Raw genomic sequence first — 144,179 nt, forward strand, 5'->3', positions numbered from 1 at the left:
ATAAAATCCTGATAAAAAAAAAAAAATTCCTTCTATTAAATTTTCTCTGCTGAAATACTCAATGTGGACCCTGACTGATACAATGTTATGTGTTGGAACTAATCCAGATAGATGATAGATAGACACATGTATACACATTAGATTATACTCAGATATAATGTATGTATACAAAGGTGTATATATACACATGTAAGTACATATACATATATTTCTTACATATACCAGGGTACTTTAAAAAGTTCATGGAAGGATTCTTATTATCTTAAGAATTGCTAGGTGTTAGCAATTCTTAATTTCTTACTATCTTATTATCTTAATTTAAGATAATAAGAATCCTTCCATGAACTTTTCGAAGTATCCTTGTACTATATTTACACCTACATGTACATACATTACATACAAAATTTAATGTAATCCTCACAACAAATGCTATGAGAAAGATACTGTTACCCTTAATATACAAAAAGAGGAACTGAGTCTCAGGAAGGTTAGATAAATTCTACCATGTTACATAGCTAATAAGTGATGAAGCTGGGATTTAAATACAAATATCCCTGACTCTGCAATCTACATTTTTTCCACTATGACCTTAAAGTTGTTTAGACCTCAAAGTCAATCTATCCTTAACTGTGTTCTACAGCATAGTTCATTCCTTCAGCTAGTCCACAAATGTCTTTTTGCTTTACAATGTGAACAAAATATAACACTATTCTAATAATACTAGAGAATATAACCACCATATACGAGACTTCCATGATCGAAGTTATGGAAGGCTGAGGAAACTGTAGGGAAAGCATGGGCATCCCTAATTCCAAGTTACTTGTCATTCATTTGTTCAGTTAATATGATTTAGTGCCTTTTATGTGCCTGCCAATGTGCTGGATTAACATAGTAAGCAAAACAGAACTAGTCCCTCCTTCAAAAAGCTTACAGTCTAGGTATAATGGACATCTTAAATTAAATAATCATACATAGGAGAAGTACCTACGTATATCATATAGGGATTTAACATGGACAGGCTACGTGACTACAAGGGCTGTTCTAAACACAGTCCCTCCTCCCCGCTCCCCACACACATTTGGTATCTGCCCCTCCCGATGCCTAGGATGGCATGTCCACTATACCCTTGTTTACCAGGAACTCGTTGGTTCTCAATCCAAAGTGATCTTAGAGAGGTATCACAGCAATAACAATAGTGCAGCTACAGAATGTTTCCTAAAAACCTGCTCTTCTCTGGTCATTAAACTCCTTGCCTCTCATGTGACTTGTGACATCTGTCAATGTTTCTAGTGGCAACAGCTGAGCCCAGACTTTCCCTGTAGCCTAAACGAAATCAATAACACATGCCTGGACTGATCAATGAACAAGTGGCCAGGAAGCTTTCCAGGGACAGACTTCCAGAAGTGCAGAAACAATAAATCTAACCAAACCAGAAATTCATGTAGTAATCAGGTCAGGAATCTATTTATCACCCTACCATGACAGTTAAATGTCTAAACTCCCTTTTTAGCTGCATTTCATTAGTCAGGAAACAGATCATTAGACAAATATGCAGCAAAGAAAAAGAACAAGACCTTGCTGCAGTCCAGGTCCACTGATGGATACTAAAATTAGTAGGAAAAACTTTACAGAGAAACAGGATTTTTGTATAGCCTCAAAGTACCTCATCCCTAAATACTTATTAACTATAATGATTAAACATTCTTTGATATTCCTCCCTCCAGGAGATGGAAGTAACTCCTCTCCCTTTGAGTGTGGCTGGACTTAGTGACTCTTTTCTAATGAATAGTGTAGAGAAAGGGGAAAATTGTAACTTTACAATGGAGACAGAACCTTAACCAAGTATCTGGGTTAATGTCACCAGTAAAAAGTCATCAATATCATGTACTCCCTGACATGATGCCATGAGGAAGGCATGTCACTTTGTGGGTTTCTTCTCCAAAATCCATAACCCTGGTCTAGTCATGAGAAAATGTGGAGTATTCTAACATTTATAAAGCAAATGTATTTCACAGGGCCTAGTTTCCAAAGCCCTGTAGTTTCAGGTTTAACCTAACTTTTAAAAATTACTTATAGAAATGTTAACCTTGTAAAAGACAGGCAACTTTCCCCAGGCTAAAGTCTCTGTTGTGGAGATAGAATTGTAACACAGCAAAGTTGCTGGCTCTCAAGGACAGATGCCCTTGAGAGCAGGTTAACCTACCAATTGTTATGTAAAAATAGTGAGGAAACTGCTGTAGGAAAACACAGTATTTGCTAAGAACAAGCTGTTGCTGGTGGATCAACTTAAACTTTGGCAAACTGCATTATGGAATGTCACTTTGCTTATTTCAGTGATGTTATTAGTTTTCCATTTGTTAGCCATAATTCTGCCTATATTCCTGTGTTTTTGTAATGGTTAAATCAACTGAGTTTTGTTGTAAAACTTCCTTGTCTTTAAAATAAAAGGGAGAGACTAACTTTGGAGAGGGCTCACACATTCAGTTTTGCTCCTCCTAATGAGGAAATTACTGAAGTGCAGTCCGTCTGGGCCTCAGTGCATACATAGTGCTTGAGTATTCTCATCTCTGTTACACAGGGAAAAGAGGTGTAACAAGAAAACATCAGACAGACCCAGTGAGAAACATTCTACAAAATACCTGGCCAGTATTTCTTTTTTCAGGAACCATTTTTATACTCCTTTTAGCACATCAAAGAAAGCATTTTTTACTAAAGGAACTTTGGCCTTTGAGAGTTTTTAAAAATCTTTTATTATAAATGGACAAATTATAATTGTGTATATTTATGGGGTACACAATGATGTTATATATGTATACAAAGTGAAATAAGTCAGGCACAGAAGGAAATACCACATGTTCTCACTTATTTGTGGGAGCTAAAAATAAATAAATATACAAAAAAACAGTGGCGGGGGAAGAAGACACAACAGTTACAACAATTCCTTGAACTTGTTAAGACAAGTGAACAGATATGATGTTGATGGGAGAGGGGAGGGGGGAGGGAGGGGGAAAGAGGAATCGGAAAAGGGACACGAAAACTAGCTACATTGTATATTGATAAACTGAAAAATAAATAACAAAGTGGAATGATTAAATCGAGCTAATTAACATATCCATCACTTCAAATACTTAATCACTTTTTATGGTGAGAACATTTGAAGTTTACTTTTTTGCAAATTTTGAAATATACAGTGCACTATTAATTGTAGTCACCATGCTATGCAATAGATCTCAAAAACTTATTCCTACCATGTAACTGAAACTTTGCAGCCTTTGACCAACATCTGCCCATTCTCCATCCTCCTCCCCTGGTAACCACCATTCTACTCTCCCTTCTGTGCGTTTGATTGCTTTAGATTCCACATATAAGTGAGAACATGCAGTATTTGTCTTTCTGTGCCTCTGACCAGAACTTTTCAAAAGTTCCGTGTATATGTTTTTCTACGCAAAACAAGGAAAGACTGAGAAACAATAGCCAGAGACTGGAGAAGACCAGGACCTGAGGACTATAAACACAATGTGAGATCCTGGAACAGAAACAGGTCATTGGCGGAAAAGCTGGTGGAATCCGAGTAAAGTCCGTAGTTTGGTTCATAGTGTTGAAACCACGTTCATTTCTTAGTTTTGATAACTACACCATGGTTATGTAAGATGACGTTTGGGGAAGCTGTGTTATCGTTCTCTTTGGTAAGTCTCAAATTATTTCAATATTAAAAAATTTAAAAAGGAAAGGGGAAAGAGCCACCCTAGGCTGGAACCGATCTCTACTAATGCATAGTATTCTGCTGTTTAAGTGATAGGTCATGCGAATGTATGTTTTACATTCAGCAAAATCGCAGCCAGGAAATGGAAGCTTGGTCCAATACAAAGATTTGGACCTACTCCTTTAGCAGTAAGGCCTGAACATACAAGGATTAGGGGATTCCGGGAAGGCTGCCCAGAGGAAGAGATGAGGGGTGGGGAATACCAGGTGATGGGGATGGGGGGAAGCCAGGGGGAGCGGCAGACACTTGGTGGGCAGAGCACACAGCTGGAACAGCATTACCTGAGCAAGTGTGTGCTGAGGCTCAAGGAGAAGAAAGGCAGGCTTGGGGGCCGGCCCAGAGCAAGACTAGAAGGAAGGTCTGTGCAGATGGGGCTGGGGTTTGGAAGGTGGCAGGGCTGCAGGGCCTGTGAAGTCCCCCTCTTTACCCTGCCCCAAACCTACTCTTCTCTCTCCTCCCAACCCCAACACTGAAGATGGAGACCTGCATTTTCCCCTAACTCACTTGTTCCTAAAGCGAGACAAAGCCCTTCGGAAGTTCTCAGAGAATATTTGGATTGTTGGTAGTATAGGGGACAAAAGACGTCTTGTCCATTGCAAATTTTGTAGCTGAGGCACCTATAATAAACACAGATTAACAAGAGAAAAGCGTACACATTTATTTAATAAAAGTTTCATGTGACATGGCAGCCTTCAGAAATAAAGACCCAAAGAAATAGGGAAAACTATGTGTTTCTATGGACAGTCACGCAGAAGTGTGATTGCAGAACAAAAGGGTGTGTCTGATGGTCATAAACTGGGGGTCTTAGCAAGGCCTATTTGTTCAGATTCTTGTTGGGATCTCTGTGCCTAAAAGGATAAGGATGTCCCTTTCCCCCAGGTATAGGAGGGCACCTCTTCAAAAAGGGTCTCAACCTACCTTGGAGGAAGGTCCGAGAATTCTTTTATGGCCTGCTTCAGGGGAGAAGGGCAGAAGATCAGAGAGACCTCACTTCTGCTGTTTCCTCAAATGCCAAGGTATCATATTTTTAGTGCTGAACCCTGTTTTTTCGTATGTTTCAGCCCACCACCCCCACTTTGGTGGGTTGATATATTCAAAGGACTGTGGTAAGAGTCACCCTCACTCCAGCAGGAAGCCAAGGCTCCAGCCTCTCTGTGCTAAGTCCCTTTTCACAGTGTCCACATTGGAATGTTTCTATTGTTTTTAATTTGAGAGCAATATTTTCTTATTTTGAAGATTTCTAAAGGGCAGTTTTCAAATCCACCTGTTCTTTTTCCATTTTTGTCTATTATTGTGTTTGTTTCAAAATTTTGTGTTCTTTTTAGACAGAAGTTATTCGTTCATCTGCCTCTGTGCACACACGCCAAACACTGTTTTGGAAAGTCTGTCAGATTGCTTCATAGAATTAATTTTATTTTGAGTGAATTCAAATTCTAATTGTTGATTTTTATTTGCATACTTTCTTAGTATTATATTTCTTTATGTGTTTTGGAATTGTGGTATAATTTTGAATTTGTGAGCTTGATTTTTTTTCTTCTTCATTCTTTGCATATCTAAATCTACATGGTTTCCATAAACCCTGTGTAAAGCTTGCATAGCTGCCTCTAGATCTCCAGTCCTCAGTCCAAAGCTAGAAGTTACAATGGCATTTTGAGGTTCCTGGCAGGTGGGTATGATGGGGAAACCATAGGTCCAGGTCTCGGGTCAGCTGGCAGCCTGGTTCACTGCCAGGTTTGGGGGCTGCACTGTGTCCTCCAGTCACCATTAAAAGCCATGATCCTAGAGACTGATCAGCACAATTTTTTTTCTGTCTACTTTGTTGGGGGATGGAAGTTGGAGCCCGAGTTTGTCTTTTTTGTTTTTTATTTTTATCTACCACTGCTATGTTTTGAAGCAGACTGGGTGCATCAAAGCTGACCTGAAGTCCTTAGTAGCTTTCTTATCGCCTTTGCCATGGCCACAACTCCAGTTCAGGCCACCATCATCTCTCGCCTGTATGACTGCAACACCCTCCCAGCTGATCTCCCTGCCTCTAGACTTTCTTCCCTCCAATCCATTTTTCCCACTGCAACTAGAGAGGTTGTTATAAAACGTAATTCTGCTCACATCACTACCCCGCCTGCCTAAAGTCTTTGACTCCCTGTTGTCACAATCAGTAGCAGAGATGGAGTGAAATCACTGGCCCAACATGGAAAAGGAAGGAAGGGCTTCAGAATGCTGGCTCCTGTTGCTTACAGGCAAAAGAGCATTAACTAACTCATGTCTGCAGTCATTTAAGATAGAAACATTCCCAAAAGGATGAAAATGTATCCTTACTGGAATGACTCAGGAATATTTTCTAGATCCCATGTAAGAGTCACACCTTCTTAGAACGTGCAGCAGTCATTTCGAAATCAGAAACTAATGTGATATGGTTGATGACTCCAAAGGTTAGAAAGAAGAGCTGGATAACAAAAGAAACCTTAAAATGTCCATTCAAAAATCACTTACTAAATATTTCTTACTTGCAAGGCATTGTGGGAAAAACAGGATGTGTAACAAATACTTTCTACTTTCAAGAACCTTACAAGGCACTAGGCAAGGTGGCTCATTTCAATTAGTATCAAAGCTATTTATGTATTTATGTGTTGAATTGTGTCCCCCTACAAGATATGCTGAAGTCCTAACCCCCAGTAATTCAGAATGTGACCTTATTTGGAAATAGTATTGTTGTAGATGTAATTCATTAAGAAGAGGTCATACTGGAGTAGGGTAGATCCTTAATCCAACAAGAGAAGAGATGTAGAGACACAAACACAGGAGAATGCCATGTGACGATGGAGGCAGAGATTGGAGTGAAGCAGTGGCAAGCCAAGGAACACCGAGGACTGCCGGCCGCCACAAAAGCTAAGGAGAAACAAGGAAAGTTCTCCCCTACAGGTTTCAGAGGGAGCATAACCCTACCAACACCTTGATTTCGAAGTTCTAGCTTCTAGAACTGAGACAATGAATTTCTTTTGTTTTAAGCCCCCAGTTTGTGGTACTTTGTTAAGCAGCCCTAGGCAATTAATGTTATAACCAGTTTGATAGTAAAATAAGGTATACAAACAAAACGCATACCAGGAAAAATGATTTCATCTGATGAGGAGCACCAGGAGGCCATGGCAGGAGGAGGAAGGGCTCTTTGTTCTTCTTGTCAACCCAGCTCTTCTAAGCAGCCTCTCTGAAAAACAAGCTGGATTGGATCTGCTTTAATGCCCTGGACCTAGTGTCAACTTTGCCACTAAATAATAGGACTTTTAAGGCATAAAATTGGGGAGAACAGAGTATATTATTCATGCTTTATTTCCTTGAGCAGTAGTGTGCAGTTATTACTTGCTTTTACTATCTTTATATCACACTGTAAACGGGGACGCCTTCTTCATGGAGTCTTTAGTGAATAGTAGCCACTTAAAATCTTGCTCTAACCAAAACTAACATGCTAGTGAGAGGAACTGGTACTAAGAATGCGGTCTGGAATGATTTCTAGCGCTTCTGACCTTGCCTTATGACGTCCATAATCACATCACAGTGATTCTGCACAGTGACACTTCTAGGCTCTATTATGACTGCAGTCATTGCTTAGCAATCTCCAGTTGTAAATAAAGTCTTGAAATTTCAGTAGTTGCTGGGGGAGGGAGGGCAGGGACAGGCCGTTTCCACGTCTCCATGCTCCTTTTCACAACTCAGTCTGCAATTTGGGCTCCAAATCAAACTGACAGACTCCACGTGGCTTCCATTCCTACAGCACAGACATCCAGCGGTTCACTCTTCAAATAATGGAGGGGTTACACCTGAAACACGGACCAAATTATTTCAAAGCACAGGGGTTCTTAACCAGATGCACATCAGAATCCCAGGACGAGCACTACAACAGTGTTCATTCCTCGCCTGCACCCTGGGGTGGGGCATGGCCTTGTCATATTTTTAAAGCGCCCCGACTGGTCTGGGTCCCACGGGCCCCAGGGGAGCGAGTTCTGTACTCAGGGAGGCTCAAGGCCCACAGATCAACTAAGGAATAATTTCCAGTGGCCTCCCTGCCGCCTTGAACTCGACCCACAAAAGCCACCGTCGTCCCTCTCAAACCCAAAGCGTTGTTTTTCGCCTTGCTGTGTACCCCACCCCAGCCACGCTCCCTCCTCTACTTCCGCATCCTCCCCTGCCCACCTGCCACTCCGCACGCCGCCCCGCCCACCCCGTAGGCGTTCTCGAGCCGAGACCCCGCCCCCAGCCCGCGGTCCCGCCCGCTTCGGCCGCGGAAGCCCCGCCCTCGGCGGCTGGCGACGGCCTGCGGCCCGCGGGGAGCCGGGGCGGGGCCGGGCGCCGCGAGGGGCGGAGTCGCGGGGACTCCTGGCACGCCAGCTCCGACGAGCGCCGCCTCGGAAGCCGAGCAGGGCGACGAGCCGCCGCCGCGGGTCCGGCGCTGCCCAGAGCTGTGGAGCACCGGGCTCGGCCGTCGCGGGCGGAACATGGCGCCCTGGACGCTGTGGCGCTGCTGCCAGCGCGTCGTGGGCTGGGTGCCGGTGCTCTTCATCACCTTCGTGGTCGTCTGGTCCTACTACGCGTACGTGGTGGAGCTGTGCGTGTGTGAGTACCGGGCCCGGCCGCCGCGCGGCTCCGCGGAAGCGGCCTCTGCGCTCCGCGCCCGCCCGCGCCGCTCTGGACGGGTGAGGGCGTCCTCGGGTTACCCGGGAGCGCCACGGCTGCCCGGGTGCGGCCGGGCGGGCGAGGCCCCGGAGCTCCTGGCTCTGCGGCGCCGCATCCTCCCGTGAAGGAATGCTCGGAAGGGGCTTTCTCCGAACGGGAGAGTCGAGCTTCCTGGAAGGTCTTGGTGTGGGGGTTGGGCCTTTTTAAAAACAAATCTGCTCCTTGTAGATCGTTTGTTGTCTGGAGGGCGCGAGAAGAAACGTCTGTTACCTGTTGGGGTGGGGGAAGGGAGGCGTGTCTTGGTGGCCTCGGCTGGAGGCGGGTCAGTCTGGAGGGCAAACGAGCGCCCGCTTCTGCGTTTTGGTGGTCTGGACTCGTTTTATGTCAAATTTGAATGCAGCGACTTACACAAAATATTGTTTTAAGACATTAAGAATAGGTGGGATGGTACTTACGTACCCGATTATCGTGGTCTTGGCTGTTCAGTATGGAGGTTTATATTTCTTATACCTTTAGATTTGGGGGTCTTGTTTTATTTTTGTTGCTTTTTCACTGATAAGTTCTCTACACCCAATTCTCACCTGACTGACTTGGGAAAAAAAGAAAAGCATTGCAGTGCACTTCAAGGACTTAACCTACTAGTTTGAATAGGTTATCTTTAAGATGAAAGGAAATTTGGTTGTCATTAACCAGAACATTGTTTGGGCACAACTGCTGTTTGTGATATTGAACAATTGCTCCAGGATTGCTCTGTCTTAAGTAAATTGTTCATAGGCTTCTGAGTGTGTGGCTGTTTTTTACTTATACCGGCCTATCTGGTATATGTTTACTACTTCTATCAATTTTTTATGAAAACCTAGGACCAGAAGGTAAGTGGTGTTCGTGAAAGCAATCCGAGGATGTCCCAGACGATCTAGTCTTAGACCTCAAACGGAGTCCACAGTTGTCCAAAGGACCGCTATTAGTATTCTTTGAGAAAAGAACCGCATGAGATAGAAACTAATTGTATGAATGAAAAGGGGTACCACCGACTCCTCCTGAAAGCGGCGGAGTCAAAACTTCAGTTATGGCTCTAGATTTGGATAGCCCTCACCCCAGCACTGGGTTAAAACCCGAGTTCTGCCCACGAAAGAGAATACCTTGGCTCAGGAAGTTTAAGGGTAGGTTTTTAAATTAAAACATGCACCCTTAAGGAAAAAAGAACGTTTAATTTGGAGGAAAACTATCTCTGCAGGAAGGCCCAGAATAAATTAGTTGTGGAATACATTTCTAAATAATAATAAAATTAATCTGTTCAATATAATTGTTTAGTCTCATCCTTTTAGATACCAAAATGTTTGCTAAAAGTGTTTGAGTCAATCAAGAATTGACGAGGTTTAGATATTCCTCGAGGCTGCTTCCAGAAAGTGGTAGTGATCATAGGTTTCTCATCAACTTAGATGACATTAGATTCTCATCTTAGATTCTCACCAACTACTTTATCTTATTTACACTCAAGTGAGCATTTATTCCAAAAGTTGTATCATTCTTATTTAATTCTTCCAAAAGAGTACTCCCACCCTATTCTGGTTCCCATAGTGGTTTTGAAGCTTCTGAAGGAACGCTAAAAATGTGCATTTAATGTTGATATTGCATAGCTTAACCTGTAGATGGTTTTTGTCAAAAATATCAAAAGATGATATCAAACAATGCTGTGAAAAATCTTAAGTTGTTCCTGATTTCTTTCATCCCTTCAGATGAAAAAGGGACATTAACATGAATTGAGAAATGCCGTGTGCTAGTGGGGATAAGAGGAGACATTTTATTCACTCTAATTCTCCCAATACCTCAAAGCATGGATATTTCTACAGATGTAGGAAGTGAGTCTCTGAGTGAGTCCTTTTATTAAGTCACACAGTTGTTGAGTGGCTGTTGGAATGGGACCACATCTTTCCACTCTTCCATGTAACTTTTAGTGAGTCATAAGAGTTAGTGGGAATGGAATTGTTTGGTTAATGATGGGTGGAAGGGTTAAAGTGGTTGTCATTTTTGGAGTCAGGTTTTAGGCCCATCCATTAAAAATTATACCATAGGATTTCCTAAACTTAAAAAGTTCTGTAACAATTAAGGTCTAATACTTGGCGGAATTTTGAAGTATTCAGTGGTGAAAGGTCCTAAGGAGAGGCTGTATTTAATACATCTAAGTTACCCAGTTTTCACTAGAGAGAATTTGGGAAGTCTGCAGTGTCACTGGAGTCTATAATAGATCATAAAAGTGTATTTACTCTCATATTAATACCGTCCTTTAAACTACTTATGTATATTTATGTTTTCATAAGCACTGACTCTCCCACTGAAATACATGGATATAGGAGGACTTTACATTGAGGGAAGTGTGAGTTTTACTTAAAGTGCTGTTTTTCTAGAATTTTCTTAGTTTCTAGTAGTCTTTATCCAACTAGAAGGAGAGGAGGATCATAATTTTATCTTTACATATATGTATTAATTCATTTAATCCTCATAATAACCCCCACAAGGTTAAGTAATTTGCCTGGGGTCTTAGAGCCAGTAAATAGCATAATCAGAATTGGAACTCAAGGGCCGAGCCCGTGGTGCACTCGGTAGAGTGCTGCGCTGGGAGCGCGGCGACGCTCCCGCCGCGGGTTCGGATCCTATATAGGAATGACCAGTGCACTCACTGGCTGAGTGCCGGTCACGAAAAAACGACAAAAAAAAAAAAAAAAAAAAAAAGAATTGGAACTCAAGTGGTTTGGCTCCAGAGCTCCTACTTTTGAAATTAACTCCTGTGCAATGAATGACTAGTCTACTTCGTTACCCAGGTCTCAGCACTCAGGGCAGATTTCAGTCCTGTTATGATCTGTTTGTATTAAGGTAGTTTTCTCCTAAAAGGCAGCAGCAGAAGATTCCTAAATATCTCAGACAGTAAAAATGCCTAGCCTGTAGTAGGCTCTCAGTTGCTGGAACAAATTGTTTATGACCAAGAGACCCTCATTCCATTCCAGCCTCTATTCCTATTTTATAATTACACACACACAATCAGCCTCACTGGGAGTGATATTGAGGACACACTTGAGTGAGAAATGATGCATCTAAGATGGCCATCTCACGGGGGTCATAAGCAGAGAAGTAAGTATTAATGATCTGTAATGCATATTGGTTTTAAATTAGGCTGAAATCCCCTATGATTTTTTTCCCAAGGCTGATATTTAAAGGAATTAATTTAATTATGGGTGGATTGAACACTTTTCCTCTTTGATCAAGGTGGTTATTTTTGAGGAAAGTGTTAATTCAGGTTCCCAGGGTTTTATCAGAACGCTTCATTGTTCAGGTCATTTTGAGCTGTGAGTAGTAGATGTGTAACTCTTCTTTAGCAGGTAGAGGATCTTAGAACTTAAAGAGATTTTAGAGGTGATCTAATTCAATCCCTTTATTTTACTTCTGAGGAAATTTGCTTGGAAGAGCTGTGTGGTTTGTCCAAGGATGGATGTAACTTTTATCTTTCTTCAAATAGAAACGTAGAGTGGGATTGTAACCTCTGAGTCTATCTATATCTAATACTTACTTGTGTCACCTTCATAACTTGTTCAAATATAGAGTGAGACAAATAACTTACATATCATAATTGAGAACACTATCTTGACATAGTTGATTCTGAAGTTTTATTGGTCTCAAAAGAACCAGCTTTTGGTTTCATTGATTCTCTCTGTTATTCCCTTTTCTGTTTTTTTTTTTTTTTTTTTCTCATTGATTTCTTGTCTGATCTTTATTTCCTTTTTTTCTTTTACTTTGGGTTTAATTTGCTCTTTTTCTAGCTTCTTAATGTGGAAACAAAGGTCATTGATTTGAGCCCTTTCTTAGGTATTTAGTCCTATAAATTTACCCCTAAATACTGCTTTGGTCATATTCCATCAATTTTGATATGTTGTGTTTTCATTTCTTTCCATTCAAATCATTTTCTACGTTTACTTTAGATTTCATCTTTGACCCCATGGGTTATTTTATTTTATTTATACCTTGGTGTTTTTGGCACTGTGCTCCTACCAACTGAGCTAACCAGCCAGCCCCACCTATGTGTTATTTTAGAAGTATGCTATTTAGTTTCCAGTTATTTAGGGATTTTTCAGTTACCTGCCTGTTACTGATTTCAAAGTTTTTCTTGCCCCACCCCTGTGATTTCAAACTTAATTCCATGTGGTCAGAGAATATACTTTGTAGGACTTAAATCCTTTAAAATGTATTCAGGCTTGTTTTATGGCCCAGAATGTGGTCCATTGTGGCACTGTTCCATGTGGACTTGAGAAAAATGTATTCTGTATTCTGTATTATTTTGCTATTTGTTGCTGGGTGGAGTATTCTATTATGTCATAATGCTCAATAAATGTCAGTTAAAGCAAGTTGGTAGTAGTGTTCAGGTCTTCTATATTCTTACCTTTCTAATCTCTCAATTATTGAGGTAGGTATGACTATAATTATGGATTTGTTTATTTCTCCTTGTAGTTCTATCAGTTTTTGCCTCATGTATATTGCAGCTTTGTAATTAGATGTACAAAACATTTAGAATTGTTATGTCCTCTTGATGAATTGGCCCCTTTATCATTATGAGATGACTTTCTTATCCCTGGTGATTTGTTTGCTCTAAAATCTACATTGGCAGATGTAGTAGTACATATCTACTAATGTTTCTTTTGAATGGTATATCTTTCTTTGTCCTTTTAACCTATTTAGGCCTTTATATTTAAAGTGTGTTTCTAATAAGCAGCATATATTTGGGTCTTGCTTTTTTATTCAATCTGAAAATCTTTGCCTTTTGGGTGGGTGTGTTGACCATTTACATTTAGTGTGATTGTTGATATGATTAGGTTTAATTCTGTCATTTGCTATTTGTTTATCTGTCTTATCTGTTCTTTGTCTTTTTCCTCCTCCTTCTACTTCCTTTTGAATTAAGCAAAAAAAAAATTTTTGTTTTTAAAAGTAAGGGGATCTTAACCCTTGACTCGGTGTTGTCAGCACCACGCTCTCCCAAGTGAGCAAACTGGCCATCCCTATATAGAGATCCGAACCCATGGCGATGGTGTTATCAGCACCACGCTCTCCCAAGTAAGCCACAGGCCAGCCCTGAATTAAGCAATTTTTCAATATTTTTTAAATTTCCGATTTTTTAAATGATTTTATTTTATCCCCTTTGTTGGCTTATTACCTGCAATTCTTTTTGTTGTTTTAGTGGTTGCTTTAGGGTTTTATAGCATGCATCTTTTATCATAGTCTAGCTTCAAGTGATATACCTCTTCACATATAGTACCTTACAAAAACATACTTGTATTTCTTCCTTCCTGCCATTAATGCTGTTGTTGTCATGCATTTTATATGTTATAAACCTCACACTATATTTTGTTTAAATAATTGATCATCTTTTTAAAACATTTGAATAATAAATCTTATATACTTACTCATGTTACCATTTCTAGTGTTCTTTGTTCATTTTTATAGATCCATAAACAAATTATATCGAGGTATAATTTGTATACCAGAAAATTCACTTATTTAAGATGTATAATTGAATGATTTTTAGTAAATTTACCAAGTTGTGTAGTCATCACAGTAATCCATTTTTAGGATCTTTCCATTATCCCATTAAGACCACTCATGCCCATTTACAGTTAATCCCTTTTCACACCCCCAGCCCAAGACAACCACCAGTTCATGTTCTGTCTCCATATGCCTTTTCTGGACATCTCATGTAAATGGACTCATGCAATAAGTGGTCTCTTGTGCTTGGTGTCTTTTATATAGCATAATGTTTTTGAGGTTTGTCTTAGTCTGTTTTTTGTCGCTATAGCTGAATACCCAAGACTGGGTAATTTATAAAAAAAACAAATTTATTTCTCAGCACCACACTCTCCCGAGTGAGCCACAGGCCGGCCCTACAAATTTATTTCTTACAGGCTGGGAAGTCCAAGGTGAGGGACCTTCTTGCTGGTGGGGACTATCTGCAGAGTCCTGAGGCAGTGCAGGTCGTCACATGGCAAAGTGGCTGAATGTGTTAGCTCAGGTCTTTTCTTCCTCTTGTTATAAAGCCACCAGTTCTGGTCCTGTGATAACCCATTAATCCATTGATCCATTAATCCATGAATGGATTAATCCATTCACCTCTGAAAGGCCTCACCTTTCAGTACTGCCATATTGGGGATTAAGTTTCAATCTTAGTAAGTTTTGGAGGGGACAGACATTCAAACATAACTAGGTTCATCTATTTTATATTATATATTAGTATTTCTCCTTTTATTCTCCACTTCACATTCTAATATGTATTTTTCTGTTTTAAACATATATTCAGAGTTATATTTAGAAATATTTTCCTAGTATGCCTCCATAAATCACTTGTGCATTGAATTAGAATATTAGTAAAAAGTGTGTACTTTCTTATATTTAAGTATGTGAATAATCCTGCTTACAAGATTTATAGTATTATTGGTTTCTCTTCATGTCTGTATCCATTAGAGAGCCTCGTGCTAGTATACTTTGTGTGTGTGTGTGTGTGTGTGTGTGTGTGTGTGAATGTGTGTGTGTGTGTATATATATATATATATTTTTTTTTTTTTTTCATTTCTTTTCTTTTATGGTAGCTGGCTGGTATAGTGATCTGAACCCTTGACCTTGGTGTTGTAACACCATGCTCTAAACAACTGAGCTAACCAGCCAGCCTTAGTTAATGTATGTTGAATTGAATAGAATCATATTCTTGTAAACTCACTTCTATCATGTTTTGATTGTTAGAATACACAAACTCCCAGAATAATAATAGTCATGTGCTCCATAATGACTTTTCAGTTAAAGATGGACTGCATATAGGAAGGTGGTCCCATAAGATTATGTCCTATTTTTACTGTCCCTTTTATATGTTTAGATACACAAATACTTACCATTGTGTTACAGTTGCCTGCAGTATTCAGTACTGTAACGTACTATACAGGTTTGTAGCCTAGGAACAATAGGCTATACCATATAGCCTAGATGTGTGGTAGGCTATCTCATTAGGTTTGTGTAAGTACACTCCGGTGTTTTCACAATGAAGAAATCACCTAACAATGAATTTCTCAGGATGTATCCTGATAGTTAAGGGATGCATGACTGTGCTAATTATAGTTACAAACATATATTTCATAATTCTTGGTGTTAAAGTCTACATAGTATGACTTATTGGTTCATATAGTCTTTGTTTTGGATTATGAAACAATGATTCTTTGGAATATGGTAACATTGTTTAAAAAAATCTGGCTCCCTAAATCTCATTCCCTGTGGTTGGCATAATTATAGCAAAAACATAAATTAGAATTTAAAAAAAAAAAAAACTATTAATTTTGTTATTTTCTATCTGTTTGCAGATGCTGGAGTATAGTAATTTTCTAGATAACTTGCCTTTTGAAAGCTATAGTGCCCTGTAAACCTCTTTATTTGCATTCTGCAATTACCCAGTATAGAGCTGGATCTCAGATCTTTCTGCCCCTTCCTGTGCAGGTTGTGAGTAAGGTAGTCGAGAGAAGATCCTGACAGTTTTATGCATGGTAGATGTATTTTATTCCTCAGATATGAGCTTCACAGCCATGTTTTCTTTTTTTCCGAGACAAGCTCAGGCTCTGCTCCACTGACCCTACATGCTCTGCCCTCTTCCATGCTCTGCTCCCCAGCAGTTCAGAGCAGTTACCATTATATTCTCTATACACAATAGTGGCCACAGGCCAAGCATTATGTAATGACAACAATCATGCTGAATCAGTAAATGGGCACACATGTGCAGTTACACTACTTTTATAACTTGTTTCTAGTGAATGTGCTGAATCTTGCCCATTTGTAACAGATGTGAGGTGAGAGATCCTGACTAAACTTTTTCTACTTTCCTTGCACCCAGCCTTTTCTTTTTTGAAGAACAAGTTCTTTTTCTTACGTTTTTTTTCTTACGACTACTGGTAAGTTTCAGCATTATTTTCTGTTGTTACACCACACAGAAAACTGGTCTGAAAGGGCTCTATAAATATATATCCTAAAAGAAAACCCAAACCCAAGTGAACAAAAAGGTCTTTTGTATTTTCTTCCACATAAACTGAACCTTCTTTGGTACTTCACTGATTTCTTGGAAGACAAGAAATGTGGAAGGGAAAAGATGCTGGACATCTTAGAAACCAGGTCAAAATATTTGGAAGAACACTATGTCCTCGTCGTGTAAATAAAAGCTTTACATCTTTGGCCACTTCCACTTTATAGCAAAGCAGTAGTATGGTAAATTCCATACATAGTCATATCTGTCTATTTGACATTTCTGGTTGGATATCTAATAGACATCTCAGATTTAACATGTTGCAAACAAAACTCTCAAATTTTTTTTCTCAGCTGAACCTGCTCCTCCTACCCCTAGTTCAGTGAATGACAGTTGTATCCCTTCAGTTCCTTGGTTGAAAAGTCAATCCACATCCAAGTAATCAGCAAATCCTGTCTTTAAATGTAGTATAGTCCTGCTGCTTCTCACCACCAACACCACTGCAACTATACTATTTCAAGCCACCATGATCTCTGCTTTGTATAAGAGGTTGAAAGACATGGCCACAGTAATTTGCACCTCCTCCCATCAAGAGTTAGATTCTGTTTACCCACCCATTGCATCTGAGCTCACCTTGTACTTGCTTTGACCAATTGGAGTGTGATGGAAGTGATGTAGGAATTCTGGAGCCTAGGCCTCAAGACATCTGCCTTAGCTCTTTTGGAACATTCTGGTCATCATGTAAGGGAGTCCAGGCTAGCCTACTGAGTGAGAGACCACATGGAGAGAGAAACCCATCTAAGAGGCAAAGCCCCTGCTGATATTAATGAGGCCATCTTAGACTTCCACCCCATGTGAGCTGCCAGATGACTGCAGCTAGTAGAAAAACAGCCCAACTGGTGATGGCCCACACTGCTGGAAATTTCCACAGTGTAGGAAATAATAAATGCTTGTTGTTTCAAGTCATTAAGCATCGTAGCAGCCTTGTAACTTATCTCTCCCTCCTCATTCCACTCCCACCCTTACCTCTGTGTCCTTCAGGAAGCAGCCAGAATGATCCCTTTGAAATTAACACCAAATTTGTCACTCTTCTTCACAAAACCTTGGCTGGCTTTCCTGTCTTGTTTAGCACAATCCTAAAATCCTTACCCTGGCCTTACCCTTATCACTACTCTCCCCCTCATCACTACTCTGACATAATTTCCTTTCCACTCTTCCTCTTATCTTGTCTCTGTCTTAAAGAAATCTCTTCTCTGTAAAACTATAGTCATCTTTATTTTGGGTCTGTTATTTCAGTTATTTAAACATAGGTGCCCATCTGTTCAAGAATACGTGCTGCATATTTCAGCAACACCTGAATCCGTGTTGCTTCTGTACTCGTAGGAGTAGTGCCGGCTATTGGTCTTGTTCAGGTCCCACCGGATGAATGCGGAGGCCTCTCCCTTAGACAGCACGCGCTCCCACACGCCTGCCTCCCCTGCTCCTGACAGCCTGTAGCACTTTATCTCTGCCAGACTGGCCTCCTAGCTGTATCTTCATACTTGTTGAATGAACTTAAATAAACTGTTTAACTTCTCCACTTGTTCCTCTGCTATAAAATGGGATAATAGTACCTAGCATACAAAATAATGTAAAGTTTTTCACAGAGTAGGCTTTCGGATGTTATTGGAGGTGGAGAGAAGACTTAAAAGCCACGAACACACTTTTTCTTACTTTCTCTTTTTGGCAGAAGTTGGTATTTTTGTTCTTAGGATTGTGTTCAGCTCCCTGTCCCCAAGGCCTTCAGTGAGTCAAGGAGCACATTCTCTCTCTCACCCAGTTTTTTTTGTTTTTGGCAGCTGGCTCGTATAGGGATCCAAACCCTTGATCTTGGTGTTATAATACCGCACTCTAACCAACTGAGCTAACTGGCCAGTCCTGACCCAGGTTTGATATTCTTTTCTTAATTGGCTCTATTTGAATATCATGTCGCAAGAAAATGTGCCTATTTTGCTGTAAGCGTTGGTAGCGTCAGGCGTAGGTGTGTGGGGAGGGCACGTTGTGTAAGGGAAGGCCTCCACATCTTGATCATGTGGGTTTTAAGAAAATCAATACCTGACACCATTCCTGTAAGCATGGAAGCAACACAGATTCAGGTGTTGCTAAAATATGCAGCACATATTTTGAACAGATGGGCACCTATGTTTAAATAACTGAAATAACAGATCCAAAATAAAGGTCACTGTAGTTTTATAGAGGATCAATTTCTTTAAGATAGAGATCCATAAGTCTTAAAAGTAAAGATTTTTTAAAATTCTGTTTTAAAACTCTCTGTTCTCTAATTTCTCTTGCTCTTTCCAATGCTTCATTATACTAAGTAATGTGAACTTTGAGGCACCCATTGGAATCATAGGAAGAGTTAATTTTTATTAGCATGCTAATCAACAACATGTAAAAAACAAACACAAACTTATTAAATATAAAGTCTTTAGGGAACCTGTTTAATTGCATGGAAAGGCTATCATTGGCATCTGAAGGAAATAATACCAGATACACCAAAATGTTAATAGTTTATGTCCCTGGGTATAGAAAGATACTTTTTTCTTTTTTGATGTTCTGTGATTCCCTTTTTCTGTGGATAACTGGTTTACTTTTTGTAAGTATTTTCAAAAGGGAGGAGATATGGCAAATGTGCACATATGCAGTAGCCTCTTGATAGGAGACTTTCATATTTTCCCCTTACAGTATATTCTCCCCCAACCCCTCCCCCACAAAGAGCTAGACCGAATCTTTTAAAACCCAAGTCAAGATTGTTACTCCTCTGTAAGTCAAGATTGTTACTCCTCTGTTCAGCATCCTCCAGCAGCTTTCCACTGGCTCGTGGTGAAATCCAAAGTTCTTCACGTAGCCTGTAAGGCCCTAGGTGCTCTGCCCTGCCACTGCTTTTGACCTCCTCTCTTCCTTTGCTTATTCTGCTTCAGCCAGCTGGTCCACCTTGCTGTTCATCTGTCAGGCCTTATATGGTCCCCCTGAGGGCCTTGCACTTCCTGTTGCTTCCGCCTGCGGTGCTTTGCTCCCAGATTTCCACGTCTAGCTCTCTCACATGGTCTAGATTGTTGTGCTAGTCAACTGTCAGCCATTCCTGACTACCCTCTATAAAATAAGTACTTCCTCTTTCACTTGTCTCTACCCTTACCCTGCTTTGTTTTTCCCCATGGGGATTATTACTTTTTGTTTGTTTGTTTTGGTGGCTGGCTGGCACAAGGACCAAACCCTAGACCTTGGAGTTATCAGCACCACACTCTAACCAACTAAGTAACTGACCAGCCTCTACTTCTTAACATAGTTATTTGTGTATCTTTCCTGAGTAGTATGTTCACTGCTGTATTTCCAGAACCTGAAACAGGGTCTGGCATAATATGTTCTAAATGAATATTTGTTGAATGAGCAAATTGATTGTGTAGCTGCCAGTTAGCATGCTAGTAGAAGAGGGAGAATTGGAGTGTTTTCACCTAACTCAGTTAATTTCAGTACAACTCACAGTTACGTTATGCTCATTTCAAATGCAGATACTCTCATGGCCTTAAAAAACATCTATACATTAATTTAACAAACATTGATCGAGTTCTTATTTCTACTTGCCTTTTGTTCCTCATATGAAAGAGCTCAATTACCAGCTGTAAATAGGTAGGTAAAGTCACTTACTCTTTCCTCACTGAAGTTATTGCCTCTCTTTTTTCTTCCCCCTTCCCATCAAACAAGTCTCTTTCCTTCAGAACCTGCCCAGGTAGGACCCAAGAGATTCTGACAGGGAGGTATCACTGATAATCTCACATTTGCCTCTGACTTTCAGACAGCCTGTTCATTAGGCAGATGCGGAAACTGTCTAGAATTGTCAGGAGGAAGTGTGCCCACTATGTGTCTGACACGCGGTATAATGCACTTTACCTAGAGTATGTCTTTAATTCTAACTATGTTAGAGGGAGATTATTAGCATTATTCTATGGATAAAAACAAAAACTTAGAAGTTAAATATCTCTTTCAAGAGATTATTATAAATGAGATATTTAAATATCTCATTCAGTTAGTACATAGAACCAAAATTAAAATCTGTGTCTGTAACTCAATTTATATTTTAGTGGAAATAGACACCTGAGAATGGCTAGGTGAGCTCTAGTAACTACACCAGAACTGTGCGGAAGAGGACAGAGTAGTTAGGGTCTCTGTTCATCCTCAGAAGAAGAGAACTCCATCCTGAGTGGGAAGTACTGAAAACGAGTTTGCAATCTGGGGGCCAGAGAATGGCAACTGGGAAGTCAAAAGAAAGGGTCTGGGAAAGTGTTTAGGCCTAGAGATGGCAGCTTTGAGAAAATACCCTTTCTAGGAGAGAGGGCAGCACCTTGGGAGCTGAAAGTGTCCCTTAAAGGCTTAATAGTAAAGAGAAGGAAGGAAATGGCTAGGAATAAGGATCCAACTAAAACAAGGTAACACCAGAGAAATAGAGGACAAATGAAGGCACTATCCAACTAGCAGAGAAACTGTACTTCAGTGAACCAACAGAAGAATGCACTCTTAGAAATATGCGTTAGAAATTAAGTATGCCCTTTCCCCCATAGGATTGCTTGCTATTTCTTGTCCATGAAAATCCAACATAAATCAGCATGAACAATAATTAAAACAGCATCCGTACAGATTTTACTGATTAAAAAAGTGAGAAATCAGAAAATGAGAATCAAAGCTTTTCGGTAGCTGAAAATACACTGAAACAAAAAAAGCCAGCAATGAAGAGGAAACTGTAATTCAATACCCAAGCATAAATTAAATGTAAACAAACAAGTAACTGCTGAATAAAAGAAACTACAAGTCAGAAGTTCAAAAACTCAACAGAGCCAGGTGGTGAGAGGGAAGGCAAAACAAAAACAAAAACCCCGAAACAGAAACAGTCAAAGAGCGGGAAGATTTGAAATGAGAGCTATCCAAACAAGGAAATTGCAAAGAAGATAATATCAGAAGTGAAAACTAAATTACCAAGATACCCAAAGGCATCAGATATGACTGAAGGTACAGTGCAGAGCATAGAAGATAGCAATAAAAAGAGCCAAGAATCTGAAATCAAGGTAAAGCAAAAAGTAAAAGAACTGGAGGGAAGAATGGGATATTTAAGACAGGCAAAGAAGATTCATTATTATCATTTATCATATTAATACATCTAGGAAAAGAAATCATTATTTCTGTAAATGCCAAAAAGGTATTTCAAAAGTCCGGCATCCATTCTTGATAAACACTGAATAAAATAGGAATAAGTGGGTACTTTTTAAACAAAATTGTGTGCACACAGACACACAAAATACTTGATAAATTTCCACTAAAACCAGGAGTAAAGTAAGATGCTTACATTGCCATTACTATGTAATATTGTATTGACAGAATTAATTATGACATTCAATCTAGAGGAAATAATCAGAAATTTAAGACATTGGAAAGGAAGAGGGAAAGGTATTTCTGTGTGCAGATGATAGTGTATGTTGAAAAGCCAAGAGAATAACAGAAAACCTAAACAAAAAGAATTGATTAAAAGGGTATATAAAATCAATAAACAAAAAACAATACTTTTTTAGAGGTACATAATAATTTAGTTTGAAAATACAGTGGACTCCAAAGAAGCCTCCATAACATCAAAAAGAGAAAATACTTAAGAATAAACTTAACAAAGAATTTGCCAAACCTGTAAGAGGAAAACATTCCTGAAAGACAAAAAGTAGACTTGAATAAATGGAAAGACATATATTTCAAGTTCATAGAGTAACTCAACATTACAAAGATGCCAGTTCTCCCCAATTTAATGTATAAATGATTAATCCCAAAAAGATTTTTCATTTTTCTCGTGCTAGACAAGTTGATACTAAAGGTCATATGGGAAATTAAATAACAAATAACAAATATCCAGGATATCCCTGAAAAAAATGATCAGTAAAGAAGGCAAACACCACCAGATTATAAACCACAAAACCTCTGTAATTAAAACTGTGGGGGTATGGGGGACATGAGAACTCTGCATTCTACTCAGTTTTTCTGTGAACCCAAAACTGCTCTAAACAATTTTTTTTTAAGTATTTTTTAAAGAATTTTTTTTTAAGTATTTTTTTTTTAACTGTATGGTATGGTGCATGGACAGAGCTGACTAATGGAAAAGAATAGAATGTCCAGAAATAGTAATGATAGAAATTTAGAATATGATAAAGGTAGCAACCTCAAATCATGGAGGAAAACATGGGACAACTGGATAAATATTTGGTAATAAATAAAATCAGATCCATATTTCATACTGTATTCCAGAATAAATTACAAAGGGATAAAATATTTTCTTTTTTAAAAATTTTTTGTTTTAAAATAATTTCAGGCTTGTGAAAAATAGTACAAAGAATTGTCAAATATGTTTCACCAAGATTCCCCAAATGTTATTCTGCCACATGTGCTTTGTCATTTATTTATTGTCACCCTGGAATGTTGGAGAGTAAGTTGCAGACGTAATGTCCCTTTAGTACCCCATTGTTATTCTTCTGAGAACACACACATTCTTCATGTAAGCAGAGTACAGTTATAAAAATCAGAAAATTAGATTCAGAGTATAATGCACTTTTAGCAAGAATACCACAGAAGTGATACTGTGTCATTAATTATGCCATTTGGGGGACTGTTAACTTTAGTCACCACTGAGGGAGGTGTTTGCCAGATTTCTCCATTCTGTAGAGGTAAAGTTTTTCTTTAAATTAGTATTAATTTAATTATTGATTATTATTTGATTAGTATTAAGTAATATTAATTAATATTAATATTCTAGCAGACTCAGAGATTCAGCACCCAGATTCCCCTTAGAGGGAGGACTTGCTACTCAATTGTGGCAAGTGTTGTCAGCACACAGCTTTCAGCTGTCAGCTCTTTCAGCGTTACTCACCTCTCCCAAGGTCAGACCCGTCTTGGTGCAACCTGCATCAGTGCCTGAGTGAGATGGGGCTAGACTGCTCACTGCAGAGCTCCTGCCAGTTGCCCAGGCTAGGCCTGCACTGCAGTTAGGTTTCTCCCCGAGCTCAATTCTGCTTCCTCCCCTTTCCTTTCACATGTGTTGATCCCTGGTGAGTATATTACACCCCACACCCTGTCTCAGCATTTAATTCCAGAGAACCCAACCTGAGATAGTATCTTATGAGAAAAGTTTGAAATTCTGTTCATAATCTGTTTCTTAATACTTTTACTTACTCTTTTAACATCTATTGAGGTCGAAAATGCTTGAAACAGTCATTACTGTGCTGGTTGCCAGAGGGTGGTTTTCTAATTCCATCATTTTCTTCTGTGTTTATTAGTTAAATTCTACTGTAAGGAGGAGCTTATTCTTTTCCCACTTTTAAATTAATTGGTTCATTTGTTTCTATCAGCATGCACTCATGGATTCTATTTTTTGGGTTATAATCTAAAATATGTGTAGTTGCTCAGATTGTCACAGATTTGGCCACTAGGAGCCCCTTCAACCTGGTTTCTGTGTCTTTTTGACATGTCCTCATCATTTTTTAGTACCTCCTTACTTTCTGGCACCACAACATTCTTCAGGTGCATCTGATATTTTTTCTGCCCCTGGAATTGGCCGTTTCAAAATAGACCAAATCTGAATGTAAAAAATGAAAACATTCAAGCACTAGAGAAAACATGGGTGGAAGATCTTATAACAAGGGAGTGAGGAAAGCCTCTGACTGTAGCTCTGAATTGCCAACTCCAATAATAAAAAAAAAGGATAACACAAACACATAGTTCGTAGAAATAAAAAACGAAAATGGCTCATAAACATATGGAAAGATTCTTATCCTCACTTATAAGATAAATGAAAATGAAAGGTAAAATTACCCTCCAACATGAAAAGTTTGTAAACACTTCATCGGATGGACTGCAGAGAGACAGGCGGTCTCATGCATTGCTGGTGGGAGGATAAAACAGTACAACTTCCATAACAGAGCTTTTGGGAAGAGCTAAACACATGGCAGACAGATTTACCAGTAATCCCACAGTTAGGAAGATAAACTTCCACAAATAAACAGCACATGCACAAGGTTATTTATTGCCACATTGTAATAGTGAAAGATTGGAGACAACCCAAATGTTCATCATTAGAAGCCTGATTGCATAACTGGAACACCCACACAATGGAATACTGTGTAGTGCTTTTAAAAAAAAGGATTGTCTCTATGTACTAATGCGTAGTAATTTTTAGAATTTGTAGGACATTTCACAAAACATTTTGGCCTTGTTTCTTCAGAAAGTCACCATCCCAGCCAGTCGCCAAAAAAAAAAAAAAGTCACCATCATATGGGATTCTGGAAAGATGATAGTAATGGTGCATTATTTTTGAATTGCCCCAAATGACTGCATAAAAACAGACCTTGAATAATATCTATAGCAAAACCAGTTTGCTGGAGAATGATAATGAGCTTCAGACAACCAAATTTACTACAGAGATACAACTTAAACTCTGATACGAGCATTAAATATTCATTTCCTTATAGACACAAGACTAGATGAGGGTTATAAGGGAGAGAGAATAGTCTGTAATGGATATATGCTTTGACAGTGTAGATACAGTAGAACTATCACAGAATGGAGGAAGCATAGAAGAAAATTATTATTTAAACTTTTAACTAATCCTATCACTGGCAGTGTTATTGGTCTCATTTTCTAGATAGAGATCGTTGGGTGGGCAGTGTGGTATATTCTAATTCCTTATCCTGTGTGTCTTTGAGAACCAGGATTCTTAGTGGAAAAGAAGAGATACAGTTGTAAGAAGATGTTAAATAAAAATCCTGTAGACTTGATACTTCCAGTTGTCCATCAGTGGATATTTAGGTTGGTTCCATTCCTTGGCTATTGTAAACAGAGCTGCAGCTATCTCTTCAACATGATTTCCATTCCTTTGGGTACATACCCTGAAGTGGGATTGCTGGATCATATGGTAGTGCTATCTGTAGTAGTTTGAAAAACCTCCATACTGTTTTCCATAGTGGCTGTGCTAGTTTACAGTCCCACCAGCAGTGTAGGAGTGTTCCCTTTTCTCCACATCTCTGCCAGCATTTGTTATATATTTGATAATGGCCATTCTAACTGGGGAGATATCTCAATGTGGTTTTGATTTGCCTCCCTGATAATTACTGATGTTGAGCATTTTTTCATGTACCTGTTGGCCATTTTTATGTCTTACTTTGAAAAATATCTATTCAACTCCTTTGCCCATTTTAAAATTGGATTTTTTTTTTTTTTTTACAGTGAAGTTGTTTGACTTCCTTGTATATTCTGGATATTAATCCCTTGTCGGATGTATAGTTTGCAAATATTTTCTCTCATTCTGTAGGTTGTCTTTTCACTCTGTTGTTTCCTTTCAGCTCATTTTCTTTGGCTATCAAGGAATATAGACATATAATTTACAAATAGTGATACATTTGCCTTCTCCTTTTCAATTTTTATACTACTAATTTATTTCTCTTTTATAATTGTGCAGCTAGGATAGTGCTTCCCAATCATTTTCACATTGTGGCACATATAGAAAATTGCAATGTTTTTAGTACACACTAGGGTAAATGGGAAATTCTATGTGAGGCCAGAGGTGATCAGCACAGGGTCTAATTGTCCCAGTCCCTACCTGACAGATCTAGGATGGGTTGAGAAGAAGCCCTATGCCTCTCCAAAACAGTGTTTAAAAAAAAAAAAAGTGATGATTATGAACTTGCTCATCTTGTTCCTGACTTTAGTGGGAATACTTGTATAGTGTTATCTCATTAAATTATGCTGGTTTAGGGATTGAGGAAGATATATTTTAGTTTGTTAAGGAAATATCCATGTACTCCTATTTTATCAAGAGATTTTAGTAAAAAAAAAAATGGATATTGAGTCAATAAGCATTTCTCAAGCATTACTGCTGTATACCTGGCTTTTGGACTAAAACAACGAATAAAATGAGAGACACTATAGGAAAGAATAAAAGTTCAAACAGACTTTAGTTCAAATTCCATTTACACTAATATAATTGCTCTGTGACTTTAGGTAAACCATTTAATTATTTTGAGCCTTAGTTTATTTATCTGTAAAATGGAGCTAATGATAACTTGCAGGGTTGCTGCTGTTTTAAGACATGGATTCCACACTTTAAGGAGCATGCAGTCCAGTAGGATGAGATAGCCGTATCAACAAGTAATTGTAAAAATACATGAAATGCCTTGGTAGAGATGGAAGTGAGTAGTGATGGTATGTATAAAGGAGTGATCCGCTCTGCCTAAAGAGGGATCCAGGGAAGACTACCTTTACAAAGGAGGTAGTTTCAAACTGGGCCCTGGAAGATGAATAAGGGAGAGGGGCAGAGTGCATGTGAAACTACTTGATGCATTCAGGAATCTGCAGTTTGTTCAGATAATTAGACCAGAGGTAAGGGCAAATGACAGAAAAGACTGGAGAAGTACACACATTGTAGATTACAGAGGGCCTAGTAGTGTTTGCTACCCTGAAGATTTTGGACTTTGCTCTGAAAGTGACTCAGATGTTGAAAAGTACTCAGTCATGAGATTTGCGATGGTGAGGGTGTGTTAAACTGATAGTAGGAAGATGCCTTAAGTTATTGCATTTGAGGAAGGCAATGAGAGGGATTGAAGAAGTGATAGCTTTGAAATATACTTAGGTAGTAGAATCAACAGGACCTAGGGGCCATTGGGCTATCCAGAAAGAGTAAGTAGCAATTCCCAGGGTTTCAGTCTTTGTAGACTGAATGGTTGCTGGATCTGTTCATCCAGACAGTAATAAGAGGTGGAAAAAAATATGAGACATTGAATTAACTTTTCCATGCTTAGTCTAATTCTTGAATATTTGAGCGTTCAGAGAAAAAGCACTCTGAAAATTATTGGGATAAGTTCCTTGACTTTTTTCTATAGAAAAATAAATTTGTCTTGCCAATAGCTTTCACAAAGAGGTTGGTAAGGTACAGCACAGGCTAATAAGTTATGAGTGCCATAGAGGGACAGTCCTATTCATTCTGCAGCTATCATTAGGAAAGAGCTAAAGAAAACATCACAATAACTATAGCCATGTTGATAACCCTTAAAATTAACAAAGGTCTGAAAAAATGTTTAAGTGCGATTGTAGTGTTAATTATAAAGAATTTGAATTTTAGCATTTTAAAGTTTTTGGAGTTTTTTGAGTGCAATTCTGACTTTGCATTAGTGTTTACATTTTATAACTCAATATTATTTTTATGAAAATGATGTTAAGATGCATATTCAACCTGAAATAAAATTTATGTACAAAATGTTAAAGTATGTTTATTCATTATTTTTTCTTCTATTCTAGTTACTATTTCTGGAAATGGAGAAAATGGTAAGGCACTCTTACTTTCAATTTAAGTGGAATGCGTACATTATCTTAATTGCACCCCACATACTTTTTATTTAGTGATAAATACATGTGTGTTTGTTTTTTAAAAAAAAAAAACGTATCTTCGAAATTTAAGTAATTAAAAGGAGTTGTATTATTGGGTTTATTACCATACATTTTAATATAGTCTCATTTTGTGTTATTTATATAAATCGAAGTAGCCATTATTTTGTAAGGCACCTAGTAACCAAACTTCTTTTTGTATATTTATATAAATATTTCTGCCTTGTGTGTTCTTCAGAACTCTTTAGATTCTTAATATCAGTTCTAGCTAGGTCAAGGAGGGGATTCTTTTTCATGGTGTCTAAATTTTATTGATGGTTCTCTCTTGTTTATGCATTTGTTAAAAACAGTACTTTACTACTCACAGATATTTAATGAAATAACCAGACTGTAAATTTGTAAATTGTATTACTAATTCAAGGCAATTAAAGTTTTTATAATGACTAGTCAAAGAGACAATGCCTAGAGGGAAAAATCATTTCTCAAAATTTCATTGAGATGAAAGGAAATTTTAGAAGTCCATTGAGATCAAATTTCAGAACTAAAATTTGATTTGACATACAAAAATTTAGAGGATTTCTGAAACATTTGAACAGTTAGAAGTTATTAATAAATGTTTATTCCCGTTATTGGAGATTATTAGGTATTAAACATGTAAATCTCAAATTGCCTTTAAATCTAGCTTCTCAATAACAAGTTAAATATAGACTCAATCTTCGTAGGCTCATTTTTCTTTCTTTAAATCAAAACTTTTATGTATGTTGAAAGCACAGATAAAGCATAGAATTTCAGAAGTCTATAAAAGAACTTTTAACTTGTATCATTATCTCTTGGGGCCATTTTTACCATGTCTCTCAAAAAATGTTTTAATCAAATATTTTTGATTGCTTGTTTATTTGTCTTTTAATTCAGTTACAGGTGATTTTTGAACATAGTTTTTTTTTTTTTATTTGTAGGTTCAGGTTTTTCTTTCAGTTTTCGTTTAATTTGCTAAGATTAAAACTAATATTTTACTTTACATTTTACTTGTAATGAATGGTTTATCAAATATATGTGACTAGACGTTTGTCTATTAAAAACACATTAATTTTAACTTGGTTAAAAGCAGTATTTTCTATTATTCTTTACTCATTATAATTTAATAATTACCATCTGTTAAGTACTTACTATATTCCAGACATTGTGCTAAGAGATTTATTTTATCTATTTTTCATTTAACTGAGAATTAATGTATTTTAAAGCAAAACTATTTTGTTTTGTTCTTATACAGAGCAGAAATATTCTAAAAATACACTAAAAAGTATATTGTTTTACATTCTAGTCTTAGTTGTAAGTAAATGATTAAGAAGTTTGAAGTATCAAAGTTATCCTTTATGTCAAAGCTATACAATAGTATGTAAATGAGGAATGACAAGCTTGATTGCATATAGGGGCCAGGCAAAAATACAAATGAAGGAAGTTGGGTGCAGATTACATCAACATTGCAGAGTTGACAAATGGCCTCAGTGTTGGTGTTACAGTAGGAGACTAAGTTTCTGCATGCTTTTCCAAAAGAAAAACAAAGGAAGCACTGACATTGAGTCCATTACGTAGACCACAGGTTTCAACCTGGAGGACCTGGCAGGATAGAGAATGCAGGTTCTTAAGAAACCAGAATTTTCAGTGTGGATGGCCATCAGTATTAGTGGCAGTGAAAGAGCACGTTTTAGAAGTTGTGGTTAGGATTTTAACCTGGCATACAATGTGAGCTCAGAAGTAGAATGTGACTATTAAAATGATGGTTAAAAATAAAAAATTAGGTGTGACATAGTGAGAAGAACCTTGGATTTTTACCAAGCAGATATGGGTTTGAATTCTGGCTTTATCATTTAGTAATTAAGTTATATTGGGCAAGGTGGTAAATTCTTTGAGCCTCAGTGTTTACACTGGTAAACTGGAAGAATACTTTACAAGACTACTGTGGGAGTTAGAAATAAGGCATACACTCGTATGTCTTCTAGGAGGCCTTTAGTAGGTGGGAGTGGCAGGGATGCATTGGTCATGCAGATGGAGTTGTTTTCTGGGAATTTCACAGCCAAGAGGGAGAAGAAACTAAGAGCAACACATTTAACATTGGCCATTGAGATGTATTAGGAGCAAGAGAGACTGGCAGCAAGGAGACCAATTGGCTTTTGCAACAATCCAAATGGCACAAGCAACAGTTTATAAACTATGCACTGACAGTGAAAATAACGAGAAGGCGTTCACTACCAGAGAAATTTTAGAAGCTGGAATTGGAAGTATTTGTACTGGTTAGCTGTGAGATGATACAAGGAGTCACTCGAGCCTGAGGTTCCTGCATCAATCAGCTGTGTGACTGGGGTTTCTATTCTGAGATCTGGCATGGACCAGTGCCATTTCAAAAGAAAATATTTGGTTCCAATGGGGTTGTCAGTTTTTTATCATTATTATTTTACTTAAAAAGAATGAACTACTTTTTAAACCAAAAATATGAGGAAAAATAACCTCAGACTGAAGGAAGGACAGTGCTTTGAATTGAATGCATACATGGAGCTTCACTGCACTGTTAATGTTTCGCATCTCACTGCAGACCGGTGAGAAATCCATCACTTCTTCACTGTGAGAAATACTAGAATAGAGAATGCACGAAAAGAATCAAATTTTGGGAGAAGAATTAAGATGCCTGGATAGTAATAATAATAATAACCAGTATTTATTGAGGATTTATTGTGTGCCAGGCACTGTTCTATGTGTTTTGCATGTATTAGCTCATCAATACTAAGCAACTGGGCCAGCCCCGTGGCTCACTCGGGAGAGTGCGGCACTGGTAGCGCCAAGGCCGTGGGTTTGGATCCTATATAGGGATGGCCGGTGCGCTCACTGGCTGAGTGTGGTGCGGACCACACCGTGCCGAGGGTTACGATCCCCTTACCATACTAAGCAATTAATTTTATTGAAACAGTACTTTAATTGAAGTCTAAGCAAATTATTTGGGGAGTGCAGTGTGAACTGGTAATGAACTCTGAAAGTAACAGTGAAGACTTGTTCAAGAAGTATCATTTCATCTCAAATGAGTAGAATTTCAGACTTTTGTGCTTGTCTATATTTTGTCATTTTCAGTGAGTTTGTGGTGCTGCATTCCAAACTGAAGAAGCCTGTAAGCACCTGATAGTTCTTGCTTCTTATGGAAACCAGTTCTGCTTCTTTCAAATTAAAAAACTAAAGAACACAACAAAAAGCTAAAAGTTGTGTCAGTGGGTTAACATTTAGAGAGAATGCTGCTGGAATGTTGCACTAATTCACTTGGGAAACTGTTAGGATGGAAATTCCAAGTGGCTAAAAAATTTCCTTGTTAGCCTATGTTGAACAGGAGAATGAAATTTAGGCTACTTTTTCTGAACAATACAGGGATTGAGTTATTCAGCTTTCCTCATTATGCGTGGTAACAGTAACTTCCTTTGTTTACTTTCAGTTTACATTTCTTTGGAACTACAGTTCATAGTGATGGATTCTGTTTTAAATAATTTTTAAGTCACTTAAAATTAACTTTTAGGGAGAGCTTGAAATACAGTGAGTGAAGAAAGTGTTTTAGCTTAAATCCTCAGCAATTAAATGTCATCTCAGACTGCAGTCTTTACATATCAATCAGGCTGTTAATCCCTAAGTGCAGGAATAGAATATTTCTTCAAATCCAGTAATGTTATATCGTGCAGATAAAAAAGTTTATATAATTGATGTTTCAACAAGTTTTAATTAAATGTTTTATTGGATTAGGCCTCCTGACCCAAAAATTGTGTTTTAATGTAATGCTTTTTCCTGTTTTCACCTGGATTCAATGAAATGTTGTTTGTTTTTATTTACCAGGAAAGACCGTTGTTTACCTTGTGGCTTTCCATCTGTTCTTTGTTATGTTTGTATGGTCCTATTGGATGACAATTTTCACATCTCCCGCTTCCCCCTCCAAAGAGGTAAATTTAATGTTGGTAAATTACCAAATGCTTTAACTGATTATGGAATTATTTTCCCTTGTGTTACCTTTGTTAAAACTTTACATAATGCATTTGTTCTGTTTCCATTCACAAAATTGCTTGGTAACTCCATATTGCGAACATGAGCCATCAGCCTCTTCTCAGATATAATCCACGGACATAGCGTAGTAAAAGTTTAGCCATGCTAATGCTTTTCTGCCATGCTGTGTTTTCTTAAATTAAAGACATGCTTTATATTACTGGGGTAAAAAGTCTTAAAGGGCAGAATTGAGGTAGGGAAGTAGAGTTTACTTTTAGAAGCCGTCTTAACACATATTTTCTCAGGCATGAACAAGTAATGCTGCAACTAAAGAAAATGTTTTGGTTGTGGGAAACAAATTTTCTAGGCTATTGCTTGCTATACCTTAATATGACTAGTGCTTCTTCTCATTGGAGGTTCCATTTGGAAAATAATGTAGGTAAATATTTATGTGGAGTAAGTTTTACAATCAGTATGTCTCTCTTGCCTTCTTGATATAGCCAACTGAATTCTTCCTTAACTGAAAATTTAGCAAGATGATTAAGAATATATTCTCTAAAGTTAGTGTTGTCTGAGTTTTATTTTCTGGGCTAACATATTACTTAATCTCTCTGAGCTTTAGTTTTCTCATCAGAAAATGGAGCTAACAATTGTGCCTGTCTTTGTTGGGTGTTTGTGTGGATTGAGATTTATCCAAGTAGAGCTTTTAATATATTACCTGCCACATGGTTAGCACTCAAATAGTAGATATTGATAAAATATATATAATTAATGATATAGTTGTTTCCCTTCATGTTAAATTTATCGAAATTCACTAAAATTATAGACCATGTTTAAAAATAATATCAACCTCCATTTAACTTTCTAATGCAGAGCATATGCAAAAAACAAACAAAAAAAATGCTGAAAAGTATATATGTCATAAGTGTAGACCTGATGAAATATCACAAAGCAAACACACCTGTGTAAGAAGAACTGAACATCGTTCAAGAAGCAGAACATGGGCCGAGCCCGTGGCGCTCTTGGTAGAGTGCTGCGCTGGGAGCGCGGCGACGCTCCCGCCGCGGGTTCGGATCCTATATAGGACGGACCGGTGCACTCACTGGCTGAGTGCCGGTCATGAAAAAACGACAAAAAAAAAAAAAAAAAAAAAAAAAAAAAAAAAAAAAAAAAAAAAAAAAAAAAAAAAAAAAAGAAGCAGAACATTACCAGCACCCCATCAGTCCCTCATGCTTCCTTCCAGTCACCCACTTCATGAAAAACACTCTCCTGCCTTCTAACAGCATTAATTTTGCTTGTTTTTGTCCTTAATGTAAATGGAGTCATATGGTGGTATACATAGTTATAGTCATATAGTAGTCATAGTTGTATATGATGTGCGTCTGGCTTCTTTCATTAACATCCTATTGTGAGAGTTCATTCATATTGTTGCATATAGTTGTAGATAATTCATTCTCATTACTACTCATTGTTTGCTTGTGGTATGTAACACTGTTTACCGGGTCCACTGTTGATGGGCATTTGGGGAGCTTCCAGTTTAGGGATGTTACAAATATGGCTGCTGTAAACATTCTAGTGCATCTCTCTTGGGGAATAATATATGTGTAATTCTTTTGTGTACAGAACTGCTATATCACATGTTATATGTACATTCAGCGTTAGTAGATAATGCCACACTGTCTTTTGCCCATTTTTATAATGGATGCTTTTGTTTTAAGAGGTCAAGTAAACCATAAACCAAACTTAGTATTTCTTCAAATATATTCTTCAGGCATTTGGTAATAATCAGTCAACCCTTAAAGTTGTGTTAAAAACTACCATCCATTTCTTAATCTCTAAGTTGAAAAGGACCTAGTTTTATTTAATCAATTGCTAGTAGTAATGGCTATTGAAAACATAGCATGTGTAGAAACTAAGAAGTTCTCATTACAGGAAATAAAAAATAGAATAAGAAGAACAATTGGTAATATGTTTGAGGAGCTGTATAATGTAGAGTTTAAGAACCAGATGTTAGAGCCAAACTGCCCAGGTTTAACTCATACCTCTGCCACTTCCTAGCTGTGTGACTTTGGAGACTTTCTGTAGCTGATTTCTTCTCCATAAAGTGAGGGTAATAGTAGTACGTATTCCATGGGATTGTTGTAAGGATCGAATAAGTTAATAATGTGTGTAATTAATAATGTATATGTAGTAGTACATAGAACTGATAATATATTTAAAGTGTGTAGAAGAATTCCTAGCACATAGTAAGTACCATCACTTCTCTGGTTATAATCCTGCAGAGGTTGCTGATCAGCTACAAGATAAAGATCATGCTAATCTGCATGGTACGCAAGATTCTTCATGAACTAAAATCTTGCTGACTTCGTCTCCATTGCTTCTTCATGGAGCTGTCTGCTCAAACACTGTACTGCCCTGAATACACCATCTTATTTTCATATCCTCGTGCTTTCCATATGTTATTCCCTTTGCCAAGTTTCTCTTTCCTTCTTTGTCTTTCTGGAAAATTCCTGTTTATCTTTCAAAGCCTAGCTTCGGTACCACTGCTCCAATAAACTTTCACTGACAGCTACCACCACCTCCCAAGAGAGCTTTTTATCATACCTTCTCATGTATTGTTAATGTTGTACTTATTATGCTCATTTGTATTTATAATTCTTTGTTTACATGGCTAACTTTTTGACTGTAGGAATGTACATTTTGAAGGCAAGGATTTGTTTTTATTCATCTTTGGGTCTCGTATCTGGAACAGATTAACCTCTAGCACTTAATTTGTATTGAATAAATATTTAAATGGAACAATTTGAACACTGAATTTAAGATAATAATAGCATTTCCTAGTTTGAATTCTGTTCAGTAGTTTTGAATAAAAAGTAGACTTTTAGTACTAATTTTGAAAGTCTGATCTATTTTAATTTTTCTTTTGTTCCATTCCTCTTCTAAAACACCAGTGTCTCTTGAATTTTTTTACTTGGCTTAAGCTTTTCATAATTTTATAACCTTAGTTCTTAGAGAAAAGTAACAATGTTGAGTAGAAGTAGAGAGATCAGGCTGAGGTCTGGGAGACTACCACAGGCTAGGAATAGCACAGCCCAGGTAAAGCTGCTGAGATTTTACAAGGAAACTGTAAAATTTGATCAGAACATCTCCTGTCCAGATATATATGGAACATTATACCATGTGATGTTTATACTCTACTGATGAATGTTTTAGAGACATGTCATGTCAGGGAAAAACTGACCAAAAAGTTAAAATTCTCTAAAAGAGAATGAACCATCCTGCAAAGTAGGAAAATATTTCTATACCTGAAAGTATTCACAAGGGGATGGATCTGTCCTGAACATCTGAAGATCCCTGCCTGTGGTGAGAACTTAGATAAGTGACCTCCAAAATCTTTGAGACTTCCACCTTTAAAATTATGTCAATCTGGGCCGACCCCGTGGTGCACTCGGGAGAGTGTGGCGCTGGGAGTGCAGCAGTGCTCCCGCCGTGGGTTCAGATCCTATATAGGGATGACCGGTGCGCTCACTGGCTGAGCGCGGTGTGGCCGGTCACAAAAAAGACAAAAAAAAAAAAAAATTTATTTCAGTCTTTTCTGACTTCTTTCTATCCTGTTCATTTGTCTGTGTTGCTGCTTCTTCCTTTTATGAGGGTGCTTCAGAAAAGTCATGGAAAAATGGAATTAAGAGATAATGTGAATCTTACCATGAACTTTTTGAAGACCCCTCATAAGTAATTTCCAGATTTCTCGTGCCATCAGAATTTGGGTTTGGAAGCCAGGCTAGGTAATCTAAATAGACTCTTCTTCTGCTTTCTAAAGATGATGTTTTAGTCAGGTTAGAGTAACTGTCTGTAAAAAGCAAGAACATTTATTTTATGCTAGCAGTATAGAGGAAAATACACTAGAGTAGAACACAGAAGACTGTACTTTAAAATCAGCTCTGCCAATAATTCTGCAATCTTAGAAAAGTCCCTAAGCCTCTTGGAATCACACTTAGCTCAACCCAGAACTCTGTTTGCTATGCCAAGCTGTTGCCTTGTTCATAACAGAATAAACTACATTTTTAAGTTAACACTGTCAGCAATGATGGTGCAGCAAGAATAGGGGAAGTTTTTGGTGTTTGAGTTAGCAGGTAGCCCAAAATATTCCTTAAATATGAAAAGATAAAATTTCAGTCATGATTCCTTAGGACTTTTTAAAGCAAAACCTGTCAAGAGCAAGTCCCAAGCCATTCTTAGTTTGAAAAAAAAGAAGAAGAAATCAGTACAATAAAGACAGAAACTTAAAGTTCCTGGTTACATGAAATTGAGGCATAAAACTGAGGGTCCTTGAGATGCTGGGGTGACATATGAAAAGAAGAGCAACTCTAAACAAGTGCTTTGTGGGGAAAAGGCTATTAAAAGAAAATGAGCCTGAGGCTGGCCACACCGTGGGAACAAATACTAAGAAATGAAAACCAGAAACAGCTCTATGAAGGAATCTCCTTTTGAGAAAAGGAGACTACTCTTGCCTTGACAATCTTTGATAATTCTGGGGAAAGTAGCCCCCCCATTGGTCAGCTTTTTAAAAGCTAAAAATGGTAAAAGAATGACTTGTTGATCTCATTGAGACATTTGGTCAGAGAATAATGGGACCCCATGTCTGTGGTTTAGCCTGTTACCCAGAGCAAGTGAATCTTTGGACACCTTTCCAAAAATTAAAAGATTCTTGATGGTAACTTTTAAACAACAAAATTTTTACTAATAGAGAATACATATTAAGCCTTTTTTGGTGGAAGAATTTAATTTTACCTGTAAAAAACAAGGATGCAAAAATATTTAGTTTATGCTCTTTACCATCATTAGTATGGAGGGCAAATTTTTTTTTAATGTCAAAGGTATGTAGTTTTTGTTAAAAGGTACTTGATTTATCTTCTTAAAGTTAAAGAAGTTTGAAGACAAGCTTTGCCTTCATAAAACAAAATACTTCAGAGGTTTTTTTTTCCCGTTCTAGATAAAACTTTTTCTGACATGACGGTTAACATCATGGGATTAAAACATTTTAATAGTTCTCTCTTTTTATAGTTCTACTTGTCCAATTCTGAAAAGGAACGTTATGTGAAGGAATTCAGCCAAGAGAGACAACAAGAGATTTTGAGAAGAGCAGCGAGAGCCTTACCTGTCTACACCACGTCAGCTTCAAGAAGTGAGAGAAACAGATCTTAAACTCTCCTTGTCAAAGGGTTTTTAAGCACGTGCTTGTTTCTGCCAGGATGTATTTGCATGGTTTGATTATTAAATGGACACTATTGCCACAAATCACATCAGCAGGAACAATATTTTCCTGTGTCCTGCATTCTGTAGTGTTTCAGATATAGATAGATATATAAGTATATCAGTATGGGTTTTTTTAAGAGGCTTAGTTTAATATGAATTTCTTTATTCTGTCTTTTTTTGTTCCAACTCAACCTTCTCATGGCTAAAAATTTTGGTTGTTACTCTTAGTAAACCATCATTTGGAAAATCTGGTTTGAATTTGAATATTGTGTGTCATCACTGAGTAATAAAAAAAAATCAAGAATTTGGTCAGAATGGGGAGAAGTAAAAGATACAAATGGAAAGAAACATCTTCAAGATTATAAAAGAGATAACCCGAGAGCCAGGCTGTGAGCTCGGGTTTGTCTGGCTCCAAGCCCAAGCCCTTGGTGTGTCCCCTGTCCCACTGCCTCCACGGTCACATGTGACCACAGCAGCCTCCTCCTCTTCTCAGGTTTTAGCCTAACAGTAGGGACGAGTCTGTGAGTGGCCACGTTGGTCATTTAAATACAGGAAATTGTTTTAAGTTATATATTATATACCTCATTAATTAATTAGTTAAAATATCAGATAATAATAGCAGCTTAGCAATTATCCTGTGCTAAGTGCTTTACACATATGAACTCACTTAAACTTTACAACAACCCTATGAAGTGGAGACAATTATGTTTCAGCAAAAAAAAAAAAAAAAAAAAACCGTCCTTTTTGCATAACTAACAAATTATGTTATAGGATGAAAACATGTACTGCAGATCAAACACATTGTCCATTACTAGTGCAGTACAAGTCACTTAAACTTTCTAAGCCCTAGTATCCTCATTTTAAAGTGAGGGTAATAATAATTGCATCTCTGGATTAGTGGAAGCACTAAATGAGATAATATACATAAAACACTCAGTGCACTTGGCTTGTAATAATAAATTTTCACTAAATTTCATTTTCCATAAATATTTTCAGTAAGTGATAGCTAATTTGAAATAATCCTTTCTTATATTAATTATGAAACGTTTTGTAAGGTATTGTAAATCTAGTTTACAATAATTGTTAGCAGTAGTAGTTCTGTAAATTAGGTGTTTTTAACCCAATGTCCAAGATTTCAGGGAATTTATGAACCCCTGAGATTACGTGCAGAATTGGGTACATGTAGTTTTCAAGCAGCCCATTCATAGCAAGATCACCTGATTTTCAGAGAAGTACATGGGCCCCCAAAAGTAAAAAGCCACTGATGTAAAAACTTTACCCTTAAAGCTTTATTTTTCATTAATTATAATGGCTTTCCTCTTATCTGAATAGTACCCATTATCTATTGAGTATTAACACACTGGAACTCTGCTAGGCACTTTAGTTGTGATTATTTAATCTTCATAACAACTCTTGAGAGAGGTGCCACACTTGTGCCCATTTCAGAGATGAAGAAATGAGGCACAGTGAAGTGGCTAAAGTCCCTAGATGGCCAGGTCTGGGGTACATGCCTTCTCCTCTGACTCCAGGCAGAATCTGTGCTCTTGAGCAGCATTTTGTACTACATTTCTACTTCTTAGAATTCCAGATTCTGCCAGGTTTTCTTCTTCTTTCTTATTATAGAACTAATACCTATTTATTCTTTCAAAAACAAAATTACGGAAATGCGTATTGAAGAAAGTGGGTCTTTCTTATACCTCAGATTAGTAAAAGTAATGGAGCTGCCTTCACAGGGGGCTTGGGAGATAGAGTAGAGATGGGGGAGACTTTGCCCTGAATTCCTTTTTGTGCTTTTTTGAACCATGTGGACATATTATTATCTATTCAGGAAACAAAATAAGTTCCTCCAAACCTTTATTCCTCTGCAGTCTGGATCCAATCAACCTCTGTCTCAAGCTTTGTCCCAAACCATTTCCCTGTGTGAGTCCTGTAACAACACCTTTAAGTTGTGCTAAGTCATCCTGTCCTTCCCCAGCTTTTTTGTTTTTTTTCTGTGCCTAGAATGATTATTTTCTCCTTCCTAAAATCTAGTTTAAAGTTTTAATTCAGTGTCTGTCTCTTTTTAACCAATTTCTATTTACTTTAGCAAGAAGTGATTTTTAAAGTCTCCTCTGAACTTCCCAAAATCTTACTTTGTAGATCACAAATCACTGCCTTGTGGTTATTTGTTTTCCTCTCACCTTCTTGAGTTTATTCTAAGGCCCAGGCAGTTGGGAATTTCTCCCACGGTTCCTACACAGTGTCTCACTAAATGAGTACTCAGTAGGTGTTTGCTGAAGGAATCTATTTTGGGTGTTCCCCACAATGGCTGTTTATACATTTTCTGATCTCCTTAGCTCTCTCTGTTTCACTGATTTTCCACATCATAGAGTCTGACTTTCCTTTTTTTTTTTATTATAAATGATAATGATATTTATTAGTAATAGTAGTAGTATCATAATGATAATAATTGATTGAGGATCTGATAGGTTCCAGAAGATTTAGTTTCAGTCCTCACAATAATCCTTACATTTGGTATTATTTGCATTTACTGATGAGGAAATTGATGCTCTTAGAAAGTAAGTTACAGGCCGGCCCCGTGGCGCACTCGGGAGAGTGCAGCACTTGGGAGTGCAGCTGCGCTCCCGCCGCAGGTTCAGATCCTGTATAGGAATGGCTGGTGTGCTCACTGGCTGAGCACGGTGCGGGCGACACCACGCCAAGGGTTGCAATCCCCTTACCGGTCACAAAAAGACAAAAAAAAAAAAAAGAAAGAAAGTAAGTTACTGAGCCAAGGTCGCTTGCTAGCCTACGTGAAGACAGGGTCCTGCTGCTGCCAGGACAGCATGCTGTCAGTGCCCCTTCACAGGCTCCGACATGTTCCAGTGCCTCTCTTACCTCTTTATTTTCTCATCCTTTCTTATATTTACAGAGATTGCTCTCATTTTTCTTCTCTTCTCTAGTTTGCTCCTGCAAATTTTGCTTCTCCACTTAATAAATTCCAACTAGTTTCTTTCCTGTGCTTTTAGCTGTATTTAGAAATATGTTTCCTCTTAAAAACAACAAAAACGTGGTTCTGATGCTGTTCTATTATTCTGTTTTCTTTCTTCTTTGATTATAGATCTTCTTATAATTGGTGTATACCCAGGGCCCCATTTCCTTCCAGCTAATTCCAGACAGTAGGCTTTCATTTTCCTAACCAAGTTCAGTGGCTTTTTGTCATTCTGCCTTCTTAAAAAGCTTTCCCCTTTGAGCTTTTCTGTTCTGGTTCTGTTTTTGTATCTATGAATGATTTTTCTTCTTCCTCCCACATTTTTTATATTCTTCTGTTTCCTTACTTCACAAGGGAACCTTGCCCCCATTCTTGCCCCTGTACTGTCCCTTCAGTTGTTATTTTTAACCATGGAATTCTGACAGTACAATATTGTGATCATTAGTTTAGTGTATGTCACAATTTGTTTTCTTTAATAATTTTCAGGAATAAGTTACCTTCTTAATAGGAATTGGGACAGATTATATTAGCATAGCACTTACATTCCAAACTCTTTCTTGTATGGCAGGCAGAGGGGTGGGGCTGCAAGCTGCACGTGTTTCACGTCTTCAGAGCAGCCTGCCATCTAGCTGCGTCCTGGGCTGCAGTACCCTCCTTTTGTTTCAGAGGGGGAGCTGCACACCTCTGGCCCAGAGCGTTCAGTAGCCATCAGCAAGCTTTCTTCCTTTACTTTGACATGTGTCTTTAATTAATTTAGCATCTCTAGCTCTCACTAGAGCTCCATTCTTGTATTTCCAGCTTCCAAAGGGTAACCTTCAGACTCATACAAAACTAGATTTATGAATTTAAGGCCTAATATCATGGGGGGCAGGAGGTAAGTCTGCCTCGTTCACCTTTATATTCTCAGCATCCAGCAGTATTTGCCACATGGTAGAAACTCTAAACATTTGTTGCGTGAATTAACAAAAAACACCCTGCCCCACCTACCCAAATCCAGCTCTGTTTCTGTCCTTGGCACCGTCATTCTTCTAACCACCCCAACTAGAAACTGAAGTTTCTTTGGATTGCTACTTTTACTTCAGTTTAGTCTATTCAGTCATCAAGTCCCATCTTCTTACAAGGTCTGTTTGGTTTAATCCCATCTGTATTAGTCCATTTTGTGTTGCTATAACAGAATACCTGAGACTGGGTAAAGTATAAAGAACAGAGGTTTATGTGGCTCACAATTCTGGGACAGCTGCATCTGGTGTGGGGCTCAGGCTGCTTCTATTCATGGTGGAAAGCTGCAGACAGCCAGCGAGTACAGGATCACATGGCGAGAGGAAGCGAGACAGAGAGAGACAGAGAGAGAGAGGGGAGGTGCCAGGGTCTTTTTAAACAACCAGCTGTCACCGGAACTAATAGAGTGAGAACTCACTCAGGTCCCCCTCCCCCAGGGAGAGCATTAATCCATTCATGAGGGATCTGCCCCCATGACTCAAACAGCTCCCAGCACTGCCACAGTGGGGATCAGATTTCCACCATGAGTTCTGGCAGGGACAGCACATCCAAACGCTATCACCATCTCATAGCCTGGTTAGTTTCACTGCCTCCGCGGTGTGGGAATGCTGAATAGAGGGGTGGAGCGGGGACAAGGAAAGTCACACTTGGCTGCTTATCATCTTACTGCTCATCTGGCCGTATGACCTTGCACAGATGACTTTCTCTCTCTAGGAACTGGGGTGCTTTTAATCTGTAAAATGGAGAGATTGAACTAGGAAATCTTTAAGGTTCTTTATACCTCTACTTTTCTACATTGTATGGTTTTATCTCCCTTAGTGCCTAACCCAGGCAACATATTATAGAAGGCGCTCAATAAAATATAACTTATCCACTTAATAAGTAGATATTTGTGTAAATTCTTTTCATCCTAAAGCAATTCTTGTTTAAATTATAAAAGTAATACATGCCCATGATTAAAAAAAAATTTTTTAAGGGCACCAAATTACCCATAGTTGTTTATAAAAAAAAAAAAAAAGCAAGTTTCACAGTTAAATTAGTTAAGCTTGTACATTCTTCAACATCTTCCTTTTACTTCTTTCATTTAGCTATCAGATATTGTGAAAAATGTCAGTTGATTAAACCTGATCGGGCGCATCACTGCTCAGCATGTGACACGTAAGTGTTACTCACTCACTTGCTTTCATTTAAACCTAGCACTGGAAGTTGGTGACGGGAGAATGGGAGAGGGTGGAACATTTCATATGCCTTATACTTAGTAAAAAAAAATTCATCCCCTCCTGTTATTTGCTTTGCATACAGGGCTAACAAAAATATTAATGTAAGCTAGAATATACCCAGAAATAATCTGATATAGCAGTTTCTTTAACAGTTGATAGAATTTTCTTTAATATTAAATGTTTTCTATGCTGTGTTTAATGTACTGTTGATGAGCAAGTAGTAATAACCCCCGTGAGAAAGATAACTTTATTTCCTGGATTAAAAAGGCCATTATAACAGTTTTTTTGTTTTTATTATTAATGTTGATGTTAAAACCTACAAGTAAACCAAAGTAATTTTATTATTGTTTTCAATTCCCCAAAAAAATTTGAAAGAATTTAGTCCTTGCGCACATGTGAGGAGGTAGTATGTTGAAGGAAAGATTGCTAGTTTAGGAATCCCAATTAATCACTGATTTTTAGTTAGACAAATTACTTAACTTTCTGGATATTAAGTCATTTTGTTATACTCTTTGAGATAACCTGTGGTCTAACTTTACATAAATATAGACTACATAAACTAGTAGGGTGGCCAATTCAGGGTTTGGTTTTATTTTTTGTTATTATAAAAATACAGTAGTGCTTATCCATGGGGTAAAATTTTATGAAATATGTGGGAAAAAATAACCACCTCTAAGCCCATCAGTGTTAATATTTTAACATATTTGCTTCTAAAGTTTAATTTTTGTGGCCTGCACATATTTAAAATAACATTGGGATCATCTGTATTGCATTTTATCCCCTTCAGCTAATTTGTTAGCTGGACCTTTCTAATGTACCAAGTGTTGAGCACTAGATTTGAATATTAAAATGTCATTTGATGTGGTCAAAAGAAACTGGATATGTTCAGTTGAATTCCCAGTGTAAAAAATCATGACCTTTTATCTATGATAGTACTTATGGAAATATCAGAAATGATCTCTAGCCTAATGTTTCTGAGTTGGTTCTTTAAGATGTAGTTGTAAGGGGAAAATTCAAAGTCAAATAAAAAATTATGAAAAATTAGAATTAGGGGAATTTTTCTGCATGGATTTTCTTATGCTTATTTGTTTCTTAGATGTATTCTTAAGATGGATCATCACTGTCCTTGGTATGTATAAAAAATAGAGGAAACCACATACGAGGGTGGAAGGTGGGAAGGAGGGACTCTAGAGTGATTTAGTTCAGTATTACTTAATCTTTAAGGTCAATTTAATTACTTATAGATCTTAAGATTGATATATTTTTATATATACATATTTTTATTTAATGTTTTTCTTTAAAAATCTTTTAATATTATTAACCTAAATAATGATGTATTAAGAATTAACAGTAAAATTCTAAATTCCTTATAGAATTTATTAAAAACACACATTCACAGTTAAGATACTGCTCCCAACTTTTCAAGTGACCCATTTCCAAGTAATAATGATTATATTTTGTAATTTGTCTTGTTTTTAAATTATTATTTTTCATTATGGTAAAAAAAAACCCACAACATAAAATTTACTATCTTAACCATTTCCAAGAGTACAGTTCAGTAGTGTTGAGTGTATTTACAATGTTGTGCAATCTCCAAAACTTTTTTATCTTGCAACACCGAAACCCCGTTCTCATTAAACAATTCCCCTTTTCCCCCTCCCGCTAGCCCCTGACAACCCCCATTCTGTTTTCTATTTCTGCGAATCTGTGATTTGTCTTATTTTTATAGTGTGACTTTCTTTATTTTTCTAGGGTGAATAACTGTGTGGGATTTTCTAATTACAAATTCTTCCTGCTGTTTTTATTGTATTCCCTATTATATTGCCTTTTCGTGGCTATGACAGTTTTAGAGTACTTTATAAAATTTTGGACGGTAAGTCTTTTTTCTGTCTTAAAACATGTATTTAAGACTTTTAAGTTGTTTTATTCTTAAAGAATTACTTTATTCGTTAATATAAGAAGATACCCTTGGGCTGAGCCCGTGGCGCACTCGGTAGCGTGCTGCGCTAGCAGCGCGGCGACGCTCCCGCCGCCGCGGGTTCAGATCCTATATAAGGATGATCAGTGCACTCCCTGGCTGAGCGCCGGTCACCGGAAAAAAAAAAAAAAAAAAAAAAAAAAAAAAGAAGATACCCTTTATTTTAATTTTATTAGAATTTATAATGGATCAGAGAGCCAACAGGGCTACAATTTAACTTCATATACACGTTTATTTGTAAATAGATGTATAAGTATATTAGACAGGATACAGTGTGCTTCTCTTAATGATCCAAATTATTTTCAGCCACACTGTAACAGAGACATGCCAATTTTAGGGTAGTGATTGCTTTTCTTTGAATTGGTGAGACTTATTGCAGTTTTACAGCAACAGAAGTGACATCCTCAGCCCCATGCAGCCACTAATGTACTTCCAGTCTCTATAGATTTTACAACATTTATTTTAATGGCAAATGATTGAAACAATCAGATGTTGTCTTATCAACAGGGGACTAGGGTACTATTACATATCTATACAAAGGAATGCAGTGCAACTTAAGAAAGAATAAAGTAGCTCTTTAAGACATATGGTGTCAAGTGATCTTTGAGATCTATTATTATGTGGAAGAAACAAGGCAGGAAAGCATATAGTATGCTCCATTTCTATAGCAAAATAACATACAAGTATGTATTTGTATATGTCTGCTCTGGAAGAATGCATGAAAAAGTTGCTAACAGTGTTTGCCTCTGGGAAGCGCAATTAAGAAGGGAAACATGCTTTTTACAGTTGTCCTTTGAATTTGTATGCCATGTACAGATAGAAATCTATTCAAAATAGATAATGTAGTTTAGAATTTTTTTAATATGGAAGTATGTACTTAAGGGAAAAAACTACCAAAAGTGTTGAAAGTAGCTGCCTCTTGCAAGTGGGGCAGACGACCACTGTTTTTCCTTAATAGCCTTTTAGAATTAGTTGATTTTATCTGTGCATGTACCATTTTGATAAAATTTAGAAATAAATTTAAAATAAGTGAAAACTCTCCCCCCCTTCATTTACACTCTCTAAGTTTATTCACCTCTTGTCTCTTTCCCTCTCCATCCACATCGGACCCCTCAAATGCAGGTGCAGTCCTTGGCTCCCTCCCTCTTCTTGGCTCTCTGATTTCTAATATGTTTCTGGGTGATTGCGTGTGCTCCTGTGGCGTTCACAATTGCTCTTCTCAGCCCTAGCTCATACAGGCTAAGCCCCAGTTTCCAGTCTTGAGTTGCTATTTACTGAATCATCAGACATAATAAAGGCACAATAAAAATCAACATGTCTCAAACCAACCTCATTTTCTTCCCTTTCTACAGTTCTTCTTATGTTTATCTCAATTTAATGGGAACAAAATCTACACAAACCTATCAGTTACCAGGCTAGAAAAATTAATATCGTCTTTGAGTTATTGTTATTCCCGTATGAAACTTAGATCTAGAATTAAGGTGGTATTCTAGAAAAAAATGTGGGCTTTGTTTACATACAAGTGCCAATTCTTTGCTAGAATCAAGCTCCAAGAGGGCAAGAATTTTTGTCACTTTTCTTCGTTGATGTACAGCAGGCACCTACAATATTGTGTGGCATGCAGTGGGTGTTAGTAAATATTTGCTGAATGAAAGAATAGCCACAAAGTACTTAAGCTTTAGATTCTTTGTTCTTTCGTCATTAGAATTTGAAGTACTACTTATCTCATAGGGTTGAATGAGAAGATTAAATAGTTTAAATACCTAATACAAAGAAAGCATTCAATAGATATGTTTGATTTTGTTTTTTTTTTCCAATTTAGTGTGCCTTGAATTATTCCTACTCCTAATATCACAGACATTGTTTAGATCCTTCATCTCCTAATTTCCCATTTTTATTTTCTCCCTTTCTTAAGTACATTGCCTGGCAGTGTATGAGCAAAATACAATATCTTATTTTATTTTGCATATGCTTAAGAGCATATACTTTCTAGCCATTGGCATGTCTTTTTTTTTATGAACTTCCTTTTTGTGTTTGTCCCCATTTTTTTCTGGTAGGTTTTTGTATTCACATATGAAGAGTGTTTCTTATATTAAAGGTACTAATCTTTATTCTTGACCTTGGGGTAGATGAGGATTTCTCAAATAGAGCATAGGAATCACTTACCATAAAACAAAAGATCAATAAATTGGACTTTATATTAAAATTAAGAACTTCTTTTTATGAAAAGGCAACTTTTAGAGTGAAAAGGGAAGGGCACTCCTGAAGATTCTAACCCTTTTTCTGTCATGGGTTGCAAATGTTTTTTCCATGTTTTCTGTTTATGTGTTCTAACCCTATTTTGTATGTCTTGTTTTTGCCAAATTAAAGTTTTACATTTTTAAAGCAGTTTTTTTAATTTGTGATTTCTGGCTGTCTTCTGTTCATTATAAATTTATACAAATATTCACCCATATTTTCTTCTGGCACTTTTATTGTGTTTTTGTTATTGTTTTGTTTGTTTTTTAACACTTAAATCTCTGATTCTGAAGGGGTGACTATTGTGGTTTAAAAAGTACTTTCACATTTCCTCTTCCTAAAAACCCTATTAAGGTGTTTTATTTTATTTATTTATTTATTTTATTTTATTTTATTTTATTTTGTCGATATACATTGTGGCTGATTATTGTTGCCCATCACCAAAACCTCCCTCCCTCCTCCCTCCCCCCTCCCCCCACGGATGTCCCCTCTGTTTGCTTGTCGTATCAACTTCAAGTAATTGTGGTTGTTATATCTTCTCCCCCCCCCCCCGGTTTTTTTTTGTGTGTGTGTGTGTGTGTGTGTGAATTTATATATTAATTTTTAGCTCCCCCCATAAGTGAGAACATTAAGGTGTTTTAAAATGTAGATTTTATTATTATTCAGATATGGTGAGGCCAATAGATCAGGAGACGATTGCCACTGAAAGGAGAGTTTGTTACTCACAGTCCCAAAATGAGGGGGCATGCCATGACTGGAAGCACCAGGGTTGGTGAGGGCCAGAGCTGTTATTGTGGTTTCTGTGGGAAAGGCAGGGTAAGCAGATTTATAGGATTGGCTAGTTTGAATAATTTGAGGAGCTGTGTCTAGCGGTCTTGTACCTGGCCCTGGAGAGTGAAGGGATTTTGCCTCCTGGAGTAAAAGAGCCAATAGAGGGAGTGGTTGGAGTGTGGGCTCTGGCTTGGTTAGTTTGCGTATGAAAGGTGTGTCGGGGTGAGCTGTCTCTAAGAATTGTCTAGCCCTGGGAGGGGCAGTCTCTCCCCAGTGTGCAAACCCCCAGATGCCAGATCTTCAAGAATACAGAAAGTAAAAAAATACTGTTAATACAAAATGGGCTATTATAATTCCACTTTTCAGAGTTGGAAACAGATTCGAGAATTTACTTAACTACTCAAGACCACATCCTTAGTAGTATAGGAAGCCAGAATTTAAACTTAGATCTCTCTATTCCAGCATACAGATACTTCCCACTATTAACTTGCTACTCATAGTTGGGAAGAACGTAATGAAAGACCTAAGACATCAAGCACAATTATATTTCCTGGAAATATCTATCTAATACATTTTAGGAGGATTTTCATTAAGACATTGTTAGATTTTTAAAGTTTGGATATTTAAAACCAAAGGCACTTACAATGCCTTTGTACATATTAGAAGAGAGCACCCCAACCTCTGTTTGGTCTCAGCCTCTTGAATTTTGGCCCGTATTGTGCCCCTTAGCTGGGTACCTTTATTCATTTTACAACCTACTAACCATACTAAGAGACCCTATTTTTAAAAAGAGGGTTTAGTGCTAGGTGAAAGAAATTTAAATTACATAATTTTACATTTCTCTATCAGAAAATTCAGCAGTGTTTGTATGTAATGATTTATTAATTAATATTTTTTGGCTTTCATAGATTCATCACAAGTAAGAAAAAACTAGTAAACTTAAATCTACCATTTTCTTCATTCATTAAAATAGTTATCTCATACCTACTCTGTGCCAGGCAGTGTTCTAGAAATTTAGGATATATCAGTGAACAAATGGGCAGAGGGGCAGAGAGTCCTGTCTTTGTAGAGCTTACTTTCGAGAAGGGGGGAGCCAAATCATAAGTAATAGAAGTAGATCAGGGGAAGGAACTTGGTGAGTGTGTGGGGTGGGTGTGATGGGGCAGGTTGCAGTATCAAAGAGAATGATCAAGGGAGACCTTATTAAGAAGGCAGGATTTGAGCAAAGACTTGGAGGGAATTGGTGGATGTCTGAGGAAGAGCATTTCCAGCTGAGGGAGCATGGTAGGAGTCCCTGCTGTGCCTGAATACCAGCAAGGAGGCTGGGCAGAAGGAGCAAGAGCGAGTCTAAGGGCAAGCCCGGCAGGTGGGGGGGGCCTAGTGACATAGGGCCCTGGAGAATGTTGGAAGGACTGTAACATAGGTGTGCCTTGATCTGATTTGTCAAAGGATCACTGTGATTACTGAGCTGAGAATCAATAGGAGAGGTGCGGTGTCAACACACAGCTGTCACGTGGTAGAGCCTGTGGTATGTTCCTGCTGGAACAAGGTAGTAGCAGTGAAGGTGGTGAGAAGTCATTGGAGGTCATTTTTGCAGTCTAATAATCAGATGTTTAAAAATATATATTTGCCAGCAACATTTTATTTTTTCCTAGGCAAATGACTTTTAAAAACTAACTGGAAACGTGTGTATTCAACGGGTACCTTAAATGTGCTTGATGAGTTAAATGTTCTTGTCCGTTCTCTCTGTTGGGTTTTTTGAGAAAATATTGTAGATAACCACTAGAGAGCAACATCTTAGTGTTCTTTCAAAAAACATGCAGAATTTAAAAAAAAAAAAACATGCAGAATTTATAGAACTAGTGTTCAGGATAATTTTGTGTACAAATTGGTTTCTTAATACATTATCTCTGTTTGCACAAGCTTTGCCGCGGGAAATCTACAGAGAGTTGTCCAAAGGTAAAATACATCATTGGCATGACATTCTCATGATCTCTTCTGTGACATTTATAGTGAATATGTATAATAAAATTTTTCTTTGCAATATGGGGAGATAGAAGAATCACTTGATGTGTTTAAAAGGTATTGTGGTTACTCTGGGAGAGAAGAGAAAAAGATAAATGTCAGAATTATCTAATGCTAATAACCTTCCTTTTAGTCTGTAAACTCTTTTTAAATCAAGCAGGACAGTCTTGTGTTCTGGTGGAGCAGGTGAATTTGCCTATGTGGTTTTCAAAGAGCTAACATTCAAAGGCTTCCTTCTTCTCTTATTAGTAGATACTAATTTCTTCTAGATTAAGACTTTGCTTTTGTTTAAATGCATATAGCCATAAGAAGGTGTGATAGGATAGATAGGCTCTGCAGAAATTAAAGAAGGAAAAAATGGTAAGAATCAAAGCAGCTGAAGGCAATGGGCACCTTTGCAGTGGTGTTCAGAAAATGAAGATTAGAGAAGTACAAAAATAAAACATATCACAATTAGTTTTTGGTTAGCAGCATATAAAATTAACATAAGAAAATATTTTAGCATAGATTGGGGGGGTCTTTATATATCCTGGATGTTGGGGAAGACTTTCTTTTTGCATAAAGTGCAAAAGAAAATTGTTAGGTAGACAAGTCATCTTTTCGTTTTATTACTGAAAGTATTGATAAAATTTCTAAATGTTTAAAAGCAGTTTTTAAAATGACTTTTTCTGACTTCTTATGTAAGCAGGCTGCTTTGATAATATCAATTCTTTGCTTTTGCAGTTGTTGCTTTGGGATATACTATCTATTTATTATACGTCTGGAAAATTTTTGTTGTATGCAATAATCTTTATGCAGAGCTAAATTACAAGGTATGTTTTAGGTTTCAGAGGTTGACTGTATCAAAATTAACTCTTTTTATTTCTTTCCTCAGAATGAACTAACAGATACACGTGCAAAATTCCACGTGCTTTTTCTTTTCTTTGTGTCTGCAATGTTCTTCATCAGCATCCTCTCACTTTTCAGCTACCACTGCTGGCTAGTTGGGAAAAATAGAACAACAATAGGTAAGTAGGTTAAAATAAGATATAATTATTTAGGAAAATGACCGCAAATGAATATGAAATCTAGAGAAGGACAATAGTTAAACAACAGAGAAGTGTAAAATAATTCTGTATTAAAATTAACTGTCACTGGATAGAAACAATGGGTACATAATAAATGTAAAGGTTCATTATTTTGAAGAGGGTTGAGGAAGTAAGATTGACTTTTATATATTTTTTCAGTAATATGTTACATATAAAAGGGAATGGTTATATTTTATAAATTTTAATAAAAGCTGTTTCCTGCATTTTATAGTGTCTTTTCAAAAACCAATCTGTGATAGACAGTAGATGTATATGCTCTAAGGAGGTTTATTCTCAGCAAAAAAAAAATAATTTTTACTCCTTAATTACAGTTCATCTTTTAGCTAAAACAGACAACCAGTATATTTCATATATTTTCTTTACTTTTTCCCCCTGCAGTTACACATGACTGGCCTATGTTCCATTGATTGAGGCTAAGGAATAGTGTTTTTTACATGCTTCATTATTTCCACCTTTGTTTCAGTTTTCAGTGAAATTTTTGTGTTGTGTCATGATTATCAGCATTTCTTTCTTTCTTTCTTTCTTTTTTTTTTTTTTTTTTGGTGTCTGTCCAGTAATGGGATCCAAACCCTTGACCTTGGTGTTATCAGCTCCACCCTCTAACCAAGTGAGCTAATTGGCCAACCCTTTTTGCTCATTTTTAAAAAATGAAAATATAGGGGAAGAATTCAGTAAGGTATTCAAGTAATTGGACAAGCATTTCCTAAATCAAGATGGCAGCATTGCTCACACTGAGCCATTGGCATATAAGCAGCACCACTGTGTGAAAATTGATACATTTATACAAGGCTACTTGAAAAAGTTCGTGGTAAAATAGAATAGAAAGATAATAGAACTTTCCATGAACTTTCTGAAGTACCATCATATATCTGCCAGTGTACCAAGATACACAGTAGGGATTTGTTGTTGTAATGTTTCGTAAGAAAGTTAAAGACCACCTGCCATGTATCTGCCAAGAGATTGGAAGGAAACAGTTTTTAATGTAAAGAGATGGAGACATGTAGATACTTCCATACTGGGGTCATTTTAAGCTCATGTGTTACTGAGTCCTGTAAGTTATGGTGGGCTTCCAGTCTAAGCACTTCTCTGCCCTTCCTTCCCCAGCTCACCCTCCACTGTTGGCTCTCCTCCAGTTCCATCAAGCCTTCATCTCTCTTCCATGTAAATAAAATTCCTTGTATCTATTAACTACTTTTCTGTCCTCTACTCACAACATCCTCCTGTCTCCTAAACCTTAATCAGAGATGACAAAAAGACAGCGTACATGCAAAGCAGGCTGTAAGACTTCCCACAACAGCTAAAAACTGAGAGATTTCACGTAGAAAACCAGATTTCTTCTTTTCATAATTGATAAATCTTGTAATGGTGGGCCCATTTTCCATCTAGCAGTAATCAGTTGGAGCTAAAAAGTAGCGGGCTGCTTTAGGTGGGGCACGAACACTTTAATTTGCTACTGTTCTCACCAAGCCTGCTTCTTTCCTGCCCATCCCCTGTAGGTACTTGAGAGAGAGGCGCTTCCAGGGAACCCACTGTTCTCTTTGAACATTCTTTTTCAAACTTTTTTGCAGGTGATCATAATAAAAAATGCATCATTTTATATCATGACCTGGTACATGCACACATATTTATGAAAATGTATAAACAAAACAAGCAAAAATTTCACAAAATATCACTAATCTGTACTGTGTGTAGTATGCTCTAATGTTTTAGTTTCTTAAAAGGAAGCTCTGGTTGCAAGTCACTAAATTGATCATATGGTCTATTAATGAGTTTTAACCCACATTTTGGAAAAACACTGCCTTAGCATACCATTTTCTTTACAGCCTCATCTCCCACACCCTGGTCTTTGCCTAGTTCTACACTGCTACATCCAGATTTCTGTTATTCTGTCCTTTGAGGACATTTTACTCTGCACTATCACTTCTAACCTTCTTAACTGTCACCTACCCACCTTGAGATCATTTCTCCATATTTAATAAGTTCCTATGTTCAAATGGGTGCCATTATCCCAAACAGGCACGCTGGTCCCATTGATTCTGATGAACACTCATTCCCATAACCACACATGGAGGCTTTTTAATCACTTGGCACTGAAGTGCCTCTGAAAATGAAATTTTAATCTTGAATGTGTCTTTTTCTGACCATGATCTTTTATCCTTTTTGCTCTCCCTTTTCTGTACTCTAATGTACTTCCTTTTTTAAATCCCAAGTCCTTTATTCTCCAACACTTTTCTCCCTTCTGATTTTTCTTGCCCTTCTGGTTTCATTTCTCACCCATGTCCATTCTAGATCCTGTGATTCATGACCTAATTAACAACTCTTGATGACATCTTTACGTCTTGTGCCCCTAGGCTTTCTCCCACAGTTCCTTTGCTAATCCAGGGCCTGGCTTATGCAGCCATCCACTTTATCCACACGTAACGCGGGGCTGCTGAAAGCTGGTGAAGGACACTTTACTCCTGTAGAGATTGTTACCACTACAGATTTTAGGTCTCAGGCCTCACTGAGGCCCTCATCTCGGGCAGTACAGATTGAGTACTCCTTATCAAAAATGCGAGGGACCAGAAGTGTTTTGGATTTCAGATTTTTTTCGGATTTTGGAATATTTGCCTTATACTTACCAGTTACACATCCCAAATCCAGAAATCCTTCAATGAGCATTTTCCTTGAGCATCATGATAGCGCTCAAAAATTTTGGATTTTCGACAATTTCAGATTTTGGATTTTCAGATTTGGGATGCTCAACCTGTAATACCACATGTTTCTGGTCAGATTCTTCACCTATTACCTACAACAATTATTCCACATTTTCATCATTCTCCATACTCTCCTTACCCATTTTGTGATCAAAAATTTATTATTTTCATAGAAAAATTGAAGTCATAAGTAAACTCTCATCTTCCCACCTTTATAGCCACATACAAACATTCCTCCCTACACAACCTATCACTGTCACCTTCCCTCTAACTTCTGAGGAAAGGTGTCTTTTCTGGTATTCATGGTTCATCTTCAGAGCTGCTCTAGATGTCTTCCCATTTCCTCTAGGATCCCCTCCTTCAGTTTTTACTTTACTCCTCTATGTCATCTCTCTCTCCCAGTGCCCTGGCTGCTGCTTATCCTTAGCTTATAAAACATGCTGAAGTGCGTTCTACCTTTTTTTAAAATTCAATTTTATTTATATTTATTTTTGTGGGGTACAGTGTGTTGTTTGAATATATACGTATCTTTCACATTGATCACTTAGGGCAGATAGCATAGTTTTGTCCCCATTAGTTCACTCACCCCTTATCTCCCTCCCCACCCCCACCCCACTTCCCAGCTTCTGGTAACCATTATTTTCTATTCTCTCTTTTTTTTTTTTTTTTAAACACACAAAGATTAATATCCTTATTGCAAAAAAAACCTCTTAAAAATGAATTAGAAAAATCTAAGCTGAAATTTGGTAAAGGCCATGAGGAGATAAGTCATACACCCAAAGAAATACATGTGGTTAGTAAGTATCGTCTAGGATCTGGGGGAGAGGTTGGGGGTTGGGGAGCCGGCCCGCCCAGCCCCATGTCTCAGGATCCCAGACGTCAGGCAGACTCCGTTGCTGGCCTGGATGGGCAGTGGCGGGGGCAGGGTTAGGGCCCACGGTCCCCATCTCCCAGGACCCCCTGGGCGTCAGGCTGGCTTTGGTCAGTGCATTCTATTTTTAAATAGCAAAACTTTTCTTGTGAAACCTGTATCTTTCTCACTCTACATCTCTTTGAAGTAATGATCTAGAATCACCCTCTGCTTCCTCACCTGTTATTCGCTGTTCAAGATCATGCTCAAGTGGTACCACCTCCATCTTTCACCTTCCCTACCAGCACCCCCCAAGGCACACGTATGTCCCTATCCAGACGAAGCTAGGTTACTTCGCTTCAGTGCTCCCAGCACACCATTACTGTTTATCACATTATACTTTTGGTAGACCATAAGTTCTTTAGTAGGAATTTTATCTAATTTATCATTGAATCTCAAATACCTGGTAGTCTGCCATCAGGAACATAGTAGGAAGTTCATAAACAATGATCACAGTTGCAAGAATTGGAATACCTTTTATAAAAAATCAAGTAAGATATATTGAACACACTTCAGTAGACTTTCAGTAATATTAGATAATTATTTTGACGTTATTTTATAAAGCTGATGGAATATTAAAAGTGCTGTTTTTTCCCAAGTAAGTTTCAGAAATTTTACCTTTTAATTGCTACAAATATTTATTTTAAATTATATTCATACATTTTTAATGTCAAAGATTAGCAGGAAAATTGGTAGTTATGATCCTTCCTATAATTTTAAAATAGATTAATTCGTTTTTATATATGTATTTGACAGAATCATTCCGTGCACCCACGTTTTCATACGGACCTGATGGAAATGGTTTCTCTCTTGGATACAGTAAAAATTGGAGACAAGTCTTTGGCGATGAAAAGAAATATTGGCTACTTCCAGTATTTTCAAGGTAATTTGTAAAATGCAGGTCTCAGAAATTATGAAATCTGTGGTAGTCTCTGTCTTTCTGGTTAAATGTCTTAAGATTCAGAGAATACAATACATAATGACATTTTTATGGGCCTTTAAAATGAAAACTCAGAATATCTTGATTATATAGAAAAAATATTTTTTTTTATAGATAGGATAAAGGAGAATTTGAGCATACATTTGAATGGAAAGTAGGAAAAAATAAAGATGATTCATAAAAAATAATCATTTTTTCCCTTCAAAATGAAAATAAGTTGCCCGAAGTAGGGAATAATAGGCATTTATACTTATTAACCATAGTTTCAAAGATACCGTTACCAGAAGTGAATTGTGTATTCTGTTGTCTTAAATCAAAGAAGACCACACACAGTGCAATTTTACCTCAAATGTAAATGAGAATATATGCTCAAGATGATTCATATTTTCCATTTCTTTCTAATTCCCAGCCATTTTAGGCCTACACCAGAGTCATTAGAGAGAAGGAAAAAATATTTTAAATCAAGTGACATATTTGTAAGAGCTGTGGGTTTTTTTTCTTAATTTGAATTGCCTATTTTTGTCTGAAAATGACTTGTCTTTATTTTTTTATTTTTATTTTTTGAAACAAAATTTTAATAGTCCTATAACCAATAAAATAATTGAATTCATAATTTATCATTCTCCAAAAAAGAAATCTCCAGACCCAGATGGTTTCACTGGAGAATTGTACCAAACATTTCAACAAGAATAAACATCAATAAGACACTGTCTCTTCCCAAAAAGAGAAGAGAAGGAACCATTTATGAAATTATTTTATGAAACCGATATTACCCTGATACACAAACCTGATAAAGACATTACAAAAAAGAAAATACAGATTAATATCTCACATGATTGTAGATACAAAAATCCTCAACAAAATATAAGCAGATCCGACAATGTATAAAAAGAATCGTATAACATGATCAAGTGGGACTCACTCCAGGTATGCAAAGCTAACTCAAAAATAAGTCAATGTAAATTCACCATGTCAATAGGCTAGTGGAGAAAAATTGATACATAAAAACCACTTGACAAAATCCAACGTGATTTATGATAATAACTCTCAGCATGTTAGAAATAGAGGATAACTAAATCAACCTCATAAAAATCATGTTTTAAAAAAAACTATACCTAATATCATACTTAATGGTAAAAGACTATGTGCTTTCTCACTAATATCAGAAACAAGGCAAGAATATCCACTCTTATTTAATATAATAATAGAAGTTCTAGCCACTGCAATAAGGCAAGGAACATAAATAAAAGCTATACAAATTGGAAAGAAACAAAACTATTCCTATTTGCTGATAATATGCTTGTTGACATAGATTCCTAGCCCCCAAAATCTTCTAGAACTAATAAGTATGTTTAGCAAAGTTGTAGGATGTAAGATCACCATATGAAAATCAATTGCATGTCTATATACTAACAATAAATATATAGAAACCAATTTTTTTGTGTGTGTGAGTAGTATATCTTTTTTTAAAAATTTTTTATTTTTTTTAAATTTATTTTTTTATTTTGTCGATATACATTGTGGCTGATTATTGTTGCCCCTCACCAAAACCTCCCTCCCTCCTCCTTCCCCCCTCCCCCCACCAATGTCCCCTCTGTTTGCTTGTCATATCAACTCCAAGTAATCGTGGTTGTTATATCCTCTTCCCCCCCGTTTTTTTTTTTTGTGTGTGTGTGTGTGTGTGTGTGTGTGTGTGTGTGTGAATTTATATATTAATTTTTAGCTCCCACCAATAAGTGGAAACGTGATATTTCTCTTTCTGTGTCTGACTCGTTTCACTTAATATAATTCTCTCAAGGTCCATCCATGTTGTTGCAAATGGCAGTATTTCATTCGTTTTTATAGCTGAGTAGTATTCCATTGTGTAGATGTACCACATTTTCCGTATCCACTCATCCGATGATGGACATTTGGGCTGGTTCCAACTCTTGGCTATTGTAAAGAGTGCTGCGATGAACATTGGGGAACAGGTATACCTTCGACTTGATGATTTCCATTCCTTGGGGTATATTCCCAGCAGTGGGATAGCTGGGTCGTATGGTAGATCTATCTGCAATTGTTTGTGGAACCTCCATACCATTTTCCATAGAGGCTGCACCATTTTGCAGTCCCACCAACAATGTATGAGAGTTCCTTTTTCTCCACAACCTCGCCAGCATTTATCGTTCAGAGTCTTTTGGATTTTAGCCATCCTAACTGGGTTAGATGGTATCTCAGTGTGGTTTTGATTTGCATTTCCCGGATGCTGAGTGATGTTGAGCATTTTTTCATATGTCTGTTGGCCATTTGTATATTTTCCTTAGAGAAATGCCTACTTAGCTCTTTGCCCATTTTTTAATTGGGTTGCTTGTTTTTTTCATGTAAAGTTGTTTGAGTTCCTTATATATTCTGGATATTAATCCTTTGTCAGATGTGTATTTTGCAAATATTTTCTCCCACTCTATTGGTTGTCTTTTAACTCTGTTAATTGTTTCTTTTGCTGTGCAGAAGCTTTTTAGTTTGATATAATCCCATTTGTTTATTTTTCCTTTGGTTGCCCATGCTTTTGGGGTCGTATTCATGAAGTCTGTGTCCAGTCCTATTTCCTGAAGTGTTTCTCCTATGTTTTCTTTAAGAAGTTTTATTGTTTCAGGGTGTATATTTAAATCCTTAATCCATTTTGAGTTGATTTTAGTATATGGTGAGAGGTATGGATCTAGTTTCATTCTCCTGCATATGGATATCCAGTTATCCCAGCACCATTTGCTGAAGAAGCAGTCCCTTCCCCAGTGAATAGGCTTGGTGCCTTTGTCAAAGATCAGATGGCAGTAAGTGTGTGGGTTGATTTCTGGATTCTCTATTCTATTCCATTGATCACTGTGTTTGTTTTTATGCCAGTACCATACTGTTTTGGTTATTATATCTTTGTAGTATAGCTTAAAGTCAGGTAGTGATATGCCTCCAGCTTTATTTTTTTTGCTCAGCATTGTTTTGGCTATGCGTGGTCTTTTATTATTCCATATAAATGTCTGGATAGTTCTTTCCATTTCTGAGAAAAATGTCTTTGGAATGTTGATGGGGAGACTTGTCTTTATTTTTGAAGGGCACTTCTGCTGAATATAGAATTCTAGATGTTGCTTCACTGTCTTCTGGCTTGCATTTTTTCTGAGAAGTTTGTAGTCACTCTTGTTTTTGTTACTGTATATATAATGTGTCTTTTTTCTCTGGCTACTTTTAAGACTTTGTTTATTACTACTTTTACAATTGGTCTAGTTTTCTTCATGTTTCTTGTGCTTGGGATTGGTCAGGTTTGTTGCATCTGTGGATTTATAGTTTTCATCAAATTTGGAAAAAATTCTTAACTTATTTTTTCTGTCATCTGCCTTCCCCCATTACCACGAGACTACAATTACACATATATTGGTCCACTCAAATTTCTCCCACAGCTCAGTGATGCACTGTTCATTTTTTGTTCAGTCTTCTTTCTTTCATTTGTATAGATCCTCTTGCTATATCTTCAAGTTCACCAATATTTTTTGTGTACTTTATCCATTGTCTCATGTATTCAAGGTTTTTCCATTCCCACAAGTTGGAACACAGACCATTTGTTTTCAGGCTGTTTTCTCTAAACAGAATTCAAAGTTGACAGGTTTTTTGGTTCTTTCCCCTTTAAAGGTGTTGTTCTATCATCTTCTTTCTGCTTTGCATTGTTTCTGATGAAAAGTCAGCCTCAATCCTATGTTTATTCCATTGTTTGTAAGTTAGTATATCTTTTCTCTCCTCTGGCTGCTTTTAAGATTTTATCTTTAACACTGGTTTTAAGCAGTTCAAGATGATAATGTCCCTTGGTATTTGTCCTGCCTGGGGTTTGCTAGGTTTCTTGGAACTGTGCATATAGTTTTTGTCAAATTTGATTAATTTTTATCAATTATGTCTTCAATTGATTTTTCTGCCTATTCCCTTCTCCATCCCTTACCCCCACCAACTTTTCTGGTACTCTTAAATATGCATCTGTTAAATTGCTTGATAGTGACCAATAAGTTATTGGTATTCTGTCCACCATCCTCTCCTTCATCATCTTTCTCTCTGCTTAATTTTGGTTAGCTTTTACAGTTATGTCTGCAAGTTCACTGATCTCTTCTGAAATGTCTAATCTGCTGGTAAGTTCATCCAGTGAAATTTTCATTTCTGATGTTCTGTTTTTCAGCTCTGGAATTTCAATTTGGTTCTTTTTTATATCATACATTTTTCTTCTCATTATATCCATTTTTTTCTTTTAATTCATGGACATATTTATAATCACTGTTTTGGGTTTCTTTGTTTGCTAGCATTCTGATTATTTTATATTGGCTGTTTTTTTTCCTAGCTATGAATCACATTTTCTCCTACTTTTCATGTCTAGTGATTTCTGAATGGATAGTGGACATTTTTTTTTTTGACTGGTAAGGGGATCGCAACCCTCAGCACGGTGTTGTCTGCACCACGCTCAGCCAGTGAGTTCACTGGCCATCCCCATATAGGATCCGAACCCACGGCCTCAGCACTGCCAGCGCCGCACTCTCCCGAGTGAGCCACGGGGCTGGCCCAATAGTGGACATTTTGAATGCTACTTTGCTGAGTATTTAGATTTTATTGTCTCAAAATAGTTTTTTTTTTTTTTTAAATAGATTTTATTGTCTCCCTTTAAAGAATGTTGAATTTTGTTTTGGCAGGAAGTTAAGGTATTTGTATTTCAGCTTGGTCTTTTTGAGGCTTGTTTTAAGTTTTACTAGGTTTGATCTAGAGTAGCCTTTTCTCTAAGGCTCATCTAGCCCTACAATAAAGATGTGGTCTTTACCAAATCCACGTGTTCAGTGAGCTCTCTCCATTCTGACTAGTCAAATTTGAATGCCTCCCAGTGCTGTGGGGATCCTGTGCATTGTTCAGCTTAAGCTTCCCAGTTGTCCTTCTCCCTTTCATCAAAAACTCAAGTACAGCACTATGCAGATTTCTGTGGCCACTTCTCTGCATATCTTTCTCCTTCTCAACTCGGTCTCATAGATTCAAGCCACCTCCGTTTCTCAAAACTCCCATCTCTATCACCACAATTTAGTGATACTGCCTGGCTCTGCTTGGTTTCTCTTCCTGGTGCTAAGATACTGGCAAAAAGCCAAGACACATGTTGTTCATTTTTCTGAGACCATAGTTCTGTGCTGCCTGTTTTGAAAAAGTTAAGTTATGCTGCTCAGTCTCTGATGGTTTATGATGGCATGTCAAGTTTACCAGTTATTCCATCTTGGCCAGAAGTGAAAGTCTCTGATGTATGCAACTCCATGTGTTTAGAATGTGAAAGGAAGGAAGGACTGTATTTTTTTTACACTGTAAGCTTCTGGAAGGCAGAGATTTTCTTCTCTTTTGTTCATTGCTATATCTCTGGTGCTTAAAATAGTACTCAGAGCATCATAAGCATTCAGTAGATATTTGTCTAATGAATGCTGTTGAACATTTAAATATGTAGACTGCATCTTGAAGATCGATTTGAGCCTGTATGATGTCTTAAATGATTGTGATAGGAAGGTCAGTTATCCATATATTTGAATACCTATGTTTGAGGTGCTGTAACTAGTCTCATAATCTTAATAGGCATCAGAGACATTGTTTCTAAATATATGTAAACTATAAAAGAAAAGGGCCATGGAGGTAATAACCCCGTAAGTTAGAAATCTTAGGAATTATTCTCTGAGATGACAAGTTATGATAATTTCTCCATACAATGCCTCTGAAAAATGGGTGTTAAATTTGACCCACTTTGATTTAACTTAATACACTTAAATTGTTATCTGGTAATTTTCATTATGTAGCTTGGGTGATGGCTGCAGTTTCCCAACTCGCCTTGTGGGAATGGATCCAGAGCAAGCTTCTATCACAAACCAGAATGAATATGCCAGAAGGTATGCTTCTTGTTGTTATGTTTTTCAGTATTCATTGTAAAGCAAACTATATACATGTTATACATACACATCTCATGGGTAACTACAGTAGTAATTGTGTGAGCCAGCAAAGATAGGGAAAGAGAAATTCTATTAAAATTTTTTTTAACTGAGGGTGAATGTGCGTATGTGCCTAATATACTTGGGATAACCATATTTTTTTATCACCCAAATCAGAACACTTTTGAGAGTAGGATAGAGAATGCTTGCATATTAATAGTTAAACCAGGGCAATGATATAAAACTGGAAATGTCTGGGCAAACTAGGAAGCAACTAAATATGGTGCATCATTCTGGAAACTAAGCTATTCTTTCAAGATTTGATTATATTGGTTTATTTATTTATTTATTTATTATTTTTTTTTTTTTAAAGATGACCAGTAAGGGGATCTTAACCCTTGACTTGGTGTTGTCAGCACCACTCTCACCCAGTGAGCAACCGGCCATCCCTATATGGGATCCGAACCCGTGGCCTTGGTGTTATCAGCACCACACTCTCCCGAGTGAGCCACGGGCTGGCCTGATTATATTGGTTTATATCTGTTATATTTATTCAAAGAAATTAGTCATGTGCTAGTCACCATTTTATTTTGATAAACATTTTCATCTAGGGCATCAAAATAAAATGAAGATTCAAAAATACAATTTTTCTCATCAATTTATTTTAGAGGAAATTTTCCCATAATATTTGCATGGCAAGCAAACTAATTCATAAATTCAGTGAAACAGCTCATTTTAAATGAAATTTTAAGAAGCTAGAGACACTCTGTCAAAGTAAAGCAGTTCAAATGTATTTATTACAGGATTATAAGTTCCAAGCTAACATATTTATGTTGGAAGAACATAGGCCTTAGAACCTACGACTTAGGGCTTAGACCTTTGAGCTCTAACATTTGTTTTGGTTCTGAATAAGTCACTTAAACTCTCTGAGCCTCAGTTTCCCCCTCTGTAAAATGAGGATAGTGGTACCTACCTCCAAGGGTTATTGTGAGGGTCAAGATAATGTGTATAAAGTGCCTAGCACAGTGTCAGGCCCATAATAGGGACCCAACAAATACTAGCTACCTCTCCCTCTTTCCTTCATTCCCTCCCTCCCTGGATCTCTTGGCTAGAAAAATAAGTCTAAGCTAAATCACTGAATCATTTTTTCCCCTTAGATCTAAACTGCAGAGGTAGAAAGCAGAAAACTTGGGAAATGACAGGTAATTTTTTTGTACTGGCCACAGACATAGATCCTAACCTGTCCTTGATCCTCACCTTATGCCTCTTGATTAATGTATGTTAAAGACGTTTTAGACTGGCCTCTGAAGTTTTTTTTCTTTTGTCTGTTTTTGTTGGCAGTGTTGGAGTACAAATTCTTGGGTATAGAGAGCCATTTAATGGGGGGTTGTGGGCATATTTTTCTTTTGAAGATAGAGGTTTTTCAGAGTCCTGAGATCTTATGAGTTGCCCTCACATATTTAGGAGCAGGAAGACTAATTTGCTGCTTATTAATTTATTGAGTATCCTTAATTGAGCATTAAACTATTTACTAAATTATTTGCTCCTCTTTTCAGTATTGGCTCAAATCAACCTTTTCCTATCAAACCACTTAGTGAATCAAAAAACCGCTTGTTGGACAGTGAATCTCAGTGGCTAGAGAATGGAGCAGAAGAAGGCATTGTCAGATCAGGTACTAGTTCTCCTCTGAAAACACTGCTTCATCTGGTTCCCATGAAAATCATCATATTCAATAAGTGTTGAAAAAATCAAAATAATGTAACATTTAAAAAAACGGAAACGTGAGCTTTTAAATAAAATACCTTATATGTGGGGTGTTTGTGTTTATTGGTAGCTTTTATGGGGAAGGGTGGTTGAGTGAGCAGGGAATGGTAAATGGTAGTGGCTGGGTGTTATGTTTTGTTCTGTTCAGCTGGTGGGGCTTTTTTGTTTTGTTTTGTTTTGTTGCCTAGCCACATATTTCTTCACCCAGATATGGAAAATTCTTTTGGCATTGGTTATTCTGACTAATGTTTTCAGCAGCGTTATCCCTTAGGGTCAAAACTTTTGCTTAGTTGAAAATCATTTTTGAGAAGCATTGTACTCTTTGCTATCTTAGTTAAAAAAGAGTATACTGAATATATTTTTAGCCTTTCCTTCATGACTATCATTTCATGAGTGGTGGATGCAAAATACAATAGTCTAAAATTGCTGGTCAGGGATTCAGATCCCCCTACTGGCCAGCCACCAAAAAACAAAGAATACGTGATAAAATTGAAGTGGAATTTTTAATCAGACCCGAGAGTATCATCTGGCCACTTAATGTCTGGCATTATAGCCTAAAATGCATCCGAGGTAGCTCTTGATGATAATAGTGATGACATTGTCGTTATGTTCTCGCACTGTAGAAAAAATGGTTTGGAACATTTAGATCAATTTGTAGTACTTCTAGGAAATATCCTAAAAACTTGCTGTTAGATTTATTTATTTACTTATTTACTGGTCTTTTTGACTTTTAGCGGCATTTAAAAAATTGTTTTAAATTAGCATTTTAAGGATCTTCATTAGTGTTCATTAGACCCCTTTTATAAGATCAAGGGGAAAGATTCATTTTGTGGACTTCTTAATTATTGCTGCTTAACATCTTTAAAGCCAATGGACATTTTCACAAGGATAAGCAAGCATAAAACCAGACTTTTGACTCTTAATGCCCTTTACTTACTTCCGGGCTCTACAAGAAGAAAAATGGTCAGTGCCATAAGCCTATTTTGTGCTTACATAATAGTTGGTTTTAATGTAATAAATTTTACCATTTAGCCAGGAACTTAACTCTTCTTTTTTTTGTCATGTCAATTTGTATGTCATGTATAATTATGTGCTTACAGGGACAAATAACCATATTACAGTGGCAATAGAAAATTGAGTACCACTTGTTCATAACTAACCATTTGAATAAGAACAAGGTAAGAGAGTATAACAGTAATGTCCTTGAACAAATGCAATTTATTTGCATATTTTACAATCTCAAGATAATTTGCAATTCTATTTTTTTTTTTACTCTTTTCAATTATGTCAGCAAAATTAGACAGTACAAGAGAGACTAGAAGATAGCATCTGCCAAAATCTCATTATTCTTACCACTTCTAGCACAATCTTAGTATATATTTGTTGGTAGATTAATGAAGAAACTAATAAAAATAGTATTGGTATGTGGACAACTAACCCTTTCAGTAAACAGTATCTTATTTATTAGTTTAAGAAGAAAAGGTGACTTTTTGCCCACTGTTGAAGAAATTTGGCCCAGAGAAGAATGACTAAAATTAAAGGCTGAAAAAAAGACTTGAGGTTTATTGATGTTATTTAGTTTGTAAAAGATACAGCAACAGAGCATTGCTATGTAACAAATTACCACAAATATGCAGCTTAGGACAACATACATTTACTGTCTTCATTTTTGTGTGGCAAGAGTCCATTTTCCCAAAGGGATCTTATCTGGAGCCCAAACTAGGGTAGCATCTGCTTTCTTGCTAGCAGGCTTATCGTCAGCAGTCAGGTTCTTACACAGGACCTAGAGTCTGTGTCCAGTTACAGCCAGAGCCTGCCTGAGATGAGACCTTGGACAGCATCAGATCACAGGCACTGGGGGTTAGGCAGAGTGGGCTGCAGTCTGAAGAGGAGCTGTAGGGCCCATACAAGGTGAACATGGCTCAGGTCCAAGCCACCAAGAGCTGTGGCTGTAGAATAGCATTAGGTCCCTAGATGGGTCCTTAGTCCTGGTTTCTACATTTCTTCTTAATGTGGGTGGAATAATGGCTGATGCTGTGGTTGTTGAGAATCCTTAGCAGTGAAGTTCCTCTAACAGTTGCTTTGAGAATGTCCCCAAATCAGAACAGATGTGGGTGGATAAGGCATCTCCTCAAATGATGTCCAAATTAGCAGTCAGGGAGTACTAGAAGAATCCCCCTCTTTAAAAATACTCTCTTGATTGCTTCAGAGAAAGAAATCAGTGATAACCCCTTATTTACTGCTTTATTATCATAGTAGTAGATTAAAGAATTCATTTCCTATCTTACTATATATAAGGTATGAAATAGCTTCATACCTTAGCCCACAGAACCATTTAATAAATATTTTCAGAAATAAAAAATGAAGTTTTAACCAATAATTCAATTGTTTCTGTTTTTATAGGTATATAAAAACACATTATGGACTGATATTTTCAATTTTATTTGCAAGAAAATGACAATGGAATTAAATTGAGTATAAATGAAGATATATTTTTTAAAAAAGGAAGCTTTGTGCAGCGTGCTGGATCCACAGAAGCACTACTCTGGAGCAGAACAATGCCTTAATCTTAAGTGTCTGTCTGTGCAACATTGCTTTACAGCTACGGAAGTGACTTAATTTTACTTTGGAATTAACAGTTGTTGTGAGATTTCATAATATGAGCTATCATCACATGTTAACATGGCATATGTACTTTTTTTTTTTTTTTTTAAAGTTGACCAGTAAGGGGATCCCAACCCTTGACTTGGTGTTGTCAGCACTACGCTGTCCCAAATGAGCCACGGGCCGGCCCCATATGTACTTTTTTGATGCCTGAGTTACATTATTAGAGGTGTTTCTTAGTATTCATGTAAATTTTCACTACAAAACCACAAGCTAAAAACTTGTCTTGAGTGAAGTACATCTAGGGCAAATGGTGGCTGAATTTGAATAATAGCCAATTTACTGTTGCTTGAACTGTATAAGGAAAAGAAAACAACTGCTTTTTTTAGTTGGGTGTTTGCTAATTTATAATTACTGTTTTATACTTTTCAACCTTTTTATTAAAGATTTTTTTATTGTTGGCTATAAAATAAAACTCAGAAGGATTCAGATATCAAAATTTAATCACATAGAACATGGAACACATTTGTATAATTCACTGAAGGCTTAGTTATTAGCATTAATACAATCATGTAGTGTAGTATATGCCCACTGCTTAAAGGAAACTTGGCAGTATAAGAAATATTTGGGGTTCTGTCTGCTTTTTAACTATTTCTTTGTTGAACTTTCAGGGGTATATTTATAAGCAGGGAAACACAAAGGTACATGTGCTGTAGAAATATTGGACACAGTAGGAAGAGGTGGAAGTGGCTGGAAGAAGAGCAGAGAGAAAGATAGGCAGGATATTTTAAGCTGTTAAAAACTGTTTTCAGTCCTAAAGGTATGTAGAATAAAACATGCTGTTGAGTTGACTTTCAAATTCCAATTTAGGTAATGACTAAAAATTTCTTTGAATAACAGCTTAAACAGTGACTTAGAATGCAATTCAAACTACGCAAGAAACTGTTTAGAATAATAGGGATCTTAAGAAGAAATTCTAACGTGAGTAGTCATTTAAAATTGCCAGTCTCTGAGAAGTGGATTACACTCTACAATGTAAAATCTTGAACCTGGCTTCCTATCAGCAGCCCTTTTCTGACTAGACACATTTCTTCTTTTTCCATTTAAAATCTAAACAAATTGACAGGAATTCTAAAGAAAAGTACAGTATTCTATGAAAGATGAACAGTGTAGAAATATTACTTATTTATACTGTTCAATCAACCACACACACACACACACAAAGTGATTGCTTCCAGTAAGTTAGGAGAAATAAATCTTACCAGCATCTGTAAGCATCAAAGGTTATAGTTTCTTTGTCTCTAAAATGAGATTGCAGGGGAAGGGAGTGTTGTGAATTGCACTGGATGACTTCTGACAGTCTGCCATGCCTAATTTTTCAAAATAACCTTACTTTTCATTCATCCAATAAATATTTTTAGAGTATCTTCTGTATGGCCAAACAATGTATTAGAGATAGCTCTATAATTTCCTAATGTAGCATAAATTTTATAGTTGCTATTGCAGTTTTACAATTTGTAGGATTTGTCTAATTTCCATCAGTTATACTGATATTAGATTTCAAAAAGAAGTAACTTTTCCACTTTGAGCCAAAGGAGTGAGTTAGCTTTGAAAACAGTTTGCAGTACTATGGCACAGATTCTTCTACCTTTGTTTCAACTCTTTAGTTTTAATAATCTTGATTCTAGAAAACTAGAATGAGTTAAGAGGTATCAATTACCAACCAAAAATGTAACTTCAGTTTGGTGGTTTGCATATTATAAGGAAATAGCAAATGTTTAAACATGCTTGACTAATTTTCAAAATGTTCTCCTGGTATATTTTGTGAGTGTTTCTACATTTAGATCAAAAGATTTGCATAAACTTGGCTAACAACTGTGGAAACATTTTTCCTCTTTAATCTATTCAGGTAGTTTTATGGCATTGTAATATTTCTCAATTTTAACTTCTGTTGTTGAACATCATCTTTAATAGCACAGTAAACACCTTTTAATGTACAGCCAACATTTTGCCATTTTCTGGATAATGTTTAGCTGAATTTATTCATACATATTAATGACCGTTCAGTAATGGCCTACTAGTGATGGGAATTGGGGAAAGGCTGCCTCTTTGGTATTTCAACTGGTATTGATTATTGCTGTCAACTATTTGGGGAGAAAATGTCAAAATGAAACTGTCAAAATTTATAAGTATTTTCTTTGGTCCTTCAAACACTTGAACATTTGTCATGATACTTAAACAAAATAAAGCTGAATATCAGGGCTCGCCATTGCTATTAAAAACAAATGAGACAGGAGAGTTAGTTTACCTGGGTACAAATTTTCTTGAATATTCAGTATCTGAGGCATCTGACTAATATCAGTATGCCAAACCAAAGAGCTGCAGTACATTGTTACTAAAAATGAACACGTTTACACGTTTAGTTTCATCTTTACATAAGGATGATTTTTCAGAAACTTTTTACATACTTAGTGGTTATGATCCAATGTATCATAAGTGAATCTAACTGTAAGGTTGGTTTAAATCATATATGCAATGTTTACTTGAATTTTATTTTTATTAGAAAGCAGATTTTGACTATGTTTACAGGATTGTTTAAATCAAAGATTATCAGACTTGTGAGATCTCCAGTTAGCTTTAAAGCAGGTGTATACTAAGGGCTTCGGGTTAGGATCTAGATATTTTGGGCACTGAATAGACAGTAAATTACAAATATGTTTTGCTTACATTTTGTTCTAGGACTAGCACTGCTATCAATAAAAAGTATTTTTAACTAATCTGTTATTAAGAAATTAATCCTATTTTTACATTTCAGCCAAAATAAAGATCATGTCTAATAATCTGTTAAGTACAATAGTATGTAAATCTAAAATCCATGTGTTTTCATATGATCTAAACTGTATTTTCCAATTTAAATGAAATATTCAATATAGGTTCAGAAAGGTCCATATTTTTCTAATGACTTCACTCTATTATTTTGTTGGGTTGCATAAAGAAGCAAGGAATTGTATTTGTATTAAGAAATTAAACTATTAATCAAGTTTATTATATTTGTACATGACTGCAGATGAGTCTATGCCCACTTAAAAGAAAAGATGGACATTATTTTAAAGTGACTTTAATATGCTTTTATATAAATGAATTTGAAATATTTCGGTTGTCTTTACTTACCAAGTACCATAAGCCTTGTATTTATTCTCATTTGTATAATTCTGGACCATGACTTAATGCTGACTCTTTGCTTTGTCTTTTGGATGGCCTAACCTACATTAACAGTATGCAGAACACTTTAAAACTTTTTTTTCAAAAATCATAATGAATTACTTTATTAATAAACAAATAAAGATGAAGTCTTGTATTTGAAGTTTTTTTGTTGTTATAAAGTGGTACTTACCAAATGAAAGAATAACTATTTTGATCAACTTGAAAATCTGGTAAGATAGTATTTAGGTAGAAGAAGAGATTGGCTTAATAATTTGGAAAACTACCATTAAAATAGGTATTATTTTAGTGCATCAGAATTGGAGTTTGCTTCAGTTTATTCAAAACTTAAAGAGTTTAACTGTTTTACTGGACATAATTTAATCTTGGAAGTCACTTTATGGATATTGAGTACCTTCAGATCACTGTAAAGTTGAATTGTGGTGGTTAAAATGCTGAATAATAGATTTTATCTTGTGTAGAATTCTTTTATGACATCTGTGTTCCAGTTCCCTTCCAAATAGGAAAAGTTTTTTATGTTGAGGTGTTACACTTCTCACTGTGTAATGGAGATGCAAAAAAAAATTATTCAAAGCAACATGAATGCAATGAGAAGCCCAAAGGGACTGCACCTCAGCAGCTCCTCTGTTAGAAGGAGAAACTGGGTACAGCTCTAATTCAAAGTTAGCTTCTGTTTTTATTGTGAAGACAAGGAAATTTCACAAGAAAAATCTATTGATTCAATCATTTCAAAAGGACACAAAGACATGGGCAACATGCCAAAATTATCTACAGCTAAGTATAGCTTAAACAATAAAAACTAATGACATCATTTAAATTAACAACGTGACATTCCAAAGTACAATTTGTTAAAAGCTAAATTGATCAAACTGTGATCGTTAATCCAAAATATAACCTCTCCTTAAATGATTTAAGCAAAAGTTACATTATTATGATTAAATCTAAGTATAATTGTCTCTAAAGTTTCCACCAACAAACAGCTGCCCTTAACTAACATTTTTTCACATTTTTCCCTACAGCAATTCTTTCAACATCTTTTAACAACAATCAGTATGTTAAATAATCAAAATACATAATCCCATCCCTAAATAGTGATTAGAATTGATTAGATGGGCCATTGCCTGCTACCTGTAGCCTTTTGCTTCCTAGCCAAGAACTTTTGTCCCATGCATGCATTATCTAAAAACCCTATCTAAAAATCAACTAAGAGTCAACATATACTTGATTAGAATTGATTAGATGGGCTTTTTGCCCCCTAGCTAAGGACTTTTGTCCCATAAGTTTTTTAGCTAAAGAGCCCTGTCTAAAAATCAAGCGACAGTCATGATTTCTAGCCGTCTACATTGAAGCTGCTGAATAAAATAAGAAGGCTCTGAGGTTGAGCTGTGATTCCCAGTTTTCAGACGAGTAAAATTTCAAAATATTTGCAAGAACTAATAGAGGCCAATTGAGATGAAGCAACCTTTCCCCTCACTGATTGAGAACACTGTGTCTAAGGTGGGGAGGAAAATAACTACTAAATGGCCAAAAGGCTATTTTGACACCAAAAGAGTAGACAAATGGTAGATATTTCATTGGCCTTACTTTTCTCATTTCTTACAGTGGCTTTTCTGAACCACTCTGACCAAGAGTGATGCTGGCCTCTTTTTCATGTTTTCCTTACTCATGTCTCCCAGATATACAGGGATGAAAACTAACATTTAGTTTCTTCTGTGTCACAGGTTTTTGTGGGTGTTTTAACAATCCTGTGATTCATTGTCTTTGACCCCTCCAGACCAATGCCTTCCACCTGATACAGAGGATGTAAGTGATGTTTCTACTCTGTAATTCATCACATGCTCTTCTTTAACCAGGACTGTCTCCTCATCTGCCATTCTCTGCATAAGGTAATTCTTTTCAGCCAAGATTTCAAACTCCAGTAGCCCTCCACCCTGCTTCCCAAGCTGGGCTAACATCTGTGCTGCCAAGAACACTATACTTCTGTTACTTATCTCATTGTGCCATTTATTAGGTATACAGACTTTCAAGTCAACTCACTAGATCATAAATTCTCAAGGACTGGTTTTTTTTGTTTGTTTGGTTTTTGTATTAGCCACCCAGAAAATGGACGTTGAAGATCAGAAAACAATTTTAGTAATGAATTTCATGTCCATTTGCTTTTTTTCCTGTGGTGTTGCCTAAGTTCTCACTGGTCTCACTGAAAGAAAAGTGGGCACCAGAGCCTACAAAGCTATCCTAAATTTGAAAAGGATTAGTCAGACTTTCATACATTTTGGTGTTAGTATATATTGGTGCAGTCCCTTTGGAGAGCCATTTGGCAATATCAGGTTTTCAAATGCCCATATTCTTTTACCCATCAGTTATGCTTGTAGGAATTTTATAGATATGCATTGTGAGCAATATATATAAAGATATTTATTGCAGTACTGTTTGAAACAATAAAAGACTAGGGAACATTAATGGCCCCCTCCATTTACTGTTGCACATGCAGCGGAGCATCTTTGAAAGGATACACGAGGAGCTGTTTAAACAGTTGCCTCCAAAGAGGAAAACTAGGAGTTAGTAATAGGTTATATTTCAGTATATGACTTTTTATACTATTTTATTTTCTTACCATATGCATGTATTACTTTTCAAAAAAAAAAAATGGTACCTTAGACATTCTGTACCAGTTGGGAAAAAATAGGCTGTTCGATATAGAAGAAATTCACAAAAGAAAGAATGATCAATAATACAACATGTGAAAAGATGCTTAGCTTCATTATTAATCAAATAAATGCAAATAAAAACAGAAATAAGATTATTTTTGCCTAGGATAGTTACTGAGGATGTGGGCAAAGAAGCATTTTTGGTGGGAGTGTAAAATGGCTTAACTTTACTAAAAAAAGCAATTTGACAGTATGTGTCAGTTTTCACTGTACATGACCTTTGTACTAGCAACTCCACTCTTAGGAATTTATGGAGACATAAGCGTGTAAGGCTAGTTGTTTGAGAGGCTTTTTAAAAAGCAATAAATACTCAAAATCAATGTCCATCAATAGGACATGTTACTGTATTCCAGAGACCACATGAAGCTGTTTAAAGTTTTGTACAGCTATATTTATAAAAATTGAATTCTCTCCATGGGAAAGGAAAGATCTTGAAGACATTAAGTGAAAAAAATAAACCACAGAAATTTACACACATAGTGTGGTCCCACTTAGAGTTTTACAGTGTCAGTGTGTGCTTGTGTGTTCAAACTCATCCTGCTTATAGATCATCTACTCCAGAGGATGGACGAGTACTGGGAGTAGAGCCACCGCCAGTCCTGCCTTCCTGGGCAATGCCCACATGTGAGAGATGGGCATGGGGGCATAGAGGGCCCCAGGACCCCGTGCTGAAATGGCAAGAAGGTGGATGGGCAGCCAATGAAAGAACCCAAGACCACCGTAGGCCCCCAGGCATTCTTGGTACAGGAAGCTAGAGATGTTGGCTTATGATTTGCCTCATTTGGCCACTAGAAGTGACAACCATCTGTTTGGAGGATTTACCAAACTGTGAGCCTGCGCTTATAATATGGGCTAGCTGCTATAAGCTTTTCCCTCAACCTTTTAAAATAAACTTGAAGTCTTTGCAACATGTAGCCCTTCTAGATGTAGAGAAGTTGTCAACATATGCTAAATGTAATATTAGAAAAAATATGTGTTCTGTAATCATTTTGTTAAAATCCACTGGAAACAAACATTATCTTCTGGAATCACTTTTGGAAATGTAGTTTTTACATCATTTCTTGGACTCATGCCCACACTTTCCTCATGGGTTGGAGGGAAGGCAGAAGGCAGTGAGAGGGAGATGGCTCTGCCAGAACACGCATGTGAGGACCACTGTCGCTCAGCGCTCCTGCGTACACAGTGATTAAATGTAGGCCTTCACTGAAGTGCACGGCTTTTCTGCGTGTTCAGAAGTGCTCGCCGTATATTAAAAGTAGATGTGAAATAGTGTCACTGTTTCCAATATTAGAATTATTGTCTTTCTAAGAGAAATGTTAAGCCTCTCTGAAAAAATGTGAGTAGATGGAGTGGGGAGAGAATGGAATTACGTATTTATTTAATATTGCTGTATATATAGGGTATATAATAGATAAGTATATGTTCTGATTTCATATGACAGATATTGAGTTAGTAAATATATCTTAGTAAAAAATTCATAAGAATTCATAAGACTCTTCTTTTTTTAAAAAAAAAGATGACCGGTAAGGGGATCTTAACCCTTGACTTGGTGTTGTCAGCGCCACGCTCTCCCAAGTGAGCCACGGGCCAGCCCTGAGAATTCATGACTCTTCTAAAACATTTCTTTTAAGAGTGAAATTCTTAATCTACCTCTGTAATACAACAGTGCCTGCATTTTGTCCATTGGTTAGGTTGGGAAGAGAAAAAAGTAAGAGAAGTGTTCTGTGCCAAAATGTACATATTTAAAAGATACCTTCAGATTATAACCATTATTCTCTATGTGCATTTTAGTCTACAAATAGCTGTTTGTAGAGTGAACGCTTTAGGTCCTTATTTTAATATCTAGTGTTCCTAGATATTTTGAAGTGAAGATGTTTGCTATGAATAGTAAAATGACACATTTTTTACACATTTCTTTGGTCCTAATGTCCTTTGGCAGAGCTGATGAAGAACGAAGGATTGTCTCTGGAACTGATGTTGTTAATCTGTCTGTTTGAGCTATATCTCATTTATGAACTCTTCACTGGGGAAGTTAGAAAAGAAAGTATAAAAGGAAGGGTTCTGTTCATTTTTAGAAAACACTCCAGATTGTACTATAGTTCCATGTATCTTTTACTTGACATGCTTGTGTTGCTAAAGATTAAGTTTCCTATTTTGAAACACCTTAGGCTTTCTGTTTGTTCTGAAGTGATGACACATGATAGAGTTAGTAGAGTAATGTGTTTTATAAGGATCTTTTTGTTTAATTACTTGAACCAGTAAAAAATATTTTGTAGGTGGAATTGTTTGACCACCTTTGGGGAAGTTCACATTCTGTACTGGTTCACTGGTTTGTCAGAGGAAAAGGCAATACAAAGGTAGGTGATTACAGGCTGCAGAGTAATCTATGCATGCATTTGATATGGCTCTACTATATAAATACACTGTTAAACAATTAAATGGAAAACATTTAGCCTTCTTGCTAAAACTTTAGTCATATAGGTCAAATCATGAATAGTCTTATCAGCATTCAGATATTAGTCTGTGCTTTACTGCTTAATGTGTTGCTTTACACTGATTATTAAGAGAGAACAGGTTTTTTAGTTGAAAGATTTCCAAAGGCCTGATGATGTTTTGTCTTTTTAAGATGAAACTTTTTTTCTCTCCCACTAGATTATAAATTAGACTACAAATTTGGTTTAAAGACTAGACTACATTTCTTTATTGACTGTGTTCTTGATGTTAACTCATACTAATCAAAATACTAGTGCCTTCCGACTTTGACTTAGGAGATTATCCATGATAAGTGAAAAAGCAGAGTAGAAAACCATAGCTATGAACTCAGTCATATAAAAACATGTATACCTGGATGCTGTGCTCTGGTTTTGTGATAAGTGAATGTGTTTTATTGCCTTTTGGGGGCGGGGGGAGTGTCTGACGGGTACAGTAATTTTCAGTTTTCTGTGGTGAGCACATATTCTAAAATTTGAAAAGAAAAAATAAATATTATCAAAGCATTGGATACTGGAAGGAAACACCACAAACAGTTGGAAAAAGGGGAGAAGCAAGCAGAGTAGTGGTGGAGGGATCTTTTATATTTTGCTTTTTGTGTTATATATTTCACGAATCATTCTACATATTCATATATGTAAATGTGAAATCCAGACTAGAAAGTGAAAAGAGAAAGTTCTTTGTGAGAAAAGCTTGTAATGCTGTCTTATTTACCATTATATCCCTAGTACCTAACACAGTGCCAGACACATACTAGACACACAATAATTTCTGAATGAACAGTGTAATCCCTTATATATGAATAATAACTATGCATATGTAGAAATGGGGAAGGAAGGATACCAAAATATCAATAGTAGTGTTTCTGGATGGTAGACGTTAGGGCAATTTTACTTTCTTCTATTGTTTGTTTGTTTGTTTGGCAGCTGGCCATTCAAGGATCTGAACCCTTGACTTTGGTTTTATAACTTTTAAGAAAAACAAGTTAGATCTATCTAGACTCACAGAGAAGGTCCATGAGATATTGTTGAGGAAACAAAAGCAAGTTCAAATGTTGATACATGCAACAGCTCGGATGGAACTCAAGAGAATCATGCTGAGTGAAAAAAGCCAACAAAAAAATTTCATTGAAACTTAACTCAACAGCCAGAAAAATAACCCATTGAGAAATGGACAAAGGATCTTAATAGACATTTCTCCAAAGATGACATACAAATGGCCAACAGACATATGAAAAAATGCTCAAAAATGCTCAAATGCTAATCATCAGGAAAATGCAAATCAAAACATTAATGAGATACCACCTCACTCCAGTTACAATGGCTATTATCAAAAAGTCAAAAGAAAACGAGTGTTGGTGAAGAGGTGGAGAAAGGGAACACTTGTACACTGCAGGTGGGAGTGTAAGCTAGTACAGCCATTATGGAAAACAGTATGGAGGGTCCTCAAAAAATTAAAAATAGAACTACCATATGATCCAACAATTTCACTACTGGGTGTACACCCAGAGGAAATAAAGTCAGTATGTTGAAGAGATCTGCATTAACATGTTGATTGATTGCAGCACAGTTTAAAATAGTCAGAATATGGAATCAACCTAAGTATCCAACAGTGATGAGTAGATTTTTAAAATGTGGTATATATACATAGTGGAATACTATTCAGCCATAAAAAAGAATGAAATTCAGTCTTTTTGTCAACATGAAGACCTTTACTTCTAATTTCACACATTTGTACATTGTTTAGATTTTTTTTCTCAATGAACATGTCATACTTTTGTATTTTAGATTATTTAAACAGTTGGTCAAAAAGCTATAAGAATGGCCATAAAGTTTTTACCTCCCTTTTTAAATAATGAAATCCTCATCACAGCAATCAGCTCAATACAATTCCAATGTCCTCAAAATAAATGCAAAGTAACATCTGCTTTTTAGGAATTTTAACAAACTTTAGTTGTAAACATAAATGAAGAACACAGTCAACAAAAACAGCCTACCTGGTTCCAATCAGATGCACGTGCCCTAAGGCTTTCAGGTTTTCACTGACCCCCAAAGGAGCCATCTGATTTCAGTTAGATATAAATTATTGAGCATAGTATAAAAATAGGATTGTGATTAAAATAACAGTGTGAAACATTTAATAATATGTATGTTCTTTTTTATGCTGCTCATGCAGGTTGGTTGCACATGGGCAAATTATCCATTTTCAAGGTATGGTATATGGAGGGAAAATTAATTGAATAGGACAGAAAACTGCTCTGAAGCCTCTTCCATTTTCAACAATTTTTTTTTTAAAAACATAGGACAGCAAGTTAAAAAAAAATAATATGAGGAATTAATGATTAAAGTTTCTTGTTTGAACAATCAGTCCTAAGAAAATATTTTACACTTGTAAAATAAGTGTAAACTTACTTACACAGTAGAGAAGGCTAGTGAGGAAATAGTTTTTTGGAGGGTGCAATCAAGAGTTTGGTTTTTTACATTTCAACTTTGAGATGACATCTAGGTAGAGATATCAGATAAATAGTGGGGTGTTCCAATCTGGAGCTTATAAGAGATATCAAGACTAGAAGTATAAATTTTGTGTGCATCAGATCTATAAAAGGAAAGACCACCAGAAATGGCAGTTATGTAAATAAATATATAAAGTTATATTTTTATTTTAATTTCTTTAAAAGATATGATTGTTTAAAGCAAAAATTATGATACAGGATTGTGAGATTTTTAACATATAAAAACAGTAGCACAAAAATGGGGTTGGTAAATGGAATGACACAGTTTCAATGAAAGTAGCACAATGTTAAGTCTAAGTAGAAGACTGTGATGAAGAAGTATTTTATAATTCCTGGAGAAACCACTGGAAAATACTACAAAGAGGTATAGCCCAAAAGTTACTAGAGGAATCAAAATGGAATAATAAGAAATATTTTGTTAGCCCAAAAGAAGTCAAGAAGGAAGTGGATAAGCAAAAACCAAATGAGACTAATAGAAAAAAATAGGAAAATAGCAGACCGAAATCCAAGCTTAAATGTAAATATACTAAACACTACAATTCGAAGGCAATGATTGCTGATTTGGATTAAAAAAAAAAAAAAAAAGGCAAGACCTAGTATATGACTATATACTGTCTTTAAGAGGTGCGTTTTAAACACAAAGATACAAAATAGGTTGAAAGTAAAAGGATGAAAAAATACATATCATGCAAACAGTAGTCATCAGAAAAAGTATACTTAAATATAAGAATTACCAAAGATATTTCACAATGATAAAAGGTCAGTACTTCAAGAAGGCATGACATTTATAACTGTATATATGCCTAATTACAAAACTTTATACATGAAGTAAAAATAGAACTAAAGGCAGAAACAGACAAATCTATAGTCATAGTTGGAACATTTAAAATCCCTCTCTGTAATTGACAAACTGACACTATCAACTTTTCATGTACAGATGGGGTGTTTGCCAAGACAGACAACATGGTGCTTAATAAAATAAGTATCAGTAAGTTTTAAGACAAATATTTTTTAAAAATTTTTTGACCACAACAGAATAAAATTAGAAACTAATAGTAATAAAATATCTAGAAAAGCCTAAAATTATTGGAAACTAAAAGACACACTTGTTAAGTGAAGGTTCTGAGATTCTACCTCACTTGCACAGATACATATTTATACATAAATACTAAGAGAAACACCAGTCACCTTGTACAGAAATCGGACTTATCTATTCACATCAAGAACAGCCAGGGCAGCTGCCGATGCACCAGCATCACTCTCTAACACCACATCACCTCTAGCTTGCTGAGCTCCAGCCAAAGGAGGAAGGGGTAAGTAAGAAGGTGTCCATACCATGGCTTATACAAAGCAGACCGCCTGCAAATCAACCAGTGGTAAAGCACCCAGGAAACAACTGGCTATAAAAGCCACTCAAAAGAGTGAGCCCTCTACAGGAGGGGTGAAGAAACCTCATTGTTACAGGCCTGATAATGTGGCACTCCATTAAATTAGATGTTATCAGAAGTCCACTGAGTTCTGATTTGTAAACTCCCCTTCCAGCGTCTAGTGCGAGAAATTGCTCAGGACTTCAAAACAGATCTGTGCGTCCAGAGCGCACCTGTTGGTGCAGGAGGCAGGTGAGGCCTAACTGGCTGGCCTTTTTGAAGACACCATCCTGTTGCTATCCATGCCAGAAGTTTAACAGTTGTGCCAAAAGACATCCGGCTAGCGCACCGCATTCGTGGAGAACGTGCTTAAGAATCCATTGTGGTGGGAAACATATCATTCTCAAAAACAAAACAAAAAAACTCTTCTTCCTGTTATTGGTAGTGATGAACATTAGATTTTTTTTCCATGGGGTCAAAAAGTACCAAAGTATTTGATTGAAAGTGAAAAAATAGAAGAAAGAAATCAGGTATTGGCAGTTTTTCCATTTTCATTTATATGTGAATTTTTAAATGTGGCGACGTAAAGCTTTAATGCAAGTCAAAATGTTTTAGTGCCCAAGTTTCAGCAGTTCAGCTTTATAACAATTATAAATAAACCTGTTAAATTTTTCTGGACAATGCCAACGTTTGGATTTTTTAAAGCAAATTTCTTATTGAGAGCAACTAAATGGTGTTTGTAGCATTTTTGTCATACAGTAGATTCCATCCATTCACTATGTCTTTCTAACTGAGTTGTCCTACATGCAAGTACCTGTTTTTATTGTTGTCTGTCTCCTGTGCTGTTCATGTAAGTTTGTTATTAAAATACATTAAACTATTTTTTAAAAAAAAGCAGAATAACTTTGCATCATTGGTCTCCCGTGCCTACACCTTGCAGACAATGTGATGAAAGCCAGATTACATAAACCTGTGTGCATGACAGAATTGTTATGTAGGAGAACAACCCTGGAATATGCATTTCCCCACTTATATAGAAACAGGAATATTCACCCCTCTTCCTAAGAGAAGGCAAAGGATCCTAGGTCCTTTCCTTTTGGAATGTAAATAAATCTCTGGAGGGAAGACTAGTGCCTCAAGCTTATAACCTAGGGTTTTCTCTCCTTTGAAATATAAACATATAGGAAGACAATGTTCAAAATCACTCCCGATGTTTCTGTGTTATTCAGACACCCTTTTCATTAACCTAGGTCCCTACTCTGGACTGTAACCGTGTGGCTCCCAAGGAGATAGTTTTATTATTATACTTTGCATGGCAGCAATTAGTTCCACCACTAGGGGACAAATGGCTTCAGATCTAAAGTCATTTTTATATGTGAAAATTTAACATTTCTGGGGGAACGAAAAGCAAATATCTTCATAACATATCAACTTCCAAAGCTTAGATGGCCAGAACTTTGAAGGGATGCTGAGAAATTCAGGGAGTATTGTCTTTTCATAATAGTTCTAAATATCAGTGGTCTAAAAAGAAATCAAAAATTAGAAAATATTTAGAAATGAATGATGAAATTGTAGAATATCAAATACTGTCATGCAGCTAATGAAGTATATCCAGGAAAACTTACAACTTCAAATGCTTATATTTAGAAGAAAGAAAGCTTTCCAAATTGATGGATGGTCTAACTGTCTATATTAAGAAGCCAGAAAAAGAAGAGCTAATTAAACTCAAGTAAAAAGAAGGTAAGAATAAATAATAGAGCAGAAAACAAACTTTCATATTTTTTATATGGAAAAATAGATAATTTAACAGAACCAAAACTTGGCTCTCTAAAAGAATAAAGTTGAGAAATGCCTAGCAAAACTGATCAGTAAAGAGAAGACACAAGTTAGGAATGTAAGTAATGAATAGGGTTATCACTACAGGTCCTATTCATATCAAAAGAATAAAAAAGGAACATTATGAACAACATTCTGCCAATACATTTCACAACTTAGGTAAAATTGAAAATTAGAAAAACACAACTTACCGAAACTGACACAAGATGAAACAAAACCTGAGTAGCAAAGAAAGTGAATTTGTAATTGAAAGCTTCCCCACAACTTCCAGTTTCAGAATAAGATGGAATAGAAGCACATTTCTCTATTACTCCCAGTAAGTACAACTAAAAATCCTGGATGTTATATATTGTATTAGTCCATTTCTGTTGCTTATAACAAAATACTGGAATAATTTAAAAAGAAAGAACTGGATAAGTTATAAAGAAAATGAAATTTATTCCTTACAGTTTCAGAGGTTAGAAAGTCCAAAGTCCAGGGAACACACCTGGTGAGGGTCTTGGTGGTGGTGACAATGACAGCAGGGTATCACATTGCCAAATGGGGGAGCAAACAGAGCAGAGAGACAGACTCTCTTCTTTTAAAGCCCTCAGAACCACACCCTGACCACCATTTTTAATCTATTCACTACTGCACGGTCCCACAGTCCAATCACCTCTTCAAGGCTCCACCTTTCAATTGCCATAATAGGATTTCCCAGCCTCTTAACAGTCACAGTGGGGGCTGTTTCTGATACATAAAGCTTGGGGGACACAATTCAAGCTTCAGTGAGTTTTGGGGGGGACGTAATTCCGTCCACTACATATATAAAGTAAACATAAGAAGTGTCTGAAGGGTGGAGAGAAGGCAGACTAGCTGGGAATCTCAGGACCCGAGGAACACGATAGTTCCCTAGGTTTTCTTCTTTGCCTCATATATCCAGGATGGGGTGGTGAAGAAGCTGGCAACGTGGAAACACCAAAAGAAGCAGATACAAAAATCCCCAAGAGAAGACTGCTCTCTCTAACCAAAGGATCAAGAAAGGAGCAACATAGCATGACAGTACATTTAAAAGATGACCACTCTACTGGAACACACAGGACACACACACGAACTCATGATTGTAGCCACGCTCCCCACCTCATCAAAGCAGAGTGAGCAGCCTGCATTTCTGCTCTCAGCTGAAATCATGCGTTCCCTCTGCCATCCTGCTTGGGAGGTGTTTGGGTCTGTTTGTGCTCCTAGAACAAAATACCACAGGCTGGATAAACGAGAGTAATTTATTCTCACAGTTCTGGAGGCTGAGAAGTCCAAGAACAAGGTGCCAGCATTGGTCTCTGCTGAGGACCGTTCTGCTTCCAAGACAGCACCTTGTTGCTGTGTCCGCTCACGGCAAAAGGCAGAAGGGCAAGGATGAACATGGTGTCCTCACATGGCAGAAGACAGGAAGACAGTGGACTCACTCCAGCAGGCCTTTTTTATAAGGACCCTAATCCATTCATAAGGACAGAGCCCTCATGACTTAAACACTTCCCAAAAGGCCCCACCTTTCAGTACAACCACAATGGAGATTAAATTTCAGCATGAATTTTGGACGGGATATAATAATTCAAACCATGGCAGGTGGCATCAGAGAAGGCTAAGTACGAAACTAGGATTTTTACCACCATCCATTGAAAATGAGGCCTCACCCCCTCCTACTATGACATTAGAGGCCACATGGGGAGCAGTAATGAGTCTCCTCTTCCTTGCCCAGCAGAAGTGTAGTCAGCGGAGGTTTACAGGGTTATTCCGAAATACTTCTACCCACTAGAGTGTCAAAGGAGGCCAGATGGGCATCTTGCACACCCGTGCGGTAGAAATGAGGCAGCACCCTTCTTCCCTTGCAGGTACAGTTTCAGAGGAGACCTCCTAAAGTAGAAGATTTAAATGAGATCCAGGATCTCAACATAATACCTAAAATATCCAGGATATAATAAAAAAGCAATCATACCAAGAACCAGGAAAATGTCAATTTGAGAAAACACAACAAGCACTAACACTGAAATACTGGAGTTATCTGACCAAGATTTTAAAGCAGGCTTCATAAAAGTGCTACAATGAACAATTACAAACTTTCTTGAAACAAATAATAGAAAATCTCAACAAGGAAATAGGAGATATAAAGAAGAACCAAATGGAAGTTTTAGAACTGAAAAATAAGGTAAACCAACATTAAAAAACTGAGTGGATGGGCTAAACAGTAGAACTGAGGGAACAGAAGAAAAAAATTAATGAACCTGAAGACAGAACACTAGAAATTACTCAGTCTAATCAGCAGAGAGGAAATAGACTTGGGTGGGGGGTGAATAGAGCATCAGAGACCTGTGGGACAATAACAAAAGACCTAGCTAACATCATCACTGGGATTCGAGGCAAGGAAGGGGTAGGGACTGAAAAAGTACTTGAAGAAATATGGCTGAAATTTCCCAAATTTGGCAAAAGACATAAACCAAGAGGCTGAGTGCACTCAAATGATAGATACAAATAAATTCAAGCCAAGACCCACCCTAATCAACCTTCTGAAAACTAAAAACAAAGGAAAATGATTTTTAAAGTAGCAAAAGAGAAATGACGCCTTATCTGTAGGAGGAAAACAATTTGAATGATGGTGGCTTTCTCATTAGAAAACGTGGAGCCAGAAGAAGGTGCAAGTGCTGAGAGAAAAGAACCATCAACACTGAATCTATACCTGGAGAAAATCCTGTCCAGGAATGAAGGGGAAATCAGGACACTTTCAGACAAAGGAAAACTAAGAATTTATTACCAGCAGACCTACACTAAAAGAATGGCTAGACAGAAAGGAATGATAAAATAAGGATTCGTGCAACATCAGAGAGTGCTGGAAGGAGCAAAAACATGGATGTGCTTCCTTAGAATTGACTGAAAAACTGACTGCAGCAGCCACAGTTACCAATCTTTGAAGGTTCATATCCAGTAAGAGCATGCAGTGTCTATCCCAGCACTCCAAGAAAAAGCATCGTTGCATCCCATGGTCTTTCAGTGGATCACATAACCACCCCTGGATCAATCACTGCAGCCATAGAATTGTGGTGTGCTGACTGACGGAGCTCCATTCTTTTTTTTTTTTTTTTTTTTTTTCTTGTCTTTTTCGTGACGGGCACTCAGCCAGCGAGTGCACCGGCCATTCCTACATAGGATCCGAACCCGCGGTGGGAGCGTCGCTGTGCTCCCAGCGCCACACTCTCCCGAGTGCGCCAAGGGGCCGGCCCTGAGCTCCATTCTTGAGCTGGAGGAAAGTCCCACCTGAAACTACGAGCTAAAAAAGGACGAGGGGTAGTTTCCTGGAAGAAAATCGGAAATGTTAGCAGAAGAAAGGGGAATGTATGATTAAAAACAAATAATAGATGTTTCACTATAGTGAATAAATAAATGATGAATGGTCAAATGAAAACAAAACAAAACAAAACAAAAACCTCCCCACCAGACCCAGAGCAATAGGTGAATTCTGTCAAACATCTAAAGAAGAAATAATACCAAGCTTACATAAACCTCTCAGAAGGCAGAGAAACGAGAAAACTTCCGACTCGTTTTTTCTCCCAAATTAAGCAAAATTTATTATTTTTTTTATTGGAACATAGCTAATTGTATGTATCTGTGGGGTACAGTGCTGAATATCAATACCTGTGTGCAATACGTGATGTTCAAATCAGGATAAGTAGTATATTTTTCACTATACAATGTAACCTATTTTCATGGCCCCAACTCATTTTATAAGTAACAGACAATAGATCATTTTTATTGCCACGTAATATTCTTTTGTATGTATGTACCACAATTGTTTATCCACTCATCAGTTCATAGGTACTTGACTTGTCGCCGGGTTTTTACTATTACAATGAGCTGAAATGAACATTTAGGTACAGAGCTTTCTTATGGGCAGAGGCTTTCATTTGTCTTAGGTAAATACTTAGGAACAGAACGGCTTAGTCACGTGATAGTTACATGTTTAACTTTTGTAAGAAACTGCCAAACTGTTTCCAAATTGATCGTACCATTTTGCAATTCCACCAGTGATTTATGAAAGTTCCAGGAGCTTCACATCCTTGATAACATTTGGCAGTGTCAGGGTTTTAAATTTTAGACATTCTAATGGATGTGTAGTGGTTTTAATCTGCATTTCCTCATGACTAATGATGTTGAACTTCCTTTATGTGCTTTTTTGCATTTCTTTGATAAAGTGTTTGTTAAAATATTTTGCCCATTTTTATATATTTGGGGTTTTTTTATTATTAAATTTTGAGAATGACTTATACATTCCAGATGTACTTTATCAGATAGTTTTCTCCCAGTGTGTGGCTTGTCTTTTCTTTCTTTTAACAGTGTCATTTAAAAAGCAGAAATTCTTAATTCTGATGAAATCTAATTTCTCAAAATTTGGTTTCATGAATTGTGATTTTGGTTAATATTTAAGAAACCTTTGCCTAACCCAAGATCACAAAGATTTTTCCCTTATGTTTTCTACTAGAATTTTTATAGTTTTTGGTTTTACATTTACTCTGTAATCTGTTCTGAGTTAATCTTAGCATATAGCATAAAGTACGGATGAGAGGCTTTTTTAAAATTAAGAATACCCATTTGTTTCAGCACTGTTTTTTTTAAACAGAGCACTAAATTACCTGTGTATCTCAGTTGAAAATTAATATACATGTGGGTCTATTTCTGGGCTCTCCATTTTATTCATTTGATCTATTTGTCTCTTTATACCAACACCACACACTGTTGGTTACTGTAGCTTTACATTGTCTTGAAATTGGGTAGTATAAGTCCTCTTTCCTTTTTTTTTTTTCTTTTTCGAAGTCGTTTTGGTAATTCTAGGTCTTTTGAACGTCCGTATGAATTTTAGAACCAGCTAGTCAGTTTCTACCCCCCCCAAAAAAAAGCCTATAGGGATTTTGATTGGGATTGTATTGAAAGTATAGATCAATTTTGGTAGAAATGGCAGTTACCATATTGAGTCTTCTAACCAATGCACACAGAACCTCTCTCCATTTCTTTAGGACTTCTTTAATTTCTCTCAGAAACCCTTTGTAGTTTTCAGTGTACTGGTATTAAACATCTTATGTCAGATTTACCCCTAAGTATTTCATGTTTTCAATGCTATTGGGAATGGTATTTTTAATTTCCATTTTATTGTTCATTAATAATATATAAAAATACATTTATTTTTGAACATTGATCTTTTATCCTGCAACCTTACCAAACTCACTTGTTGGTTCTGGTAGCATTTTTATCATTTTCTACACAGGCAATCTTATCATCTGTTCAGAAGGAGAGTTTTATTTCTTCCTTTCCAATCTGTGAGTTTTATTTTCTTATTGCTTTTACGCTGGCCATAATGTCCAGTGCAATACTAAATAGAAAAGGTGAGAGCAGACATCCTACTCTTGTTCCTGGTCTTAGTAGGGAAAGAATTAAGTTTTTTACTATTAAATATTATGATAGCAATAGGTTTTTCCTACATTGCTTTGTCAGGTAAAGGAAATTTCCTTCTAGTCCTGCTTTTCTGAGAAGTTTTTTGGGGGGGCTGAGGGGGTGGCTGGCCAGTATGGGGATTTGAACCCTTGACCTTCTTGTTATAACACCACAATCTAACCAACTGAGCCAGCCGGCCAGCCCCTACTGAGGGTTTTTTTCTTATCGGGATTGGATGTTGGATTGTGTCAAATGCTTTTATCTGAATCTAATGAGATGATCGGCGGGGGGGTGGGTGGGGGTGAGGGAATGAGAGAGAGAGAAAAAATATAGTAAATTAGAGTAATTTGCAATTGCTAAGCCAAACTTGCATTCAAGGGATAAACTCCATTTGGTCATGATGTACTAGTAATGTTTTTATACATTGTATGGTTTGATTTGCTAAAACGCTGGCATTGATGTTCATGAGGGATATTGTTCTGTAGATTTCTTTACTTGTAAAGTCTTTTTATAGTTTTCATGTGCAGATATGAGGACAATACTGGCTTCTTCTTACAACAAGTTGAGAAGTATTCTCTCCTCTCTAATTTTCTGTGAATTTGTTTAAAATTGGTGTCATTTCTTTCAGAAATGTTTGGTAACATTTACCAGTGAAACTATGTAGATCTGGAGTTTTCTTTGTGGCAAAGTTTTTAACTACAAATTTAATTATTTAACAGAAAGAAGTCTGCATTCAGATTATCTATCTCTTCTCCCGTGAGCTTTGGTAGTTTTTATCTGGTAAGGAATTTGTCCGTTTTATCTAAATAGTCCAATTTATTGGCATGGTGTTGTTAATAATATTTCCTTACTATCTTTTTTAAATCTGTAAAAACTTTAGTGATGTCATATTATTAATTTTTGACAATGGTAATTTGTGTCTTCTTTTTCCTGATCAGTCTGGCCAGAGATTTATCAATTTTATTGATGTTCTAACAGATCAATTTTCTCTGTTGTTTTTGTTTTCTACATCATTAGTTTTTGCTCTTATCTTTATTGTTTCCTTTTCCCTCCTTACTTTAGGGCTGACAGCTTCTTAAAAAAACTTTCAGTACTTTGAAGGTGATGTGCCATCGTCTTCTGGCTTGCATTGTTTATAACAAAAAGTTTGTTGTTCTTACTTTTATTCCCTGTACGTTTTCCTTTTTTTCCTGTTTCTTTTTTTCTCCATATGACTGGCTTTAAGTATTTTGATTATGATGTGCATGGTATAGTTTTCTTCACATTACTTGAGTTTATTGGATGTGTAGGGTTATAGATTTCACTATTTTTTTTTTTTTTTTTTGTCGTTTTTTCGTGACCAGCACTCAGCCAGTGAGTGCACCGGTCAGTCCTATATAGGATCCGAACCCGCGGCGGGAGCGTCGCCGCGCTGCCAGCGCAGCACTCTACCAAGTGCGCCACGGGCTCGGCCCTAGATTTCACTATTTAAAAATTTTTTGCCCTTTATTTCTTTTAATATTCTCTCTCCTCTCATTTGGAGTCTCCAATTAAATATATATTAGGTCACTTGAAATTGTCCCACACACAGGTCACTGATTCTGTTTTCTAGTCTTTTTTTTTTTTTTTTTTTTTTTTCTGTTTTATTTTTGTAGTTTCTAATTTGGGGTGGTTTCTAATCCTATGTCTTCAAGTTCACTAATCTTTTTTTCTCCCATTTCTAATCTGCTATCGATTCCATGTTCTGCATTTTTCATTTCTATACATTCAGCTTATATCTGACAAAGTACTTGTAGCCAGAATATATAAAGATCTTTTATTAGCTAATAATAAAAAGACAAACAATCCAATTTTTAAACTGGGTAAAAGACTTTAACAAATGCTTCATAAAAGATACAGAAATAGGCAAGAAATATGTGAAAACATCATTAGTCATCAGGAAAAATGCAAATTATAACCACAATCAAAAACTACTGTACTATTAGTCAAATGTCTAAAATTTAAGAGACTGATAATACCACATGTTGGAGAGGATCAGAGCATCTGGAACTTTCAAACATTGCTTGTGGGAATGTAAAAGGATAAAACCTCTTTGAAAAATAGTTTTGCAAATTCTTAAAAAGCCAAATATACACTTACCAAACAACCGAGAAATTGCACTTCTAAATTGTTAGCAGGAAAAAAATGAAAGAATATGTCCATACAAAGGCTCACATAGGCATGCTCATAGCAGCTTTATTCATAACGACAAAGAACTGAAAGCAATCCAAATGTTCATAAACAGGTAAATAGATAAACAAATTATGGTATATCCATACAACTACATGCAGAGAAAGAAAAAAAAGAATAATTACTATTGCACATCAACATGGATGAGTTTGTACTTCCAATCAAGATGGCAGAATAGACGGTATCCAGCATCACTCTCTCCCACAAATTAACCAATTTACAACTATTAAAAAGCAACAACTGCCAAGCTGGGACTGCTAGAGCTCAGGGGAAGAGGAGGAGAGATGTACAGAGTTCATGAAGGCAGGAGAAGCCACAATGAGAGAAAGGACTGCTCCCACCATTTTGGATCCAGACCACTTCAAGGCTGGCTCTATTGATTATACAGAGCAAGAGCTGGGAAAAGCCCCTGCTGTGCCCTTTGTATGAAGTTGCTTGAAGGCTGCAGAGGAGAAGAGGGCCTTGGTGGCCCCCAGGCCAGCAAGACCACTAACAGGGTTCCTATGGACCCATATAGAAGTGAGGGGCCACAACAACTCAAAAAAGGAGCCACTCAGAGGCTAGTGAGTCATTGCAAGGGACCAGCACATTGCCCATCCCATGGGAAGTGTTTGGAGTGCAGGTGGTGGGGGAGACTGGCCCACCAGGGGAACATTGGGGTACAGCATGGACAGCTGATCTGCCCTCCAGTCAGCACAGGACAACTCAGTGGAGACTGGTCAGGAATATAGAACTGCAGGGGGTGCAGTTTGCTGAAAAGACTCAGGCCCAGACCAGAGTTTCCACATAATCCAGGTGTACCAGACCTCACAAGACCCAGAAGTGCTTACAAGGTCAACAATTAAAACCCGAGCTGCACAAAAAGCCTTCCCCAGGGAATCACCAACAAAGTAGTAATTTAGCTCAACTATGGGGCTCAAGTGCTGGTCCCCACAGGAAGTTCCCCATTTTAGAAGGAATTAAAGGACAACAAATTAGTTCTAGTGCAGAGTTTAAGTGGTGGGAACAGCAAATAATCTAACACAGAACTGAAAGAAACAACAATAAACCCACAGATCAGAGACAGAGTTCTGATATTAACCAGTAAAGGTCTAACACTACCAAAGAACACCTACAAAACCTAGAAGGACTGAAAGCACCACAGGCTCCTGAGCCGGGATGGGGGAGGAGCTGAGGCCCTCAGCCGTGCCCCCCCCCCCAACATCTGCATCCAGCCCAGCAACAACTACCAAGCCACCGCCAGAAGTGCCCCGGGTTCCTGACCCGGGGTGGGGGAGCTGAGGGCCTCAGCCACGCCCCTGACATCAGCTTCCAGCACAGTGATGACTATCAGCCCACCACTGGAAGTTCCCCGTGTTCCTGAGCTGGGGCAGTGGGGGGCTGAGGGCCTCAGCTATGCCCCCTCGATGTCAGCATGACCACAGAGCTGCTCAGGAAGCATCCCGGGCTCCCAAGCTGTGGTGGTGGGAGACTGAGGGCTTTAGCCATGCCCTCGACAGCCACCCTTGGAAGACCCCTGGGCTCCCCTGCTGGAATAAGGAGGGTGCCATGGGCCTCGACCACACTCCCCTCCTTGCTTTTCCTCCCTCTCTGTCCCTCTCTCCTTTCCTCTCTTCCTCTCCCCCACAACTGCTCCACAACATCTTAGAATGTAAAAAATCATTAATTAATTAAAAAATATGGATGAGTCTCAAAAACATTATGCCCAGAGAAGCCAGATAGCAAGATATACATATTTTATTATTCAATTTATATGAAAATCCAAAAAAGACATCTAAAGTAAATCAGTGATTGTCTGGGACCACGTTTCTGTTTTCTTCCAAGTTCTTTTCCAGCATTTTTAGTTATTTGCAGTGAGTAGGCTTTGTTTGTTATATTTCCATAGTGGAAGTTCCAACAATGTTTTTTCATCTCTTTTATTATGTTTTATACCATTTCCTAATTTATCCATTGGCCACCTTATTTATGAATTTTTCACCGGGGTAATTTCTCCTATACAGTCCCATACAGCCAGCCCCTTTACATCCCCTCTCCTATCTCAACATAACTATCACAATTTTAAAAATAAAATCAATAGTATTTACATTATGAGCATGCAAATATTGTTCAATTCTGCAAAATGTTATCACAACTTTGTTCTTATACAATGCATTGTCTTAATAATTGTCTTTCATTTTCATCAGCCTGGTTTTCCGTGTATCTAAGATTCTTTTCCCAAAAGTGCTAAATTTTCTTCCCCAAGTCTGTGAACGATATTCTCCGTGAGCTGAAACACACAACCTTTCTATATTTTCCTGGAAACCTCCCTTCCTGAGTCGTCCGTCCTCCTGCTCTAAACTGCACCTGATGACTTCTAGGCAACTTCGAAACAGCAGAGTTGCTATTCCACTTCCTTGCTGTGCTATATTCTTTAATTTTACGTCTTTCTCATTCCTGTTTTACTCCTTATTTAGATTTGCTGGCTTTCATCATCCAAGTGCCTCTTATTTGAGCTTTTGGGGGACTCTTTGCCTCCATCTACAGATATTCAGATTGCATCTTTCTTCCCTTTGTTATGTCAGACAGCTCTTTATCCACCTTTTTCTTCCAAAATATTGATTGAAGTCTCTTGTCTACTGTTTTCTTTCTTCTTGACGGTTCATAATTTTTAAATCTTATTACTGTCATCTCATTAAGGTTTTGGGAGGGAGAAGAGATAAACTTAACTGTTCAGTTCATCATTTTATTTTAAACTGGAATCCAGGCATGGCGTTGAAAGGAGGGACACATCCTTGATTTTAACAAAAGAGAGAAGATGAGGACAGTACAGTAGATTTGCTGCTGTGAAGGTGAACGGGATTCACATTGAAGGGCTCCAACTTTATCAGTGAAATATAAGGCTTAGGTCACTTGCTGAGGGGAATGATGGAGGGCCTGTAGGTAGAGAGGCTTCTGGAGACAGGAAAAGATAACTTACCTCACTGAATAGGAAATTATACCAATCAGAGAAATACGATGTTATGGGCTGAATTGTGTTCTTCAAAACTAATATATTGAAGTCCTAACCCCGAGTACCTCAAAATGTAACCATACTTGCAGATAAGATCTTTAAAGGTAGTAATTAAGTTAAAATGAGGCTGTTAGGGTCAGCCCTGATCCCAGATGACTGGTGTCCTCTTAAGAAGAGGAAATTTGTAACCACAGATTGACACCAGACATGTGCATGCACAGAGGGATGACCATGTGAAGACCGCGAGAAGGTAGCCATCTGAAAGCAAAGGAGAGAGGTCTGTAACAGAGCCTTCCTGTGGCACTCAGAGAAAACCAGCCATGCCAACATCTTGATCTAGCCTCCAGAACTGTGAAAAAAATAAATTTGTTTAAGCCACCTAGACTGGTATTTTGATATGGCAGCACTAGCAAACTAATGCACATGGTAGGTTGCTGGGCAATATTGTGTTCCAGTTTCTTTGTTGTCATAAACTTAAAAAGAAACTACTGACCCTAATTATGTGACTTTCTCTAGCAGTGAGGTCAGTTTCAAAGAAAAGCAAATTGTAAAGTTCACCCAAGGTATTTTCCAGTGAGTATAATGGAAAGAGAGGCAAAGTCGCTGAAGGCAATTGTATTATCCTAATTAAATCATAAAGCACCCTCCACCCCTGCATCCAAGCCAGAAAATTAGGAGACATCTGATTGGTCACAAACTTCTCTTAAATCTACTTCTCAACCCCTTTCTATCTCCAGCATCCAAATTCAATACTTAGCTTAATTATTGTAATAGCCACTTGGTCTTTTCTCTTCCCATCTCCATGTTCACCCAGCTATCCTCCATAATGCTTTTCATTATTCCACTAATTAAATGTTTCCAATGCCCCCTCTCCCCATGACTTATATGACAAAAAACTTAGTGTCATGCAAGGCCTCTCATGTTCCGGTCCCTGCCTCCTTCTTCACCTCTTTTACCACTTCTCTTCCCCACTCTCAAGTACCCCACACTGCAAGACTGAAATACTGGCAGCTCCCCAGTCACGAGACTGTTCTCTCTGCCTGTAATTCCTGCCACCCATCAGCTTGCCAGGCAAATTAACAATCTACTCAACGATAACCTCTTCTTAAACTTTTCCTGACTGCTGAGGCCCTTCCTCTGGAGTCAACAATGGGATGAAACAGAGACCCAGGAACTGTGTTACAGATACAAGCCAGGGACTGTTCATAACGCACAGGTTAGCACAGATATATCTTATTACATGGGTGATTATTCACAGCTCTGAGTGGCAATGAGCCTTTGCTTTTTGGTAAAAATGATTAATAACTATGATAGCTATGGTGATAATAGTTGTAGCGTTTCAAGGAGAAAAGCCAAATGTTTCAACAGCATTGCCTTGGCCAAGAAGTGACTAAAACCAAACTATAATCTTTTATTTATAGCACCTAGTATCCTATATTAAAATAAATGTGATGTTTAGATAAGCCTAGTCCTGAATTAAACCTTTCATGTTTATTAGCTGTGTAAACGGGAATGATGCTGACAGTTCTGAGCTTCAGTTTCACATCTGTATAGTGTGGATATCGCACAAGATTGTTTTAAAAATAAGAAAGATTAATTATACGTTAAAGTGCCTGTCTGCTATAAGTTGTCTTCCATTTCTTCAGACCCAAGGTTTTATTTTGGCATCCTTTTGTTTCTCAAATGTCTTCTGGGTTTCAAGTTAACCACTATCATTTTTCAAACTCAAAAGTTCAAAGGTTTCTGACCTGTAAACTGTATAGATCAGAGCAATACAAGTATGATCATGTGTCACTGATAGAGTTTGGATGTGTTGTCCCTGCCAAAACTCATGTGGAAATCTGACCCCCCACGTGGCAATGTTAAGAGCTGTTTGAGTCAGGGGGGAGGATCCCTCACGAATGGATTAACGCTCCCCCTGGGGGAGTGGGGCCTGAGTGAGATCTTGCTCTCTTAGTTCCTGTGGGAGCTGGTTGTTTAACAGACCCTGGAACTTCCACTCTCTTGCTTTCTCTCTCCATGTGATCTGCTTGTACCCACCGGCTGCCTGCTGTTTTCCACCATGAGTAGAAGCAGCCTGAGGCCCACAGCAGATGCAGCTGTCCCAGAATCATAAGCCAAATAAACCTCGTTCTTTATAAATTACCCAGTCTCTGGTATTGTTAGAGCAACACAAAACAAACTAATAGTCACTTAATGACAAGGATATGTTCTGTGTTGTTAGGCAATTTCATCTTTGTGCAAACATCAGAGTGTACTTACGCAAACCTAGATGGCATAGTCTACTACACACCTAGGCCATAAACCTGTACACCATATTACTGTACTGAATACTGTAGGCAATTCTAACAAAATGGTTAAGTATTTGTATATCTAAACATAGGAAAGGTACAGTAAAACTACAGGACAAAAGATTTAAAAGTGTTACACCTGTATAGGACTGTTCTATGAATGAAGCTTGCAGGACTGGAAGTTGCTGAGTGGTAAGTGAATGCAAAGGCCTAGGACATTACTGTACAGTACTGTAGACGTTATAAACACTGTACACTTACGCTACCCTAAATTTATTAAAAAGTAAGTAATCGCACTACGACAAAGTCACTAGGCAATAGGAATTTTTCAGCTCCATCGTAATCTCATGGGACCACCACTGTGTATGTGGTTTGTTGACCAAAATGTTATTATGCAGCTCGTGAATAGTAGTTACAGTTTTAAGCGGGTCTCCTGGGTTCTATTCCTTCTCCTTTCTCCAAAACAGCATCAGCTGTCATTATTTCCAGGTATGAAAACAAATTGCCCATATGCACCAGAGACATCTCTGTGAGCAATAAAAAGCAGTGAACAAGTACAGGTTTAGCATCACTAATCCAAAATCTGTTATACTCCAAGGAAATGCTCACTGGAGCATTTCATATAAGGGATGCTCAACCAGTGTGTATTCTGCAAATATCCCAAAATCTGAAATTCAAAACATTCCTGGTCCAAACCATTTCGGTTAAAGGATACTCAGCCTGTGTTTACATACAAACAAGAATATGACATGAATAAGATAGTTCAGCTTGGTTAAACATACAACTATGAAATGCCTATTACATGTCAGGCACTTTGTTAGGTACAATGAATAAATAAATACATACATACATGTGCCTCCACCACAGCCTGTACATACTAATTGCAGATATTAAAATGTGAATCACCTAATTAACAAAATACAGTATTTTTTGTTAATGAGAAATAACATTCAAGGCTGGCAAATGAGATTGGCACTCTCATACATTAGTCTTGGAGTTTGTACTACCTTTCTGAAAAGCCATTTGCCATCAGAATATTTAAATGTTAGAGCTTTTTGCTCTAAATTCTTTTTGTATAAACTCAATACATTTTCAAAAACATGAATAGGAGACTAAATGAATAAAATATGAGGGCCAGCCCGTGGCTCACTTGGGAGAGTGAGGTGCTGATAACACCAAGGCCACGGGTTCGGATCCCTATATAGGGATGGCCGGTTGGCTCACTTGGGAGAGCGTGGTGCTGACAACACCAAGTCAAGGGTTAAGATCCCCTTACTGGTCAGTTTTTAAAGAAAAGAAAAAGAAAAAAATATGAAGCTTATTTCATTAATGGGAAATTACATTATTAATGAGTAATGGAATTTTTTTTCTTCTACGTGTTTTACAAATTTTCTATTACACATATGTATAGCAGTTAACAAGATGTTTGTATTACACAGCAATTCAAATCCAAGTCCCTCTCATTACAGGGTGTGACTTTTGATTAATTCCTGAAGTATTTCCTCACATATAAAACAGTCGCAACCGTATAGGATGCCAAAGTGCTTGACTATTTTTATTATATTTAGAACAAAATTATTTTTAAAAACATCTTCACAGGCCAGTTAGCTCAGTTGGTCAGAGTGCGGTGTTAGGTGTTATAACACCAAAGTCAAGGGTTCGGATCCCCCGATTGGCCAGCTGCCAAAAAAAATGTTTTTTAAAAGCACCTCAAGTTACATATATACCACAAACGCCCTCCACTAATTCCGTGAGCAATGTGGGACCTAACCTGCGCATTCATAAAAAACATCTTCAACTGGTGAATCGTATGGTATGTTAAATTGCACTTCAAAAAAAGCTATTAAAAACATTTTCATGTAACGGTTTTGATAAATACCCTTTTCTTCATTTAAATGTCCACTTTCAGTAGTCAAATCCCAGAAGAAAATGGAGTTTAACTGTAAAAGCTCATACTTCCATTTAAATTTGGGCAATTATTCTTGACAGAAGGTAAGCAAACTCATGTTGCATGATAAAGCCCCCCCCATCAAGTATCTCATGCTTAAGCTAAGATCCAAATCAGAGTTCGTAGTGAGCCAGGAAATCCCCGACATCTTCCTATCAGACTAAAGAAACGCAAAATGACAGTAATGACACTTTTTAAGTATTAGGGAGCTGAGCACCCCAGATATTTTATACGCAGACCATTGTGCTCATATCTGTTTTAATAAGACTGGTCCAAAGGCTGACATTTTAATAGAAGCCACAGTTTTCAGTTCCAGAATCTGGTAAAGACAGGGCAGCCTCAAGATCTACAACATCGGAGGATAACGGCTCAGGGTTAGGGCCATTTCTTGGTGACATTGAGATGGCTGAGCTGGTCCGCCACAAACCGATGCGGGGGGAACTTGGAGGTCGTGGCTGCCTTTATGGCCTCGAAGGCGGCCGCCCTGCGCGCCGCGGCGTGGCCGAACTCCTGCTCGGCGCTCAGGTAGGGCGTGCTCAGCCAGTAGTGGTTCTCCGCCTCGATCTCCAAGCGACGGAGCATGTTCCGCTTCGCATGCGAAGACACGATCCGCGGCCGCCGGTGCTTCCCGATCCACTGCCGACCAGGAATGCGATTGCGGCGGAGGAGGGCGGTCAGAAACATGGTGCCTGCCGAGGAGAGGGGACAGAGGCGGGAGACGCGAACGTGCGACGCCGGGCAGGGCAGAGCTGCGGCCTCGCGCCCTCCTGACCCCGGCGAGAGGGGCGTCCCCGAGAACGCGCACGGAAGTGGGAGTCCAGCTGAGGCCGAAGAAGGGCCTCCCAGGGCCCTGAAAACGCCCAGCAACTCACCAGCCGCGCTCCCCGGGACGACGCGTCCCTCCAGCCACGGGTTGATGCGATGGCGGAAGTACGCCCGCCTCGCGGCGCCCTGGATCTTTCTCGCGACGCTTCAGCTCTCGCGAGAGAGTACTTCGCTGGCCACGGAGGACGCTTCCGGCGCCGAGAGATTCAAACGTCTGGCGGGCGCGGCGCCCGGCGGTGACGTCTGCGGCGCCTGGAGTCCCGCTCAGCCGAGCTCGGCCATGGACCCGATCCGGAGCTTCTGCGGGAAGCTGCGGTCTCTGGCCAGCACGCTAGACCGCGAGACGGCCCGGCTGCAGCGGGCGCTGGACGGAGAGGACAGCGGTGAGTGAGGCGGCCGTGGGGCCCGCCGCCACCAGCACGGCCCAGGGCTTCGAAGTGCTTCGACAGAGATGTGCGGTGGGGGGTGCGCGTATCAAGCCGGGGCTGCCGGCGCCAGCTTTCTGTGACCTATTCTTAGGGCCTCTCAAGCGTGCCGTCCTGTCTGGTTTTTGTTCCGTGTGCAACCGCAGAGCTCTCCTGAGACAGTGAAAGTAGCACTGATACTGTGTCGCGAAGAGACAGCGGCACTTATGGATAAAAATCTAATTGACAGAGTGAGCTCATAATGCATACAGCATACATGACATGCTTCCAAGTTATGTATGTGCGTTTGTCAACAAAAATAACGTGTAAAATGATACAATTTCTTTTAAAATGCACTATTTAGTATCGTTCTTCACACTGTACATATGTAGTAGATAGTGACTTTTGTCTCACCCAAGTAAATGGTGCACAGTTGCAGTAAACGTCTGGATTCTTCCCTATAAACCATATTGCCAACACAAACACTAATAGTACTCAATGCTGCTGCTTTTCTAAATAAATAAAGCAAAATTCACCGCCATTCACCTTTGCATTAGAGACCTTAAAAAATTGTTGCAAAAGTAGTGCAGATTTTTAGGTTATTTCATAAGTGTCATAATTGTAATGCATCTTAAAATATTGTACCCTGCAGACAGACTCCTTTTACTTTAATTATACTATGAATAGTTCTCAAGCCGTTTGAAAAATGTTTATTTTCGTGACTATAAAAATAACATGTGCATCGTAGGAAATTTGAAATATGAAATAGAAAGAATATAGTAAATAGTCCCTATAACCCCACCGTCAGAAGACACCACTATTAATATTCTATTAGCTTTTCTAGCATTCTTATTTTAGGGCTTTTTTGTTTTATTTTATTTATGTAGTTGTAATAATAGACACAAAATTGCATTAACATTTTTGGAGTCTTGATATATATGGCAAATTGCTTTCAACAAACCTTGTGCTAATTTATCTTACCAACATATTACCTCTGCATAAACTCAGCATTTTCTTTTGGTTTTACAAGAAAAAGTTAGAATAATTCTTCAGTTCCTAGCCTATATGTATTATAGAAAATATACAATTGTGGTAGAGAAGATGATTACAATTTCACCATGTATGATCACAGTGATGAATCATTAAATCAGTTGACTTTTAAACGTCTTTATTAGAGCATGGTGTTATAACATCAAGGTCGAGGGTTTGGATCCCCCTACTGTCCAGCTGCCAAAAAACCCAAATCTTTGAGATATAATTCACATACTATAAAATTCACCATTTAAAGGATACAACTCAGTGGCTTTTAGTATATTCACAGAGATGTACAACCATCATAACAAAAAGTTTAGATTTTTATCACCCCTAAAAGAAACTTTAGGCTTTAGGCAACCACTAATCTACTTTCTGTCTCTATAGATTTGCCTGTTCTGGACATTTCATATAAATGGAATTACACAGTATGTAGTCTTTTGTGACTGACTCATTTCACTTGGCGTGTTTCAGTGTTCATCCACGTTACAGCATGTATCAGTACTTCATTCCATTTTATTGCTGAGTAACATTCCACATTTTCTTTATTGCTTCACCAGGTGATGGACATTTGTGTTGTTTGTGCTTTTTGTCTATTATGAATAATGCTGCTGTAAACATTCATGTGCAAGTTTTTGTTAGAACATGTTTTCAGTTCTGTGAGTATGTATACCTAGATGTGGAATTGCCGGGTCATATGGTGTCTCTGTTTAACTTTTTGAGGAACTGCCAAGTTGTTTTCCAAAGTGGCTGTACCGTTTTACATTTGCACCAGCAATTAATTGCAATTCGTTCACATGAAGGGCTGCAGTTTCTGCACATCTTCACCAACATTTGTTATCATCTGCCTTTTTTCTTACGGTTATTTTCGTGGGTATGAAATGGAATGCCATTGTGGTTTTGATTTGCATTTCCGTTATGAAAATTGGTCAACTTTTAACAGGTGGAAGGAGGAGGAGATCTTCAAAGGAGGTGTGTGTTAGAAAAGAGAACACTATAATAATCATAATCCTCTTAAAAACGACTTTCACATCATGTATATGACCAACTGATTAATGACAATAACGATAGTGCAGTGAGTAAAGTATGTCTTTTCAGTAAGTAGTGCCAGGTCAGTTGGACATCCAGATGGAAAAAAGAATGGACCTTGATCCTCATGTCATGCCCTATACAAAAATCCATATAGTTGTAGCTCTAAATGTAAAACGTAAAACCATAGAGCTTTTAGAAAAAAATATAAAAGAAACATGTTAGGAACCCAAACGTGCCTCTCATAAAGGAAAAAATCGATAAGTAGGACTACATTAAAATTAAGAAAATATGTTTATGACAAGACAATGAAAGGGCAAACTATAGAGTAGAAGAACATATTGCTATATGAGGGGTCTTCAAAAAATTCATGGAAAGATTTGTATTTTAATTCTTTTTTTCTATGAACTTTTTCTCTGCAACATATAGAGTACCCACAAATTAATAAGGAAAAGGCAGACAATGCAATAGAAAAATGCAAGTCTTCAATTGATACTTCAAAAGAAATTATCTTCAGATGTTAATTAAGCATTTGAAAAGACTTCAACTTCTTTAGTTATCAAGGAAATGCAAATTAAATCCCAACTGAGTACAGTTGCATACCCACCAGGATACCTAAAAAGAAAAAGAGAAAAATACCAAGTGTTTGCAAAGATGTGGAATGAAAGGAACTTTGACTCACTGGCAGTGGGAGTGTAAATTGTAAAAAACACATTGGAAAACTGTTTGGCAATATCTGCTAAAGTTGAACATTTGCATAATTTATAATCCAGTCTTTCTAGGTCTGTAGCATACGGAAATGTGAATATATTGGCACCAAAGACATGTACTAGGAAGTTCAAAGCAAGAGTATTCATAGTCCCAAACTAGAAACAATCCAAAGCCCATCAACAATAGAATAGATAAATAAATTTGGCATCATACAGTGGAATATTATACAGCAGTGAGCATGGATGAATTAGATTATGGATGAACATGGAGGGATGTTACAAGGAATGGTGAATGAAAGAAGCCAGTCACAAAAGAGTACATATTGTATGCGTCCATTTAATAAAGTTCATAAACAGATAAATCTACTTTATGGTTTTGGAAAGCAGGGTAGTGTTTACCCTTGAGGGAAAGGGAGGGACTACAAGAGAACTTCTAGAGTTCTAGTAATGCTCACTCCTACCCTCTTCCCTCCCTCCCTGTTTCTTGATTTGAGGGCTGGTTATGCAGGTATGTTATGTTCACTTTGTAAAGTTCATCAGGCTATATACTTATAATTTGTGTACTTCTCTGTATGTGTGTTAAGTTCAATAAAAATTTTAAAAAACAGCCTTAACACTTTTCTTAGCAATTGACATGATATACATTATAATTGACAGAATATAAGTTATAAATAAATATCTTCAAGGATCTTATAATTCTATGAAGCTATACTAAATTTTCTATTCTTTTTCTTCCTCCTTTTTCTTATATTTATTGGACTTTTTTTTCTTTCAATATTCATATTGAAGACTTTGAAGATCATCCAATGAGAATTTTACATGACCTTCATTCAGAAGTCCAGACTCTAAAGGTATCACTCCTATAATATTATCATTTTTTGTGATAATTTAAAAAATCTAAATAGAGTGAGTTAGAAGATAAATTATAATATACTTTCTTTCCTCATAAAAGGATGATGTTTATATTCTTCTTGATAAAGTAAAATTGGAAAATCAGGAAAGCATTGGTTTCATAAAGGCAACAAAAGTACTGATGAAAAAAAATTCAGTGGATATCATGAAAATGAGAGAGTTTTTCCAGAAGTATGGATATAATCCACGTGCCAAGAAAAATTCAGGTTTGAATAACTTTCATTTTATAGCATTTGATATAGTATTAAAGAAAGAATGCAGCATGATTAACTAACACAACTGTAGGCTTGGCTATGGTTGTTAATTCTGGCTCTGCCATTATGTGACTGTCACTCGACAAACATCTATTCAGCACTCACTGTGTGCTGGATGCAGTGCTGATTAGTGGTGCAATGTAAAGACAGTTCTTGTTCTCCTTTCCGAAATGCCAGATGAGAACTAACACGATGCTAGATGAGAGAATTCTTTGAGCTATTTAAATGAAAAAATACAAGATAAATCTACATCACTAAGGATAGATGGTTTGTAGTCAGCTCTGCCAATAAATAGCTGAGAGACCTTAAGGCATGCTGTTTCATTTTTCTTGTTCTCAGTTTCCTCTTCTGTAGAATGAGAGATTTTGGCTATATAAGTTGATAAAATTATTTTTTAGTCCTAAAATTTTAATGAAGGGTAGTATAGCACAGCAGTTTAGAAGTTAGAGCCAAACTGCCTGAGCTCAAATATCTGTTCCACCACTTTCTAGCTGTATTATCTTTGGCAGTTTCTTAACTTTTTGCCTCAGTTTCTCATCTGTAAAGTGGGGATGTTTAACATCTACCTCATGAAGTTGTATGAGGATTAAATGAGATAAAATTTGCTTAGAACAGTGCTTGGCATGTCAATCGCCCTGTGTTAACTACTGTTGTTGTGCCCGTAACTGTGAGTGACTAATTTCAGTATACTTCAGTGTCTTCATTTCTATTATGAAAATGGTCTTTGTGCATAAGTAGAACATTAAGAAAATTCAACACATGTATCAAGGATGTGTGTGGAGGGTATATTTAACAGTTCACACAGTGTAATAGAAAGAATCCAGTTGCCTTTGCATCTGGTAGTTTAGCTCAGTTGGTTAAGAGTGCAGTGTTATATAATACCAAGGTCAAGGATTCAGATCCTCGTACTAGTCAGCCACACACACAAAAAAGAATTCAGTTGCCTTCAGTGTGAAAAAGCCATGGATTTGAAAATTGGCTCCACCAGTTACTATGTGTGTGACCTTGGGTAATTTCTCTAAATTGCTTTATTCCTCACTTGTGAAATGGGGATAATAATATTGCCCAATGTAGTAGCGATAATGGTGATGATTTTATTTTATTATTCTCACCAGTGACAGCCCTGTGATAAATACAACAGTAGGTTTTTTGGTAACTTTTGTAGCATTCCTCAGATTAACAGAAAGCACAATGCCAAAACAGAACTTAGTGAATCAGAAGCTCTTCTAAGGGCCAAAAGCCATGAAATGAAAGTTAATGTGTGAGGAACTACCTATCTTTCAGATGCTCTTCTATTATTTTTCTCAACTAGGCTTTTGATACAGGTATTCCAGACTGACTTAGGATAAAAATTTACCTTTGAATAATAGTCTTTTTAAAATTAGGCATCTGAAAATTGAAAACCTAAAATAATATTATTATACTTTGTTTTAATGTAGAACACAGTTGATTTCATGCTGTAGTTAATGTCATAAAATGATAAGATAGTTGCCCAAAATTTTAAGAAAGACTGGTAAATCACATTAACTGAGGAAGTAAAGAAATTGGATTTTTATTTGTGGGTACCGATTTTTCATCTTTTAACACTTTAGTTTGTTTTCCTTCTCCAACGTATCATCAAAATGGGATATGAGCGGACAAGAGGTACATGTCAGAAATTTACTGAAGGGACAATTAAAATAAAATTTTTAGAGAATCAGGACTTTTGCTGGTTTGGGAAATTTCAGGTGGAGCTGTTTTATGTTGTTTTAGTGCACATGAGATTTTCTATTTTGATGTTTGACTAGAATATCACATCTTTGATTTTTCCTCCTAGTGTGTGAGCAAGAAGTCAATGACTCTACCCCAGAGTTGGCTAAGTGTGAAAAATTTCAAAAGCCTGATGTGAAGGATGATCTGTCTGATCCTCCTGTTCCAAGCAGTTCTGTTTCTCAGAAGTCTCTATGTAGTCCACAACTTTCAGATTTTGGACTTGAGCAATATATGATATCGCAAGTTCTACCAAACCCTACACAGGCAGTAAACAATCATAAGCAAGAACCCAAAATTGTAACTCCACCTACCAAACAATCACTAGTTAAAGTACTAAAAACTCCAAAATGTGCACTAAAGATGGATGATTTTGAGTGTGTAACTCCTAAATTAGAACACTTTGGTATCTCTGAATGCACTGTGTGTTTAAATGAAGATTACACAATGGGACTTAAAAATGTGAAGAATAAGAAAAGGTAAGCAGCTTTCTTAAAAGGTACATTTCATCTAACTTTCTAAATCTTTTGCATTTATTGATTTTTTTCCTAGTAGGAATATGATGTTTTAGAAAATATCTTTCCTTTAAAAAGTTTTTCAACCTCCCTGAATCATCAATTCCATCAGTAAAGTGTGAACTATTGGTTTCCTCAGATGAGAGGCTATAGAAGGAATGATAACAGCCTGAAAAAGTGATATTTGTAGGACTAGAGAAGAGAGGATAAAATTAAAGGAGTAAAATTAGGAAGAATTTGTGACTAATTGAATATGGAGACTTGGGAAGACAGGAAGATGTAGGATATAACCCAGATTTTTGCTTTGTTGCCTGAGATGATGATAGAGAAAACAACTAAGGTCAGAATACCTGCAGCTTGGGGGAAGGTGATATGTTTACATGTTGATTTTGAGGGTCTTGTAGACATTTTTATTGCCTCATAAGCTTAGGTATTTTAATATGTTTGAAATTCACTGATGAATTCAGTGCCAGACTAAAGAGATTTGGGAGTGATTAGCATGGAAAAGGTCATTAAAACCATGAGTTACAGTGAAAATGCCACTTATGAAAGTAGCCAAGCAACATCTAAAGATAAATGTGTATCTTTAAGAACTGTTATTATTATTAAAGAAGGAAAATAAATATTCAAAGAGTCAGAAAACAACCTTAAAAGTCTGGGGGAAAGAGGATGGAAGAAACACTAAAGATAAAACAAAATGTCAATGCAAACGATTTTTAGAACTGATAAATCTAGGAACTGGTTCTTACTTAAACATAAATGCAAATGACAAAATTAGGAGCTAAGGGCTATGTTTTGGTTTTTTAGCCATAAGAACATACCATAAGGTGTAGTATTGAGAAATTTGAAATTGTCAGATAAATGAAAGTTTTTAAAAAGAATAAAAAACAATCAAAATTGACTTGAAGTGGGTCCAAATCCCTGTATCAGCCAGCCGTAAACAAACAAACAAAAAGACCAACAAAATTGACTTGAAGTAGAAAACTGTTAATAATCAGGGAAGAATACTGAAACAGTTGTCAGAGAACTAGCTCCAAAAAGCCTCTGCGTACAAATAGTTTTCTGGATGAATTCTTTAATAACTTCAGACACCATATAAGTTCCACCTAATAAGGAAAAGTCCTTTTATTTGTAAGAGAGAGACATATGTTCTAGTGCAGGTGCCAGCATCTAGCCTGGGGAGCTTCAGATTCACAAAACCTCTCTGTGTTACATTTTCTCACTATTAATATGGGTGTAACCATACCTATCCTGCTTACCACACAGAGTCAGTGAGGTATAATGGACTAAAAATTATAAGCTGTTTTACAAGTGAGGATTATAAAAATAATGATATGAAAGAAATAGTATAATAAAAAGAACTATCACTCTCAGGGGCCTACAAACTACAGCCACAGGCCAAATCCAGCCTGCTGCCTATTTTTTGTAAATAAAGTTTTATTAGGACACAGCCTCAAAAAGTTTTTATTCTAAAACTAGAATGACAGAAAACTCTTCAGTTTAATTAATGAGGTTGATATAATCTTGATACAAACACTGACAAAGTCCATAAAAGGAAACTATGGCCCAATCTCATTTATAAATATAGGTGTAAAAATCCTAATTAAAATACTCAAAATGGAATCCAAAAATGTAGGGGACAACTTGCAAGTAAAGCTTATGAAACTATGCAAGGATAGATTAATATTTGAGAACTCATAAAATACGTTACTTCTATGATTTAATAAGGAAAAAGTAGGATAATCTCAATGGATGCCAATGAAGAATTTGATAAAATTTGTTACCTGTTCTTCATTTAAAATGCTCGGTCAAACTCTAAGTAGAGGGATACTTCTTAACATGATAAACGAAACGAATATCTAACTTAATAGTGAAGCTTTCTGTTGCCATTATTATTTAACATCATTCTTGATGCTCTGGCCAATGTAATGATGTAGGAAATAGAAATAAGAAGTATTTCTGTGTTGTATTTCTAGGCCAAGCTTTGTACCTAGTCAGCTCAAGAAAATCACATGAAAAACTTCTAGAAATAAAATTCACGAAAGAGGGCCTGAGGCATAGAGCCAGGGACCAGACGCCCCTCCCACAACCAGGCACACTGCCAGCACCTCAGGGCTTGCCTGGGGACCTGAGTCATAGAGTCATGGACCAGATCCCCCTCCCACAACCAGGCACACCGCCAGTGCCTCAGGGCCCGACTAGGTATCTGAGGTATGGAGTGGGGACCGGACCCCCTCCCACAACCAAGCACACCGCCAGCGTCTTGGGGCCCGACCGGGGTCCTGAGGCATCGAGCCGGGGACCAGACCCCCCCCCTCCCACAACCAGGCACACCACCAGTACCAAGGAACATGCCAAAAACATCAACTCCATGTGGGTGGCCCACCACAGCTACCACAATAACCATGGCTGCCATGAAAGCAGTTATACACCACAATCACCATGCAGATGGTCCGCCAGCCACTGGAGTGCATTGACACAAAGAGAGTCACCAGCAGAAACCAAAGAAAAGAACAGGATGTCTCTCTCCAGAAAGCTCATTCCAGAGTGACAGAAGCAGCATCTGCCCTACGATAATATTGGGGGACCTGAACACACCTCTCAGCATTGGACAGATCATCCAGGCAACAAATCAACAGAGTAACCATTACTTTTTCAGAAGGAGGGAAGAAATCTTGGGTTATCAGAGGTGGGAGTGGGGGGAGGTAGAAGGGGATAGGAAGAGATTGGATAAGGGGCATAAAAAATAAGTACAATTTGTAACAATATATATACTAGTAATATTGATTTGATCAACATATGTCAACATTGAACCCCCAAAATATGTATAATCAGTTATGATTCAATAAAAAAATTTTTAAAAACTCATGAAAGAGGCTGATATAAGATATATGTTATATACTTATATAACATAACTAAAAATAATATGCTTCCTATTTTTCATTAATAACTAGTTGGCAAATTTAGTGTAAAAAATCCACTCGGATTTGCAAGAAAAAAGTAAAATACCCATGCCAGTCACGTAGGTGAAAGCCCTATATGGTGAAACCCATAAAACATTTCCAAGTAATGTAGGGGAAAGTAGGATGAAGAAAGGCATCATATTCCTGAATAGAATGTTATTATTAAGATGTTTAATCATATCAGATTAGCTTATTGGTGTCATACCATTACAAAGCTTCCTGTACCTGTTTATTTAAGGTGCAGAAAGGGATTTTTTTTTTTTTTTTAAAGACCGGTACAGGGATCTTAACCCTTGACTTGGTGTTATCAGCACCACGCTCACCCAAGTGAGCCACGGGCCAGCCCCTGAAAGGGATATTTGACAAAATGCTTCTAAAATTTATTTGGAAGAATTAAAAAGCTAAAAAAGTTATGAAAAACAACAGTAATGACTGACTTGATCCATATATTAAAATATGTAAAGCTACAGTAAGTCAAACATTATAAAACTGGTACAGAATAGCATAGAAAGAGACTAATATACTGAAGTTTATTTTTGAAGTTAAGATTATTCAGTAAATTATGCTGAGACAATTGGTTAACTTGGAAAAAGATCAAGTAATCTTTACCTCATGTCAAAATAAAGTATAGATAGATCAAAAAGATAAATATTTTTAAAAATATATAAAAAGTAGAAGACAATATAAATTGTCCATTTGAACAATGATAGGAAGTACACTGGAGCTATCAATATATTTGTTTGTAATTGCAAGAAACCTGTAAATTAATTTGACATGATTAGATTTCTTAACAATAATCAGTTATTCCATTCAGGAATACAAGGGTACTTCAAAAAGCTCATGGAAAAATAGAATTAAGAGATAATACGAATCTTGCCATGAACTTTTTGAAGGACCTTCCTATAGAATGGAACAGGAAGTATATAAAGGATAAAAAAGAAACCAGGAAAATACTTGCAACAAATATGACAGTGCCATACTGTTACAGCAAAAGTTTTGTCCATTAAAATAGTGCAAGGTTATATTTAACTGTTTTAAGAGTACAATGAAATGTGTAGGTTCATATACTGTTGTTGGGAGTGTTTCATGAAAAGTGTTGGTTTTTAAATGTTTAAAACCTTTTACCTATTTCATTTCTAGGAAAACTAGACAAACATTTTGGCAGAGTAGTGTTTATTATAGCCTTATTTATAATAGGAGAAAATTGGAAATAACCAAAATATCTAACAGTTCTCTAGAACTAGTTAAAGTATGGCATGACATCAAAGCCAGAAATCATAGTAAAGAATATTGATAGATTTGATTACATACAAAATTTTAACCACTATATTATAAAATATTTGAAACAATGACAAAGCAGGAAAGGTTTTTATAACATGATAAAACAAATTGCATATATGACTATATTCTACGTATATGTAATGTATTTTTAAAATCCATATACATCAATTAGTGAAAGACAAACACCCCAATTTTTGAAATGAACAATAGACATGAATTAACAAAAGAAGGAACAAAAATGACCAGTAAGCATATGAGCACGTTTAACCTCACAAGTAATCAAAGAAATTCAAATTAAAAATGAGATGTCATTTTCCACCTATCCAGATGCATGTGTTTTATTTCCAAGTTTTAAGTAAGCTTGTTAAGAGAGATAATATAATAGTAAACATTTTTAGCCCCTTCCTGGCCTCAGTCCTCTGTCCCACTGGGGCTTGTTTACAAAATCTCCTCCAAGCCTGTCCCAGCTGCCCTGTGCTCCAGTTTTCTATCTTTTGAAAACACTAAGAATAATGTCCCTGCATCCATTTTTTACTAGAGTCAATCACCTGTCATGCCTGAAACGGGGATTGGACCCAGATTGTCCTTAGCCCCAATAATCACGAAGTGCATGTCTGTAAGAATGGGAGCCAGTGGGTGAAGAAAGCTCACGAACCCAAGGAGCTTCTGAAAGTTCAATGTATCAAAACTGGAAACTTATAAGTGAAAATCAATTCTGAACCATCTTAAAGTATTCAGGGATACTTCTCTTTATAACTAAGGGTACATTCTAAGAACTGCATTGTTAGGTGGTTTTCTCTTGTGAAAGTGTATCATGAAAGGGAACGGGAATGAATTTTCTTGTCTACACTGGCCACTAGTTTCATGAGCGTGGGCCCTCTGATTGTGTTACTAGGTCTCTCTGTGCTTCACTTTCCTCATCCATTCAATGGGGATTAGAATAATACCACCCCACAGAGTTATGAAAATTAAATTACAGATAGGGATTGTGTCTGGCACTCAGTAAGTGTTAACTATTAATTTGATAAGGAGATGAGTGGGAACCACTTAAAAATGTAAGAATTCTAAAGTAGATAACTACCCCCTTCACTTGAGGTCAGACATAATGTGTCAAATGCTTTGCTTTCTGTCTTAACGGTCTGAGCTACCTTTGGGAGGGTCACCCCATGGGTAAGCTAGGTACTCCCTCTTAACATATTTTGCACTAGGTTTGTTCACACCAGCATCACCACAAACAGGTGAGCAATGTGTTGCACTATGACTTTATGGCTATGACGTCACTAGGCAATAGGAATTTTTCGCTCTATTATAATATTATGGGAACACCTTCATATATGCTGTCCATTGTTGCCCAGAACATCGCAGGACTGTATAGTCCAAACATCTGTGTAATTGGCTAGGGCTTAATAAGATGACAGGATCAATCTTTTTAGTTGAAAAAAATGACAAGCTCTTAATCTGTATTGCATACTGGTTGTAAAATCCCACTTTATGATTTTGAAGCCATGACCTAGACAGTTCCTTGAGCTATATAGTTCATATATTTGAACTGATGAATTGAATTTATGGCTTTTCATTAAGTCAGAGGTTCTTAACCCACTTCTTTAACTCAAGACTATCAATGGAAAAATGGTTCTTAACCTCTTGAGCCATGGATATGTAATATATATGTACATATATGTGTGTGCGTGTGTGTGTGTGTATATATATATATATATTTTTTTAAAGAATTTGTTGCATGGAACTTCTATTCCATAAAACAGAACTGAACGTTTGTTCAGACTTGATGATATATATAGTAAGACGAAATTTTTTCCCAGAGATTATTAACTCTTTTTTAACCTTATAATTTTCCTATGAATCACATCAGTGAGGAGCTGGTAGAAACAGAGCCCAAGGTCAATCATAATTTTTTTGCCACTCCTGGCCCCATAATGCAGCAATTGAAAAAAAGTGGTAAGTGTAAAAATGAAGTTACTTCTTAGTTATACTCTTTTCTGACTATCTTTGTACAAAAAATGGTTCTGTCACCTTAGACATTCTAATAGTTGTCTGCATCTTTTAAATTTGTGTCATTGAATTATATTAAACACCATTCCATTCAGGTTCAGCATGATTTTGTCCAAGAGAAAGATAAAATTTTCTGGTATGTTTTTAATACTCTTCTGATTATGTTCAGTATTTGTCAGCTTGTTTGTTTCTGACATTTTAACTTAAAACATATATTTATTCACTAATCTTTTGATGTAGAGCCATAGTACTTTTTTCTTTTCATTTAGCTTAAATGTATTGATTATAGTTTTACATTATCTTTCTTGTATAAATCACACCCAGAATACATTAGCTACCATTTCAAGTTTCGTTTTTCAAAAATAGTTTTTAAAGTTTTTTTTTTAATTTTAAGAGAAACTTTTCATTCAGTGTTTTAATATTTATCACAGCAAACATGAAAACACTGGTTTTCAAGAAAATAAAAAATCCTAGAGTTGTATGATTTCTTGAATAATTTTTGTAATTGTCTGGTCAATGCTAAGTTTATTGGCAGATTTTTAAAAATGACTTGTCTTTATCAGGTCTTTCCAAAGTTTTGGACATCTTCAGAAAAATTCTTTTTGTACTAATTTCACTGACATATAATTAAATTATGTTACTAAGTTTACAAGTATTGCTGGCATAAACAGGTTTAAAAGAATATAACTAACTCATAGTAAGCTCAGCTTATAAGAAAGAGCATGATTATATTAAAGAGTGGCTCTTTTTATTAAAAAAGAAATTGGACCGTCACCTCACACCATTCTCAACAATCAATTCCCGGTAGGTCATAAACTGTTTAGAAAATGACAAACAATATTATCTGTATAACTTCTGAAGTGGGATGAATTTTTTAAAAATAGGTTTCTTACTAAATCCTTCAGTATGTCATAGGCAATGTATTTTATGGAAAGAATGGAAAGCTTACATTAGTAATTTGGTTAAGTGGAGGTTTGTTAAGAGTCTCTATTTTATTTTAGTTTGACTCTGTTTTTATCCCACAAAAATGCCACTCTTGCCATTTTCATAGTCTAACTTATTAAAATTTAGTACTTTGTTTATAATTTTCTGTGTTTTCATTGTTTCTCATATCCCACTCATTCCTTCTGGGTGTAGTTTTCTTCTTGTTAAAGTACATCCTTTAGTAGTTCTTTCAAAGATGTTATTTCTTGTCTGTGTGAAGTAATCTCTACTTTTGTATGTCTGAATACATTTTTTTTTCCCCACTTACTCTTGAATGATAATTTAGCTGGCTGTAGACCACTAGATTGACAGCTGTTTTTCTTCAGTATTTTACAGAAATAGTTCCATTGCTGATGAGCAGAGTGCTATTGATCTGATTAGCTTTCCTTTGTAGATAATCTGTCTTTTCTTTCTGATACTCTATAAGATTTTTATCTTTATATTTGATATCCTCTATAATTTATGCACATGTATATTGTTTTTATTATGTTTAGAATTTGGTATGTTTTTTTAAAACCAAAACTCATGTTTTCAATTCTGGAACATAATCTGACATTATCTCTTTTATAATATTATCTTTCCCCTAGTTTCTCAGTTCTTTCCTTCTAAAATTCCTGTATGATATATTTTAGCAGGTATCATTCTTTCTCTTTGGTTTCTTAACTTCCCTTTAATATTTTCCTTCCCTTTCTCTATGCTGCTTTGCACTTTAATTAGCTCTTTCTTCCAATTTACTATTTCTCTCTTATTACACTGAGTCTAAATTAGTATTTTAATCTATTGATTGAATTTTTACTCTAGTAACTACATTTTCTGTTTTAAAACAGCTTTTTCTTTCAAATGTGTGGGGAAAGTGGAAACCTGGAAGAACTGTAAGGTTTAAGAACCCTTTTTGTTCCTTCCATAATGCTATTCTCTTGCCTTATGATTTCTATGCCTTCATTTTATCTCTGGAAGACTCTTTAAGGTGTTGATTCTTTTGTTTATTGGGCTGATTCTCTCTCGGTGGTTTGTTTCCTCTTATGCTTTTAACTTTTAACTGTGAACTCATCTTCAAATGAAGTTGTTTTCAGTGGAGTTCTGTGTGCTCTAGATTGTCAGAAATACATGTCGAGCTATTTCAGGCTTGTCCCAGCCAAAGCCCCAAGAGTCTTGGCAATTGCAGGCAAGTTTTTAAATGAACTGTTTGACTCAGGAGACCTGCGCTGGACACGTAGGGTGAACTCAGAACCCACAGCTCTACACTGAATGGACTTGATATTCAGATTTTTACATATTTTTCAAAAGACTTTCCACCTTTAGCCTAGCTTGCTTTCATCTTGCTCCCCTGGAGCCAGTGCCAGTGGGCAGATATTTTCTAATCCCTGGTTCATACACCTTACAGCTCTTCCAGCTCTCAACCATATGCATCATGCTGTTTCCATTAACTCCTACATTCAGAGCCTGGACCTTAACTCTTCTCAGTGCTTGTCTTAAAATCCCAGGTGTTTAGGTGTATACTTGGAAATGTCAGATTAAATGTTAACATCTTGCTATCGTTGCTTCAGATCTTTAATAAAAGAAATAACATACATGAAACTAAATCCCAAACTACACTCCATTATTCTCTTTCTCTTCCCTTCCAAAAGTAATGATTTTTCTAAAGCATAGTTGTGTTTTATAATTTTACAAGAGTGGCATCCAATTCATTGTGACATCCAATTCATATTCTTTTGCTGCTTTTTTTTTTCACTCAACAGTATGTTTTTGTATTTATCCATATAAATCTACTTCATCTTTTTTACTTGGTAAGTAGTATTTTCCTGTATAAATAAACCAAATTTTATGTATTTGCTTATTAAGAGGTAGTTAATTTTTTTTTTATTGTTATTATTCCAGGCAGTGCTCTAATGAAATTGTCCCCTGTGCACATGTGTGTTTCTCAAATCTAGGAGTAGAATTTCTAGAGAAAAGAGCATGCACGTCTTTACTTGTTCTAGAAGATGCTGAACTGCCACCTAGGAGTGGCTGGCCTGCTTTACATTCTCACCAGCAAGGTTTAGGTTCCTGCTTCTCCATCTTTTCCAGCATTTGATGACTTTTAGACTTAAAACATTTTGCCAGTCAGATTATTTTTCTAATGTATTTACCTTTTCTCTTTGATGTTTAAGATTGCTTTAATGCTACTGTATGTTGTAGACAGCAAATTTCTATATATGTACGGGTCTCTTTTGTTCCAATAGACAATTTTTTCCATCCATGGTTAATATTACACTGTTTTTAATTACTATAATGTTAGACTAGGCCCTGATATCTTGGAGGACAGGTGACCTCTCGTAATCCTCATCCTCCTTTTTCTTCATCAGAACTTTGATAATTTTCTCTGTAAAAGACAGTTGTTTATTCATATCTTGTCTTCTTTGTTGGTACTGTAAAAAATATCTTTTTTCAAATTATATTTTTAATAGTTTGTTGCTCTTATAGCCACAAAATTTCAGAATTATTCATGATTGTGTGTTGCTCTTATGCCTTGCAACCTTGGTTAACTCTTATTATTGCTAAAGATAATTACATATGTGAATATGACAGTTTTGTTTTTTCCTGTCCAGTCAGGCACACAATGTAGTTATAAATTTTTAAGTTATTAAAAATAAAGTACACATATTACTTTGACAAAGCTTATAATTTAAAAGGTGAAATCTTTATTTTACCTTTTTTTCAAATCTTTCTCTTTCGGCCCATGTGTCTTCTAGATGCCGAGAATATGAATTCCCCCTTGGCACCTACATTCTGCACTCCTGGTTTGAAAATTCCTTCTACAAAGAACAGCACTGCTTTGGTAACTTTCATTAAAATTGAAAGCTCTATTCTTTCTCCTAATGACTCACACACACTACTACTTCCAGATTCAATCTTTTTAAAAAACTTAGTCTAATGCAGCTTTTAGGGATGTATTTACATTTCTGGAGAGTGTTACATTATGTACTACATTATGTAATGCATTTCTGGAGGGTAATTTAGCAGCATGGATGAAGAGCTTTAAAATTTTTTCATACCCTTAGCCAGTGTCTCAGAATTTGTTCTAAGGCAAACTGGGACAAAGATTTATAACAAGGAAGTTATAGAAGGAACAGCATTATTTGCAAGAGCAGCACATGGGAAACAATGTAAAAATCAAATGATAGAGAAGCAAAATGCAGTAAGGCATATCCATAAAGTCTGGTGTTAGGTAGCTATCATATGTTTTGAAAAACAGATGAGGACATATAAAAAGAATGTTTTCAAGAAATATTTAATCATATGAAAAGTGACATGTATGTGTATACATTTCAAGGAAGAATAGATAGAAACACACCAAAATGTGGTTCTCTCTTGGGTGATTTTTATTTTGATTTTCCCCCAAATTTTCCAGTGAACAAATTTACTATAATCAAAATCTTTAAAGTCTGTATGACACTTAAGACACCAATACTGTATTGGGGTATCCGATAGAATTTCCTATAATGATGGAAATGCTCTATAATCTGCATTTTTCAATATGGTACCCACTGATCACATGTAGTTATTGAGCACTTAAAATATGACTAATGCATCTGAGGGACTAATTTTTAATTTTTAAAAATTTTTATTTAATTTAGGGCCGACCCAGTGGCGCACTCGGGAGAGTGCAGCGCTGGGAGCGCAGCAGTGCTCCCGCCGCAGGTTCGGATCCTATATAAGGATGGCCGGTGCACTCACTGGCTGAGCGAGGTGCGGCCGGTCACAAAAAGACAAAAAAAAAAAAAAAAAAAAAAATTATTTAATTTAAATTAATTTAAAATTAAATTTAAATAGCCCCATGTGGCTTGTGGCTACTGTATTGGACAGTGCAGCTGCAGACAAAAACAGTGCTGTGTTATCAATTGAAGTATCAGGTTATCTGCCTACTGGTACTTGCCATTTATATTAATCTACTCTTTATGTTTCTGTTCATGTAGATGGCACCCTACTGATATGACAGACCTAGCCTTTATTAATGCTGACCCTAGGGAGATGGAGTGACTTACCCAATTGGTCAATTTAGCATGCATATATTGCATGGTGAGCTTGCCCCAGATCCTCTTTTTTCCTCTTGGGAGTGGCCCTGCCTGCTGAGGGCAAGTAGAAACACTGCTCATCCATGTTATGATGTTATGACTCATTCAGCCCAGTTTAGTGTCCTCTGAGAAGGGGTAGGTGAGGCCATCTAAAGCTGGGGGTCTGTCAACAAGTCTATTTAGGTCTCATATTAAGTTCTAACTTAGCCTTTATTAGTAATGAAAATGGTATTTTGTCCTCTGTATGCCATTTCTTTGTTTTTCTCAATTTTGTTTACCACTCAGTCAGGGAAGCGGTGGGGTCATACTGGGACTACAAAGAGATTCCAACAGAACTAAGAATTGCTAACAATTTTTATTTACTACATTATGTTATACTACCATAATTTAATGATTATTTTTATTCAATAGGTATCCACAAATTACCCATTATCAAAAAGAAACAGTGCATCAGATGATTTGGAAGTTAAAGATTGCACTTCATTAGTTTTAAATTCAGATGAGTGCTTTGAGAATTTTGCAGAGCCTTCTTCTCCTACAATTTCTTCTTATGAGAATCTGCTCAGAACGCCTCCACCTCCAGAAGTAACTACAATTCCAGAAGATATTCTCCAGGTTATTTTTACAGGCTATTTTATTTTTTTCTGATATTCTTTTCAAAATTAGATATTTATATTAAGACCTGAAACTGCATATAAACTATATGTTTAATCATCAGGCTAATAAAGGGCTACTTTGGGTATTGAGAAAATTTAAAGTCTAGGCTGTTAGGCCCTTCTAAGACCACCTGGCTAAGGCTCTTCTGAGCTGAGCACAAGCTAGTGACTTTGTCATGTTTTTAGTGATATTACCCTCATGGGACATTTTCTCTTCGCCTTTAACTTCATGTTCTGAAATGTATTCTTACAATATTTTCTAATACTTGTTAACTGCAGTTGCCATGTTGACCACTGTTCCATTGGAAGTGTTGCTGACAAAGTCAGAAATGTCATTTACCCTACAATTCTCCAGAGCAGGGTATCATGAATAACTTATATCAGTGTTTCTTGAACTTGAGACTTCTCGGACCTCAGCTGAGAAACAGTGATTTACGTACATTAGAATATCTGTCTTTAGTATAAAATCATTATACAAAGTCTAACCTCTAAGTCTACTATTGATTTATAACAGCTGCCAACTCTACTAAATAATCAGTCTGATTCTTTGACACTGCCCCTCCTTTATAGAAGTTATGGTGTTTGGCTATTATTGCTTAGGCACATGGAATCCTTCATAACCACTCTAGAATCTTCCTGGCTTATGGAGAACCATGAGAAGGATAAACCACTGGGGAAAAATACCCAAATGTCATTAGAACTCATCCTAAGATATCAATCATCCTAAGATATCGATATAAAGTACTTGTTATCCTTTCTCTGTCTTTTCTGCTTTCCCAAGAGATACACTGAATTGGGTGAGGAAGGAGCATCTTCTGTCTTTATGGAAGTCGTATAGAGTTTCTACTTTCCCGTGGTTGCTTCTTCTCTCCTTATTTCTGTGTGAAAGAAAGGACACCTTGTATTTAATACATCATCTCCTTATGCATGAAAAAAACATTGCTGATAGTATTTATTGCTGATTGATTCTCTTTTTATGATCTTTATAATTGATGATCTTACATTTGAGCACTCATTGCAGATCTTTCCTATGTATATTTTCCCTAACATCTTTGTAAAGGCTTAATTTGCTCTTTGTGGTATATTGCTACTTGTTTCCATTAAGCTCAAAGTGCATTTTAGAAGGCTTTATAAATCAAACCTTCCCATCCAAGTTAAATTTCTAATATCACCATTTTTTCATTGCTGTTGAATGTCTGTATGCACTGCTACAAAAAAATTCTTAGTGTTTTAAATGACCCTTATCTTCAAATTTTCCATAGCTTCTCTTGAACATTTTATAACACCTTCCAAATTGATATTGTTGTTCATATGACTTGATAAAAAGGAATTTACTTTTTGTTTTAGATTTTATCAAAATACAACTCAAACTTAGTTCCAGTAGCTGTTGAAGCAGTGCCACCCAGTAAAGTGTTCCTTAAATATGGACAGGATATCCAAGATGTTGGCAACAAAGAAAACTGGTTAGTATGTTATCATTCTAAAGAAAATACATATGTTATTTGAGGACATTTTTAAAAATTACCATTTAAATAGTAAAAATTTTGTTTTTAATTGACAGTTGCCAGCTTAGGTTAATACCCTATCTATCTTTTGATACCAAACTGTGATTCCAAGCTTGATGATATCAATGGGAATTGATTCTCAACTATTTTATAAATGTAAACTATATAGCCACAGTGTTGTGTCACCTGTTTTGTTGATGGCTTTTAATTATATTTAATTGATATTTTTTACTTGTATCTCTTTGCAGAAATTCTAGTGGATCTGTCCATTATAGAAACTGAGGAGAATGAGATGAAAGCAGAGCTGGACTTACTGTGTTATTCACATGTTCCCCTCCCTCTTTCCTCCTTTTTAAAACTGACCCATTTTAAAGAGGAGCATGGACAGTGATGTCATAATATGCTGTTTATGAAGTTTTGATTTGGTTTAACCTGTCTTGTTGATACGTGCTTCAGTCATTCTATTTTTAAAGATTATTCCTGTTTCATTGATATTACTCTGCTTAATCTAACAGAATAGTTTAAGTATTATCAGAAAGTGAGAAAAACAAATTAAAAAATTTAAATGCTACTGTTTGCTACTCAGATAAGTCCTCCCCTGATCTCATGGCCAGGTGGTTATTGCTGTCCACTAGTTCTGCCTTTCTCTTGTCTCTTCTCATGACTGTCCCAGAGTCCTTTACACCTTTTATTTCATCAATGCTTTTTGTTTTGTTTCATTTAAGTGAGTTTTTTTGTTTTTGTTTTTTCATCAATGCTCTTTTAAGATTCCGTCACTTTTTGCAAATGACAGAAACACAGCTTAAACTAATTCTGGAAAAGGGGAATTTACAGCCCTACGTCACTGCACTGTGACCACTGGAGGAAGAGGGAGGTATCAGTTTGAATCAGGGACTCATGGCTTTCAAGCTGTGCTTTTCTTCTGTTTTCTCCCAGCTTTTCACTGTGTTGGTTTTTTTCACATCGGCACCTTCTACCACATGGCTGCTGACCTCTCAAGCTCTGCTCTTCAGCTGGGCCACCCAGCAGAGCCCAAGCCTCACTCTCTGGAAGGTTCTGATGGCTCATACTGGGCCAGGGGACCCCCTGTGGACTGTCAGCTGGGGCCACAGGAGCCTCTAGAGCTACCTGGTAGCGTCAGACTGCCCTGTCCATTGAGTCCAAGACCCTTCTGATTTAGGTCTATTGGAAAGTAATTATCTAATTAAGTTCATGATAGTATTGTTGGAGAACTTTTCAAATTACAGCCACTGGGAAAATAAGAACCTAGCATACTGTGGAAATCAGTTAAAAATGTGAGAAGAAATGACTGACAAGTATCATGACAAGGTGCTTCAAAGGCTTCGCTTTGGGAAATTTAATGCAGTAAAATTACTCTCTTTTATGACTGTGTTTTGAAAGTCAAATGGAAGACCTATCACACTGTGCTCTATTAATTTTATCAGAAAATTGTCACCAAAACAAAACCTGATTTATTCCTTTTTCTAAGAATTATTGTGTAGTTTTAAGTATAATTTTTGTTAAATATAGTGTAAAATAAATTATTTCCAAGATATTTAGTTTTATTTTTCAAGGTAAAGCTCTAGTCAAGCTTATATTTGCTGATGACTCTGAAATTTATATCAACCTTTCTTGCACTATTTCCCATATGTGTATGTAAATCCATGGAAGTGGATGAGACTGCTTAAGGAGAGAGGGAGAGCATTCATTCAAAGTGTGCTAGAGACTGCAGAGGATGGGAAGAGACAGAGTAGCAAAAGAGACTGAGAAGAAGCCAGTGAAGTAGAAGGAAAATACTTCAAGGAGTGTGATGATCCTGTCAATATTGCTGAGGATCTAACGAGGCTAAGAATTGACCACTGGATGCTGCTGCTGACAACACTGATTAATTTTAGTGGAGTGCTAGTGACAGAAGTCCAGGGTGGACTGAGGAGAGGTGACGAGGTGAGGACAATGGCTTTAGACAGCTCTTTATTTCAGAAGGGAGGAGAGAAATGGCGCAGACACTAGAGGGGGACATGAAGCAAAAAGAGGATTCTTGAAGGTAGGCACTAAGATTTAAGCATTTCTGAGTGCATGCAAGGGCGCCCCACTTGTTTTGTGATGGCCCCTAAAATTCACTTGGTTCAAAGTTTATCTTTGCCAGACCCTTACTGCCTTCCTCCTGTGATTCTTTTTTTTTTCTTTATTATTTTTTTATTTTTATATTTTAAATTTTATTTTGTCGATATACAATGTGGTTGATTATTGTGGCCCATTACCGAAACCTCCGTCCCTCCTCCCTCTCCCCCCTCCCACCCAACAATGTCCTTTCTGTATGCTTGTCGTGTCAACTTCAAGGAATTATAATTGTTGTGTCTTCTCCCCCCCGGATGTGTGTGTGTGTGTGTGTGTGTGTGTGTGTGTGTGTGTGTGTGTGTGTGTGTGTGTGTGTGTGTGTGTGTGTGTGTGTGTGTGTGTGTGTGTGTGTGTGTGTGTGTGTGTGTGTGTGTGTGTGTATTTATTTTTATCACCCACCAATAAGTGAGAACATGTGGTATTCTCTTTCTGAGCCTGACTTGTTTCACTTAATATAATTCTCTCAAAGTCCATCCTTGTTGTTGCAAATGGCAGTATTTCATTCTTTTTTATAGCTGAGTAGTATTCCATTGTGTAGATGTACCACATTTTCCATATCCACTCATCCGATGATGGACATTTGGGCTGGTTCCAACTCTTGGCTATTGTAAAGAGTGCTGCAATGAACATTGGGGAACAGGTATACCTTCGACTTGATGATTTCCATTCCATGTGCAGTGGGATAGCTGGGTCATGGTACATCTATCTGCAATTGTTTGAGGAAACTCCATACCGTTTTCCATAGAGGCTGCACCATTTTGCAGTCCCACCAACAATGTATGAGAGTTCCTTTTTCTCCGCAACCTCACCAGCATTTACGTTCAGAGTCTTTTGGATTTTAGCCATCCTAACTGGGGTGAGATGGTATCTCAGTGTAGTTTTGATTTGCATTTGCTGGATGCTGAGTGATGTTGAGCATTTTTTCATATGTCTGTTGGCCATTTGTATATTTTCCTTAGAGAAATGCCTACTTAGCTCTTTTGCCCATTTTTTAATTGGGTTGCTTGTTTTTTTCTTGTTATTTGAGTTCCTTGTATATTCTGGATATTAATCCTTTGTCAGATGTATATTTTGCAAATATTTTCTCCCACTCTGTTGGTTGTCTTTTAACTCTGTTAATTGTTTCTTTTGCTGTGCAGAAGCTTTTTAGTTTGATATAATCCCATTTGTTTATTTTTCCTTTGGTTGCCCGTGCTTTGGGGGTCGTATTCATGAACTCTGTGTCCATTCCTATTACCTGAAGTGTCTCTCCTATGTTTTCTTTAAGAAGTTTTATTGTTTTGGGGTGTATATTTAATTCTTTAATCCATTTTGAGTTGACTTTAGTGTATGGTGAAAGGTATGGGTCGAGTTTCATTCTCCTGCATATTGATATCCAGTTCTCCCAGCACCATTTGCTAAAGAGGCAGACTCTTCCTCACTGTATAGGCTTGGTGCCTTTGTTAATGTTCAGATGGCTGTAGGCATGTGGGTTGATTTCCGGATTCTCTTATTTTATTCCATTGATCAGTGTGTCTGTTTTTATGCCAGTACCATGCTGTTTTGGTTATTGTAGCTTTGTAGTATAGCTTAAAGTCAGGTAGTGTTATGCCTCCAGCTTTATTTTTTTTGCTCAGCATTGCTTTGGCTATGCGTGGTCTTTTATTATTCCATATAAATGTCTGGTTAGTTCTTTCCATTTCTGAGAAAAATGTCATTAGAATTTTGATGGGGATTGCATTGAATTTGTATATCACTTTGGGTAGTATGGACATTTTCACTATGTTGATTCTTCCAATCAAAGAGCATGGGATATCTTTCCATCTTGTATCCTCTCTAATTTCTCTCAGCAGTGGTTTGTAGTTCTCATTATAGAGATTTTTCACCTCCTTGGTTAACTCAATTCCTAAGTATTTATTTTTTTGGTGGCTATTGTAAATGGGCAAGTTTTCTTGATTTCTCTTTCTTCGTGTTCACTATTGGAGAATAGAAATGCTACTAATTTTTGTGTGTTGATTTTGTATCCTGCTACTTTGCTGAAATCATTTATCATCACCGAGTTTTTCTGTAGAGTCTTTAAGCTGTTCGATATATAGAATCATGTCATATGCAAACAGGGAGTTTGACTTCATCTTTTCCAATCTTTATTTCCTCCTCTTCTCTGATTGCTCTGGCTAGTACTTCCAACACTATGTTGAATAGAAGTGGTGAGAGTGGGCATCCTTGTCCAGTTCCTGTTCTTAAAGGAAAAGCTTTCAGCTTTTCCCCATTCAGGATGATATTGGCAGTGTGTTTATCATATATGGCTTTAATTATGTTGAGATACTTTCCATCTATACCTAACTTATAGAGGGTCTTTGTCATGAATGAATTTTGAATTTTATCAAATGCTTTTTCAGCATCTATAGAGATGATCATATGGTCCTTGTGTTTGATTTTATTAATATGGTGTATCACATTTATTGATTTGCGCATGTTGATCCAACCTTGCATCCCTGGGATGAATCCCACTTGATCGTGGTGAATAATTTTATGTATGTGTTGCTGTATTCTGTTTGTTAGTATTTTAGTGAGGATTTTTGCATCTATATTCATCAAGGATATAGGCCTGTAGTTTTCTTTTTTGGTTATATCTTTACCTGGTGTTGGTATCAGGATGATGTTTGCTTCATAATGAGTCTGGGAGATTTGCATCTGTTTCAGTCTTTTGGAATAGTTTGTAAAGAATCAGTGTCAATTCCTCTTTGAATGTTTGGTAAAATTCTGCTGTGAATCCATCTGGTCCTGGGCTTTTCTTTGTTGGGAGCCTTCTGATAACAGCTTCAATCTCCTTTATTGTTATTGGTATGGTCAGATTTTCTGTGTCTTCTTGGCTCAGTTTTGGGAGCTTGTGTGTGTCCAGAAAATTATCCATTTCCTCCAGATTTTCAAATTTGTTGGCGTATAGTTGTTTATAGTAGTCTCGAATGATTCCTTGTATTTCAGATGAATCAGTTGTAATATCACCTTTTTCATTTCTAATTTTTGTTATTTGAATCTTCTCTTATTTTTTTTTTTTTTTTGTTAGCCATGCTAATGGTTTGTCAATTTTATTTATCTTTTGAAAATACCAACTTTTTTGATTCATTGATCTTTTGTATTGTTTTTTGGGTTTCAATTTCATTAAGTTCTGCTCTGATCTTAATGATTTCTTTCTGTCTGCTAACTTTAGGTTTGGATTTTCTTGTTTTTCTAGTTCTTTAAGGTGAAGTGTTAGGTTGTTCACTTGCTATCTTCCCATTCTTCTGAGGTGAGCACTTAATGCAATAAATTTCCCCTTTAGTACTGCTTTTGCAGTATCCCACAGGTTTTGCTATGATGTATCATTATTTTCATTAGTTTCAATAAATTTTTTGATTTCCTGTTTGATTTCTTCTTGGACCCATATGTCATTAAGTAGAATGCAGTTTAATTTCCTTGTGCTTGTATAGTTTCCAGAAATTCGTTTGTTATTGATTTCTAATTTTAATCCATTGTGGTTTGAGAAAATACATGGGATAATTCCAATTTTTTTGAATTTGTTGAGACTTGATTTGTGACCTAATATGTGGTCTATCATGGAGAATGATCCATGTGCCGATGAGAAGAATGAATATTCTGAGGTTGTTGGATGGAATGTTCTGTAGATATCTGCCAAGTCTAATTGTTCTAGAGTATTGTTTAGATCTTGTGTTTGTTTCTCTGCTGATTCTTTGCCTAGATGATCTGTCCAATATTGACAGTGGGGTGTTCAGGTCTCCTGCTATTATGGTATTAGTATCTATTTCCTTCTTTAGTTCTAATAGAGTTTGTTTTATAAATCTGGCTGCTCCTACATTGGGTGCATATATATTTATGATTGTTATGTCTTCTTGATGGATCAATCCTTTTATCATTAAGTAGTGTCCCTCATTGTCTCTTTTTATGATTTTTAGTTTACAGTTTATTTTATCAGATATAAGAATAGCTACTCCAGCTCGTTTTTTTCTGTTTGCATGGTAAATCTTTTTCCATCCTTTCACTCTTAGTCTATGTGAGTCTTTATCGGGGAGGTGGGTCTCTTGAAGGCAGCATATAGTTGGGTCCTCCTTTTTAATCCAGTCAGCCATTCTGTGTCTTTTGATTGGGGAATTTAAGCCTTTTACATTAAGAGTTGTTATTGAAAACTCTTGATTTATTACTAGCATTATATTGATTATTGTTTGGTTGTCTTAGGTGTCTTTTGTTCCTTGCTTTCTGATTTACTATTTGTTTCCTGTGTTTGTTGGTTCCTTGGGTTGTAGATAGCCTTTTTGTTTGTTTCCTCTTCATGAATGCCATTTTTATTATACTAGTGGGTTTCGATTTTTCTTGAGTTTTTATGGCAGTGGTAGTTATTTTTCAGGAACCAAACCCAGTACTCCCTTGAGAATTTCTTGTAAGGGTGGTCATGTGGTGGCGAACTCCCGCAGTTTTTGTTTGTCTGAGAAATATACTATTTGCCCTTCATTTCGGAAGGATAGCCTTGCAGGGTAGAGTATTCTTGGCTGGCAATCTCTGTCTTTTAGTATTTTGAATATATCATCCCATTCCTTTCTGGCTTTTAGGGTTTGTGATGAAAAGTCTGACGTTAATCTGATCGGGGCTCCCTTATAGGTGATTTGACGCTTCTCTCTTGCAGCTTTTAAGGTTCTTTCTTTGTCTTTGAGTTTTGCCAATTTGAGTATAACATGTCTTGGAGAAGACCTTTTTGCGTTGTATACATTTGGAGATCGTTGAGCTTCCTGGATCTGAAGATCTGTGATTTTTCCTATACGTGGGAAGTTTTCTGCCACTATTTCGTTGAATTTGTTTTCAATGCAATCTCCTTTTTCCTCCCCTTCTGGAATACCCATGACTCGGATATTTGAGTGCTTAAAGTTGTCTGATCTCTCTCTCAGATTTTCTTCAATGCCTTTGATTCTTTTTTCTTTTCTTTTTGTCTGCTTGTGTTATTTCAAACATCCCATCTTCAAGTTCAGAGGTTCTCTTTTAAACTTCCACAAGCCTGCTGGTTAAACTCTCCATTGTGTTTTTTATTTCACTGAATAACTTCTTCAGTTCGGCAAGAGAAAATTCTGCTACATTTTTTTCAGGGCATTGATTTCCTTGTACATTTCTTCTCTCAGGTCCTGTATACTTTTCCTCGTTTCATCATGATGTCTAGCTGAGTTTTCTTGTATCTCATTCAGTTTCCTTAGAATTATCACTCGAAATTCCTTGTCAGTCATTTCAAGGGCTTCTTGTTCTATAGGATCTAGAGGTTAAGAGTTATTATCCTTTGGTGGTGTACTTTTGATTTTTCATATTTCTGGTATCTTTTCTTTGATGTTATTCATTGTGGCAGGGGTTTTCACAGTCCACAGGTTTGACATTATTGACTAAGATGTTGCTGTGGTTGCCAATTTGGTATGGCTACCTCAGTGACTGCTCAGTTGGCCACTAGTGCCTTGCGTGTGTGGTTGCCTCGGGTCTTGGGCTTCTCTGGGGAGCCACCTCTCTGGTCAGCTTGGACTCTGCCAGGCTGCTGGATCACGGGGTGGTACCACAGGGTGTGTGGTCTCTGCTGAGCTTCCACCTCCCGTGCTGGACTTCTCCCTGTTCCGTGCACTCTGGCCCAGGCTGCTGGGATGCGCCGAGGTACCGCAGAGCATGTGGTCTCTGCAGAGCTTCCCCTTCCCCTGCAGGATGTCTCCCTGCTGTGTGTGTGCTAGGCCAGGCTTGGGAGGGAGCCGTGTGGTGGCGGTGAAGCCTACCTGCTGCTGGATCATGCGGTGGCGGCCCCCTCACAGGGTGTGTGGACTCTACGGAGCTTCTATCTCCCTTGCTTGACGTCTCTGTGCTCCATACACAGTGGGCCGGGCTGCTGGATCGTGCGGCAGCAGTGTGGTCCCTGTGGAGTTCCCGCCTCCCCTGCCGGACGTCTCACTGCTCCGAGCCCACTAGGCCAGGCTGGTAATGGAGCCAGGTGCCTGCGGTGAAGCCTACCTGCTGCATCATGCAGTGGCGGTCCCACAGGGTGTGTGGTTTCTGCGGAGCCTCCGCCTCCCCTGCCGGTTGTCTCCCCACTCTGTGCGCACTGGGCTGGGCTGGGCTAGGCTGGGAATGGAGCTGGGTGGCAGCAGTGAAGCCTATCTGCTGGATTGTGCGACGGCGGCCCCACAGGGCATGTGGTCTCCGTGGAGCTTCTGCCTCCCCCGCTGGACGTCTTCCCATTCTGTATGCACTTGATGTTATGTTTTTATAGTTTAAATTGGTTGATCTGTGGGAGAGTGTGATGCTAGGGACTGTCTATTCCGCCATCTTGACCAGAAGTCCTAGGACTCTCTAGTCCAGAGACTTCTCAGCTTGCAAAATGTTGTGTCATTGTTCTTGACTTCCAATCTCCCCTACCTTGAAAGTTTACGTGTTTTAGGTTCTGTTGAGATAGCCCTTCTCATGCAAAATCAGGGTTGTGCTTTCTGAGTTAGTCTGGATTAATATAACTGCCTCTTCAGTGGTCTCTCACTTTCAATGTTTGCCTCTGTTACAGTAGTTTACAAGGCTGGGAAGTCCAAAGTCCATCTGGTGGTTGCGAGAGTGACCCATCTCACATTGCAAGATGGTGGAAGCAGAGAGCCCCTCCTGTGATTCTACTTTCTGTTACTCAGAACGGTGATGTTTCCAGCTTCTCAAGCTTCAAAGATTGGGGTCTTTCAAGTGTCTTCCCACTGCTCTTAAAATGAAATCAAAGATCCTTAATGTGGCATATGTGACCTTGCATCATCTGGTCCAGCTAGATGCTCCCTTCTGTACTATGCACTCTAGCCACAGCGCCAGCTTCCGTCTCCTCCCTTCTTCCTGCTGCAGGGCCTCGTGCACGCTGCTCTCTGCTTAGAGTACTTTTTCCTGTCCCCTCTGCTTCACTAGCTCTCGCTCATCTTTAAGCAGTAGACACCTGCCATTTTTGTCTGCCCCCCACTTACTACCCATAAGAACTTACAGCTCAGCTCCAGACTCAACCAAGCAGCATCACAATCCCTGACCACTGCAGTCAGGGACCAGCATGTGACCCAAGTCATGTCAGTGAGAGCCAATTCTGGAGGCTTAGGGAGGTGCTGGAAAAAAGCAGCACACTTCTTGTCTGGAGATGCAGAGGTGCCCCTGGAGCTGCTGGCCATGTCCTCCCACCATGAAGGGAGAGCCTGTCTACAAATGGATCCCACACAGGAGCCCTAGCAAGAGTTGAGGTGTGATGACTGAGTCCAAGGATCAGCTAGGCCTGAAGCCAGCTAAATGGACTTTCAGCTAAATGATCCAAAACTTTTTGTACTTAAGCTAACTGGAGTGTTCTTATTTCAAACTTTAAGAGCCCTGGTTGATCTACTTCAGGTCTCAGATTAAATGTCATTTTATCAAAGACTGTACCTATCTTCTCAGTCTCAAAGATAACATCTTAGTACTTTCTCAGCACCCTGTTCTCCTACATAGTACTTAGTTATACTTAGTAAAATTTGTAATGAAATATTTTTTGGGAGTACATATATTTAATGTCCATCTCCCCCACTGGGCCACAAGCTCAGTGAGGGCAAGGGCCTTGATTGCTTGCTTTGTTCAGTACCCTGGTACCTAGCAACTTAATATATTTATTGAGTGAATTAGTGGTAACATCAAACAATAAGATTTTACTATGCCAGGCACAGTTCTAAATGCTTTACATTTATTAACCTATTTAGTTCTTAGACTAAATTTTAAGGTAGGTACCTGATTTTTCAGATGAGTTAATTGAGGCTTCAATGATTGACTTTCCTCTCCCATGTCCCATTTCCCACCCCAAGTTTTGTTGGTTGCCAAGCCTTGATGGTCTCTGACATCTCTGGGATGTTCCCTCCCCTCTACCATCTGCCACTACCCTGATTCTTACCTAGATTATTCCACTAGCTTCTGACACTCCTACCTTTTCATCTTGAACTCCTGCCAAAGTCAGTGTGTAAAGTGCTCCGTTGATTTTGAGTTCAGTCATTTCCTCTTTTGCTCGTGCTGTTTATCTGAGATATAAACCCCACTCCTTTTAGGATCTGGACAAGCTCAAATGCCATCTCCAGAAAACCGTTCATTACCACACTAACAATATTTTCTTCAGCAATTCTCTCTCCTGACACTTTTCTGTCCACCTTTTATCATCAGTATTTGCACCTTCTTTCCTCCTCACTTTCTGAAGCAGGATCTGTACCTGTCAGACTGATCTTTGTATCACCAGCCCATAGCTCCTGGTTCATAAGACAGACACTCATTTAATATATTTTATTCCTGAAGTACTGGAAAGTGAGGGGAGTTAAAGTAATCTGGAATACTGCAAATTTACTGCCAGTTTCTAATTACTATCTTTAGAATTTACAGATTGTGAACATCCCTCAGAAGGTTCACCTCACTGATAATTTAAATTGCTCTCATTTTATCAACTCTTGTCTGTGAAGTTTTCTTTGGAGTTGGTTATAACAGGGCTGGCATGCTAGCCAGGGTAGGACAGGAAATTCTGAACAGCCAAAGGCACAAAGTGAAAGAGCTAGAAATGCCTTTTTCTCCCCCTTCCTTTCAAAATAGCTGACACTGGGGCTGGCTGGTTGGCTCAGTTGGTTAGAGTGCAGTGACATAACACCAAGGTCAAGTGTTCAGATCCCCATACCAGCCAGCCACCAAAAAATCAAAATCACTGACATTTATTGAAAATTCACCATCTACCAGACTCTCTTCTAAGCACCCTTTCATTGACTCCTCCCAACGGTTTTATGAGATAGAAGTGTCATTACAATACCAACATTCCCAGGCTAAGGATTTTTGCTCAAGTTACTTTATAGTATAGCATTCAATATTAAAATTGACTTTAGGTTTAAGCTTATTTCCCCTCGTAGGGCTTTCTTATGGGGAAAGGAATAAATCCATTAATCCTTTCTAACAGAATAAACATACTTCCCTCAAACTTGTTCCATTGCAGACTCCGGGAAATTACAGCTTATAGCAAGAGCAACCTGTATCTAAGCAATAAAAGACAAATCAGAACAGGTGCACCTCATCTGTCTGCTCTTATCACATTCAAACTGGGCGCCACGACCATATCATTTCTTTTAAAAGCAGGTGTTTTGGGTTTATATAACTAAATAAAGCAGGTCTACTCACTCTACATGACTATCTTAGCAGAAATTTATAATTGCAGGGGATAGCTTCACTCCAAGAACAGTGTCAGTGTAGTGTGGGTGGGAGCCAGACTGCAATGAATTGAGGATAAAAGAAACTATGAAAGAGCACTATTTTCAGAAATGTACATTTCAGCTAATCCTCTTGTTGGCTCCCTAGGTCCATATACCCAACTTTTGAGCTATTTAAAGTAGGCCTCAGTCTGGGCTGACGTTTTAACTAACCTAGGCCTTGATCTCATCTGTAAATGGAAAACCATACAGTAATTGTATATTGGTTGTGAATGTTAAATAAGATAATAATAAAGTTGCTCCTCAGCACAGTATTTGGCCCAACTAAGCACTTAAAGCATAATTATAAGCTTGGTTTTAGAGTGTTGCCTTCTCAGTTTCACAAAAGCCAAGTTTGGAATTTGTGTTTGATCAAACAGAAGAAGGTAGACCAAGTTTAGCTCTTTATTTCAGAATAACGGTGTAAATGTTAAAGAATTTTAAACCTAGCCTAACGGTTTAATGCTTTCTTCCTCCCTTCATACCTGCTCCTCACAATAGCGTGCACATGCACATGCACGCACACGCACACACACACAAGCACACAACTGATGTCTGAAACATTATCTTAGTTGTTGATTAGAGTATGGGTCTAACAGTCCCAGGTTTTGTACACTGAGGAAGCTGAAAAGACATTATATATATGCAATGCCACATACTATAACTCACATATACCAAAGGGGAAATTTCAACTCCAAAATACCTATGAGCAAGTGAGGCAGAGCAGATACTAAGAGCAGTGAGCAAGATGCTATCATGATTACCATTTATTTCTGTTATATTTAAGGAAACAGCTCAGTTACTACTCAAAGCCATATATTACTTACCAAAGCCAGAGGTAAACAAGGCCTAAGCACAAGTCTTAGCATTATATTCAATAATAAATTCACTAGGTATTAACTGTACTTTTTAGTGGAAGACTGAAATCTTTACAGGAAAAATTCCATGTTGGAACTAAGGGTGGAATTTGGCAAACCAGTCAAATCACTTTATTTTGAACTAGAGAATAACTTGGAATTATTGGAGAGCCCTTGTAAGAGTTTACATCATATGAAAAACTGGCTTACACACGTCCTTTAATTCCCACCCTCTTCATCTGCATAGTAAACAGTTTTTTCCCCCAGATAGGAAGGTAATTGTGGCTATTCTCCAAGAAATTAGTTTTAAATTAAGTTTATGGCATATAGAACTAAAGTCTCTCCACAGTGTAGTAGAGGCACCAGGATCCAGGTTCCAGCCTGGTCCCTGCCACCGTTGACTGACTTTGCAACAGTGACACCAATTCCACAGAGTCATTAGATTTTAAATGGCTGCTTTTGTATGTACAAAATAAAACTAGTGAAACTTTACTTTGAGAATCACTACTAGTACATATTTTTCATTCTGGGATATACATTTTTAATTTTATATTGAATAGACTAAAATAATCAGGCTTGCTGCACAATGCCATATTGTTTATAAACATCAAAATAAGAATACAATAGAGCCATGGAAGATATAGGGTTCCATTTTTTACTAAACTCTACTTTATGGCTAATAACTAGTACTTATTGTTTCCAATCTGTCAGGCGCTATTCCAAGCTCTTTACAAACATCTGATCTTCACAGTCCTAAGGGCTATTATCTCCATTTTTACAAGGAAAAGAACCCAAAAAATCGACTCAAGTAACTTGTCCAAGGTTGCAGAGCTACTGGTGCAATCAGGATTTAAATGTTTTGCCCTGCTGGTCTTAATCACTAGGCTGTACTGCCTCTCAAATTAGATACACACCAGCCCCCAGCACATAACAGGATGTGTGATTGTCTGCTCCTTAATCAACCTGACCTCATCCCTGGCTCTTCTCCCTTGGCTTAAGATTCCTCTTTCATCCCTCCCTACATTTTCAGATCTTCCAGGTAGACCTTTCCACCCTTACCCTAAGTTCTAACCCTTGTTTCCTCTGTACTGGTTCCTGCTTTCAAAATACCCTATTCCCCCCACTTTTAAAGCATAAAAAGCCCTCATGGCACCTGTTCTCCTTTTCTCTAACCTTTTATGTCATTGTACCCTGATCAAGGCAAGCCAGTCCCTTCCAGCACTGACAGCTTCTTCGACTTGCATCGGCTCATACTACTCCAAGATGCCATACTACCTCATTCATTCTAACTGCATACAATAGTCTAAACCACAAGCTCCTGCTGAATTTCACACAATTCCATGGCTTTCTTGTGCCCTTTTGGGACTTAAACATACTTTCCTCCACTATTTAATATAAACCCCAAATAGGAGATCAGACCCTGTTCCCATGCCTCCATTAACTTTGACACTCAGGCTGATTGCACACATATATTTAACAAAACAGTTTTACACAAAATGCTAAGAGCACTTTATATTTTACAGAAGAGCTTGACATACTGTCTATATTCATACAACAGCACATCCAAATCTAACTCCTAAATAGATGCATTACAATTTGTTTAAAATTTAAAGGCTTACTGGCAATGATCAGAGGATGAAAAAGAGTATGTGAGTTTATTTTACACAACTGACTGAAAAATAAATTCAAGAAACAGTAAATAGAATTTAATATGGCCTCATGCGCCCTGAAGGAGGTGGTGCCCGATTTGGAGGGGTAATTGCTATGTCCAAATAATCTCCTATTTGGAACTTCTGCGACTGTAGGGTCATGGAATCATCAGTCCCCTTTCTCCCAGACATGGTGCTGCCAATCTCCTTAACTCTGCAGGAAAGGAAATCAACTGTTAATGGACCACAAATCAACAAAACCTAATTATGTACTACAAAGTGAATATGAGACTAGATTTGTTCCATCATAACACAGTTCAAACATTTAAGTACTATATTAAGGTAAACCAGATATTAATATAAATCCATATTCCCCCACTAAAATTCATTGAAGGGATTACCATTATCAGTTAAAACATACCAAAAACAGATTACAGGAATTAACAATGAGAAGCTACCTACCGATAGCCAGGTCTCTTAAGATCCGTAAAAACAATTGCAAAATTGAAGTGTGTGCCCTTCTTTCTGGCTTCTGGGTAGACTTCTTTTACTAAACTAGTCAGTTCTTTCAAGGTTGCATCCATCCTGAATTTTTTTTTAAAAAGACATTTACATTTGATTAATCAGCAATAATATAACAAGGATACTGACAATGAGTTAATTACATGTATCTGTCCTGTAATTTAGACTAAAAATGCTGGGTATTATACTAGAGTTTCATTTTTTAAAGCAGCTAAAAATACTATCTGCCTCCAAAAACTCCCTGTACAAGCCACACTATTGGAAATTTCGATGAATTAAAGTCAGACTGAGTGCAAAAAAGGACATCAGAGATTCCATATGCTATCTTCTGTTGTATGTAACATCTTATGGCCTAGTGATTTACCTCTCTAAGGGTGACTAGTCTAAATTAATTAAAATACACAAAATAATTTTATTTCTTATTTCTACAATATGTACTCTTTGACATTCTAGCATCCCTGAAACTGGAATGCATCTTAGAATCAATGTGCTAGGAAAGCATTTTCATAAAGATGTGCAGTGTTCTTTCTTAGAAGGAAACTTACGAGTTTTACAATAGATGGAGTCCTACAGCCAACGAAATACATGAAATGTTCTCAAAACAAAGCACAGGCTCCTTTCACAATATAGATTCTTAGCCTGCAAATATTTATTTGAACTCGGATCTTAATACGAGGGTACTTCAAAAAGTTTATGGAAAGATTTGTATTATCTTTTAATTCTATTTTTCCATGAACTTTTTGAAGTACCCTCATATAGTTCCCTGAGCTAATATGGCACTATCTGGAAAAATCTTTTAAAATAAAAGTATCTTAGAAATAATAACAACCTGGTAGACATTTTTATATTGTTTCTTTCATGACAACTAGGAAAATGAGATGGATGGTCTGGAACTGGAAACATCGCCTACAGAGTGCCATAAAATGGCACAAGGATATTAGGCACTTCTAAAGAATGAGAATTCTAATGTACAGCATCGGGCAGGGAGTTAAACATCAAAGAGTTCCAGACCTGAAGAGTTTAGTTTTAGCTTTGTACTCCATTTATAAATCTTCACCACACCATACTCAAATAAACCAATGGCTTCAACAACACTGAGAGTAAAAATATCCAGGATGGCTACATCATCTTTTATTTTCTACTGCTACCAAATCTTTCTCAAGATTCCCATAACAAAACTCAACGGTCTTCTCCCCAAAACATGTCCTTCCCCTCATATTCTGATCAAGAATACCATCACCCACTCAGTTGCCCAGGTAATATCCCTAAGCACTGTTCAATTCTTCACATCTCCATCCTGTTACAAAGTCCTGTTGTCTCTACCTCCTAAATACATACTAAATCTATTTCTCCTCCATCTCCACCATCATTGCTTTATTTCAACCTCATTATTTAATCCTCTATATGTTGCCTTCAACCCATCTCCATCTCTCTCTCTCTCTTTTTTTTTTAGTTTGTTTTTGTATAAAACCGTTATGTCAAGTAAGTGACACCTATTGCTATCTCCAGGGGAGGAGTCCCACTAGCAAAGAGCACAGCAATGCCTACAACCAGGATCTGCAGGTGTCAGAGTTACCAAGAAAGACATGACATACACTAGCAATGGCTAGAACAACACTTTGCTCACATAGAGAAGAGACAGAGGAAGGTCACCCTCAATAGTGACAGAAGACCCCCACAGCCAGCACAGATGGAGATGGTCTACACACCCCTCTCATGCTGCAGGCAAAGGACTCCAGTTCCCTCCCCAGTGGGAACAGATGTAGCAGCACAGTGCCAAATGACCCACAGACACAGAACAAAGAAGTACACATCAAGCCCAGAACAGGGAAAGATATTCCCAAAGAGATCTGCCTAACACAGGCTGTGAGGGTCCTTTATTTGCATGGAAATGTTCCGGATCCAACACCACTCTATGCAGCCGTGCTAGTGGCAAGAAGCTGCACATGACTGCCTTTCCCAACTTGATACATGCTCATTATTTATAAAGGGGAAAGCCATATGCAAGAATGCAATAAATTATATACCAAATCTTACCAATCAGAAATAACCAGTGATGTGAGCATCACTGTAGGCATCTTTTTGTGCATATATGCAATACTATAGAAAAAAACATTAAGACATCAAGTTTCTTATACATACTGAGACTATAATACAAAAATATAATTCATGGTATAAATATTATTCATTTTTAATAAAAATTTAACAGAAGGAAAAAACCAAGTCAAACTGGAGGAAATTACAAAACTTCAGATAAAGACACACCTAATTTTGTAGCTTATTTTTACTTTGTTCACATTCTATTCTGCAACGATTACCCTAGTTATTTTACCTTTGTCCACAATGAACCCCAATGTTGGCAGAAACGGTGTGGTCACACTGATTTTCTTTTCTGTCTTGGAGGTGACTTTTTTTTTTTTAAAACCTATATCAATTTTTCTCATACACAGCATATACTTATGATATATACCAGAAAGGACTCTTTCTTTCTAAAAACCCCTCCCATATTGTCTTCTTTCTTATATTAAACTTGGGGAATTTGGTTCACACCTTTTATCAGTTCTGACAGCATTAACCCTCCACAAGCTTCCCAACTTTCTGAGGACTGTCTTCCCAGACCAACAGTTTGGAGTGCCAAATGTCACTTTCTATTTTTTTTTTTTTTTCCCAGAACCCGCGGCTCAGCACTACCAGCACTGCACTCTCCCAAGTGAGCCACAGGGCCGGCCCCAAATGTCACTTTCTGATCAGTAGTCTAAAGCTTGAGAACACAGGTGGAGAATATAAGAAGGGCTCACTTGGGGCTGAAGTCTTCGCTTGGTGACTATGAGGCTCAGTATTGTGTGTTAACTTGGCAAAGCTACAGTCCCCAGTTATTCAACCAAACACTAATCTAGCTGTTGCTGTGAGATATTTTGTACATGCAATTAAAGTCCATAACTAGTTGACTTTACATTAGGGAGACTGTCCTATATAGTCTGGTAGGCCTCATTCAATCAGATGAAAGGCCTTAAGGGCAGACCTGAAGCTTCCCTGAAGAAAATCTTGCTGTGGACAACTTCAACTCATGGCTGAGAGTTCCAGCCTTACCTTTCTGAGAGCCTGCCCTAGAGATGTGGGCTGTAGGTGACCAGCCAGCCCCCACAATTATGTAAGCCAATTACTTGCAATAAACCTCTCAATCTCTCTCTCCCACTAGTTGTTTTCTGGTTGAACCTTAATAGTGACCTAGATAATTCTCTTCCAATAACCTGTTTAATAACCACCCAAGCACAGAATATATGTAATTCCTACGGTATTTGTCTAGTTCCCCAAACTCCACACAGCACCTGGAACTTTGGCAAACTCAATCTGCCTCTGCTAGGCTCCTGTGGACTTCTGCTCCTTTTTCCTTGATTTACCTACCTACTTTAGTCCCTCAGTCTACTTTTCCAAATTGAGAATTTAAGATTTAATCTTCCCTCATTACTGCTTCTGGGAGTGGGGGCAGGGCTCTATGCTACCCCCACACCAACCATCCAGTCTTTCAGAATCTTTGCCTTCTTTGGCTACCATTTTGGATGTAACTTAAGGTTGTACCTTCCTTGCCTGATTGCAATTTATGGAAAGGACAGTTTAGGACAGAATTTTTTTGTAATTTTTTTTTTCTTGATTGGGCGTAGGTCTGTGGAACAAACTTACCCTGCTATCTTGACCCTAAAATCTTAGTATTTATTCATCTGCCTTCTGATAGACTGAGCTCACTACAGGGAGGGGTTTATTTTATAACCTCAGGATCTAAACACTGCAACTGGCAAATAGGAACTCTTATTTGTTGAAAGAAATACACTTTAATCTCTGAAAAGAGATTTTCATCAAGCCGTTACGGAACAATTCTTCCCAATAAGTTAAATCAACCTTCCTGGAACTTTTACCCTTGAGTGATGAAGTAAAAGAACTGTGCTACTACATAAATTTAACAAGCACCTCCAAAAAAAATAATAAGATCCCAGTCTTCAAAGAACTGAGTTCTAGTATACTGGGCTTACAGTTTGAAATTGCACACTTCTTTGGTAATGTAAAATCGTGCAACTGCTGTGCAAGTTTGGCAATTTCTCAAAAAATTAAACAAAATTACCATGTGACCAGTAATCCACTCCTAGGTATATACCCAAAAGAACTGAAAGCAGGCACACAAACACATACTTGCACACCATCATTCACAATAACAAGGCAAAACAACCCAAGTGTACATCAGCAGATGAATAAACATAATGTGGGGTACACATACAATGGATTACTTAGCCTTGAAAAGGAAATTCTGGTAGATGCTACAACATGGATGAACCCTGAAAACATACTAAGTGAAATAAGCCAGTCACAAAATGACAGATATCATCAGTCCCCTTATATGAAACATATGCAAATTCATATAGACAGAAAGTAGATTCGAGACTACCAGGGGCTGGGGGAGGCAGGAAGTTATTGCTGAATGAATACAGGGTTTCTGTTGGGGGGAGAAATGATAAAAGGGTTTTAGAAATAGATAGTGGTTGCACAACAATGGGAATGTTATAAAATGTCACCAAACTGTACACTTAAAGATGCTTAAAAAAGAAAATTTGATGTTATACATATTTTGCCAGAATAAAAACATATTTTTAAAACCTACACATCTTTTACTGCTACTAGAAAGCCACTATGGTGTCAATCCAAGGAGTTACATGTAGCACTAAAGACAAGCTTGCAGCATGCAACTGTCCTAGTCACACCTGCGGGTAGGGGAGGTATCCACCAGTCTTCAGTCAACACACACCAAAAGATCTTCCATTAAGCTCTACGGCAGAAATCACTCGGTTTGGGGTGGTGATTTATTTTTTATTTTTGGTGCTATGGCACTTAAGGCTTAATATTAAGTGGAAATGCTCTTTGAGGGTAACAAATACCACACAACAGCATTATTCCCGGTTACCATATTATCCTAGTACCATTTATTCGACTATGAGTTACTTAAGGGCAACTGCCTCATTTTAATTATCTACATATCGTTTTTGCACCAGGCAGCCCTAACAGCGATAGTAATCCTGGATCTGTCAAATTTTAACCCAAAGTTTTAACACTTATAAATGCATTACAAGGCGGGCAAATAACCTTCTAACTAACAGAAACACCTCTAAGTTTCTGAGAGCTGCCCAAAGGCCCCAAATGGAATAGAGAAATTGAAATCAAGGCAGGTAACTCCCCGCTAGCAAAGGCAAGTAGCTGATGCCGCAGGTCCGCGACGGGAGTCCCTGAGCCCGCCCCCGCCGCCCTCACCAAGTGTAGATCTGCAGCTCGCTGGACGGCACGTTTCCGCGGGAGAACTCGTCCATTCGGTGGTGGCGGCCGTTATTGGTGGTGAAGACACGCAGCAGCAGCGGGCATGTCTGGAGGAAAGAGGGAAGGGCAGAAGTTCAAGACAGCGGCGGTGAGCCGGGGGCTCCCTTCCCTTCCCGTGGTGTCGCGGCCTCCCAGCCTCCCCAGAATCAAAAACGCCGCCTGCTCCCGCACACAGGCCGCGCCTCTCCGCCCTGCTGGACCCACTCCCCTCTTCCCTGACCCCACAGCGCCGTGGCTCTCACCTTCTCGCGGTCGATGGGCTTCTCCGGTTCCTTCTTAATTTCCTCCTGGGTAACGCGCGACTCCACCGCCATCTTCCTCCTACGGCCCGCGAGACACTCGCCCTGACCTCCGACCCCCGCAGCGAGCATGAGCACGGAGTCTCTCGCGAGGAGAAGGCCGAGGCTTTATAGCGGGTCAGGGACGGGGCGGGGCATCTCCCAGCGCAAGCGCACTTCACTGCGTGGCGCGTGAGCCCGGGCCGGACGCGCCTGCGCGTTGCATCTTCGGGGAAAAGGCGGGCTCTGGCGTCCGTGGGGCGGAGCCTCTAAGGGAAGCGCCGCGGTTAAGTCCCTGGGCCGTTAGTTGCTGAGGTTTTTTTTTTTTTTTTTCCGTAAAAGTTCAAAAAATGTTAAATAGTGTAATGGGTAAGCCTCGCCCTGGGAAAACCACCTTCGTGATCATGGTATCGCCCCTGCCAGGTAAGTACAAAAAATGTTAACTAGTGAAGTAAACTTAAAGTGGCGTTTTCTCACGTAGTGATGAAAACCTTGTTGAACACAAACGCTCAGGAATATTACCGGTGGTAAGCGAGAACCTTCCTTTAACATCAGCAAAATGTTGATCTCCACTTTCTGGTCAAAGGATAGCAGCCCCGCGCGGGCACCCCGCGGCCGGACAGAAGAGGCCCTGCGAAGCGGGCGCCGGAGCCCCTGCAGTGAGTGGTGATGATACCGTCGCACCGGGGAGATGGAGTGGGCTTTTTTCCACACTACATGTAAGAATACTTCAGAAAGTTCCTGGAAGAGTAGAAGTAAAAGATAATGCGACCTTTCCGTGAACTTCTTGACGTACCCTCGTACACAAGGCACACAAGCCAGGTGGATCAAAGACCTAAATGTGAACGGCAGAACTAGAACTTAGAGGAAGTAATGTGTTAGGATAGCTTCATGATCTACGGATAGGTATATGTGATGCAAAAAGCACGACAGAAAAAATTGGTGCATTTGATCAGATTAGAACTGGAAAAAACTGACATTCAAACTACATTATAAAGAGAGAAAAATATAATCTACAGAGTGGGAGAAGATATTTGTGTTGCATATGATTGACAAAAGGTGGTATCCAAAATATGTAAGAACTAAAGAAAAAGACAACACAATCGAAAAATAGGTTAAATAACCGAACAGATGTTTTAAAACCGAATAAATCCAATGGCAAAAAATATATAAGGTGCTCAAGCTCATTACTAATCAGGGAAATGCATTAAAACCACAGTGATTGGTTTTAATTGATTGATTTTTAAATAAACTACACCAACTAGATTGGCAAAAATTAAAAATTCTGGCAATAGCAAGTTTTGGTAGACTAATGAGAATTCTCTTCTACAGTTGGTCAGTCTAATCTAGTATACCCACTTTGTAAAGCAGTTTCAGATTATTTAGTACACTTCAGTACGTATACTGTCATGTGCTGCATAACGGTGTTTCAGTCAACAACTGACTGCATATATAACGGTGGTCCCATAAGATTATAATGGAGCTGAAATTTTCCTATCGCCTAGTGAAGTCCTAGCTGTCATAAGTTGGAAGAGCAAAGCATTATTCATGTGTTTGTGGTGATGCTGGTATAAACGAAACTGCAATATCAGTCATATAAAAGTACAGCACATGCAATGATGAACAGTACACAATACTCGATAATAAACAACTCTGTTACTCATTTATGTATTTACTATACTAATGCTTTTTTTTAAAGAAACATTTTATTTGTGATTCAACACAGTTATATTTTAGTAGTTATATAATGATTTATTTTGCACTTCTATTTCCCAAAGATCTTTTTGTTATTTTATTTTAGGATTTTTAAAAAATTGGTAATTACCTCTGAGAAAAGAAAGGGATTGTGATAAAGGAGGGGCAAATGAAGTGCTTCTGGAGTGCTGACAACATTGTATTTTTTACCCAGGTGACTATTACATAGTTGTACATATTTATGGGGTACAGAGTGGTAATTCAATACATGTATACAATGTGCAATGATCAAATCAGGGTAATTAGCATACCCAGCACCTCAAATATTTATCATTTGTGTTGGGAACAAAGTCTTCTTACTATACTATGCTTTTTATCATTATTTTAGAGTGTACTTGAGTTAGCCATAAAACAGCCTCAGGCAGGTCCTTCAGGAGATTTTCCAAAAGAAGGCATCGTTTTTGTAGTAGATGACAACTTTGTGTGTTATTGCCCCTGAACAACTTCCAGTGGGACAAGATATGAAGGTGGATATTGATGATCCTGACCCTGCATTGGCCTTGGCATTTTGTGTGTGTGTGTGTGTGTGTGTGTGTGTCATTTCTAACAAAAAAGTTTAAAAAGTAAAAAAATAAAAATAAAAAACTTAAAAACAAAAAAAGCTTATAGAATAAGGACATAAAGAAAGAAAATATTTTTGTACAGCTGTAAAATGTATTTTTTAAGCTAAGTGTTATTACAAAAGAGTTAAAAAGTTAGCAGCCTGATAACACCAAGGACACAGGTTTCTATGCCAATATACCACCAGCCACCAAAAAAACCAAAACCAAAATAAAAATAAAAAAATAAAAGAGTTGAAAAACTTTTTAAGTTTATAAAGTAAAAAGTTTACAGTGAGCTAAGGTTAATTTATTATTGCACAAAGAAATTTTTCTTATAAATTTAGCCTAAGTGTACAGTGTCTATAAAGGGTACAGTAGTGTGTGGTGATGTCCTAGGCTTTCACATTCACTCACCACTCACTCATTGACTCACCCAGAACAACTTCCAGTCCTGCAAGCTCCCTTCATGGTAAGTACCCTATAGATGTAACATTTTTTATCCTTTATATCATATTTTTACTGTACCTTTTCTAAGTTTAGATATGTTTAGATACACAAATACCATTGTGTTAAATTGCCTACAGTATTTAATAGAGTAACATGCTGAACAGGTTTGTAGCCTGGGAGCCATAGGCTATACCATATAGCCTAGGTGCCTAGTAAGTTATACCATCTAGGTTGTATAAGTACACTGTAATGTTCATGCAATGATGAAATTGCCTAACAACACATTTCTCAGAACATATCCTTGTCATTAAGTGACACATGACTGTACTTTAGATCTAACAATTCTTGCTCCTTGGCGTATATACTCTACAGAAAACCTTGCTCAAGTTTATCCAAGGACATTATAAGAATATCCTTTACAGTACTGTTCATAAATACAAAATTGGAAATAGGCCAAGTGTCCCTCAACGGCACAATAGTTCAATGAATTGTGCTATACTATACAGCAACAAAATTTCTAAACAACAGTGGAATACAAAGCAACGAAAATGTACAAACTACAGCTGCATGAAAAACATGAATCTCACAAACATAATGGTGAGTGTAAGAAACCAAAGACAAAAGAATACATATTGTGCGAATCCATTTTTATAACATTCAAAAGGAAGCAATACTAAAATATACCGTTCAGGATGAATCCCAGGTGATAAAACTATAAAGAAAAGACGAAGTAATTATAATTACCAGAAAAGTCAGAATGGTAATTACCTCTGAAAAAAGAAAGGGATTGTGATAAAGGAGGGGCATATGAAATGCTTCTGGAGTGCTGACAACATTGTATTTTTTACCCAGGTGACGATTACATAGTTGTTTGAATTTAAATTACTCTTTAGAGACTATATTTATGTTTTATGCATGCTTCCATGCCAATGCTGTACTGTGCTAATTTAAACCACAGTGAGATTGCATTTCACTTTACTAGACTAGCCAAAATGTAAAACTCTCACAACCAAATGCTGGCAGGGATATGGAGAAAAGGGAATTCTTATAGACTACTCTCATCCACTTTGGAAGACTGGCATTACCTAGAAAAATTGGATACGTGCACACTTTAAGACCTGCACACCTTAAGACCTGAATATTCTATTCCTCTTGTATACCCCAGAAAAACTGTGGCACATGAGCCCAAGGCGACAGCTGTGGTCTGTTTGTCCCCTCCAAAGCTCATGTGGAAGCTTGATACCCAGTGTGGCAGTGTTGAGAGATGGGGCCTTTGGGAGGTGATTGGATCTTGAGGGCTATGCCCTCGTGAATGGATTAATCCATTCATGGATTAATGTGTTAATGGATAAATGGGTTATCGTGGGAGGGGTGCTGGTGGCTTTATAAGAAGAGCAAGTGAGTATATTAATAAGCCCTTGATCTGTGGCCCTGTGATACCCTGCATCACCTCAGGATTCTGCACCAAGGAGAAGGCCCTCACCAGATGTGACCCATGGGCCTTGGACTTCCAAACTCTAAATCTGTAAGAAATTATTTTCTTTATAAATAACGTAGTATTAGATATTCTGTTATGAGCAACAGAAAATGGATTAATATGGTGACATTTTGAATAATGTTCTAACATCTTTATTCATGATAACTGGAAACAATACAAATGTCTACCAAGAGTATATTCATAAAATGGAATACCATAAAGACTTGGAAGTAAGTGAATAATCAATACACTTTTTTGAAAAGGTAGAATAAAAGAAGCAAGTCACAGAAGAATACATAATAGGATTCAATTTATGAAAAGCTCAAAAATGGGAAAGCCCCAAAAAAATATTGTTTAGGGAAACAAACACAAGTGGTAAAACACTAAATTCGGGATAGTGTTACCCCTGAGGGTAAGTGCAGGTGATGCAATTTATGAAGGGCATCCAGGGCTTCTAAGATACTAGTAATATATTCTTACTCACCAGGAGGGGTGTGGTTTGTCATTCTTTAAATTGTAGCTATATGTTTTAGATACTCTTTTGTATGTGTGATTTAGAAAACTTAACAATTATTTTTTAAATTGTGCTTAGGATGGGACCTGGCAGGCAGGCAATGTTCAGTTATTTATATTTTTTAATCTTTTTCAGAACTTCCATAGTATAAAAAGGCAAACACATGAGGACACTCTAATAAATCAAAAAAAGAAAACATTGAAACTATGAAAATGAAGAATCTTGCAATCTTTTGCTGGTGATATTGAGGGGGTGTAGCTTCTTAGATACAAACTCATCTTGGGACCTTTCCAAATAACCAGCTCTCATCAAAATGTAATTTCCCAATACCTTGAGTCAGTAGAAGCCCAACTAACTATACTTTAGGATATTTAGGGTAGCTTTTTAGTATCCCTCAGTTCACCTACTTAGCCTTGTAGGACCAGCTCTGAACACAAATTATAATATTTAAGAGTATACTTCTTTCCTCTTTTTCTTTAGAATTTACACAGACAAGTATTTCACGTCTAGGTATATACTCCCAAAGAATTGAAGGCAGGGACTCAAACAGATACTTCTACGCCAATGTTCATAGCAGCATTATTCACAATAGACAAAAGGTAAAAACAGTTTAAATATTCATAAACACATGAAAAGATATACAGCAGTCGGCCCTCTGTATTTGTGGGTTCCATATCCATGGAGTTAACCAAATGTGAATCAAAAATGTTTGAAAAAAATTGCATCTATACTGAACACATACAGCTTTTTTTCCTTGTCATTCCCTAAACAATACAGTGTAACAACTATTTATAAAGTATTTACATCGTATTAGGTATTATAAGTAATCTAGAGATGATCTAAAGTATACTGGAGGATGGGTGGAGGTCATATGCAAATACTACATGTGCTGTTTTATTTTAAGGACTTCAGCATCCCGGATATTGGTATCTGCATGAGGTTCTGGACCAATCTCCCATAGATACTGAGGGATGACTAGACATAAAATGGAATATTATTCAGTCTTTAAAAATAACGAAATTCTGACACATTACAACATGGGTAAACCTTGAAAACGTTATGCTGAGTGACATAAGCCAGACACAAAAGAACAAATATTGTATAATTTCATTTACATGAGGCCCATAGGCAGATTCACGGAAAGCCGAATATTGGTTACCAGGGGCTGGGAGGAGGGGGAGTGGTAAGTTATTGCTTACTAGGTACAGAGTTTCTGTTTGAGGTGATCAAAAAATTCTGGATATGGATTGTGGTGATGGTTGCACAACGTTGTGAATATAATTAATGCCACTAAATTGTACACCTAAAAATGGTTAGAATCATAAATTTTATATAAAATTTTATCACAATTTTAAAAACTTTAAAAAGAACACCTGAGGTGTGTGAAAATCTGGAAATAAGTCATCAAATTTTCTCCACTCTTCTTTTTCTAGTCCCTCTCTTTTACATGTCCCAGCATTGTGAATTGGGGGAAAGGCTGATTATCCTAAATAAAATCAGAAATAAGTAATGTGAAGTTTTACGGAATTCTTCAGTTGGTCACTACTACTCCATGGTACTCTGCTGTTCAGATTAATAAGTATGGCCTTCTGATGGCAGGAAAATAAGTACTCTATTCTTGAACATGATACAAAATGTGTTTCTGGAAAAGAGTTAATGGAATGTGTTATTCAAAAAATTTTCTGATTCTTTATAAAAGTTGTGGATTATAAGTTTGAATATCTCAGGGGGATTATTAAAGCTTTTCAGATTCCTAAAATGACACTCTTCCCTTCAGGTGCATCTGTGGGAGACAACTTTTATAGCATTTATAAGCACAATATTTATGGGGTTCTGCCTCAGAAAGAGGTGTGTGTAAACAGTCTCAGTAAAGCGTCTGCCTGTTACCAAGGGTAGAAAAATAACATAAATTTCCGTAACATTCCTAGAAGAATTAAGCCTACAGGTAGTATAATTATTACTTAGAAGATAGGTTGCTTTTTATTACTCCAGAACTCTTTGTACTGTTATAAATGAGCACACCTGCCTGTTTGGCATCAGCACTACAAGCAACGCTACACGAACCAGGCCCGATGCTCCCCATGGTCTTGCATGTCACCCCTACAGCTGTTCTTCACACTACAGCCTGAGGAGTAGTGTTTTAAAGTCCTAATCCCCTGATTTAAAACCTTCAAAGGTTAGCTCAGAGCTAACTAACTAGTTAGAGTGCAGTCTCATGACACCAAGGTCACGGGTTTGGATTCCCGCACCAGCCAGCCACCAAAAACAATAAAAAACTTCAGAGTATCCCACTGCAATTTAGAATAAAAGCCAACTTCCATACTAAGGTCCTGCTGACCCCCTTGCCCTCCTCTCCTGCCATACCCCTAATTCACTGCTCTCCAGCCACGTGAGCCTTCCCTGTTAGTCACCCCCCAGACCCTTGCCGCATCCACAGTCCTCACATGATCGAGGTCATCTCCTCATAGAGGCTTTCCCAGCTTCCGTAAGGTAGAGTTCTCCCTCCCTGCTCCACTGGGCAGTGGCCTGGTTAATTGCATATAGCTTGTCTCCTTTCCAATCTACTTATTGTCAATCTCCCTTTCTAGAGTATAAGCTCCCGAAGGGCAAAGGTATATTTACACCTCCAGCTCCTAGCCCAGTTAACACAGCGTAGCACATAGCTGGTGCTCAGTAAACATCTATTGAATGATAGGAATGAACAGTTGGGTAAATTACTAAGCTGCTTCCACTAAAATAAACTCTGAGGCACAGGATTTGGAAACTCATTTTTCGACCAGCCTCTCAGGTTGTTCTGAGCACCATCTCATTTACAGTACATTTTAAGCCAATGTAGCAGAATGAGGAGTCATACTGCCTTTTCAGAGAGTTGAAATATCTCTCACTTTACTCTCTTTTTTAAGCATTTGGATGATTACACTGAAAATGGTTTTTAAACAGTCACTTCCTCAATAGTATGCAGAGTGTCAAAAACATATTTACCAGAAGCAAGTTGTAGAGGCAACTATGAAAGTTTAATCAATGGTTGAAAGCTTGGGCTTTGAAGTCAGATCTTAAGTTTACATTTCAGCTCAGTCACTTGCTTGCTGGTTAATCTTGAGCCACTGCTCTGAGTCACAGATTCCTGATTCATAAATTAGGAATAATAAAATATTAATAATGAAAGATCTATCTAGTATTTCTCTGTTATGAGAAATAAATGCATCTAAAATAGTTGGTACAGGGAAAGGGGAAAAGGGATAGTGAAAGGTTGGTTAATGGACAAAATTACAGCTAGACAGGAAAAATAAGTTCTACTAGTATACAATAGTGCCTCTATAACTAACAACAATTTATTGTATGACGTCAAATGACTAAAGGAGAGGTGCTTAAATGTTCTCATCACAAAGAAATGTAAATTTTTACGATGATAATTTGTTAGCTACCCTAATTTGATCACTACACATTGTATACATATGTTGAGATATAACTCTGTACCCCATAAATATGTATAATCAATACATTTCAATTAAATAAAAAATAAAATAATAAAGTAGTTGGTACAGTGTCTGCTGTATACTAAGTATTCAACAAATATGAGCCATTATAATCATCATCACCATCATCATCATGTAGATTCTGTCGCCTTTTGAAATGAGGTGAGAGGGTCACATTAAGAGGCTAATTCCCTCTAATGCCAAGAGAAAAAATTACTGTCATAATTATTTGTTTATGAACATTTGATAACTCATCATGCACATTCAAGTAAAGATATCCTAATTTTCAATTATTGCAAAATATTAAGAGCATATTTATTCAATTAAAAAATAAAGCAATTGTGGATTTGTCAAATCTGTACAGAGTACTTTTGGGGAAGGCTTAGAGTGACTCTTCTGGCCCTGATTTTGAGATTGCATGTGAATAAAAATCTCCAGTAACTTAGTGGTTCTTTGGGATTAGGAAATGTGTGTAAATAGATGTCTTTGTGATAATGATGGCCACCATGGCATGAATAAAATTTAAGGTCCTACCTTATATATACCTGACACTTATTTTACTGTTAAGTATGTTAAATTTTAGTGTTAAATATTTTTTAAGTGATTAAAGACATTGTAGTGTGTTTAGGTAACAATCTCAGTATCATATTCTCACCTTTCAGATGGTGATTATAAGGTAATAATAATAGTTAACATTTACTGATTACTTTATCAGCTTAAGAC

The 144,179-nt window shown here is 37.3% G+C and overlaps 4 protein-coding genes across 9 annotated transcripts; 2 read left to right on the forward strand and 2 right to left on the reverse strand.

Moving 5' to 3' along the window:
* The first annotated feature begins 8,181 nt into the window (after window positions 1-8,181).
* ZDHHC20 (zinc finger DHHC-type palmitoyltransferase 20) lies at window positions 8,182-68,080 on the forward strand. 5 transcript variants are annotated; one of them, XM_063102286.1, is made up of 12 exons: window positions 8,182-8,368; window positions 27,813-27,839; window positions 31,764-31,867; window positions 36,972-37,092; window positions 42,222-42,291; window positions 43,450-43,482; window positions 44,106-44,226; window positions 50,240-50,372; window positions 54,816-54,942; window positions 60,819-60,908; window positions 62,504-62,619; window positions 65,115-68,080. In XM_063102286.1, the coding sequence occupies exons 1-12, from the start codon at window positions 8,251-8,253 to the stop codon at window positions 65,120-65,122; spliced, it is 1,068 nt and encodes a 355-aa protein (XP_062958356.1). In that variant the 5' UTR covers window positions 8,182-8,250; the 3' UTR covers window positions 65,123-68,080. The 5 variants fall into 5 exon arrangements, with proteins under 5 accessions (XP_062958356.1, XP_062958358.1, XP_062958359.1 ...); XM_063102288.1 differs by having other exon boundaries at window positions 62,543-62,619; XM_063102289.1 differs by lacking the exon at window positions 62,504-62,619.
* A 25,841-nt stretch (window positions 68,081-93,921) lies between these two features.
* Window positions 93,922-95,291, reverse strand: MRPL57 (mitochondrial ribosomal protein L57). Its single transcript, XM_063103313.1, has 2 exons — window positions 95,213-95,291; window positions 93,922-95,029 (listed from the first exon to the last, which is right to left on the reverse strand). The coding sequence occupies exon 2, from the start codon at window positions 95,022-95,024 to the stop codon at window positions 94,716-94,718; it is 309 nt and encodes a 102-aa protein (XP_062959383.1). The 5' UTR covers window positions 95,025-95,029; window positions 95,213-95,291; the 3' UTR covers window positions 93,922-94,715.
* A 141-nt stretch (window positions 95,292-95,432) lies between these two features.
* SKA3 (spindle and kinetochore associated complex subunit 3) lies at window positions 95,433-116,640 on the forward strand. 2 transcript variants are annotated; one of them, XM_063102923.1, is made up of 10 exons: window positions 95,433-95,548; window positions 99,130-99,191; window positions 99,293-99,458; window positions 101,323-101,734; window positions 107,885-107,970; window positions 110,748-110,795; window positions 111,741-111,826; window positions 113,475-113,678; window positions 115,067-115,182; window positions 115,473-116,640. In XM_063102923.1, coding segments are annotated over exons 1-10 (1,284 nt in total). In that variant the 5' UTR covers window positions 95,433-95,445; the 3' UTR covers window positions 115,474-116,640. The 2 variants fall into 2 exon arrangements, with proteins under 2 accessions (XP_062958993.1, XP_062958994.1); XM_063102924.1 differs by lacking the exon at window positions 110,748-110,795.
* An 11,380-nt stretch (window positions 116,641-128,020) lies between these two features.
* SAP18 (Sin3A associated protein 18) lies at window positions 128,021-135,359 on the reverse strand. The gene is made up of 4 exons (XM_063103353.1): window positions 135,210-135,359; window positions 134,905-135,014; window positions 129,550-129,672; window positions 128,021-129,301 (listed from the first exon to the last, which is right to left on the reverse strand). The coding sequence occupies exons 1-4, from the start codon at window positions 135,336-135,338 to the stop codon at window positions 129,145-129,147; spliced, it is 519 nt and encodes a 172-aa protein (XP_062959423.1). The 5' UTR covers window positions 135,339-135,359; the 3' UTR covers window positions 128,021-129,144.
* Window positions 135,360-144,179: the final 8,820 nt, after the last annotated feature.

This window comes from Cynocephalus volans, chromosome 7 (assembly GCF_027409185.1).
Source record: "Cynocephalus volans isolate mCynVol1 chromosome 7, mCynVol1.pri, whole genome shotgun sequence".
In the NCBI taxonomy this organism is placed as follows: Eukaryota; Metazoa; Chordata; class Mammalia; order Dermoptera; family Cynocephalidae; genus Cynocephalus; species Cynocephalus volans.

Bases quoted from the DNA above. Each gene is read 5' to 3' on its own strand.
- ZDHHC20 (XM_063102286.1), top strand. From the start codon at position 8,251: ATGGCGCCCTGGACGCTGTGGCGCTGCTGCCAGCGCGTCGTGGGCTGG. The intron at 54,943-60,818 runs GTAATTTGTAAA...TTCATTATGTAG, and splicing joins CTACTTCCAGTATTTTCAAG to CTTGGGTGATGGCTGCAGTT. The intron at 60,909-62,503 runs GTATGCTTCTTG...TCCTCTTTTCAG, and splicing joins CAGAATGAATATGCCAGAAG to TATTGGCTCAAATCAACCTT.
- MRPL57 (XM_063103313.1), bottom strand. From the start codon at position 95,024: ATGTTTCTGACCGCCCTCCTCCGCCGCAATCGCATTCCTGGTCGGCAG.
- SKA3 (XM_063102923.1), top strand. From the start codon at position 95,446: ATGGACCCGATCCGGAGCTTCTGCGGGAAGCTGCGGTCTCTGGCCAGC. The intron at 99,192-99,292 runs GTATCACTCCTA...TCCTCATAAAAG, and splicing joins CAGAAGTCCAGACTCTAAAG to GATGATGTTTATATTCTTCT. The intron at 110,796-111,740 runs GTAAGTAGTATT...TGTGTCTTCTAG, and splicing joins TACTTCATCTTTTTTACTTG to ATGCCGAGAATATGAATTCC.
- SAP18 (XM_063103353.1), bottom strand. From the start codon at position 135,338: ATGCTCGCTGCGGGGGTCGGAGGTCAGGGCGAGTGTCTCGCGGGCCGT. The intron at 135,015-135,209 runs GTGAGAGCCACG...TCTTTCCTCCAG, and splicing joins AGCCCATCGACCGCGAGAAG to ACATGCCCGCTGCTGCTGCG. The intron at 129,673-134,904 runs GTGAGGGCGGCG...AAAAAAATTCAG, and splicing joins GAGCTGCAGATCTACACTTG to GATGGATGCAACCTTGAAAG.